The 108,971-nt window shown below is 44.2% G+C and overlaps 6 protein-coding genes and 1 long non-coding RNA gene across 16 annotated transcripts in view; 2 read left to right on the top strand and 5 right to left on the bottom strand.

Annotated features, from left to right (window-relative positions):
- Nucleotides 1–15,892: 15,892 nt before the first annotated feature.
- Nucleotides 15,893–17,373, bottom strand: LOC306917453. The gene is made up of 3 exons (XR_013789183.1): nt 17,313–17,373; nt 17,147–17,214; nt 15,893–16,615 (listed from the first exon to the last, which is right to left on the bottom strand). It is a non-coding gene; the product is annotated as an uncharacterized lncRNA (long non-coding RNA).
- Nucleotides 17,374–30,790: 13,417 nt separating this feature from the next.
- arl13b (ADP-ribosylation factor-like 13b) lies at nt 30,791–53,266 on the bottom strand. 5 transcript variants are annotated; one of them, XM_079494942.1, is made up of 11 exons: nt 52,954–53,266; nt 52,420–52,789; nt 44,531–44,601; nt 42,962–43,211; nt 41,387–41,492; nt 38,474–38,676; nt 36,737–36,851; nt 36,066–36,204; nt 35,130–35,255; nt 34,558–34,626; nt 30,794–32,102 (listed from the first exon to the last, which is right to left on the bottom strand). In XM_079494942.1, the coding sequence occupies exons 2-11, from the start codon at nt 52,476–52,478 to the stop codon at nt 32,026–32,028; spliced, it is 1,215 nt and encodes a 404-aa protein (XP_079351068.1). In that variant the 5' UTR covers nt 52,479–52,789; nt 52,954–53,266; the 3' UTR covers nt 30,794–32,025. The 5 variants fall into 5 exon arrangements, with proteins under 5 accessions (XP_079351070.1, XP_079351068.1, XP_079351069.1 ...); XM_079494943.1 differs by having other exon boundaries at nt 52,420–52,758; XM_079494944.1 differs by having other exon boundaries at nt 30,791–32,102; nt 36,066–36,201; nt 52,420–53,266.
- A 1,107-nt stretch (nt 53,267–54,373) lies between these two features.
- Nucleotides 54,374–55,564, top strand: LOC306917167 (kelch domain-containing protein 3-like; the record flags this gene model as incomplete). The annotated part of the gene is made up of 1 exon (XM_079495300.1): nt 54,374–55,564. One exon carries the CDS (start codon nt 54,374–54,376, stop codon nt 55,562–55,564), a length of 1,191 nt encoding a protein of 396 aa, XP_079351426.1.
- Nucleotides 55,565–59,140: 3,576 nt separating this feature from the next.
- LOC306916868 (E3 ubiquitin-protein ligase TRIM35-like) lies at nt 59,141–61,500 on the bottom strand. The gene has a single exon (XM_079494938.1). The coding sequence runs from the start codon at nt 61,118–61,120 to the stop codon at nt 59,687–59,689; it is 1,434 nt and encodes a 477-aa protein (XP_079351064.1). The 5' UTR covers nt 61,121–61,500; the 3' UTR covers nt 59,141–59,686.
- Nucleotides 61,501–65,902: 4,402 nt separating this feature from the next.
- Nucleotides 65,903–83,980, bottom strand: LOC306916871 (ankyrin repeat and protein kinase domain-containing protein 1-like). Of its 6 annotated transcripts, none has more exons than XM_079494949.1 (11): nt 83,829–83,980; nt 79,736–79,804; nt 78,683–78,900; nt 75,857–76,025; nt 74,856–75,014; nt 73,220–73,347; nt 72,649–72,677; nt 71,065–71,229; nt 70,161–70,243; nt 69,668–69,716; nt 65,903–66,398 (listed from the first exon to the last, which is right to left on the bottom strand). In XM_079494949.1, exons 3-11 carry the CDS (start codon nt 78,892–78,894, stop codon nt 66,286–66,288), a joined length of 1,107 nt encoding a protein of 368 aa, XP_079351075.1. In that variant the 5' UTR covers nt 78,895–78,900; nt 79,736–79,804; nt 83,829–83,980; the 3' UTR covers nt 65,903–66,285. The 6 variants fall into 6 exon arrangements, with proteins under 6 accessions (XP_079351075.1, XP_079351073.1, XP_079351076.1 ...); XM_079494947.1 differs by having other exon boundaries at nt 79,736–79,794; XM_079494950.1 differs by lacking the exon at nt 83,829–83,980 and adding an exon at nt 83,706–83,720 and having other exon boundaries at nt 79,736–79,794.
- Nucleotides 83,981–86,922: 2,942 nt separating this feature from the next.
- On the bottom strand, nt 86,923–96,498 carry LOC306916864 (neuronal acetylcholine receptor subunit alpha-2-like; the record flags this gene model as incomplete). The annotated part of the gene is made up of 9 exons (XM_079494934.1): nt 96,401–96,498; nt 95,489–95,640; nt 94,930–94,974; nt 94,039–94,148; nt 92,885–93,104; nt 92,114–92,429; nt 90,964–91,147; nt 88,840–89,437; nt 86,923–87,048 (listed from the first exon to the last, which is right to left on the bottom strand). The coding sequence occupies exons 1-9, from the start codon at nt 96,483–96,485 to the stop codon at nt 86,923–86,925; spliced, it is 1,836 nt and encodes a 611-aa protein (XP_079351060.1). The 5' UTR covers nt 96,486–96,498.
- Nucleotides 96,499–106,076: 9,578 nt separating this feature from the next.
- Nucleotides 106,077–108,971, top strand: part of LOC306917166 (zinc finger BED domain-containing protein 4-like) — a gene marked incomplete at its 5' end in the record, with an annotated part of 3,363 nt that continues 468 nt past the window's right edge. The window contains 5 exons of the mRNA XM_079495299.1: nt 106,077–106,270; nt 106,891–107,578; nt 107,783–108,074; nt 108,256–108,434; nt 108,512–108,752. Coding sequence (XP_079351425.1) covers nt 106,077–106,270; nt 106,891–107,578; nt 107,783–108,074; nt 108,256–108,434; nt 108,512–108,752 — 1,594 coding nt within the window. The remainder of the gene's footprint in view (nt 106,271–106,890; nt 107,579–107,782; nt 108,075–108,255; nt 108,435–108,511; nt 108,753–108,971) is intronic.

The following is a 108,971-nucleotide window of genomic DNA, read 5'->3' as shown; positions in this document are numbered from 1 at the left end:
AATGACGTATGATCTATTCTAGAAGCTCTATAACAGGGGAAGAAGGCCAGGAGAATGACGTATGATCTATTCTAGAAGCTCTATAACAGGGGAAGAAGGCCAGGAGAATGACGTATGATCTATTCTAGAAGCTCTTATAACAGGGGAAGAAGGCCAGGAGAATGACGTATGATCTATTCTAGAAGCTCTATAACAGGGGAAGAAGGCCAGGAGAATGATGTATGATCTATTCTAGAAGCTCTTATAACAGGGGAAGAAGGCCAGGAGAATGACGTATGATCTATTCTAGAAGCTCTATAACAGGGGAAGAAGGCCAGGAGAATGACGTATGATCTATTCTAGAAGCTCTATAACAGGGGAAGAAGGCCAGGAGAATGACGTATGATCTATTCTAGAAGCTCTATAACAGGGGAAGAAGGCCAGGAGAATGACGTATGATCTATTCTAGAAGCTCTATAACAGGGGAAGAAGGCCAGGAGAATGACGTATGATCTATTCTAGAAGCTCTATAACAGGGGAAGAAGGCCAGGAGAATGACGTATGATCTATTCTAGAAGCTCTATAACAGGGGAAGAAGGCCAGGAGAATGACGTATGATCTATTCTAGAAGCTCTACAACAGGGGAAGAAGGCCAGGAGAATGACGTATGATCTATTCTAGAAGCTCTATAACAGGGGAAGAAGGCCAGGAGAATGACGTAGGATCTATTCTAGAAGCTCTATAACAGGGGAAGAAGGCCAGGAGAATGACGTAGGATCTATTCTAGAAGCTCTATAACAGGGGAAGAAGGCCAGGAGAATGACGTATGATCTATTCTAGAAGCTCTATAACAGGGGAAGAAGGCCAGGAGAATGACGTATGATCTATTCTAGAAGCTCTATAACAGGGGAAGAAGGCCAGGAGAATGACGTATGATCTATTCTAGAAGCTCTTATAACACAGGGGATTTCAACTGTGGTGGAAAAAGTACTCAATTGTTTTACTTAAGTAAAAGTACCAATACTGCAATTTAGAACTACTTCGTTACAAGTAAAAGTACGGAATTGAAAATGTACTTGAGTAAAAGTACAAAAGTATCGGCATCAAAATGTACCTATTGAAAATAGCAGATCTACAAGCTTGTAGATCGGCTATTTTCAAATGGCCGAAATGTATATAGGGTTGAAATGGTTAATGTATGTTTTCTAATCAAAATTAAAATCTCCAAAGTAACTAAAGTTTTCAAATAATTGTAGTGGAGTAAAAGTACACATTTTGGCTCTGAGATGTAGTGGAGTAGAAGTAAAAGTTTTGGAAATTGGAAATACTCAAGTAAAGTACAAATACCTCAAAATTGTACTTAAGTACAGTACTTAAGTAAAAGTACTTAGTTACTTTCCACCACTGGATTTAAACTGATTGTGAATGAGGGACCACCACCTGACTTTCAGTCAACCCGGGGACCACTGTTGTGTTGGGTGGGGACATCATGGGCTAAGACTAGTGCTTTCAATCAACCCGGGGACAACTGTTGTGTTGGGTGGGGACAACATGGGCTAAGACTAGTGCTTTCAGTCAACCCAGGGACCACTGTTGTGTTGGGTGGGGACATCATGGGCTAAGACTATAGTGCTGTCAGTCAACCCAGGGACCACTGTTGTGTTGGGTGGGACATCATGGGCTAAGACTAGTGCCTTCAGTCAACCCAGGGACCACTGTTGTGTTGGGTGGGACATCATGGGCTAAGACTAGTGCCTTCAGTCAACCCAGGGACCACTGTTGTGTTGGGTGGGGACATCATGGGCTAAGACTAGTGCTATCAGTCAACCCAGGGACCACTGTTGTGTTGGGTGGGACATCATGGGCTAAGACTAGTGCCTTCAGTCAACCCAGGGACCACTGTTGTGTTGGGTGGGGACATCATGGGCTAAGACTAGTGCATTCAGTCAACCCAGGGACCACTGTTGTGTTGGGTGGGGACATCATGGGCTAAGACTAGTGCTTTCAGTCAACCCAGGGACCACTGTTGTGTTGGGTGGGGACATCATGGGCTAAGACAAGTGCTGTCAGTCAACCCAGGGACCACTGTTGTGTTGGGTGGGGACATCATGGGCTAAGACTAGTGCGTTCAGTCAACCCAGGGACCACTGTTGTGTTGGGTGGGGACATCATGGGCTAAGACTAGTGCTATCAGTCAACCCAGGGACCACTGTTGTGTTGGGTGGGGACATCATGGGCTAAGACTAGTGCTTTCAGTCAACCCAGGGACGTTGGGTGGGGACATCATGGGTTAAGACTAGTGCTGTCAGTCAACCCAGGGACCACTGTTGTGTTGGGTGGGGACATCATGGGTTAAGACTAGTGCGTTCAGTCAACCCAGGGACCACTGTTGTGTTGGGTGGGGACATCATGGGCTAAGACTAGTGCGTTCAGTCAACCCAGGGACCACTGTTGTGTTGGGTGGGGACATCATGGGCTAAGACAAGTGCTGTCAGTCAACCCAGGGACCACTGTTGTGTTGGGTGGGGACATCATGGGCTAGTGCTTTCAGTCAACCCAGGGACCACTGTTGTGTTGGGTGGGGACATCATGGGCTAAGACTAGTGCTGTCAGTCAACCCAGGGACCACTGTTGTGTTGGGTGGGGACATCATGGGCTAAGACTAGTGCGTTCAGTCAACCCAGGGACCACTGTTGTGTTGGGTGGGGACATCATGGGCTAAGACTAGTGCGTTCAGTCAACCCAGGGACCACTGTTGTGTTGGGTGGGGACATCATGGGCTAAGACTAGTGCTTTCAGTCAACCCAGGGACCACTGTTGTGTTGGGTGGGGACATCATGGGCTAAGACTAGTGCTTTAAGTCAACCCGGGGACCACTGTTGTGTTGGGTGGGGACATCATGGGCTAAGACTAGTGCTTTCAGTCAACCCAGGGACCACTGTTGTGTTGGGTGGGGACATCATGGGCTAAGACTAGTGCTTTCAGTCAACCCAGGGACCACTGTTGTGTTGGGTGGGGACATCATGGGCTAAGACTAGTGCGTTCAGTCAACCCAGGGACCACTGTTGTGTTGGGTGGGGACATCATGGGCTAAGACTAGTGCTTTCAGTCAACCCAGGGACCACTGTTGTGTTGGGTGGGGACATCATGGGCTAAGACTAGTGCTTTCAGTCAACCCAGGGACCACTGTTGTGTTGGGTGGGGACATCATGGGCTAAGACTAGTGCCTTCAGTCAACCCAGGGACCACTGTTGTGTTGGGTGGGGACATCATGGGCTAAGACTAGTGCCTTCAGTCAACCCAGGGACCACTGTGGTGTTGGGTGGGGACATCATGGGCTAAGACTAGTGTTCAGTCAACCCAGGGACCACTGTTGTGTTGGGTGGGGACATCATGGGCTAAGACTAGTGTTCAGTCAACCCAGGGACCACTGTTGTGTTGGGTGGGGACATCATGGGCTAAGACTAGTGCTTTCAGTCAACCCAGGGACCACTGTGGTGTTGGGTGGGGACATCATGGGCTAAGACTAGTGCTTTTAGTCAACCCAGGGACCACTGTTGTGTTGGGTGGGGACATCATGGGCTAAGACTAGAGCTTTCAGTCAACCCGGGGACCACTGTTGTGTTGGGTGGGGACATCATGGGCTAATTAGTGCTTTCAGTCAACCCAGGGACCACTGTTGTGTTGGGTGGGGACATCATGGGCTAATTAGTGCTTTCAGTAAACCCAGGGACCACTGTTGTGTTGGGTGGGGACATCATGGGCTAAGACTAGTGCTTTCAGTCAACCCAGGGACCACTGTGGTGTTGGGTGGGGACATCATGGGCTAAGACTAGTGCTGTCAGTCAACCCAGGGACCACTGTTGTGTTGGGTGGGGACATCATGGGTTAAGACTAGTGCTTTCAGTCAACCCAGGGACCACTGTTGTGTTGGGTGGGGACATCATGGGCTAAGACTAGTGCCTTCAGTCAACCCGGGGACCACTGTTGTGTTGGGTGGGGACATCATGGGCTATGACTAGTGCGTTCAGTCAACCCAGGGACCTGTTGTGTTGGGTGGGGACATCATGGGCTAAGACTAGTGCCTTCAGTCAACCCGGGGACCACTGTTGTGTTGGGTGGGGACATCATGGGCTAAGACTAGTGCCTTCAGTCAACCCGGGGACCACTGTTGTGTTGGGTGGGGACATCATGGGCTATGACTAGTGCGTTCAGTCAACCCAGGGACCACTGTTGTGTTGGGTGGGGACATCATGGGTTAAGACTAGTGCTTTCAGTCAACCCAGGGACCACTGTTGTGTTGGGTGGGGACATCATGGGATAAGACTAGTGCTGTCAGTCAACCCAGGGACCACTGTTGTGTTGGGTGGGGACATCATGGGCTAAGACTAGTTCTGTCAGTCAACCCAGGGACCACTGTTGTGTTGGGTGGGGACATCATGGGCTAAGACTAGTGCTTTCAGTCAACCCAGGGACCACTGTTGTGTTGGGTGGGGACATCATGGGTTAAGACTAGTGCTTTGAGTCAACCCGGGGACCACTGTTGTGTTGGGTGGGGACATCATGGGTTAAGACTAGTGCTTTGAGTCAACCCGGGGACCACTGTTGTGTTGGGTGGGGACATCATGGGTTAAGACTAGTGCTTTCAGTCAACCCAGGGACCACTGTTGTGTTGGGTGGGGACATCATGGGCTAAGACTAGTGCTTTCAGTCAACCCAGGGACCACTCTTGTCTTGGGTGGGGACATCATGGGCTAAGACTAGCGCTTTCAGTCAACCCAGGGACCACTCTTGTCTTGGGTGGGGACATCATGGGCTAAGACTAGTGCCTTCAGTCAACCCAGGGACCACTGTTGTGTTGGGTGGGGACATCATGGGCTAAGACTATAGTGCTTTCAGTCAACCCGGGGACCACTGTTGTGTTGGGTGGGGACATCATGGCCTAAGACTAGTGCGTTCAGTCAACCCAGGGACCACTGTTGTGTTGGGTGGGGACATCATGGGCTAAGACTAGTGCCTTCAGTCAACCCAGGGACCACTGTTGTGTTGGGTGGGGACATCATGGGCTAATTAGTGCTTTCAGTCAACCCAGGGACCACTGTTGTGTTGGGTGGGGACATCATGGGCTAAGACAAGTGCTTTCAGTCAACCCAGGGACCACTGTTGTGTTGGGTGGGGACATCATGGGCTAAGACTAGTGCTGTCAGTCAACCCAGGGACCACTGTTGTGTTGGGTGGGGACATCATGGGTTAAGACTAGTGCTGTCAGTCAACCCAGGGACCACTGTTGTGTTGGGTGGGGACATCATGGGCTAAGACTAGTGCGTTCAGTCAACCCAGGGACCACTGTTGTGTTGGGTGGGGACATCATGGGCTAAGACTAGTGCTGTCAGTCAACCCAGGGACCACTGTTGTGTTGGGTGGGGACATCATGGGCTAAGACTATAGTGCTTTCAGTCAACCCAGGGACCACTGTTGTGTTGGGTGGGGACATCATGGGCTAAGACTAGTGCGTTCAGTCAACCCAGGGACCACTGTTGTGTTGGGTGGGGACATCATGGGCTAAGACTAGTGCCTTCAGTCAACCCAGGGACCACTGTTGTGTTGGGTGGGGACATCATGGGCTAAGACTAGTGCTTTGTCAACCCAGGGACCACTGTTGTGTTGGGTGGGGACATCATGGGCTAAGACTAGTGCTTTGTCAACCCAGGGACCACTGTTGTGTTGGGTGGGGACATCATGGGCTAAGACTAGTGCTTTTAGTCAACCCAGGGACCACTGTTGTGTTGGGTGGGGACATCATGGGCTAAGACTAGTGCTTTTAGTCAACCCAGGGACCACTGTTGTGTTGGGTGGGGACATCATGGGCTAAGACTAGTGCGTTCAGTCAACCCAGGGACCACTGTTGTGTTGGGTGGGGACATCATGGGCTAAGACTAGTGCTTTGTCAACCCAGGGACCACTGTTGTGTTGGGTGGGGACATCATGGGCTAAGACTAGTGCTTTGTCAACCCAGGGACCACTGTTGTGTTGGGTGGGGACATCATGGGCTAAGACTAGTGCCTTCAGTCAACCCAGGGACCACTGTTGTGTTGGGTGGGGACATCATGGACTAAGACTAGTGCGTTCAGTCAACCCAGGGACCACTGTTGTGTTGGGTGGGGACATCATGGGCTAAGACTAGTGCTGTCAGTCAACCCAGGGACCACTGTTGTGTTGGGTGGGGACATCATGGGCTAAGACTAGTCCTTTCAGTCAACCCGGGGACCACTGTTGTGTTGGGTGGGGACATCATGGGCTAAGACTAGTGCTTTCAGTCAACCCGGGGACCACTGTTGTGTTGGGTGGGGACATCATGGTAGTGCTTTCAGTCAACCCAGGGACCACTGTTGTGTTGGGTGGGGACATCATGGTAGTGCTTTCAGTCAACCCAGGGACCACTGTTGTGTTGGGTGGGGACATCATGGGCTAAGACTAGTCCTTTCAGTCAACCCGGGGACCACTGTTGTGTTGGGTGGGGACATCATGGGCTAAGACTAGTGCTTTCAGTCAACCCGGGGACCACTGTTGTGTTGGGTGGGGACATCATGGTAGTGCTTTCAGTCAACCCAGGGACCACTGTTGTGTTGGGTGGGGACATCATGGTAGTGCTGTCAGTCAACCCGGGGACCACTGTTGTGTTGGGTGGGGACATCATGGGCTAAGACTAGTGCCTTCAGTCAACCCGGGGACCACTGTTGTGTTGGGTGGGGACATCATGGGCTAAGACTAGTGCCTTCAGTCAACCCAGGGACCAGTGTGGTGTTGGGTGGGGACATCATGGGCTAAGACTAGTGCTTTCAGTCAACCCAGGGACCACTGTTGTGTTGGGTGGGGACATCATGGGCTAAGACTAGTGCTTTTGTAACACTTGCTGCTATCATACTTTACTTACTTTACTTTATTTGTTTATTTGGACAGGACAATGCATATTAATGGACGTCACATGGACGTAAATACACCGGATATAGCACAGTTGCTATATCCTCACAAGAAACACAAAACGGAAAAACAGACAGGCAAACAGTGGAATACATTTACATAACATTACATAGGGAACACAGCATAAAAAAAGAAATACACCTACAATATTCATGAATGGTTGCAGCTTTGGTTTTCAAGCAACCATTTTTTCAGATTACATTTAAAAGATGGAAATGTAGCACAATCCCTTTATACGCAGAGGAAGGCCATTCCATGCTACACAACCCTGTACTGAGAGGACATTTTGGGCCGAATGTTGTTTGCCGGTGCGGCACTCACACAGTCTCCTCGAGTGGTTGCTCTGGTACCGATTCCCCTATCAGGCTTTCGTTTAATGAATTCACTTAGGGGGGGCGGGCACAGACCATGTAGGGTCTTGTATATGACCCCAAGTCCCCAACCTGTTTGAAATTTTTAAAGTTATCAAAGCTAAAAAGAAATTGAGCCTCCACCTAGGGCTGAGCTCACACAGTTAATGCAATGCTCTATGCTCGTTGGGTAGTGTCATGGCCGCCCCAATGCATTTCCAATGGGAGTCACATGGTTTGACACAACATTGTGTTGTGTGAGGGGGAGGGGCGCAGTCGAAACACAGCTGAAAGCCATACAACAGACCATGTGACCTCCATTGGAAATGCATTGGGGCGGCCATGACACTCACAACAAAAATCAATGCATTAACCGTGTGAGCTCAGCCTAAGTCTGTCCATGTACTGATGCATAATCCACTGTGTGTTTCACCAGGTGTCTGAGAAGTTACTCACCAAACAGCCACACAGGTTCTGGCCCCTGGAGTCTGGGGCCAGATACTGCTTCAAGGTGCGGGTCGAAATACCAGACTATCGAAACAAAGCAGACTACACAGAACCCATGTGTGAAATGACCCCAGGTGAGTTGTATCGTGTGTGTGTGTGTGTGTGTGTGTAGTATGCCCCCCCCCCCCCCCCGACTCCTGTGTTACAGACAACACCTCGAGCCGAAACTAGACGACGTATAACTTTAACGGTAACAGGTGCAGTCGCCCCTTTTCCATCTCGCCCCACTACTCCACCTAGCTGTGAATAACAAACATAATTCATGTTGGTGATTATATAAAAAGGTATTATCATATTAATGTATCATTGTTAAGTTCACTCTGTATATCCACGGGCATAATAGCATGATGATGCCATTACAAAACATGGGCTACATGGAAGAAATGCGTTTAATTAAACGAAATTAACTGCTAGAAGGTCCTAAATTAACTTAATTAAGCAGCCACCGTCTCTGTGTCATGTTATCCATTCTTAATTTTACAGAGCATAGAGATCGACTACTATACAATCAAATACATCTGTATACAAGATAATTTCGGATTTCAGAGAGGGAGGGAAATACTAAATTAACTGAAAAAAAAAATCACGTGGGCGAGTTGGTAAAAGGGGCGAGTCGTTTGGTATTCACTTTAACCCGTTTTGGGCGGGAACCACTTTTGGTGTTAGCATTATGTTATGCTTTAGCTATTGAAAAAATAGCAGATCTACAAGCTCATAGCGCAGGGATGGGCAACTTTGACGATGGCGAGGGCCAATATATTCCCACACTCACCTCAGAGGGGCCACATTGTATATTACTGTCGTAGCAAAAATAGCTGATCTACAAGCTCAAAACACGTCGCAATGCGACGCGTTTTAAGCTTGTAGATCACCTATTTTTGCTATATTTGAATTGAAAACCTGAATAATTTGTTGCTATTTTTGAATTGGAATCCTGAAAAGTAACCTTTTTATTGAATTTCAAATGCATTTAGTTATAGTTATGTTAACTTTATGAACTGTTAACAAACATAACTACATTGGACACAAAAAGACATTAAGTACTAGTCATTTAATACTAGTCATGAAGTAATTAAAGCGGGTTTGGAATCCTAACAGCTGAAATCAATACTATATCAGTATTCTGATATTAACATGCGGGCCGCATTAAGTGAAGGTTGGGGCCGCATGTGGCCCCCGGGCCGCCAGTTGCCCACCCCTGTCATAGCGCATGAATGGGTTAACACCACTGAGAAGTGTTTGGTACCTCATTCAGGGAACTCTTCTCAGTGGTTCTTGGCTCGCTGCAGGCGGAGAGAAGCGGTGGCCCCGCCCCCCGGCCACGCCCCCCGCCCCGACCCAGCTGGTGCCCGGCTTGGCGGCGCTGGCCGTGCTGCTTCCCGTGATGCTGCTGACCGCCTGGTTGGTCCACAGGGGACGGCGCTTCCTCAACCCCAAGGTCAGCCTGCCGCCACATTTCAAACAGGTGAGACTAAATTATCACACACACACTTTGTGATTTTGTGATTTGTTAACCCATTTTGACCCGAGATCAGATTCTAAAAATGTCTTCTACATCCTGACAGTTTTCTGAAAAAGCTATGTTTCTATGTCAGTCGTTAGCAGACCTACAAGCTCGTAGCGCGCCACTCGGTGGTGCGTTATGAGCTTGTAGATCTGCTATTTTTCAATAGCTAAAGCACAACATAATGCTAACACCAAAAGGGGTTGTACAGTTGAACAAGTAACTACTGTCTGTCAAATACTGAGGCTTAAAATCAGCAATAGTAAATGTATTGTCTTTACCAAGCAATGTGTCCATGAAAACGATAATATTTTTTTATTGTGATATGATGAACATGTAAACACCAGAGATGATAGCATGAGATTTACACTGCAAATTCAAACTTTTCCCCAATCCCGTGCTCGAGGCTCCTGGTGTGTCCTCCGTCTTCTCAACCCTCGACGACGCCTCGACGCCGCCGGAGCAGTACGACACGATCAGCAGCCTCTACGAAGAGCTACCCTATCACGCCATCAGTCGCCAAAGTCCCTGTGATGAGGACGACATCGCTGGCCAAAGTCCCTGTGATGAGGACGACATCGCTGGCCAAAGTCCTTATCGTAACATCACTCGCCAAAGTCCCTGTGATGAGGACGACATCGCTGGCCAAAGTCCCTGTGATGAGGACGACATCGCTGGCCAAAGTCCCTGTGATGAGGACGACATCGCTGGCCAAAGTCCTTATCGTAACATCACTCGCCAAAGTCCCTGTGATGAGGACGACATCGCTGGCCAAAGTCCCTGTGATGAGGACGACATCGCTGGCCAAAGTCCTTATCGTAACATCACTCGCCAAAGTCCCTGTGATGAGGACGACATCGCTGGCCAAAGTCCTTATCGTAACATCACTTGCCAGAGTTCCTATCAGGAAAACTGTGACGACTACATGCCAGAGTATGGCAACGTTGTGGACACGCGTCTCGTGTCCTATAGAAATATGTAGGCTAGTGGCAGAGCCAGACTTACCGTTGGGCTAGGGTGGGCTGCAGCAAAAAATATATATATATATATTTTTTTTTATTATAAAATAAAAAGTATTGAAATCTAATTCAAGTGAAATGTGTGTATAGTTACTGTATTTAGTTGTATTATGGTTAAACCATTGAGAGCTTCTGCCTGCCTGCCTTCCTGCCTGCCTGCCTCTCTTTTTAGGGGCCTGGGTACCCCAAAATGAAAACAAAATAGCCCAATTTTTTCTCTGCCGCACGACCCAAGGGGGGCCCTCAAATTTTCTCCAGCTCGGGGGCCCTCAGCAAGGTAAATCCGGCTCTGGCTAGGGGCATGGTGGTGCATAGGGGGTGCCAAAAAAAAATTATTCGAATAAATCGATTCGAATTAGAATCGCGATTCCCGTTATGAACGATTCAAAATCGATTCAAAATCGATTCATAATTTCCAAAAATCGAGTTTTCACTACATGGTGGTGATATGAAATGTGAGCTTACCCTAATCACAGTAAACATCATGTCTTCAGTCATTTTCAAGTTACTGTAGACAGTACTAGTCACTTCAGATCAGCACAGCTGTATTGTATTGTAGTATTGAATCGAGAATCATTTTTGAATAGATCTGGAAAAAAAATGCTTTAGATTTTTTTTTTGTTATCGTTTTTGGGAGTTGAATCGAATCGTGACCCCAAGAATCAGAATCGAATCGTGGGACACCCAAAGATTCACAGCCCTGGTGCAGTCACTGTCGCCTCACATCTACAACAGGTAGAAGGTTGGGGACACTGTGGGTGTGTTCTCTCCTCTGCATCATCAGTACCCGTACCCTAGGTGGGGTTGGCAAAAGGGCCTTTCTGTGTGGAGTTTGCCTGTTCTCCCTGTGTCCCCTAGCCCATTTTGACCTGGGAACGATTCTACAAATGCCTTCTAAATCCTGACAGTTTTCTGAAAAACCCATGTTTCTATGTCAGTGGTTCTCAAACTATTTAATGTCAAGGATCCCTAGAATTATATGTATTTGGCCGCCGACCCCCATCTGAAAATATGTTGTTCCAGGGACCAAATATATTTGGGCCACATTTTCACGATTTTTCAAAAATAGCAGACCTACAAGCTCATAGCGCGGCACTCGGTGCCGCGCTATGAGCTTGTAGATCTGCTATTTTTCAATAGCTAAAGCATAACATAATGCTTAAAACACCAAAAGGGGTTCCCGCCCAAAATGGGCTAGAGTAGGTAGTACTGTACGTACCCTCATAAAAAAAAAAAACATGCAGTAATCCTGGTCTCTAAACTGCCTCACACTGGCCGGCTGGGACACCTGATGGAGGGCAGGAACTAGTTAGAATAACATGTTCCTTCCACGTCCAACCGGGGAAACTCCCCTGTCAGGTGAAAAGAAGAGTCACTCCTCATGCATAGAAGGAAGCATGAGGTCAGTCCATTGCTCTCCCCAGGTTGGCAGAGGAAGTCTAGCGCCCAGGATTACATACTGTATTAGATAATGCAAAATTGTGGGATAAAAAAATATTGGAAAAATATATACGGTATGTAAGCTAAACTATGTATTAGAACAGAGGTTCTCAACCTGTGGGACAGGGGTCCCCACAAGATTTTTGTCAATCCTTGTTTTTATTTATTTATTACCTTTTTCATTAATTTTATTACTTTCTTTTTTTTTTTTTATTACACATTGGTTATATTTTATCTTTTTAATTTTCCAAAATAGGAAGATAATGAATATCAAATATCTAAATACTGAATCAAGCAACTCAAAACATATCCGGGGTGCTCCCAAAATCCTGAGTAGACCATAAAATGACTCTGGAGCAGAGTCACACCAGCTCATGCAGATAATGTAACATTGCAATAGCAGGTAGGCCTAAATATCCAGGCGAGTGTCGTTGTTGAATTAAATGTGCTTGTTGTGCACGATTTGTTTTGTTGTTTTGTCATTTGTGCCACATGTCAAGCTGCTGAATTGAACCCATACGCTTTTTTGTTTTTTTGGACATCATACAGCCATGGTCCGGTCTACAATCTGAGAAAAATGCAGCTTGATTGAACCAAATAATGTAAGCATAATTTAAAACATCTTTATTGTACCGTTATGATTTTGTCAAGCAAGGGTACAAAAAAAAAAACTTAAAAAAAAAAAACTACAGTAACTAAATACTGAGAGGAAATATTTTCTTAATTTAAAAGGGATATTTCAACTTTGAATATAATATTTTTATTTTTATTTTTTTACTACACATGTGAATGCAAACGTATTTGACTGAAAGTGTCATTTTTGGAAATAGGCAGTCATTTCATTTGTCACAGGCTACGGATAATTGAAATGTTCAATAAGTCATAATTAGGAATTATCATGGAACAAAAGGCTAGAATGACCATGTGGTGAGAACACACTTCGGAGGAAACTACCGTCAGGATAATTGTATAAAGTCATACTCTCCACTATAACCATTCCACAGAAATGTGTTCACTTATCTTTAACTCATTTAGGCCTGACGTCGAAATAAAAAAAATGTCTTCTAAATCATGACAGTTTTCTGAAATACCCATGTTTCTATATCAGTGGTGCTCAATATTTCATGTCAAGGACCCCAAAAAATATATGCAATTGGCCTCCGACCCCCATCTGAAAATATGTTGTTCCAGGGACCTCCCCCCAGAAGAAAAGATTTGAGTTAAAAACGTTTGTTCTGAAAAAATATATATTCCAAATTTGCGCCACATTTTTACGATTTTTCCAAAACAGCAGACCTACAAGCTCGTAGCTTGTAGATCTGCTATTTTTCAATAGCTAAATTATAACAATGTTTAAAACACCAAAAGGCGATCCCGCCCCAAAATGGGTTAAATACTATAATTTTTAAACATGACGCTCTGTCCAGGAGCATGAGGATTGATCCATGTACATTCAGAGAATTAAGGCACGTCAAATATGCAGAAGAGAAGGTGGCTAACGGCAACGGCACACAAACAAACCAATATGGTTAGAATGTTATCTTGAGGAGCTACAGTATATCTACCTAAAGACAGTTTTTGGTTTAGACTAGTCATTGGTTAGACCAGTCGTTAGTCCTACAACTACAACCTATCTCAAAGCCTCACCCTAACCTCCCACGGGGCAGCACACCTAAACCTAACCTTAACCCATGTCTAACCAATGACTAGTCTAAACTAAGTATGCACCCCATTGAGGGTTATTCCAAAAATAACCCAGCGATGTACTGTAGTGTGAGAATATCAGATCAAAAGGTATGCTACAGCTACTAGTTCATTAGCTAAATGGATGGAACTGTGTGGTTTGGATTATTATTCAAATGCACTTGAAGCAACCACTTATAGCCACCACATGGTATAGCCAAACTACTAAACAGAATATCCTAGGCCTAGAGCAGGGGTGGGCAACTGGCGGCCCGGGGGCCACATGCGGCCCCGGGACAGGGGTCCCCACATGATTTTTGGGGGTTCCCAGATGACAGTGAAGTGTCAATCCTTGTTTTTTTTATTTATTACTTTTTCAATTGTATTACTTATTTTTTATATTTTTTATTACACATATTGGTAACACTTGCAGATACGGTTCATGAACTAATGATTAACTAATGATTAACTAATACATTAGTTAAGCATTAGTTAATCATTAGTTCATCACAATTCATCATGAATCATGATGAATTCATCATGATTCATGATGATGATGATTCTGATGATTCATCATGAATCGTCATTAGTTAACCACGATTTGTAGATGATTTATAGATCTAATTTTTCCGCCCAAATCTATGCCCAGGATGAGTGCTCATAGGCGGGTAGGTCTCTCAGTCTCTCTGGAGGTCATTCCTGGTTGTACCCATGGGTCATTTTACTCAATTCTTTGCCCACGATGGGTGCTCAAAGGTTGGTAGGGGTCTGTCCGGAGTTCTCCCTGGTGCTTTATGGATCATTTTTGGACCCCCCCATTTTGCCCAAATCTATACCCAGGATGAGTGCTCATAGACGGGTAGGGTTAGTGAGCAGACTCGGTCTCTCTGGAGGTAATTTTTCTCAATTCTATGCCCACGATGAGTGCTCAAAGGTGGGTAGGGGTCCCTGGTGTTTTATGGATAATTTTTGGACTCACCCATTTTGCCCAAATCTATACCCAGGATGAGTGCTCATAGACGGGTAGGGTTAGTGAGCAGACTCGGTCTCTCTGGAGGTAATTTTTCTCAATTCTATGCCCACGATGAGTGCTCAAAGGTGGGTAGGGGTCCCTGGTGTTTTATGGATAATTTTTGGACTCACCCATTTTGCCCAAATCTATACCCAGGATGAGTGCTCATAGACGGGTAGGGTTAGTGAGCAGACTCGGTCTCTCTGGAGGTAATTTTTCTCAATTCTATGCCCACGATGAGTGCTCAAAGGTGGGTAGGGGTCCCTGGTGTTTTATGGATAATTTTTGGACTCACCCATTTTGCCCAAATCTATACCCAGGATGAGTGCTCATAGACGGGTAGGGTTAGTGAGCAGACTCGGTCTCTCTGGAGGTAATTTTTCTCAATTCTATGCCCACGATGAGTGCTCAAAGGTGGGTAAGGGTCCCTGGTGTTTCATGGATCATTTTTGGACTCACCCATTTTGCCCAAATCTATACCCAGGATGAGTGCTCATAGACGGGTAGGGTTAGTGAGCAGACGCGGTCTCTCTGGAGGTAGTTTTTCTCAATTCTATGCCCACGATGAGTGCTCAAAGGTGGGTAGGTCTCCCTTGTAGAAGTCTCCCTTGTAGTTTATGCGTAACTTCTGGACATTATCATCATGAACTACCATTACATTTTACTTACTTACTAGAGAGTTGGACTCTATTAATGATTAACTATCATTAGTTAATAGCTAGTTAATTGATATTTGCACCCCAAAGTAAAGTGGCAACATTATCATCATGAACTACCATTACATTGTACTTACTTACTAGAGAGTTGGACTCTATTAATGATTAACTATCATTAGTTAATAGTTAGTTAATTGATATTTGCACCCCAAAGTAAAGTGGCAACATTTTCATCATGAACTACCATTACATTGTACTTACTTACTAGAGAGTTGGACTCTATTAATGATTAACTATCATTAGTTAATAGTTAGTTAATTGATATTTGCACCCCAAAGTAAAGTGGCAACATTTTCATCATGAACTAGCTGTAGTTAACAGTTAGTTAATGGTTATTTGCACCCCAAAGTAAAGTGACAACATTTTCATCATGAACTAATCATGAACTCATGATTAACTAATCATGAATTCATCATGAACTGGATATATGGACACAAAGTCACATCAATATAAATAATAGTGAATGCAAAACAATACAATACTAACAATACATTACAATCTGAATCCAAATGTACAATTACAAGCCACCTTCAATATTGCCAATTTTTGCCATTTTTTTATTTACAGCAACCCCCCCCCCCCCCCCCCCCCACACCTACACACACACTCTCTCTCCCCCCACACAGAAACTAAAAAATAAAATAAAAACACTTAACACAAACAAAAATATACCACAAAATAAATAAAGTATTATACAAAATACAAATGTAAAATACAAAAGAACAACAAAACAAAAGCAAGGAAGTAGGCAGAGGAAACAGGCCGAGGGGCAGGCCGACACCAGCCACCCGGGCCAACAGCGGGTGAGCTAGATACAGCCCTGGCGCAGACGCCAATGGACTGGCATCCACACATCTGGCCCACCTGCTGCCCGCCAAGGCAAGGCCTTTAACAAAGCCAACAACAGTGCTTATCCAAATCAGCAGCACAATCTTTCCTCTCAACTATAAAACTAAAGTACTTGTTAAGATCATTGCTTATCCAATATGGTTTGACACAACTATGAAACAAAATGACCTGGCTCTTATAAATATAACACAGTCAACAATGAATAGTAATTACATGGCCACTTATTATTACCAAATAGACATAGAAAAATGACTACAACAGTAATATGAAAAATAACAAACAAAAAGAAAAGCCGGAAAAAATATGAAAACCCTTAGTTCCCAAAGTTTGTTTTTGTTCTCGTTGGGGCTCTTTTATCTGAACTGTGACAGTGTTCGATTGGTCTTTGTCCTACCACACAAACCATGGATCTCGCCACCCAGTATGCACTGGGAATCTATCTGGGGAAACGTTGGGTATGGAGACAGTGGAGCCTCACATGCACCTTGGCTCCTCGATGGATGGGAAGGGAACCGCTGTCCTCTTCTCCACGTGAGATGCTCCAAGGGATGAGGATGGGATCTAAAAAACCTGACCTATGATAGATCAGACAAGATCCAAAACCCCACGAATTAGCATAAATTAACACCTTTTTAACTTGCATTAATTAGCTTAATCATGTTCTTTCTATAGTAATCATGTATTTAAAATACATTGAAAACCATTCAAAATAATTCAAAACACTTATTTTCTTTTACAATGTTTAATATTCAATGAACTGTTCCTTTTTCACAAAAATAAAAATAGTATGAAATGCTCCTTTAAGTATCACAATGTAATGAGTTAAATTGCATAAAGTGCACATTCAAAAGGTTTACAGGGTGTTTTGTGCAGTAACTAGGAGGTATTTATGACGCAAATGTGCTTAGTATGTACCCTTAAAATGTACCTTCAGTCAAACCCACAATTCTCATGTACATGCATATTGTATTCCTTCAGTAACAAACTGTCTTTCAAAATGTAACATGAACTTAAATACTTAAATGTAACAATAAATCATTGGCAGGATGTATTGTGGCTAAACACCATTTAAGATAATCATCTTTGTTCTACATTGTCTCACTCACCACTTCATGAATGCTGAGACTGCAATGTCACCTGGCTGCTCAGTGATTTGCAACACTCTCACACTGCTCTGCAAAGTTCAAAATGACACAATACACAAATCAGGAGTTGCCTAACAACATTAAGAATGTGAATGATTTGAATTGGAAGATTATGTTTTAGTCTTACCAGGCAGATTGCAAAAGATTGTCTCTCTGTGTTTGTTTACAACAGCACATGAAGAACCAGCCATGTGTTCAATTAACAGGAAAAGGACGTTTTCCTGCTTAAATACTAACAGGAAGTAGAATCACTGGTAGGCTGGACACAAATGCTTACAGGCTCACTGATTGGCCACTGGCAATCACAGAGCCAGGTAATTTGAATCCTTTAAAACCTGTTAGACACCCTGTTTGTTTTGCATTTTTTCTCTTTCATGTAAATAGCTTGTTTTGTATTTTAAACAGACTTGTGGAGCAACATTTTAGAACTTAAATGTGTGTTATTTCAAAAGCATTTTAGATCGTTTTTAACACTTGTAAATTGGCTGCCTGCTTTCAAGCCTGGGTAGGCTGAATTAAAAATTAGTTAATAGGATACATACGTTCATTTCAGTGATTTTTTTTTTTACAGTGAATGAATGCATTTAAGTTATATACAATATATCTAAAATGTTGCTCTACAAGTCTGATTAAAATGCCAAGAAGCTATATACATGAAAGGGAAAACAAACAAACAAACAGGATGTCTAACACGTTTTTGCAAAGGGTTAAAATTACCTGGCTCTGTGATTGCTAACCTAAGTGGCCAATCAGTGAGCCTGTAAGCGTTTATGTCCAGCCTACCAGTGATTCCACTTCCTGTCAGTATTTAAGCAGGAAAACTCCCCTTTCCTGTTCAATTGAACACATGGCTGGTTCTTCATGTGTTGTTGTAAACACACACAGAGGAACAATCTTTGCAATCCACTTGGTAAGACTAAAAAATAATCTTCCAATTCAAATCATCTGCATTCCTAATGTTGTTAGACAACTCCTGATTTGTATATTGTGTCATTTTGAACTTTGCAGAGCAGTGTGAGAGCGAGTATTGCAAATCACTGAGCAGCCAGTAGTACAGGTGACATTGCAGTCTGAGCCCATTTATTCATTGATCAGTGGTGAGTGAGACAATGTAGAACAAAGATGGTTATCTTAAATGGTGTTTTACATTTTGAAACACTTATTCCTGTACATGAGTATTTTGGGTTATGGTGATTGAATGTACATTCTTAGTGCATCTCTCACCTGATGCTAGCCAGGGAGAGATATACTAAGCACATTTGAGTCATGAATACCTCAGTTACTGCACAAAACACCCTGTAAAGCGATTGAATGTGCACTTTATGCAATTTAACTCATTGCATTGTGATACGTAAAGGAGCATTTCATAGTATTTTTGTGGAAAAGGAACAGTTCATTGAATATAGTGAATATTTGAAACATTGTAAAAGAAAATAAGTACTTTGAATTATTTTGAATGGTTTTCAATGTATTTGAAATGATTACTATAAAAAGAAAATGATTAAGCTAATTAATGCAAGTTAAAAAGGTGTTAATTTTTACTAATTCATGGGGATTTAAAAACATTTTACACAGAGTGTGTGAATAACATGCTATTGGATCTTGTCCGATCTACCATAGGTCAGTTTTTTTTTAGATTGGGTGATCCCCATCTTCATCCCCTGGAGCACATGGAGAAGAGGACAGCGCTTCCCTTCCCATCCACTGAGGAGCCCAGGTCCATGTGAGGCTCCACATTCTCCATACCCAACAATTCCCCAGATAAATTCCCAGTGCATATTGGATGGCAAGCTAACGGTTTGATTCCCCTCCCTCACGGTTTGTGTGGTAGGAAAAAGACCAATCGAACAATGTCACAATTCAGATGAAAGAGCCCCAATGACAACGGAACTAAGGGTTTTCATATTTTTGCTGGCTTTTCTTTTTGTTTGTTATTTTTCATATTACTGCTGTCTATTTGGTAATAAGTGGCCATTTAACACTTTGTTATTGATATACATCACATTTTGTTTTTAGTTTTCTGTGTGGGGGGAGGGTGTGGCTGTAAATAAAAAATGGCAATATTGAAGGTGGCTTGTAATTGTAATTTTGGATTCAGATTGTATTGTATTGTTAGTATTGCATTTCACTATTATTTATATTGATGTGACTGTGTCCAAATTTCCAGTTCATGATTACTTCATGATTAGTTAATCAAGAGTTCATGATTAGTTCATGATGAAAATGTTGTCACTTTACTTTGGGGTACAAATATCCATTAACTAACTATTAACTACAGCTAGTTCATGATGGAAATGTTGTCACTTTACTTTGGGGTACAAATATCCATTAACTAACTATTAACTACGCTAGTTCATGATGAAAATGTTGTCACTTTACTTTGGGGTGCAAATATCCATTAACTACAGCTAGTTCATGATGAAAATGTTGTCACTTTACTTTGGGGTACAAATATCCATTAACTAACTATTAACTACAGCTAGTTCATGATGAAAATGTTGTCACTTTACTTTGGGGTACAAATATCCATTAACTAACTATTAACTACAGCTAGTTCATGATGAAAATGTTGTCACTTTACTTTGGGGTGCAAATATCCATTAACTAACTATTAACTACAGCTAGTTCATGATGAAAATGTTGTCACTTTACTTTGGGGTGCAAATATCCATTAACTACAGCTAGTTCATGATTAGTTCATGATGAAAATTTTGTCACTTTACTTTGGGGTACAAATAACCTTAACTACAGCTAGTTCATGATTAGTTAATGATGAAAATGTTGTCACTTTACTTTGGGGTACAAATATCCATTAACTAACTATTAACTACAGCTAGTTCATGATGAAAATGTTGTCACTTTACTTTGGGGTGCAAATATCCATTAACTACAGCTAGTTCATGATTAGTTCATGATGAAAATGTTGTCACTTTACTTTGGGGTACAAATAACCATTAACTAACTATTAACTACAGCTAGTTCATGATGATGATAATGTCCAGAAATGACCCATAAACTACCAGGGAGACCTCTGAAGAGGGGAGTCCAAAATTATCCATAAAGCACCAGGGAGATCTCCGGAGAGACCCCTACCCACATTTGAGCACTCATCGTGGGCATAGAATTGAGAAAAAATACCTCCAGAGAGACAGAGTCTGCTCACTAACCGCTACCCACCTATGAGCACTCATCCTGGGTATAGATTTGGGCAAAATGGGGGAGTCCAAAAATGATCCATAAAGCACCAGGGAGAGCTCCGGACAGACCCCTACCCACATTTGAGCACTCATCGTGGGCATAGAATTGAGAAAAATTACCTCCAGAGAGACCGAGTCTGCTCACTAACCCTACCCGTCTATGAGCACTCATCCTGGGTATAGATTTGGGCAAAATGGGGGAGTCCAAAAATGATCCATAAAACACCAGGTGGTTTAGGTGGGTAGGGATACCCACCTTTGAGCACTCATCCTGGGTATAGATTTGGGCAAAATGGGGGAGTCCAAAAATGATCCATAAAGCACCATGCAGGGAGAGATTCGGACAGACCCCTACCCACTTTTGAGCACTCATCGTGGGCATAGAATTGAGAAAAATTACCTCCAGAGAGGCCGAGTCTGCTCACTAACCCTACCCGTCTATGAGCACTCATCCTGGGTATAGATTTGGGCAAAATGGGTGAGTCAAAAAATGATCCATAAAACACCAGGGACCCCTACCCACCTTTGAGCACTCATCGTGGGCATAGAATTGAGAAAAAATACCCTTGGGGACAACCAGGAAGGACCTCCAGAGAGACCGTCTGCTGACTAAACCTACCCGCCTTTGAGCACTCATCGTGGGCATAGATTTGGGCGAAAAAATCTGATCTATAAATGAAATCATGAATTCCATGAATCATGATTAACTAACTACAGTTAATTCATGATGAAGTCATCATTAATTCATGATGAAATAATGATTAACTAATGCTTAACTAATGTATTAGTTAATCATGAGTTAATCATTATTTCATGACCCTTATCTGCAAGTGTTACCCACATATTTTATCTTTTTAATTTTCCAAAATAGGAAGATAATGAATATCAAATATCTAAATACTGAATCAAGCAACTCAAAACATATCCGGGGTGCTCCCAAAATCCTGAGTAGACCATAAAATGACTCTGGAGCAGAGTCACACCAGCTCATGCAGATAATGTAACATTGCAATAGCAGGTAGGCCTAAATAGGCGAGTGTCCTTGTTGAATTAAATGTGCTTGTTGTGCACGATTTGTTTTGTTGTTTTGTTATTTGTGCCACATGTCAAGCTGCTGAATTGAACCCAAACGCTTTTTTAGTTTTTTTGGACATAATCATACAGCCATGGTCCGGTCTACAATCTGAGAAAAATGCAGCTTGATTAAACCGAATTATGTAAGCATAATTTAAAACATCTTTATTGTGCCTTTATGATTTTGTCAAGCAAGGGTACAAAAAAAAACTTAAAGGGATATTTCAACTTTGAATATAATATATATTTTTTTAATTTTTTACTACACATGTGAATGCAAACGTATTTGACTGAAAGTGTCATTTTTGGAAATAGGCAGTCATTTAATTTGTCACAGGCTACGGATAATTGAAATGTTCAATAAGTCATAATTAGGAATTATCATGGAACAAAAGGCTAGAATGACCATGTGGTGAGAACACACTTCGGAGGAAACTACCGTCAGGATAATTGTATAAAGTCATACTCTCCACTATAACCATTCCACAGAAATGTGTTCACTTATCTTTAACTCATTTAGGCCTGACGTCGAAATTAAAAAAAATGTCTTCTAAATCATGACAGTTTTCTGAAATACCCATGTTTCTATATCAGTGGTGCTCAATATTTCATGTCAAGGACCCCAAAATTTTTATGTAATTGGCCTCCGACCCCCATCTGAAAATATGTTGTTCCAGGGACCTCCCCCCAGAAGAAAAGATTTGAGTTAAAAACGTTATAAAAAAATAAAAAAAATATATATATTCCAAATTTGCGCCACATTTTTACGATTTTTCCAAAACAGCAGACCTACAAGCTCGTAGCGCGCGCTATGAGCTTGTAGATCTGCTATTTTTCAATAGCTAAATTATAACAATGTTTAAAACATGACGCTCTGTCCAGGAGCGTGATGATTGATCCATGTACATTCAGAGAATTAACACTTTGATTGCTACAAGATCTCGACAGGCCTATTTGGATGTTGCTACCATTTAACATTGCACAAAGGCCTTGTTCGGGGGCCCACAGCAAAATGTTCTCTTATAGCGAGAATCACACGCATACATCAAAAGAAAGCTGAACTTGTCCACTTCAATTTAAAAAATACATTTTGATTTTACCATGTTCCATTCTGGAGATATTGACCTTTTTGCAACACCTGCATTTGCCTGGAAGTGGTTATCTTGAACAGCGAGCAGAGTTATGGATGGTTTAAAGTCAGAGACATTGACAGGCAGATATAAAATTGAACCCAATAAATATCCTATACATCCTATACACCGAATGAAAGCCCTGAATGTGTACTTTTACGAGGAAAAGAGTAAACATTGATCCCATGTACAGTTAGACAGTAATTGGTTATTGAATGCAGCTTGTGCCCACCAGATAACTTCAGAGAAGACATGGACGTGAACTCCTCAATATTCACAAAATAAGGCCTATAGCGACATATAAATACTATATACCGTATGAAACAGAAGACTCTGCTTTCATAAGAAAAAAACTTCTACTGTAGTAATAATAAAAATCACACCCATGTGAAGTGAGTGGTGCAACTCTGTCCCATATTCTGTTCTCTGCTTATTCAATACAGCTCGCTATATACGGACTGAGGCAGAAAGTCATGTAAACCTTTTATTTACAGTTTGGTCTGTAAACTTCTACTGTAATAATAAAAATCACACCCCTGTGAAGTGAGCGTTGCAACTGTTCTGTACTTATTCACTACAGCTCGCTATATACGGACTGAGACAGAAAGTCATGTAAACCTTTTATTTACAGTTTGGTCTGTAAACTTCTACTGTAATAATAAAAATCACACCCCTGTGAAGTGAGCGGTGCAACTGTTCTCTACAGTTGCGCGGTGCAACTGTAGAGAACAGTTGCACAGTTGCAATATTGAGTTCGGGTCCATGTCTTCTCTGCAGTTATATCTGGTGGGCGCAATGTGCAATGTAACCAATTTATGACAAACTGTACATGGGATCAATGTTTACTCTTTTCCTCGTAAAAGTACACATTCAGGGCTTTCATTCGGTGTATAGGATGTATAGCATATTTATTGTGTTTATTGTTATATCTGCCTGTCAATGTCTGACTATAAACCTTCATAACTCTGCTTTATTTAGATGATGATGATTGCCTCATTGTCTTGATCGCAAAACATTGGGGGGGGGGGGGGGGGGTTCATGGGCACATTGGGCAGCAAAAGTCTTGATCCGTACGGCTATAAAAAGTCCCATTCCACCGTTCGGTTCAGAACTATAGTATAACGGTGAGACGCGTTGTCATCAACAGCTGATTTTGTTTTTCAAGCTAGTGAAGTATATTTACTAACAAGAGAACATGCCTGGGCATGCAGGTTGGGGGCGATGGAGGAAAAAAAAAGATTCACCCGGCTGTGATGTCGACGACAACGGATCACAACACCACGGTTTAGGACGCGGAAAAGTTCGTTATACATTACACCCGGGTCGATTACGTCCCCGATGCGTTCATTGCGGTCTTATCACTACAATTATAATGAATAAAAAAAGCGTTACAATCACACGTCCGAGCGAGCTCCGATTATGACGGTTCTGCATGGCGATACGTGATCCACCAACGGCACACTGTCTGACGTCTGTGTCTGTTGTCGTGGCGGCCCCTCGATACTGTGGTTAGGTTAGTTCGTAGTATTGTAGGCTCGGGGATCGTTTGGTCGCTACAGTATGAAGAAGGAAACATGCATCTGTCCATGTGTGTTGCAGACGTTATGCAATGCAATGCCGATCGGATCCGGTGCATATGTGTTTAGGCAGCGATCCGTTCATGTTTTTTTCCGAGAGACAGAGCCAGGACAGAGCCCCCATCTCGCAAGGCCCTCCTCCTGCAGGAGAAACAGGAGGGGAGGGGGGAATCGAGTAGTATAGTGTTGTGTGAAAGCCAATAGGTGGAGGAAAGCCTGGTGAGGCGAGGTTAGGTGAAATTTGATTCTTTTCACACACCGACTGGATCATTCCATGGGCGCGTCCATTTTACACTGGCTTAGTGGCTTCTACACGTAAAGCGGCCCGCCCTCCTGTTTTCAGGGAATATCAGCTCAAACGGTATGCTACAGCTACTAGTTCATTAGCTAAATGGATGGAACTGTGTGGTTTGGATTATCATTCAAATGCACTTGAAGCAACCACTTATAGCCACCACATGGTATAGCCAAACTACTAAACAGAATATCCTAGGGCCGATTCATACTCCTATTTTACCGCTGTTTCGGCGCTGTAGTGCCGAAATGATTTCGGCTCGTCAGCAATTTTCAGTAGCACCGAAGAGCCGACTTTAGGACGGTACCCGCCCCCCCGAACCTCAAATGACGTCACATTGTAGGCTCTACAGAGCCGAACCGACTTTTATTCGGCTCTAAAATAGGAGTATGAATCGGCCCTTAAGAGTACGAGTCCGACTATGCTGTTGCAGTGGTGAAACATATCCCTTTTCTATAAACCCGTAAATACAATGAACGCAAAACATTTGTTTATATTTGTATTTAAAACAGTCTGACAAATATAAAACCAACATTTTTCGAAACAATCCATATCTATTATAATATCATGAATCTGAGCGGGTGCAATGTGTGTTTAGACATAACAACAGTCAGACACCCTCCCTCCCCTAACCTCACAGGAAGGCACGGGTGAGTTTTAACCCGCAGCATGGAGTAGTTTTAACCCGCCATGCATGTCGAGGGCCACGGCTTTGTTTTAACCCGCCATGCATGTCGAGGGCCACGGGTTTGTTTTAACCCGCCATGCATGTCGAGGGCCACGGGTTTGTTTTAACCCGCCATGCATGTCGAGGGCCACGGGTTTGTTTTAACCCGCCATGCATGTCGAGGGCCACAGGTTTGTTTTAACCCACGATGCATGTCGAGGGCCACGGGTTTGTTTTAACCCGTCATGCATGTCGAGGGCCACGGGTTGGTTTTAACCCACCACGCATGTCGAGGGCCACGGGTTTGTTTTAACCCGCCATGCATGTCGAGGGCCACGGGTTTGTTTTAACCCGCCATGCATGTCGAGGGCCACGGGTTTGTTTTAACCCACCACACATGTCGAGGGCCACGGGTTTGTTTTAACCCGCCACGCATGTCGAGGGCCACGGGTTTGTTTTAACCTGCCATGCATGTCGAGGGCCACGGGTTTGTTTTAACCCACCACGCATGTCGGGGGCCACGGGTTGGTTTTAACCCGCCACGCATGTCGAGGGCCACGGGTTTGTTTTAACCCGCCATGCATGTCGAGGGCCACGGGTTTGTTTTAACCCGCCATGCATGTCGAGGGCCACGGGTTTGTTTTAACCCGCCATGCATGTCGAGGGCCACGGGTTTGTTTTAACCCACCACGCATGTCGAGGGCCACGGGTTTGTTTTAACCCGCCATGCATGTCGAGGGCCACGGGTTTGTTTTAACCCACCACGCATGTCGAGGGCCACGGGTTGGTTTTAACCCACCACGCATGTCGAGGGCCACGGGCTTGTTTTAACCCACCATGCATGTCGAGGGCCACGGGTTGGTTTTAACCCACCACGCATGTCGAGGGCCACGGGTTTGTTTTAACCTGCCATGCATGTCGAGGGCCACAGGTTTGTTTTAACCCGCAGCATGGATTAGTTTTAACCCGCCATGCACGTCTAGGGTCACGGGTGATTTTTAACCCGCAGCACGGATTAGTTTTAACTAGAGATGTTCCGATACTGTATCGGTATCGGGAAAAGTATCGGATCGGCCCTTATTTGTCATATCGGGTCATATCGGTATCGGCGAATATGCCAGTCTAACCACCGATCCGACACAGGGGGGTAAGGGGGTTGACACTATGGCAGGTTAATACAATGCTGGGACATTTGGAGTTTGCTTTGGAGTTGCCCCAAACTGCAAGTGCACATTTGAGCGAGGAGTCTGCTATAAACACAACACGAGATATAGCTATAAAACACAACATGAGATCACGACACTGGTATCGGTATTCGGTATCGGCTAACACAGAAATTGAGGTATCGGGATCGGATCGGAAGCGAAAAAAGTGTATCGCTAGTTTTAACCCGCCATGCACGGGTTTGTCTGACTAATGACTGTTTGTATGTCTAACCAACGTATGCACCCCATCGGGGCCCTTTATGGCTGTGTATGCTGCCACAAAGTGCCAGGCATTTAAGAAAAATAAAAAATAAAAATAAAAACATTTTATTCTCCCTTTTAAATTCATTTACTTTGTCCCTTTATTCACTGGGTTTGTAGATTTAATTAGAGTAGTGTTCCAAGAAATATACAGGTATAGATGCTGGCCATTGGTACTGGAACGCAGGCCGTGGCACTCTAGTTAAGCATTTTTAAACCATTTGACTCACTGTAACTGTGATTGGGGGCTAAACAAAAACACTTGGATTTGTTGGCACAGGTTATCACACGCAGTTACACCCTAGCCTGGGTAAACCCACTCCCCCTGCTGGACATTTCGGCAGAATGCAAATCTGGCGAGGGGGGAGGGGTTTACCCAGGCTAGTTACACCCATAGAGTATATAAAAGGATAGAGACTGAACTGGCGCAAAGCTCCGCCCCCCCCAGCTATTCATGTCAGTGGAAGTTGCTCAGTGGCGTTTTGAAGCACCCGGAAGACTGCCGGAAGTGCCGTCTCAGAACGTCTACTTCCGCATTTGACCACCAAATTTTGGTGGTCAAATGCGGAAGTGCAACCGAGCGCTCAATGTTAAAGCCCAGCTGCACGGGGTTTCCCGGTCATGAATCCACGGGTCCGCCTGTAGTCCCTCCTCCTACCACTAGGGCCGAGCGCCTCAACATTGAATAGCCTCACTGGCCCCTTGGTTACACCCCAGAGTGATGTGAACACCAAAAGCAGCCACTCTGACCACCTTGGTTCTGTGTGGGTTGGTTCTGACCATCCTGGTTCTGTGTGGGTTGGTTCTGACCACCCTGGTTCTGTGTGGGTTGCTTCTGACCATCCTGGTTCTGTGTGGGTTGGTTCTGACCACCCTGGTTCTGTGTGGGTTGGTTCTGACCACCCTGGTAGAAATATTGCACGAATCAGAGCCTATTTGTCATTGGACGATGCAAAAACGCTAATCCACGCCTTTGTTTTTTCTCGGCTTGATTACGGCAATGCACTTTTTTCTGGACTGCCTAAGAAAACAACTCACAGATTACAACTTGTCCAAAATGCAGCAGCCAGAGTTTTAACTAGAACTAAGATGAGAGAACATATTACTCCAGTTTTGGCTTCATTGCACTGGCTTCTGGTTGTTTTTAGGATTGATTTTAAAATTATTTTACTTGTTTATAAAGCTCTCAATGGTCTCGCACCTTCCTACCTACATGACTGACTGCCTAAATATGTCCCAAACCGCCCCCTAAGGTCTTCCACTGCTGGCCTGCTCGCTCTGCCTAAAAAAATGGCAACTAAAAAATACGGGGAAGCAGCGTTTTGCTTCTACGGGCCGACGGCGTGGAAAAAAACTCCCACTGTACCTTCGACAGGCAGCCTCTGTAGACATTTTTAAAGCGCAGGTCAAGACCCACTTCTACACTCTTGCTTTTAATTGATCTTTTATTTTTTTGTTATTCATGTGACCTTACAGCCATTTCAACATACGGTTTCAGAGGGGAGGGCAGTATAAGTCATGTTGCTCATGTGACAATAGGCCTATCTCACAGCCCCCTTTCCACGCCCCCCGGTATAAGTCAATGCCAACGGGAGTGCCCCCGAAAAAAGTTCTGTTGATCACTATCCCAGAATCCCCAGATTTTGCCCTAAAAAAAAAGCACAAGGTGGAGGTGAAAGTACCATCCTCCATCCCCTATCAAGGCCAAACCAATGCCTCACTTCAGGTGAAAGTACCATCCCTATCAAGGCCAAACCAATGCCTCACTTCAGGTGAAAGTACCATCCCTATCAAGGCCAAACCAATGCCTCACTTCAGGTGAAAGTACCATCCCTATCAAGGCCAAACCAATGCCTCACTTCAGGTGAAAGTACCATCCCTATCAAGGCCAAACCAATGCCTCACTTCAGGTGAAAGTACCATCCCTATCAAGGCCAAACCAATGCCTCACTTCAGGTGAAAGTACCATCCCTATCAAGGCCAAACCACTGCCTCACTTCAGGTGAAAGTACCATCCCTATCAAGGCCAAACCAATGCCTCACTTCAGTTTGCCAGTCTATACTCCCCCCCACCCCCAAGTCAATGCCAACGGGAGTGCCCCCGAAAAAGGTTCTGTTGATCACTATCCCAGAATCCCCAGATTTTGCCCTCAAGAAAAGGGTGCAACTGGAGCACAAGGTGGAGGTGAAAGTACCAAACCAGTTTGCCAGTCTATCCTCCTCCTCCTCCTCTTCCTCCTCCCCCCAGTACAGTACTAACCTCGCGTCACCAGGCTTTCCACCTCGGAGGAAAAATCCTGGTCTGTGTTACAAAATTGCCGTGTGATCCGGTCGGGAGCGGATGATATCGGTACGTCATGTTGTAGTCATCAGGCCGGAAACCATCAAATGCAAGTTTTTCCCCAATTAAAAGCATGACTCGTTCTCTCGTATCCTGCGGCATTTATTGGGAAAAGTCGGTTTGAGGGGAAAGGAAGGCCTGATGACTACAAAACAATGACTACAACATGACGTTAACGATATCATCCTGATGACTACAAAACAATGACTACAACATGACGTTAACGATATCATCCTGATGACTACAAAACAATGACTACAACATGACGTTAACGATATCATCCGCTCCCGACCGGATCATAAACCCCAAACCACCACCAACACTTCTATTCAGCTGACCGTGAGGCCCATTCTGGGCGGGAACCCCTTTTGGTGTTTTAAACATTATGTTATAATTTAGCTATTGAAAAATAGCAGATCTACAAGTTCATAACGTGCCACCGAGTGGCGCGCTATGAACTTGTAGGTCTGCTATTTTTGAAAAATCGTTAAAATGTGCCTCAAATCTTTCCGAAAATTGTCATGATTTAGAAAACTTTTTGATTTTTTTAATTTCGACGTCAGGCCTGAATGGGTTAATTCCCTCCCTGCTAAACAGGACCACTGAATCCGGACTCTCTGCGCTGGTGGTGTTTTACCCCTAGCAGGAACACCCAAGCACAATCAGGCCATCTGATGACATCCTGAAAGACCATCGTTTTAAACCGTTACATTCCCTTTTGCACACACAAAGAGATGAGCATCTCAGGTTGGTGAACAGTGATAGTGAGCTGCACGTGTTCTGCTATGTTGTTATGAGCACTTGGGAAAATATGCCACGGCTGTGATCGAAGCACCCACTGGTTTATGGATGTTGAAAAATAAAGAACATTTGGCTGCTTAAAGGTACATTCAGTGATTTGAATCAATCAAATATCACTTATTTTTTCTTTTTTTCTGGATAATCCTCCCTACTATAGAGTGTGCTGACCATATAAGGAGTTCCTCCCTGTCCCCAGTGAGCCCCTGGGGTCAAAAAACCCTAGTTTCAGTGTTGGTGGCAGGTGGCAAAACCTTCATCCAATCAGGATGAGTGGGGCCTTCCTCCAATCATGATCGAGTGGGGGCGGGCCTTGGTGCACATGCTGTTGGCCTGTTGCACTTCCCCCCACTGTAGAGCGTGCGCATGTGCACATCTTGTTACCGGGTGGACCGGGTTTTTTCCAAATCACTGAATGCTCCTTTAAAAAGGAAAACAAACGTAGCTGGTGAAGTGTAAGTGTAACCACATGAACCCGTGTCCCAATAGGCCTATCTCACAACCCGCTTTTCCACGCCCACTTCCGGTAAATAGTGGTGTCTTTAACATTAGCATTTACACGTTTTTTTCTCTGGAGAATCTAAGTACATTTTCTAATGTAAAAATGTGACAGACCAATATTATTATGAAGCAAACAAGATGGTAAATCAGCTCGAACAGATAGAACAAACCTTACCTTGAGAAAACAAAAGTTGTAGACTTCTTAAATTACCTCTGTTAACATGTAGCGTCTATGGAGTGACGTCACGCTATCACCACTAACCCCGAAAGGGGGCGTATTAAGGGGGGGCGGGGAAATTCTGTGAGATAGGCTTATTCTGTCATGTTGTGGATTTCTAGATTTGCTATTTGCACTGAATGTTAGCCCATTTATGACATGCCCAGGACAGGGACGAGAGACTCGCGCTATGGTTAAGAGCTCTTATTCAATGTTAGTTCACTTTTAATTCAGCCATAAGCATCGGTTTTGAAGTGTTTAGAGACAACCGTCACTATTTTGTTACGTTGTCCTCAAGTTTAGACACCAAAAACATTATGTTATAATTTAGCTATTGAAAAATAGCAGATCTACAAGCTCACAGCGCGCCACCGAGTGGCGCGCTACGAGCTTGGCGCGCTACGAGCTCATAGCGCGCCACCGAGTGGCGCGCTACGAGCTTGTAGGTCTGCTATTTTTGAAAAATTGTGAAAATATTTATTTCAGAAAACTGGAGGATTTAGAAGAATTCTTTACATTTTGAGGTCAGGTCAAAATGTGTTAATGTCAGCAGTTCAGAGTTCAAGATTAAACAGTTTAGGCAGTCAGATAAAAGTATCTACGATGATAATCACCATTACCTTGTCTCTATGAAAAGCAGCTCAGAGTACGTATAATACTGATATCAAAAGACAAATGAACATGGAGCGACCCGACTGCCCAGTGGGGGCGACCCGACAGCCGAGTGGGGGCGACCCGACAGCCCAGTGGGGGCGACCCGACTGCCCAGTGGGGGCGACCCGACTGCCCAGTGGGGGCGACCCGACAGCCCAGTGGGGGCGACCCGACTGCCCAGTGGGGGCGACCCGACTGCCCAGTGGGGGCGACCCGACAGCCGAGTGGGGGCGACCCGACAGCCCAGTGGGGGCGACCAGACTGCCCAGTGGGGGCGACCCGACAGCCCAGTGGGGGCGACCAGACTGCCCAGTGGGGGCGACCAGACTGCCCAGTGGGCTCAAACGCCTGACAGAAAGTTCCCGGTTTGATTCCTGGACATGTGCTGCATGTCACTCTCCTACACTCTCTCCATGCTTCTTGTCTCTATAAAATGAAGGCTTAAAAAATGTCCCAAAGAAATTGGTAACTTAAAAAGCGTACAAATAAACTGTCTATAACGTGTATTTCAGCATCAAGGATGCATTTTTCCAAACACAGATCATGGCTGTCCTGTCCTGCCACAAAAAAAAGAAATAGCATCTCATCTCAGGCAAAAAGTCTGTGTTTCACACCAAAATCTGCTAGTCTGTGAAACAAAGTTATGGCTTTAGAGTTAAGACTCCATTTCCCACGATGCCCTCTGTCTCTGAACAAGTCCATTGGCTGGTCTTCCGAGCTCAACGGCTGCAGCGTTGTCGTTTCCGTCGGCTCTCCCAGCTGGCAGGCACAGTCTCTGTGGGATTTGATTGGCTGTGTCTGTCTTACACACCTCGTGCTTAAAACAGAAAGCAAAAGAGGAGAGCCGTGATTGGACGGGCAAGGCATGTGGGCGGGGGGTGTGGAGGTCAAAAGGCAAAACCAAATAAGGGAGAAGGCGAAGGTTAGGATATGACATCATCACTGTCACCGTTAGGCTGTTGCCTAATTGAGACAGGTGGGAGGGGCTTCCCAAAAAACTCTGTGGAAGGCAGGAGGGGAAAAATAATGAGATACATGGAATTGGTAACATTGCATCTAAGAAAAGGTTCAATTAAAAATGTTGTTTACTTCAAACCCAAATTAAAAGACTTAGTAACACTATTGGGCTTATAGTCCAGTTTGATCAATAACAGATTACTTAGTGACTAAAGAAAAGTATCTTGATTCTTTTTTCGGTGAATCGAATAATTGAGTGATTTTTTTTTCTCAATTAGTCCTGCTTGCAGAATATTACTGTGTTTTTACGATAGTGTCCAGCTCACACATTTAACATTATATTTAAGCTGATATAATGTTAACCCATTTTGGGCGGGAACCCCTTTTGGTGTTAGCATTATGTTATGCTTTAGCTATTGAAAAATAGCAGATCTACAAGCTCATAGCGCGCCACCGAGTGGCGCGCTACGAGCTTGTAGGTCTGCTATTTTAAAAAAAATCGAAGAACGACTGACATAGAAACATAGCTTTTTCAGAAAACTGTCAGGATGTAGAAGACATTTTTAGAATCGGATCTCAGGTCAAAATGGGTTGACAAAGAGCGTATAATTATATTCTTTCTGGTGGAACCATGCAGGGGAACAACAGAGTAACATCGTCTGCCATGCGGGACACTGACTGGACACAACAATGTCAAAGACATTGTGACAAGAATGATGAAGATGGTGATGATGTCGACATGCTGCCGAGGGCTGAGTTAGACGCCTGTCACAGTGACACACACACACACACACCCACACACACACACATGCTCGAACACATTGAGGATAAGATAAGTGTTAGTCTGTGAAGTTAATGGAAGGTCAGAACATGTGAGCATGCCCAGAGCTGTCACGATTACAACATTTAAGTTGACAATTAACCCATTTTGGGACGGGAACCCCTTTTGGTGTTAGCATTATGTTATGCTTTACTGTAGCTATTGAAAAATAGCAGATCTACAAGACTGACATAGAAACACAGCTTTTTCAGAAAACTGTCAGGATATAGAAGACATTTTTAGAATCTGATCTCAGGTCAAAATGGGTTAATTGTCATATATAATAATAATTGCTATTAGCGATTTAATTGTGTTTTGGGGATTGAACTTTGGAACATAATATGAATGTGAATTAGTTTTGCCTGTTGCAGTTACAATTATTTCATGCAAAGATAAAACATTGAAACAACAGAGCAGATCCAGATGAGGAACCAGAACTGAAAACTCTGCAGAGAATCACAGATTATGTCCAGCTAGAGCATACATGGGTAACTGGCGGCCCGGGGGCCCCCACCATCACTTAATGCGGCCCTCAGGTTAATATCAGAATACTGATATATTATTGATTTCAGCTGTTTACAAGTCCAAACATGCAAACATGACCGGCTTTTGTATGTCCAATGTGTTTGGATTCAGTTCATGAAGTTAACATAACTGTAACAAAATTAATTTGAAATGAAATAAAAAGGTTTTTTTTTTTCCATGCATGATTTCAATTAAAATATAGCAAAAATAGCCGATCTTGAGCTTGTAGATCGGCTATTTTTGCTACGACAGTAATATGCAACATGGCTCTCTGGAGTGAGTGTGGAAATATCGTGGCCCTCTCAATCGTCAAAGTTGCCCCACCCCTGAGCTAGAGCAAACAATGACACACTTCATATACTGAGTGTTAGTAAAGTTGATAGTTAGTAGATCATTCACCATATTAGTAAAGTTGATAGTTAGTAGATCATTCACCATATTAGTAAAGTTGATAGTTAGTAGATCATTCACCATATTCACACATCAGCCATTTTGATCACCACCACGTGTCATGATTATGGTCATCGCTGCCTAATTATAGATCCCACCACTGCTATGGGAAGAAGCAACGTGATTCGCCCTGACCAAAACATAATTAAATAAATAAATGAATGGGCATGTTTAGGTTTAGGCATCAGGTAAACTACCTCATCAGACATTAACTTCCATCATTAACCTACACTTAACCATCACTACATTTAACTGGCATCTCAAACCACATTTAATACTGGGCGGGAACCCCTTTTGGTGTTATCATTATGTTGTGCTTTAGCTGTTGAAAAACAGCAGATCTACAAGCTCGTAGTGCGCCACCGAGTGGCGCGCTACGAGCTTGTAGGTCTGCTATTTTTGAAAAACCGAAGAACGACTGACATAGAAACATAGCTTTTTTTCCAGAAAACTGTCAGGATGTAGAAGACATTTTTAGAATCTGATATCAGGTCAGAATGGGTTAAGGTTTGGGCTAAAGATCTGAGAGCGACTTCTATCTCGGCCCGTTAACTCTGGTGGGATCCATAACAACGCGTCAACGCCCTGACCAGGTTAGTTAGTTAGTTAGTTAGTTGTTCTTGTTAGAATGAGGTGGTCATGCAAGGGGAGGAGGGCGGGCGGGCGGGATCCGACACAGCTGAAGGACTGGGAACAGATTTACCAGAATGTCTCGAGTCCCCGAGAGGCTCCAGTTTAGGAAGCCTAGAAACCTTGGGTGTGGCCCATCCGACTAAAATGAAAGATAAAAGATGATCAAAATACGAATGGTGTGATTATTGACAAAAGTGGCTAATTATCAATGGCTATGCTATGTTTATGGTGTGGCACTGTCAGAGGCTAGCCATCAATGAGAGGGTCGGTCTGTGTATCCGGAGCGAACCACTGGACCGGTCAGCGCAATGTTAGTAACTCTACCATTTTATTCCACATATGTTTTATACTTTTTGACTTCTAACTTTTTTGGATTTTAACACCCACTGCCCGCCAGGATTAATTTGAGAACTGTACTCCCTCCAGTGGGGCCTGCTCTGACCTGGTGGGGGTGGAGGGGTGGTACCTGGTGGGGGTGGAGGGGTGGTGGTCTCTAACCTGGTGGGGGTGGAGGGGTGGTGGTCTCTGACCTGGTGGGGGTGGAGGGGTGGTACCTGGTGGGGGTGGAGGGGTGGGGGTCTCTGACATGGTGGGGGTGGAGGGGTGGTGGTCTCTAACTTGGTGGGGGTGGAGGGGTGGTACCTGGTGGGGGTGGAGGGGTGGTGGTCTCCGTGGGGCCATCGTCCGTCCTCAGCGGGTCGACGCGGTGCTTCCTCTTGAGGTGAAGCTTCCTCGTCTTCTTCTTGGTCTGGTTACCCGACGACGACGCTGTTACGCAACAGAAAGATGAGGGACACGACGTGAAAAACAAGTGTAATTCTGTCAGTGGTTATATATATATATATATATATATCTCTTTGTAATTCTTTATCTTGTTCAGAATCCTTTAGTTTTTGCCAGGTGTAAACCTGGCTTATAACAACTCAGGAAATATAGACCAGTGGTTCCCATAGTGGGGTCCGGGGACCCCCAGGGGTCCCTGAGGGAGTTCCAGGGGGGACCCCAACTAATTCATAGTTTGGAACCAAATGGATCCTTATGGGTCTGTAACTCTGAGAGTGTACAAATGGAACCAAATGGACCCGTTCCATTTGTACACTCTCAGAGTTAAATTAACATTGATTTTACAATATAAATTGGGGGTCCCAGAGATAGAAATGCCATTCAATGGGGGTAGGTAGACTAATACCGTATGCATGTCAAACTGGGGGTCCTTGAAATTAATTAAAGTAGACGTAAAAATCTTCTCTTATGGGGGTCCCACCCTCGCATATATTTTCTAATGGGGGTCCGTGGGCTAATGAGTGTCAATTTGGGGGTCCTTGACATGAAAACGTTTGGGAACCCCTGATATAGACGACCCATAGTCACGACCTAGTCCTGATCGGCTGTTATCTCTCCTATGGTAACCAACATCAATACAGCATGGAATTGTGGACAAAATCGTATCCAACGGCAACAAAGTATTCCAACTCTTGGGTCTGAGAGAGGCTATCAAATGGTGGTCCGTCCGTGGTTCAAACGCTGAATGGGCCTTCATCAGCAGGGTCTTTCTGTACATGTTATGCAGACACTGACCTGAGCCTGTGTTATCTGGCGTCTGTCTGGCGCTGTCCGGCACGTCATCGTTCTCCTCTTCGTCCTCCTCGTCGTCGTCGTCGTCTGCCTTCAGGCTCTCCGCAACGCACTCCTCTCTTTGCCTCTCCTTGTCCTGCTTCTGAACGGGAACATTAACCCATTAAGACCTGAGATCAGATTCTAAAAATGTCTTCTACATCCTGACAGTTTTCTGAAAAAGCTATGTTTCTATGTCAGTCGTTCTTCGATTTTTCAAAAATAGCAGACCTACAAGCTCGTAGCGTGCCACTCGGTGGCGTGCTACGAGCTTGTAGATCTGCTATTTTTCAATAGCTAAAGCATAACATAATGCTAACACCAAAAGGGGTTAAAACAATCAACGCCCGTCGGCTCACGCCCTAATCCCTAGAGTTACAATTGCTTAGAGTAGCAGCAGCCAAGATTTGCGCAATCAGTGAGATTTGAATAAAGCTATAGTGAGGTTTATATAAATAATAAAAAATCACACTTGTGTGAAGTGAGGGGCGCTCTTGTCATCATACATTCAAGTCTGTGCTCTCCTTTAATGATTTTGATCGTGTTATCCATGCCTTCATCTCCATGTTTGGGCTACTGTAACACACTGTATGTTGGCTTAAACCAAGCCCCTATAGAGCGTCGCAGACCCGTACCTCTGTCACCACGTCTCCTATTGGCTGGAAGGGGCTGGAGATGTTCTCCTCGTCAGCCTCTTCTACCTGGATCTGTCTGCCCTCGCGTTCCGCCTCTTCCTGCTCCACCCGGTCTCTGTGAACACGACGAGAAAGAACAGTCACACTGAGAAGCACGGAAATATACCAGCCCATTCTGGGCAGGAATCCCTTTTGGTGTTTTAACCATCATGTTATACTTTAGCTATTGAAAAATAGCAGATCTACAAGCTCATAGCGCGGCACAGAGTGCCGCGCTATAAGCTTGTAGGTCTGCTATTTTTTTTAAATGGTGAAAATGTGGCGCAAATCTTTATATACCGGTATATATATTCTTTCAGAGCGAACGTATTTAACTCATATCTTTGATTCTGGAGGGTCCCTGGAACAACATATTTTCAGATGGGGGTCGGCGGCCAATTACATATAATTTTGGGGGTCCTTGACATGAAAATGTTTGACCTCAGAGTTACAGACCCATAAGGGGTCCACTTGGTTCCAAACTATCATTTAGCTGGTGACCCCCTGGAACTCCCTCGATGACCCCTGCGGTTCCCCGGACGCCCTGGAACTCCCTCGAGGACCACTGCGGTTCCCCGGACGCCCTGGAACTCCCTCGAGGACCCCTGCGGTTCCCCGGACCCCCTGGAACTCCCTCGAGGACCCCTGCGGTTCCCCGGACCCCCTGGAACTCCCTCGAGGACCCCTGCGGATCCCCGGACCCCCTGGAACTCCCTCGAGGACCCCTGCGGTTCCCCCGGACCCCTTGGAACTCCCTCGAGGACCCCTGGGGTTCCCCCGGACCCCCTGGAACTCCCTCGAGGACCCCTGCGGTTCCCCGGACATCCTGGAACTCCCTCGAGGACCGCTGCGGTTCCCCGGACCCCACTTTATGGGAACTACTGCTGTATACTTCCATCGGTAACAGGTACGGTCGCCCCTTTTCCATCTCGCCCCACTACTCTACCTAGCTGTAAATAACAAACATAATTCATGTTGGTGATTATATAAAAAGGTATTATATGAATTTATCATTGTTAAGTTCACTCTGTATATCCACGGGCATAATAGCATGATTACACAACATGAACAAGAAATGTGTTTAATAAAACGAAATTAACTGCTAGAAGGTCCTAAATTAACTTAATTAAGCAGTCACCGTCTCTGTGACATGTTGTTCTTTCTAAATTTTAGAGTATAGAGATCGACTACTATACAATCAAATAAATCTGTATACAAGATAATTTCAGATTTCAGAGAGGGATGGAAATACTAAATTAACTTGAGAGCCCACGCAAAACTGCCCAAAATCACTTTCACCTAGAAAATCCATTCACATTTTTTATAATTCAGCTGACTGTGGAGACACATGCTGGAACTTTTTTACTTTGAAATGTTTTATAGTTTCTGAGTTATTTAATTTAAACGCCAAATGCATTCTCAATGGCGAAAACACAAACTTTGGCACCACGTGTTAAAAAAAAAGAAAAAAAAAGTGTTTTGATTTTTCTGATTTTTTTTAATAAAAAATAAATACAAATATATATATATATATATTTTTTTCAAAGACGTCCACAGACGTCTTGGGCTATGCACGTGCGGTAATACCCAGGACGTCCACAGACGTTTTGGGCACAAAATGTGTTAACTACATTAAAAAGAAATCACGGGGGCGAGTAGGTAAAGGGGCGAGTGGTTTGGTATTCCTTCCATCCTCACCTCTCCTCTCGTATCCTCTTGACGCGCTCCGCCCTCTCCTTCTTGTCCTGCTCCTCCAGGGCTCTCTGCTCGGCCGTGTCTTTCTTCACGCGCTCCGTGATGGCCTCGTAGTCCTTGGCGATGTTGTTGAGGAGCCAGTTGAGGCCGTTCTTGATGGACTTGTCCACCTTCTTGCCGTAGCCGAGGACGGCAGAGCACGGCTCCTGGAAATGAGGAATGAGAAGTTGAAACCAGTGACGTCCAGGGTGTTTTGTTTTTTTTGTCTTTTGCCATCCAGGGGAGCTCACACTTTTTTTGACTTGAGAACAGTGTTGCTTTTGGCAGCAACATTTGATTTTAGTTTTAGTCCTAGTCTTTTGAATAGTTTTCACTTAGTTTTAGTCACATTTTTGTCACCTGGAATGTTTTAGTGTTAGTCTAGTTTTAGTCGACTAAATGTCATGGGATTTTAGTCGACTAAATCTACGGTTGATTTAGTCGACTAAAATGTATTTTGGCGGGGCTTGATGCCGTCGTAATGACTTTTTAAACTTGCTGAAAATAGCCGATCTACAAGCTCACAACGCGTCGCAGCGCGACGCGTTGTGGGCTTGTAGATTGGCTATTTTCAGCATGCAACCAAGTGTAAAATGACTTATACTGGATCTCTTGTCCACTAGTCCCTTCCTAACATTTTAGTCTAGTTTTTATTTGTTGACGAAATTGTCGATATATTTAGTCTTAGTTTTAGTCATCATTGCTTAGTTTTTATTTAGTTTCTATTCATTTTTTGTCCGTGAAAAAAGGTAGTCGACGAACATGTTTTGTTTAGTTTTAGTTGACGAAAACAACACTGCTTGAGAGCCAACCTATTTCGACCTGAGGACGATTCTACAAATGTCTTCTAAACCCTGATAGTTTTCTGAAAACGCCATGTTTCTATGTCAGTCGTTCTCAAACATTTTCATGTCAAGGACGCCCAAAAATTATATGCAATAGAGCGTCGCAGTCCCGCCCCCTACCAGGGCCCAGGAAATGATTCTCCGTTCATTTTCCTCATAGACATTTCGTTCATTTTCCTCATAGACATTTCAAAAAGTATTTATTTAAAGATGTTTACGCCGCGGACAAAGCCAACTCGAGTCGTGACAACTCATGACAACAAACACAATTTTTTGGGCCAAACAAATAATTAGAAAGAAGAAAAAAACGGCAGGTTACAACACTTTTTTTGTTGTTTTTCTTCTTTGTAATTATTTGTTTGGTCCAAAATATTGTGTTTGTTGTCATGAGTTGTCACGACTCGAGTTGGCTTTGTCCGCGACGTAACCGTCTTTAAATAAATACTAATAGAAATGTCTATGGGAAAAATCCATTGGGAATCATTTCCTGGGCCATGGCGTCGTCATGAAAGGGGCGGGACTGCGACGCTCTATTGGCCGCCGACCCCCATCTGAAAATATGTAGTTCCAGGGACCCCCACCCCCTCCAGAAGCAAAGATTTGAGTTAAAAACGTTCGCTCTGAAAGAATATGTATATTCAAAGATTTGCACCACATAATTTTCCTTGATTTTTCGAAAATAGCACATCTACAAGCTCGTAGCTTGTAGCCCAGAATGTGTTAAAAATGACCAGTTCAACAAGATCTACCAGCCAAAAGCAAAAATGATGATCCATTGCTGAAATTTGTTGAAAAATGTACCCGAGTACTTGGAATGGGAAATAGAGGGAAAATGGAATTGGTAGTGTTTTTTTTTTTTTTTTTCTTTGTATATAACTTTGTAATCTGTACTAGTCTCAGCTCTTTTAAGAGACAATTACTGCAATTTGTATTAACAAACTTGGGCAACACGCCCTAGTCATGTTATTATTTGTTATTTATTATTGGAATATTTTTTCGTTTTTCATTATTATTTTTTAAATCTTTCTGTTATCTAAGCTCAACTGGTAGCTTCTATAGGAAGGCCACTCGATAAGCCCCTTTGGGGTTTTTTTTGGCACTTCCAGCCCATCATGTATGTAACTAATCTAGTTTCTTATTGAAATATTTGCTTTCTGTATTTCTTTGTTTTTACCATATTGTTGTTATTATGTACATTATGTGCAAATAAACTAAACTAAACTAAACTAATGCTACTGACGTTTGTGTCCAGCAATCTTGAAAACAAAGTATTGCATTGTGGGGTTGAGGCTTTGAGCTGACAGGCCCTTTTAGATGTCAATCAATCAAGTCACCTGAATTAACATGATTCCCTGTCCCTGGCCTTTATTTGAATTAAAAAATAAAAACTTTCTTTTTGAGTGGTGTAAACCACTCCTACATCTGGCTTTGTTGTGCAGAAAAAATGAGCATGGTTGCTATGTTCACCCTGTTCACCCGGGTGTGATTTCATTACGTCAGACATGATTTCATTACGTCAGACAGGCTATATTACACCACTCAGTTCACACGGGTGTGATTTTTATATATTTAAACGGTATACCATGACCTTGGGATGACATGAATGAATTAGGAAGCTAGTGTGAAAATGAATGGTCATTATACAGTATGTCCCCTGCAACTGTATGGTGCTTTAACCCATTCTGACCTGAGATCAGATTCTAAAAAATGTCTTCTACATCCTGACAGTTTTCTGAAAAAGCTATGTTTCTATGTCAGTCGTTCTTCGATTTTTCAAAAAATAGCAGACCTACAAGCTTGTAGCGCGCCACTCGGTGGCGCGCTATGAGCTTGTAGATCTGCTATTTTTCAATAACATAATGCTAACACCAAAAGGGGTTCCCGCCCAAAATGGCTTAAAGTCAAAGCATCCATCAATGGTAAAATAGTAGTATACAGTAAATATGTGTTGCATTATGTTATAGATTTACATCTAGCTGCTAAGTGTGGGAGCCAATCAAATGTCTTCAGTGGCAGGTTCAGAAACACTCACAATCTGACACAAACACTTGTTCTCATTGACAAGCTTCTCCAACGACAGATTCTCTATGATGTCCGCCTCAGCCAGGGCCCCGTCGCGGTCCTGTTTATTGGCCAATCTGAGACAGAGAGAGAGAGAGAGAGAGAGAGAGAGAGAGAGAGAGAGAGAGAGAGAGAGAGAGAGAGCGAGAGAGAGAGAGAGAGAAATTACAGATTAGAGAAACTGTTTTGGGAAATGCTCAATGCTCATTTCTGCTCAACATTAAATATGGATTATGGGACAGACAGAGGCAATGCCGTCTGTGTGTGGGCGGCGGCTCAGGGGTAGAGTCTCCAGATGGTAACTGCAAGGTTGCCAGTTCGAACCTGGGCTCCCCCAGAGTTAGTGTCGAAGTGTCCTTGAGCAAGACACTGAACCCCTAATTGCTCCCGATGTGCACTGCAGGTTGGTGCCTTGCATGGTTTCCGCCGCCATCGATGTGTGAATGTGTGTGTGAATGGGTGAATGTAATGCACAATCTATGTAAAGTGCCTTGGATAAAGGCGCTATATAAATGCACCATTTACCACATATGGTGTCACTCCCCTCGGGCACAGGGAGGTTATTACAGAACAGCTGGGAGTGACATTCACCATGTTTGAAGTCTTCTGACTCTGAACTGCCCTCTAGTGGTGGATGTAATGCTGAACATCCATCCATGCCAACATAAAGGATGCATGAGCAGCCGGTCAAAAGATTGTGATACATTTGAAAACTTGAAAACGAGACATTCTGCATAATGAGTACTTTCTACTTTTAAACCTTAAAGGACAACTTTAGTTTTTTTCAACCAAGGTTCATGTTTTAGGTTGTTATTAGAGAAAGTAAAAGATGAGTGTTATTTGCTTTTCATTTGCTGCTTTCGTTCGTTTTAGGGAGTTAAGCTGTTTTTGACAGGGGGGCGGGGGCATTCGAACATGGGGATTAAATATGTATTTTTACACAATTTTATAGCGATTTATTTTTTTATTATTTACTACAGTCCTACTAGACCCCAGGAAATTACATCTGGCCACAAAAGATCACAGGATCTACTGAATGTGAAGGGGGTGACAAACTGACATGTTGAGCCATACAACACAGTATGGCAGCCCCCTATAGTACCCCCCTTCACATTCAGTTCATCCGGTGATCTTTTGCGTCCAGATGTAATTTCCTGGGGTCTAGTAGGACTATAGTAAATAATAAGAAAATAAATTGCTATAAAATTGTGTAAAAAAACGAAATATTTAGCCCCATGTTCGAATGCCCCCGCCCCCCTGTCAAAAATAGCTAAAATCGTTAAAACGAAAGAAAGCAGCAAATGAAAAGCAATTAACGCTCATCTTTTACTTTCTCTAATAACAACCTAAAACATGAACCTTGGTTGAAAAAAACTAAAGTTGTCCTTTAAGTACATTTTGAAGCCAATACTTTTGCACTTTTACTCAAGAAAAGTTTGAATTACGGATTATTTTACTTGGAATTGAGCACTATTTCTACATTGCAGCATTGACACTTTTACTTGTGTAACATTTGAGTAGGTTTTCCCTGACCGGCAACACTCACACGAGGACGGGCTTCCCGGCGATGCGCGGGTGCTGCAGCACCTCGGCCATGGTCTCGCGGGTCTCCTGGATGCGCTGCACGTCGCTGGAGTCCACCACGAACACCACGCCGTAGGACTCAGAGTAGTAGTTCTTCCAGATGCCCCGGATCCTCTTGCCGCCGCCCAGGTCGAAGATGGTCACCTCGAACTTGCCCTGCTTCAGGTCCACCTTGGAGAACCCCACCGTGGGGGCCACGTCCTGGGGGCTCTCTGGGGGAGGGAGGGAGAGGGAGAGAGAGACAGGTGATCACGCATTAACCCATTTTGACCTGAGATCAGATTCTAAAAATGTCTTCTACATCCTGACAGTTTTCTGAAAAAGCTATGTTTCTATGTCAGTCGTTCTTCGATTTTTCAAAGATAGCAGACCTACAAGCTCGTAGCGCGCCACTCGGTGGCGCGATATGAGCTTGTAGATCTGCTATTTTTAACATAACATAATGCTAACACCAAAAGGGGTTCCCGCCCAAAATGAGTTAAGAAAATAATACAATAGTACACAATAATAGTACATACAAAAATCTTGTTTTGCTTGTCTGGCACGTATACTTGTGTGCAACAAAAAGGTGTTACTGAGAGAAAAGTACTGCCGTAGCAGACAACTCCACAACTCCAGGCACTCCAGGTTCAAACAAAATCCTTCTAGGTGCAACAAGGCTCGAAGATATAAGTTGAGGTGTAGAAAATGCCAGCACTCATTGTATGTCCTTTTACATGGTTTTATTTACCTCCGAGAATGAAAACATACACGTTTCGGCCTGTTATGGCCTTCCTCAGCGTTTGTGACAAACGCTGAGGAAGGCCATACAGGCCGAAAGGAACTGGAACTCTTTGCCTACGGTAATATAAAACTAGAGACGGATGGTAAACTCAAACTATGGTTGAAATCAAATCAATGTATAGTTTCTGACTGGTTAGTGGTTACCTGCATGTATGTCTACTTTTGTTTTGTTCCACAAGTCAATGTATTTGTAATGGGTATGATTTTAGTGTAAAAAACATATTACCAGTATATATTCCTCTATTGTATTTTTTAGAAAAGTATCCTGTGGACAGGTGTTGAGAACTAGCACTCGTGCTAATACACTGTAAGCAAGGCATCTACAAATTGTACAATGTGATGTCCATGTAAAAAATAAATAGGTGATGTAAATAGGTTTTCAAAGTAATGAGTGCCGGGATGCAGGGATGGTCTTTTAGATGAGTCCCAGGGAAATGTCCCACTTCAACAACGTCAGGAGTCATTTTTACAAATTGCAGCATTTAACTCCCATTTCATTTTATATGGCTACAATGTGGTTATATTAATGTAGAAAACAGAAGAAGAAATTATTATTCTAACTAAAGCTCGCAAAATAAACTAGAATAAAATAACAGTACAGTAGTGCATCCCGTGGATGCAGAGGTCGTTGTTTTATTGCATCTTTATTACTATAAACTGCGTTTTGGGATGCAAAATGCACCCTATTTTAATCTCTGCTTCAAGTTACAGCACATTCATACACACAGGACGTCAACCTGGGCCTCACCTCCTTGGATTCCTCGGACTGTTGCCGTCTTTCCTGCGTTGTCCAGCCCCACCATCACCAGAGTCACTTTCCTGTAAGGACAGATACGGCACACAATGACTACAGGTCTGATGCTGAAGACCTCTATCATCCTGGTCCCAGTACCACACAATGACTACAGGTCTGATGCTGAAGACCTCTGTCATCCTGGTCCCAGTATCACACAATGACTACAGGTCGGATGCTGAAGACCTCTATCATCCTGGTCCCAGTATCACACAATGACTACAGGTCGGATGCTGAAGACCTCTATCATCCTGGTCCCAGACAGTATCACACAATGACTACAGGTCTGATGCTGAAGACCTCTGTCATGAGTCATGACCAATCCTGGTCCCAGTATCAAAATCCACCAGAGTGATGAACTGGCGTCTTCATTTCGGGTGCAGTACTTAGTTTAGACAGTTTTTGGTTTAGACTAGTCATTGGTTAGACCAGTCATTAGTCCTACAACTACAACCCATCTCAAACCCTCACCCTAAACCTAACCTCCCACGAGACAGCACACCTAAACCTAACCTTAACCCATGTCTAACCAATGACTAGTCTAAACTAAGTATGCACCCCAACCTCCCATGGGGCAGCACACCTAAACCAATGTCTAACCAATGACTAGTCTAAAATAAGTATGCACCCCCCTCTTCATTTCAGCTTTCTCTACTTCCCTCTATGTAATCTCACCAAAGGACTGCCCTGGGCTGTCACCTCAATATATATGGGAGCATGATACAGTAAGCAGACTCTTATTTTTCCGTTTAGTATACATTCAGGATGCAAACACAAGCAAACACATGCATTCTACATATATGCATGGTACGGTACTAGTGAATACCTAACAACTACTACTAAATGGTACATAATTATTATAATAAAATGTACCGTTACTGTACATGCACACAAATATTAAAAAAAGGCATAGAAACTACAAAAAAGCAAGACAAAAAACCACAAACAATCCAGCACAATTCCTCCTCCTCGTCTCCTGGCTGAAATACTTAACTACAACCCCTGCGTCTCAGGGACATGAATCGTGCAATCCGGCGAACAGTCGTCTGGAGCCACGAGGCCTTCATGAACCGAGAGATTCTGAGGACCGGGCTGCCTCCCCCCCCCGAACCCCACCCCCACCCCCTCCCTGCCAGTCCCCTCACCCAGAATCTACCATTACTGCTACCAAAGCGACAGGCAGCTAGCACCCACCCCGGATGCACACATGTATGTATGCATGCACACACAATGGCTACATAAACACTCTTAACAGATCAGGTTGTGGGATTACGTGGGGGATTTTCAAATTAAACCCTGGGGGATCAGGTCCCTTCGGTTTCCACGTGGAGTAGAAGCAGGGAGGGGTCAAGAGCACTGAATCCAACCACCCTGCCACCTCCAATAGCAGGTCTTCTAATCAACCACCCTGCCACCTCCAATAGCAGGTCTTCTAATCAACCACCCCGCCACCTCCAATAGCAGGTCTTCTAATCAACCACCCTGCCACCTCCAATAGCAGGTCTTCTAATCAACCACCCCGCCACCTCCAACAGCAGGTCTTCTAATCAACCACCCTGCCACCTCCAATAGCAGGTCTTCTAATCAACCACCCCGCCACCTCCAATAGCAGGTCTTCTAATCAACCACCCTGCCACCTCCAATAGCAGGTCTTCTAATCAACCACGGTTCACGCACCTTTCCGCTCTAGTAACAACTAAAGGGTTTGCAGAATATTGTATGTCATTGACTGTACAGCTCAATATTAGCTTCCACAATGACGTAGTTGTGTTTGTAAGTATGGGTTTAATTTTAACTTAGAACAAAGTTTGTTCTAAGTGAGGGTAGGTACCCTCACAAAAACATGCAGTAATCCTGGTCTCTAAACTGCCTCCCCCTGGCCAGCCGGGGCGCCTGATGGAGGGGAAAGGAACTGGTTGGAATAACGTGTTCCTTCCACGCGCTACGTCCGGCTGGGGAAACTCTCCCGTCAGGTGAAAAGAAGCAGCTTGGACTCCTCATGCATAGAAGGAGGCATGAGGTCAGTCCGCTGTCCCCCCCAGGTTGGCAGAGGAAGTGTAGCGCCCAGGATTACATTAGATAATTGACACTGGGTGAAAAAATGGGTTACAAAATCGTGGGATAAAAAAAAATAACTGTACAAACATTGTAGCAGTGGTTCAAGAACAAGACAAGAGAACAAGATCACATTTCCACCGTTCAACGGCATAGCGGCTAAAGGCGCAGTACAGTACAGTACAGTACAGTACAGTACAGTACAGTACAGTACAGTACAGTACAGTACAGTACCGCACCGAGTGGCGCGCTTGTAGGTCTGCTATTTTTGAAAAATCATGAAAATGTACCTCACATCGTTGAATATATATTCTTTCAGAGCGAACGTTTTTAACTCAAATCTTTGCTTCTGGGAGGGTCCCTGGAACAACATATTCTCAGATGGGGGTTGGCGGCCAATTTCATATCATTTTTGAGGTCCTTGACATGAAATACTGAAACATAGGTATTTCAGAAAACTGTCATGATTTAGAAGACATTTTTTAAATTTCGACGTCAGGCCTAAATGGATTTTAAGTAGGGTTTGGACTGGAGTCACATACTCAGGCCTGAATTTTGAAAGCCACTTAAGACAATTACAAAGTTAGCCTACGATAACCCTCAGAATATATTAAGGATTAAAAGACTTGCATTAATCTTCACTAATGTAACGGTACCTCTACACGTGTCCCACATAAAAGAAATCAGACAGCTACAGCTGATTTACAACACTGTTGCTTGAGTCCTTAAAAAGGACCACTTCGGCCTGGGCCATGGCTCAGCGGTCCAGGCACCTTGGCTGGTAACCCAGTCAGTTATATTGAATTGGCTGCCAACCCCATCTGAAAATATGTTGTTCCTACAAGCTTGTAGATCTGCTATTTTTCAATAGCTAAAGTATAACATAATGCTTAAAACACCAAAAGGGGTTCCCGCCCAGAATGGGTTAAGAACGAGAATCACTCCAGTTCTTAGATCATTACACTGGCTTCAGTGGCTCGATATCAAAATAATAATGTATGTCTATAAAACAATGAATTTGTCTCGGGCAAATACAGTATATATATAATCTTGTGGTACATCATGAACCATCCGACCTCGAGTCGACTCAGGTCATCCAGAACAGGTCTCCGTTGCCTTGGAGTTGGGTGGGTTAGGATCTGGGAGGGGCTGTAAACCAAATGGGATTACATGACCTAAACCATGTGGATTGATTCTGAGCTTGTAGAAATGTGGTACCACTACCCGTTCAAAAGCTAATACGGTAATGTTCAGTTGTGATCGATATAGTTATTGCAATAAACTGGTAGCACAGCATAATCTTTCTCACAAGCCTTGATCAATATTTAGAATTTAAGGCCAACAGCAGGCCCACAACTGCAGTAATCTAACTAGCTAACGGCCGGGCTCCACCGGGCGCGTCAGCGTCGCGTCTCCGTCACCGTCAGGGAATGTTCCCTTTTTAATCAATGAAGGATGGCTCCACTGCCCGCGTTGACGGAGACGCGACGCGTGCATTAAAATTGAACCGGTGCGTTTTTTGACGCGACGCAGACGCAACGCAACGCGTCCGGTGGAGCCCTGGCGTTAGAGTAGCAGCAAGAAACGTATCAGGTGAATTGGGACAGTAAACTAATTCAAAGGAAAGCAGGACTAGTCACATCCAGAACACTGGGAAATACAAAAGGAGAGGAAGCCATAAAAATGGTGCACTGTCTAAAAACAACAGCTTCAGAGAAACACACACTTTCAAGGAGAATTCTAAATAAATGTAAAAATGTTTTTTAAAGTGATGCATGTTTAAAGGTATATTCAGTGATTTGACTTAATTCAAATATCACTTGTTTTTTCTTTTTTTCTGGATAATCCTCCCTACTATAGAGTGTGCTGACCATATAAGGAGTTCCTCCCTGTCCCCAGTGAGCCCCTGGGGTCAAAAAACCCTAGTTTCAGTTTTGGTGGCGGGTGGCAAAACCTTCATCCAATCAGGATGAGTGGGGCCTTCCTCCAATCATGATCGAGTGGGGGCGGGCCTTGGTGCACATGCTGTTGGCCTGTACTGTAGAGCGTGCATGTGCACATTTTGTTACCGGGCGGACTGGGTGGTTTTCCAAATCACCCAAATCACTGAATTCTCCTTTAATATTGTATTCCATGAACAGCCAATGAACGTTGACATTTTGACAAGACGACTAGTTGCCATTCATGAATGTGCCTCAGCTCTGGTTCAGAGGTTAATATCAAATGTTTACTAGAACCGACATCAACGCCCTAACGTTCTCTGTTCTTAATGTATGGGTCGGGCGTGGGTATAACAACTAGTGCTGCCAGAATTGGCCAAAAATGACATTTGAATATTCCTTTTAAAACACCCATGGATTCGAACGAATTTCGAAATGTATATGATTTTTAATATGAATATGATATGAATATTGCAGCCTAATATGCTGTAAAACTTTCGCTTTCTTTATCTATATGGTCCGGTCCTGTATGGGCTGAGAAATGCGCTCTCTTGAGTCTTGCGAGATCAAAAGAATGATTCATAATTATCTTAATAGCCTAATTTTTGTATAATGTTTTAGTTTATGTGGCACAGAGTCTCGCCAGAACTCACACAGCAATGTATTGGTTATTTTTTTAATTTGAATCTTAATTTAATACATTCGATTATTATTTTATTTTTTACATTCAAATATTCATTTGAATATGGAATATTCGTTGGCAGCACTAATAACAACTGTATAGTCAGTAGAACTTATTTGACCCAATAAAAATGGGTGAGGAGGAGTGCTGCTGTCCACCCAGCTGTGTTGGGCATGTGCCTGTCCCTTGCAGGCCACTCTGGCTGCTTATTTTGTCAAATGAAGTAACAATGTCAACACCTTACTACTTTAGCCTAAAACGTCTGGGTTTCCGAGGCTACTGCTCCAGTGAATTCAGAGTAAAAGGTGTTTGCACACAGCCTGCGTTTTTCGGGACATAAATGTGACTGAGAGACTGCCATCGCGCAAATTCCAGCTTTTCACCAGAGGAGAAAAACTTTTTTTCCCCTTTTTCAAAATGAGTTAATAGCATAGGCAGACTCTTCACATACTAGAGCATGTCTGAAATAAGTGTCAGAGCTGGGTGTAATGTTAGAGACCACAGAAGTGAACCTTTCAAGCCTGTTTTCTCAACTCGCTGTTTCTCTGCAAGACATTACTCTATAAGCCACATCTTCAAAACTGGTGGGTCAAACTGAACAACCAATGTCAATTTGAAGCTATGATTCCCTGCTTTCATATGACATGAAAAAACAAAAATTCAAAAAAATCCAATGGCAGTCCCTCAGTCAAATTTAGTCACATATATATCGGAGTGAATGTCGGAGCACGGGAAAAAATAATCAACCTCACGTAATGTCAATAACGTTTGCACACTGCTGCCGAATATTGCATCTGTGTGAAGGTTTTTGGACCGGGGTTGATTTATATCAGTTTTTGCAGCTGTCTTTCACATAGCTAGACATGGTCTTTCACCCTTTGAGCCTTTGAGCAGTGCTGTGTCCTTCCAGACCAACATAGTCTCCGCTGAGAAGTTGATCATCTCGTTGAAGATCACAACCACAAAGTAGACTACTATATGAAAAGCCCAAGTGGGGATGAAAATAGGCGGGCGTACGCACGTGCGCACGCACGCGCTATATTTTTCAATAGCTAAAGTATAACATAATGCTTTAAAACACCAAAAGGGGTTCCCGCACAAAATGGCTTAAACCTTTTCAAAATAATTATCGGATCAGGGGATCATCCTCACTGATGCTGCTCCACTATCAATTTCGTTCTGCGAAATTATTGCTACGAATATAAATAACACGCATCACATTCGGTGTGCAAGGATGTTTTGCATGTTTTTTTTTTGCAGATTTCGGATCCGAAAACCTATTTTCAATATGCACCACTTTGAGCACAACAGATGCTGATAAGAGCCTGTGGCTCCTCCTGCGGCTCCTCCTGCTGTTGCTATGACAACTCTAAGACCCTGTCGCTATACACACACGGAGACGACAATGTCGCGTCTCCAAACTTTCCCACTCTGGAAGGTGGTTTCAAAATTAGCCGGTTAAGTCCCCAAAAACACTGTCTCTGTGTGACAGAAAGGGCAGATCGGCTAAATACTTGCCCGGGTAACGCAGAATACGTCCTCGTCTGGACATAGCATCAAAAAGACAGTTTGACGCCTAACTGACCCTCTTGTGCCACAAGCCCGATACATTAGTCGCCCGACAGGGTTCCAAATGAGTCTGTAACTCAGAGAGTGTACAAATGGAACCTTTTTTTCTCTTTTTTTGAGTGGTGTAAACCACTCCTACAACTGGCTTTTTTGTGCAGAAAAAATGAGCATGGTTGCTATGTTCACCCTGTTCACCCGGGTGTGATTTAATTACGTCAGACATGATTTCATTACGTCAGACAGGCTATATAAGACCTTACACCACTCAGTTCACACGGGTGTGATATTTTTTTTTTTTTACAAATCGGTGTCAGTGACAAAATAATTCAGTTATCACAGTAAATGCTCAGTGTGTAATTGTATCCATTAGTGAAAGATCAATTAGTACTGTAAAGGCAATCTGTTCCAAGACATAAGACCATTTTAAAATGCTATTATAGCAGTGGCTCTTAATGAGGGGTCCAGGCTGGGACCCTTAAGGTTACTTGAGGGGGGTTACAAAATACAAATGGACCCTTACAGGACCAGGTCTAATAACTCAGAGTCAGAGTGTACTACAGATGGAGCCGAATGGACCCGGAATGGGAGTCCTTTAAATCAGGGGTTCTCAACGTTTTTGGCCAGGGACCCCCGGAAATGCTTTGGCAATGTCTCGGGACCCCCGCCCCGCCCCCTCCCGACCCCCAATATAAATTGACTGCTACAATAACCTTAAACCACTTTGGGCGGGAACCCCTTTTGGTGTTTTAAGCATTGTTATAATTTAGCTATTGAAAAATAGCAGATCTACAAGCTCATAGCGCACCACCGAGTGGCTCGCTACGAGCTTGTAGGTCTGCTATTTTTGAGAAATCGTGAAAATAAAATTTTAAAACATTTTTTTTTTTTTTTTTAATAATTTGGGGACCCCCTAAAATAATTTGGCGACCCCCCGAGGTGTCGCGACCCACGGGTTGAGAACCCCTGCTTTAAATCAGTGGTTTTCAACCCTTTTCATGTCAAGGCCCATTATTTATTTGGCCTTTGAGCCACGGACCACCACATTTAGCCTGAATTGAGCCTCAGATTTTGTTATCGTTGGATAAAATGTTGTCCACAATTCCATGCTCTATTATTATTAACTCTTGAGAGCGTAAAATGAAACCAATAATGGACCCGTATGGGTCCATTATTTGGTTTCATTTTACGCTCTCAAGAGTTAAAGATCTAATAAGGAAATTAAATGAAATGATTACTATATTTACCCAGGGTATCTGGGCTAAGCTCTAGAACTTGTTTCCAGCCAGGCCCTGCTCATAGAACATTTCATCGTAGTGGTTCAATGCCTTGTTCAAGGGCACTTCAGCGGTGGTAATTTTAACGTGTCGGACCGCTGATTCGAACTGGCGACCTTCCGGTATCAAGACCGCTCCGCAATCCGTTCGGCCACCGCTGCCAAGGGTCCATTTGGTTACCAACTCTCCGTCATTTAGCTGGGGACCACCTGGAACCGCCTCAAGGACCACTGGTTGAAAACCACTGCTTTAAATGAAAAGGTTTGAGAACAGTGTGTGTGTGTGTGTGTGTGTGTGTGTAAGAAGAGGGACGGACAGGTTTACCTTGCAGGCTCACGCCAACGTTTCAACCAGCTGCAGCAGTTAGCCATCAGACTGAACATGTCAGATGAACTGGGTCATCTCTAGTAGCCGGGATGGGAATGAATGAGCTGGTTCATCTATCCTCTCACGAGCCGGTTCTGTTCCTCTGGCAGGAAAGGAACATGGTCAGATGATGAACTCTTAGTCTAGTAATCTAGCCGGGAATGAGCCGTTTCTGTAATCCAACAGTGAACGAGCATCTCAGATGGGCTGGTTCTGTTGTTGTTGTCATCTAACAGTGAAGAGGGAGCATCTCACATGAGCTGGTTCTGTTCATCTGGCTGTGAAGAGGTGGTTCATCTAGCAGGGGGTGGTGGTGGGGGGAAGGGGCCTTCATTCAGACCCATAAAATACAAACTGGTGGTCAGTCAACAACAGGTGGTCACAACACTCAACATGAACGCAATGACGCAGAATGATGGCACAAAGTCTCTAGTAGATATCATTGATAACGTGTTGAGTCAGTCTATAGCACCGTTTACCACTGCTACTTACTTAGTTAGCAGCGCCAGCTAGCCTTAGAACTAGCCAGCCCTTTTAAATGTGACTGACCACTGCTAGCTACTTAGTTAGCTAGCTCAGCTAGCATTAGCATGCTCGGTTGCAGGTTAAATGTCGCTGTTCTCCTCACAGACAGACAGAGAGACAACGGACTGAGCTTCAGACAGACAGACGTCCGAAGGAAAAAACCTGCTGCTTTTCCAGGAAAATGGAATATTCCCTATGAAAAATAACGGACTCATTCAACTCCGTTATTGACGCTGGTTGGTTGGTTGGTTGGGGATAAAGTAGCCCCAGTGTTTGTTTACGCCGTCCTCTGCTGCTGCTAGGCTGCAGCCAGGCGTCACGTGACTGCTCTGACGTCATTACGGCATCTTAGGAGTCAAGTTGGGAGGTTCAATCTTTATTGGCATGAGAAAACAATAACATGCATTGCCAAAGCAAGTAATACCTATAATAAAACAGTTGAAAATGGGGAAAGTATATACAGTTGGAGAGGGTAGCATTGTGAAAACAGAGCTATGTCACATTGCATTGTTATATGTGTAGGCCTAGGCCTACAGAGTAAAAGTGAAAAGCCAGTCTGAGATAAATACACAGACAGAACAGAACTATTATTTTTGAGTAGTGCAAACCACTCCAACGCTTTGTCTGTACCCGTGTCTGTACCTGTGTACCAGGTGTGTACCTGTACGTGGGGCCATGTACAGGTGAGCATGGTTGCTATGGTTAGTGTGTGACGTCACTGCACCACTCAGTTCACACGGGTGTGATTTTTATAATTATGAAAAAAATCAATATATATTATTTTTTTCATGGAGCCTGAGGCCCGGCCCAGCCCGGCCCGACTGATTAGCATATATATTTTAGGCCCAGCCCAGCCCTAAAACTTTTTGAAACGAATAGCCGTGTATTTTATTTATTTTTTTGTTTCCTACATTTTGTTTTCAATTATCCTAATATTAGGCTATTTAAAAACAAGTTTCATGAATTAAAACAAATTCAGTAGTTTCATGAAGAAACAAAAGACAAATCTAAGAAATTCGGGTCCCGGGCAAACGTCTAATTTCTCTTTTGGCTCTTAGCAAGTGTCTTGCTCAAGGACACTTCGACACTAACTCTGGGGGAGCCTGGGTTCAAACTCGCAACCTTGTGGTTACTTCCAGCTACTCTACCCCTGAGCCACCGCCGCCAGTATACTGTATACTGTATGCTGTATAGGGCTGCTTCACAGGCATTGTCCTCCCTGCATGGCCAACCCAACCTATCGGCTTCTCGGATTGCCCAGGACGTCGCGTGACGTTTGTGCTGCTGTATACCAATATAAGTGATAGCGCACACATAGGATCTCCATTCTTTCACCTGCTGAGACTCAAATGATCCATTTTAATTCACACTTCTACCGCTGTGTGAAATGTTGTGCTGGACAGTACATCTGAAAGGAGGACCAAAGAGACTCTTCCATGCTGCGCTGGCAGTGGGCCACAGGGTGTACTCGTTCGGAGGGTGTGGCAGTGTGAACAAAAGGGATCAGATTGACGTGCACGTTTTCAACACAGTGTCTTTGCGCTGGATGAAGTTGCCCCCGGTGAGAAATGGAAAAGGAGCATCATCGTTTCCCCCCGAGGTTCCCTCCAACCGCAAGGGTCACACAGCTGCGCTGATAGAAGATATCATCTACATCTGGGGCGGGCTTGTGAGTATCGAGGTAGAGGAAATTTGCAATGTGCTTTATGCGTTCGATGTCAACACCCACCGGTGGTACAGGCCCAAGATCTCAGGGACTGCTCCAGAGGCAAGGTACAACCACTCGGCCTGTGACTTGGGGAAGGTCATGTATATCTTTGGAGGGGTCAATCTGCTGACTGGATACACTAATGACATCTACAAGCTGGACACCACCACAACGGTCTGGTCTTTAATTAACACTAGCGGCGTTCCAGCGCCGGTTTCATTGGGTCACTCTGCTACCATAATAGGGACTAAGATGTTTGTATTTGGGGGGAAAGGGTACAGGTCCCACCACAACAACATCAGAGTGTTTGACACAGAGACCAGCTCCTGGCTGAGCACGCCCTCTGCACTGCCATGTCTTCCGAAAGGACGGAGGTATCATTCAGCCCTGGCCTACAATGGAGAGCTGTTCATATTCGGTGGTGACAACTTGCGTCTCGAACGGACCTTCAGTGACCTGTGGAAATTCAATCCACAGACCTTCTCCTGGAGGAAGGTTGAGCCCAAGGGGAAAGGCCCGTATTGGATGCATAGGATGGGCATTTGCTGTGTGGGAGACCGTGTCATCCTCTTTGGCGGATACTGGACGCCCGATGACCTGTACATCTTAGACTTAAGTCCTAGTCTGAAGACGTTGTGCAAGACAGCGGTTATTCAGCACGGACTGGAGCAGTTGGGACTCCCACATGACATCCGATGGGAACTGGCAGCCATGACTAACCGAAAGCAGCGAAAAGAAAACAGCCTGCTTAAAAGGAAAAAAGAAAAAAACGACAACGGTAGAGAACGAGTTCCAGTCAGTGGAGCAGAAGAACGGGACGAGGAGACGAGGAGAACGCCGCCCCTAAAACGTCTCCCTTCATTCAGATGAAAAAGAAAGCCAAGCACAGGAATGTGCTTCAGCGATAGCCACCAGGAACTAAGCAGCATAATTATGGGGAGAATTACTGAACTGTGCCCGAGCAGCATATGGCTGCAACCAATATAAACTGCCCAGTTGATCTCCATGAATATAGAACAAAGCGGAGATCCGGCCACACTTAATGTTAAAAAGGAGGAAAACTTTATTCAACCGACATGTTTCGACCTATACGGTCTTCATCAGGGCTGATGAATAAAGTTTTCCTCCTTTTTAACATTAAGTGTGCCCGGATCTCCGCTTTGTTCTATATAGATGTGTTATCCCGATTGATCCCAGGAGCACCTTTTTACTATTTTTATATTTTTTTATACCTGCACACCTCCTGAGCACCTGGTTGCTTCCTTGCCTCTGCCCTGATCTCCATGAATGTAGAGATGCTTAGATGATCTCCATGAATGTAGAGATGCTTAGATGATCTCCATGAATGTAGAGATGCTTAGATGATCTCCATGAATGTAGAGATGCTTAGATGATCTCCATGAATGTAGAGATGCTTAGATGATCTCCATGAATGTAGAGATGCTTAGATGTTTCTAAAGCAGAACCTATGGGAGAAGAACATTAGTCCAAAGGTGGAGACCTTTGTGGTTGTTTTTTTTAAATCATACTTTTATTATTCATTAATTTATTCCATTTATCAAAGATTGGAGCCTATCAATCGCTGTATACAGGGATTACAGGGGTGCATACTTAGTTTAGACTAGTCATTGGTTAGACATGGGTTAAGGTTAGGTTTAGGTGTGCTGCCCCGTGGGAGGTTATAGGTTTAGGGTGAGGGTTTGAGATAGGTTGTAGTTGTAGGACTAACCAATGGTCTAACCAATGACTAGTCTAAACCAAAAACTGTCTAAACTAAGTACTGCACCCGGATTACAATGATGTTAGTGTAGTAAATCAACTTTGAAGCGGCTACATTTCTTAAACACTACAGACGACGTATATCAAAATGTTTATCTCACGTGTTTATTATTATGCAGTTTGCACACATTATATTTAGCAAACACAAACAGAAATATAACGTATACACTACAAATCTGCATCTAACTGTTATTTCTATGTTTATTTTGTTTACAGTACGCCATTAACCCATTTTGACCTGAGGACGATTCTACAAATCTCTTCTAAATCCTGACAGTTTTCTTAAAAAACTCATGTTTCTATGTTAGTGGTTCTCAACCTTTTGCATGTCAAAGACCCCCAGAATGATCTGAATTTGGCCGCCGACACCCCTATCTGAAAATATGTTGTTCCAGGGACGCAAAGATTTGAGTTAAAAACGTTCGCTCTGAAAGAATATATATTCAAAGATTTGGGCCACATTTTCACGATTTAAAAAAAATTGCAGACCTACAAGTTCATAGCGCGGCACTCGGTGCCGCGCTATGAGCTTGTAGATCTGCTATTTTTCAATAGCTAAAACACCAAAAGGGGTTCCTGCCCAAAATGGATTAACATGATAGTAATGCTAGTAATTATTATCCCTGCCAGGACGGAACGGCCAAAGGCAGGGGCATGTTTTCTAGGCCTGTAGCATGTTTTAAGGGGCGCTATAGCCCCTTCTATAAACAGCTTTTGTCCCCAAACGTCTCAAGATTTGCCATTGACAATGAAGGGGGAATTCAGGTCAAATGTCCGCTAAATATGACGTAAATTAAACATCAAAACATTGGACGCCATTGACATTTTGAAGGGAAATTTTACGTCATATGTAAACATATGACGGTGTGGCAGCGGTGGCCGAACGGATAGCGGATCGGTCTTGATACCGGAAGGTCGCCAGTTCGAATCAGCGGTCCGACACGTTAAAATTACCACCGCTGAAGTGCCCTTGAACAAGGCATTGAACCACTACGATGAAATGTGTTCTATGAGCAGGGCCTGGCTGGAAACAAGTTCTTGAGCTTAGCCCAGATACCCTGGGTAAATATAGTAATCATTTCATTTAATTTCATTTCACAAGCAAATCAGCTTGAGGTCATAGATACCTGACGACGTCATAGACTGACTGGCCTCCAAGGATCTAGGCTTCACTCACACTGTCACAACAGAATGTTGTATAGCTGATGCATGAGACTTGTTGACTGTTGCAAGCTCGCAATTCATTTCCAATGGGAGTCACGTGGTTTGAAGAGACAAACGTGTTGTATGAGGGGGAGGGGGGCAGTCGAAACACATACAACATACATACATCAGCTTGTAGGCAAAAAATGTTGTATCAAACCATGTGACTTCCATTGGAAATGCATTGGGGCGACCATGACACTTATACAACTTGCATACATCTACCATGCAACATTGTTGCGGCGGTGGCTCAGGGGTAGAGTTTACAGATGGTAACCGCAAGGTCGCCAGCTCAAACCCGGGCTCCCCCAGAGTTAGTGTCGAAGTGTCCTTGAGCAAGACACTGAACCCCTAATTGCTCCTGATGTGCTGGTTGGTACCTTGCATGGTTTCCGCCGCCATCAGTGTATGAATGTGTGTGTGAATGGGTGAATGTAATGCACAATCTCTGTAAAGCGCCTTGGATAAAGGCGCTATATAAAATGCACCATTTACCATAAAATGCACCATTTATTGTTGTATGCTAGATGTATAGGTGTGAGTGAAGCCTTTGTGTGTACATTATTTCACCCATACAATTACACTGGCACCATTGGGTGGCCTACCCCAGCTAGTGCCCAGGAGGACACATTTAGTTGAAGTTGTTTAATTTATTATTGAGGGGCGCTAGTTCCTCCTACTGTATACACAGGTTTAATGTTTGTCTTTAGTTCATGTCATTTATGTCATATTGTCTCTTTATTGTTAATGGCGTTTAATGCTTGTGTTTGTTTTACATCACCATTACATCACCTAATCAACATGAGTTAGACTTTAATATATTTGCGCCCCTCACTTCACACGGGTGTGATTTTTAATTCTTATTTATTTAATGACTGCATTTTAATTTATTTAGCCTTAGTTCAAAAGTCATGAGGATAGCACATAGTTCTGAGTCTGACCTTGCATTGTAATTGGCGGAGAGGAATTGTTAATGTCTCCAAATATAGAATTATGCCCATAAATGAACTGGAGATGACCTACATCAGTGCAACGTCAGCGCAAATCGGCGTCGTTAGTCAACAATATTATCAACAGTGAAAATCATCATTGTCATGTCATAGATTATCATGGAAAACGCTAATCAACCCAGTTTGTCTGTCCTGGGTTAATCTCACAAACCACCGGGAGGTTTGGAACTCCATATATGGGCATAAAAGGGACACAAACATAATAAGTGGGTGGGGCATGCATTTCCAACTTGCATCGTTCCAAGTAGGCCAGTGCCCCATTAGGCACCGTTCTAGTATCTAGTATCTATAATTTGATGCAACTGAACTCCAAACCAAATGTGAGATGCGTGGCATTTATTTACTCAGACATAATAACATCACAGATGTAAATGCAGATTTACATTTTCAAATTTCATCAGATCTTATCAATTAAAATGAAAACAAAAAATAAATCAATTATATTAGTGAAATCTTTGTCAGCGTTGCAGTCAAAAGTACATAAATTAAATTCAAAATGATACAGTGATTCTATGTTTTACAAGGAAAAGATTTGGAAATATATTGAATGTAGATTCCCCCCATCTCTCTCCCTGTTTCCTATCTACCTACTGTGCATCTATCAATAAAAGGCAAAAAGCCCCAAAAATATATTTAAAAAAAACAACGGTGGCTTCACATATTTTTCATAATCTTCACCCTTAATTATTGTAATTCACTATTTATGGAATTATTTCTTAAAATACAAAATAACTGCACACCCGTTTTAGGAAAATATTTCAAGCAATAAGACTTCAACAGGTTCAACAGAATTATACGTGCAGTCATGAATATCTATCTATTTTTCTACAGTCACTATATGCGTGTGACATCATTATCATACCCATAAGTTATTATGAGGGAACGGCCTACTGAGCGGCAAAAAACTACTTTCTGGCCTTAACAGCCCATACATCCAAACATAAAAGTCCTATTAGATTGCATAAAATGACTTTAAACAACATTAAATTCACTTTGTCGCTCACTTTGCCACTCGATCTGCCAGCCCTCTATTCTCATCATCCAGGCCCAGAGTTACACTAACCTTCCCTGGTAATATCTTCATAGTATGAATATTCTCAATGAACGGAAAGAGTGTGCCAGTGAACGTGTACGTGAACGTGTGTATGTGTGTGTTATTGTCCAGGTCGGAGAACAACAGCTGTCCTTTGTCCCAGTCCAGCTGGACTCTGATCCTCTTGGGGATCTGCATCCACGAGAGGTCGGTCATGGACTCTGCGGTGCGCGCCGTGTACCCGCCCGCGAACGAACACAAGCTCCAGTACTGCCCCCCGATACCTCCCTTCCTCTGAAACGACTCGGTCAACACGCCCATCTCCCAGTATCCGCTGTCCGAGACCTCCACGTCCCAGCTGTGAGTCCCCGAGCGGAAGCCCTCGGAGCCCAGGACATAGTCGTAGAAGTCGAACCTCTCCGGGTTGTCGGGGAGCTGCTGTTGCTCCGGCGTCACGCTGGTCAGATCGTCGGACAGGATGCGTGTGTGGGCAGTGTTGGGGTCCAGGATGACGGGAGTGTAGGAGACGATGGCCTTCATCTTGTCCCAGACTCTGAAGGTCAGGTTGCCCAGGTGTTTGGCCACGTCTATCAGCGCTCCGGAGGCCAGCTGTGGGCCCTCCAGTGTGAACTGGACTCTCTCCGTGGTGGTCTTCCACTTCTCCAGAAAGGAGATGTGTTCGGCTCCCAGCACCTCCTCTATGGCCCCGATTGTGTTCGAAACGGTCGATATCTCTCTGTCCAGTCGCTCGATCTTCTCCTTCATCATCCGACTCTTCTGCCGCTGTTCCTCTCTCAGTGCAGCGATCCTGACCTCCTCGTCCTCGTGTAGAAACTGATGGAGCTTCTGAAACTGTTCCCTAATCCGCGTCTCTGTGATCTGGGTCTGGACCATAATGTGTTCCGCTGCCTTGTCACATGTGGTTTTATCTTGATTGAATACCTTCAGTTTCTCCTGTAAAGGCTTCAGTTGTTTCTGGACTTCTTCCTTGCGGTCCAGTGCAGCTTCATCGACGGGTCTGAAGCTGTGGTTGTTGTGTTTTTTAGAATCCCGACACACAACACACACTGGCTGTTGACATTCGAGACAGAAGAGCTTGAGTTTCTCAGCATGCAGACCGCAGAGATCCTCAGGCCTCTGGCGTTTTGAAGCTCTCTGCAGCCGTCTCTCCTGTACGAAGCTCTCACACAAGTTCTTCAAAGCCCGGTTACAGGGCGGACGTTTTCTTTTACTGACTTTTTTACAAACCGGACATTCGTTCAATTTCTTATGTGTCCACCAGTTCTGCAGACAGGCTTTGCAGAAGCTGTGGCTACATGACAGGAGAACAGGCTCTTTGAAGATGTCACGACACACAGCGCAGGAAAAATCCTCGTCTGAAAAACACGACTTGGAAGCCATTTAGACTTCTGAGATTTGAAAAAAAACACTCTGCTCAAGACAGAAAATGAGCCGGTCCCGGTAACAGTAACTCCTCTAGATTAGAATGTTCCCTAAACGGTAACAGTAACTCCTCTAGATTAGAATGTTCCCTAAAGGTAACAGTAACTCCTCTAGATTAGAATGTTCCCTAACGTTTAACAGTAACAGTAACAGTAACTCCTCTAGATTAGAATGTTCCCCAAAGTTTACTTCCAAATGTGATTCCTTGTTCTTGTTGAGGTCATTCATCAGACAGGATGAGTAGCAGATTGAAGTGGTCTGGCAGTCAGCAGTATTCCTTCCTGTGGAAAGTGCCTGCCCTCTCTCTCTCTCTCTCTCTCTGGAAGGTGTGAGAGTCACTTTTGTGAGTTTCGTCTGAACTGATTCAACTGAAGGTGTGAATCTTTTATAATGATGATGAGACTGGAAGGGGTGGAGCTTGACAGACCACACACCTGATGCAAATGTATAAACATGTTTGTTGTTGGAATGAACTTGTTGACACAGAGGAAAGAGAAAGATTACTAGAAACCATGTTATGAACAATTTCTTTTGAGAATGACAAATCTCAAATCTTTGAATATATATTATTACAGAGTGAACATTTTAACAAAAAAAACTTCTGGGAGGTCCCTGGAACAACATATTTTCAGATGGGGGGGCGGAGGCATATTACATATAATGTTTGGGGTCCTTGACATGAAATATTGAGCACCACTGATACAGAAACATAAGGTTTTTCAGAAAACTGTCAGGATTTTGATTTTTGATTTTATTTCGACGTCAGGCCTAAATGGGTTAAAGTGTCTTTTGATGAATTGAACATGGTGGACCCTGTTGTAAACAAGTGTAATGCTTAATTGGGTCGTCCACTCACAGTTAACAGCCTTTGTATTGAGTTTGTGCTTGAAATGTACTGTAATTCTGCAAAGTGTTAATAAAATTTTCAATCAATCAATCAAAGAAGAGTTGTTGTGTGGGTGACATGCACTAGTATTGTTACTGTATGTACATACTGTAGTGTACACACACGTCTAAATGTGAGTCAGTGTTGTTAATTTAACACACGCACACACGTACGCACACACACAAAGTATACTGACAGACAGCACATTTACACTTTGCAGACAATTATATTGATTGATTGATTGAAATATTTATTAACAGTTTGCAGAATTACAGTACATTTCAAGCACAAACTCAATACAAAGGCTGTTAGTGGACGACCCAATTAAGCATTACACTTGTTTCCAATAGGGTCCACCATGTTCAATTCATCAAAACATTTAGAGACGTACCAATAGACACTTCTATATAGACAAAGAACAGAACAGGAATTCATCATAATGGAGGTAAAAAAGGGAAAAGAAACATATACAGTGAGGGAAAAAAAGGGGTGGGTCTTATATACAGAAGAACAACACTATCGGTTGAACAAATCAAGTTTTATCTTCTAAGACTTGCATACATTTTACTCTCAGGCTAGTTCTGAGGGTAAGACATTCTTGGATCTAACCTATTCACTGCTGAGACATTAAAAACTCAAAATAGTCATAAAAAACTGAAGACAAATCACTCTGAAAATACTTCTTAATTTGTAGCAAGGATTTCCATCCCATTCCCATTCCCATCCGCACCAATGTAACGTTCTCAGAGTATAAGATAAGTGGGTTGGACCAGATACTTAGTAATTTGATTCAAATAAATGGTTTTCTAAACGTCGTTCCCCCCCCCCCCTCCCCCCCATGCTGGAGACCCCCACCTTCACTTTAAGAACCCACTAATAGACATATGCTGATTAGATTTACACAAAACACTCACTGAAAGTGGGGCGAGGGGTGACACTCAATGTGTTCCTCTTGTTTCTGCTATATGTTCCACTCCAGGACAATGAATGAATTAACATCAGCAGTAAGAATCCCACCAGGGAGCTCCCATTGTTTTACAACCTGTTGGTTTTGGTGTGAAGCATCTTGATGGCCTCAACACAATGGAGCTGGAACCCCCCCCCCCCCCCCCTTCACACACACACACACACACACACACACACACACACACACACACACACACACACACACACACACACACACACACACACACACACACACACACACACACACACAGTGGATCACACTCCGAGAGTGGAGGTGAAACCAGCTGCAACCATCTGCATTTGATCTCTCACTGATTACACTCGCCTACCCAAAGTGAGTTTGAAACTATAAACAAAATACTATACAAAATACTATATATATATAATATAACAATGTGCACACAGCAGCAAGATTTGTGAACTTTTTGATTGATTGATTGAAAATTTTATTAACAGTTTGCAGAATTACAGTACATTTCAAGCACAAACTCAATACAAAGGCTGTTAACTGTGAGTGGACGACCCAATTAAGCATTACACTTGTTTACAACAGGGTCCACCATGTTCAATTCATCAAAACATTTAGAGACGTACAAATAGACACTTCTATATAGACAAAGAACAGTACAGGAATTCATCATAATGGAGGTAAAAAGGGAAAAGAAACATATACAGTGAGGGGAAAAAGGGGGGGGCGGTGGGGGGGATTCAGATTTTTACGGGGGCCAGTTTCGAATTGCAGCCATCCGTAGGTGCCCATTGAGAGCGGTTTTGAAGGAGTCAAGGGATTCGCATGTCTTAATGACTGTTGGTAGGGCGTTCCACATTTTGGTGGCATAGGAGCGAAAATAATTTAGTCCCTTGTTTGTGCCGAATCTGGGTTGAACATGATTCGTTGCACTCCCTCTGGTGTTGTGGGTGTGGACTTCGTTAACATTAAGGAAGTATCTACACAGGTACATGGGTATCTTGGTGGAGTATCGAATCTTGTGGACCAGACCCATTGCAAGATGCTGTACTCTGTCGCTGTTATTCTGTTGCCACAAAATAAAGTTAAGCCAATATGAACCACCCTAAGGACTACTATCTGTACCAAGTAGGCCTACCGCTTTAAACACAACTTAAAATGTATTTGTATACTATTTAAATAGTCTTAAAAATGTTTCAATAAAGCTTTATACAATGAATAAAATGTATAAAGACGGAATGTGATGTAGCTCTGTTTACAAAATGCTGTACCCCCTCCAACTTTACATTTACCCATTTTCGACACTTGCTTTGGCAATGTAAATGTATGTTTTCTCATGCCAAAGTACTTTTACTTCAACAAATATATATATATTTTTTAGCGGTTTCAGCCTTACAGTAGTCTGACAGGAAATGGGGAGAGACTTGCAGTGAAGGCCGTCGGGATCGGGAGTCGAACCCACAGCACACTGCCAGAGTGGATTACTAGCCAAGGTGCCTGGACCGCTGAGCCACGGCCCAGGCCAATAACAACCAAATATTAAAGCCGTATAATAATAACCAATCTACAACTCTCACTGTCGCATCAATGTGTTGTGAGCTTGTAGATCAGCATTTTATTTTATAGAAATGAGACAATTCTTGAAAAAACATAGTAACCTACTTACTTTAAGTATTTGAAGGCAATAGGTTTGTACTTTTATGTTAAATATAAGCTCTTTACTTGTAACAGATATTATTTAATGTTTTGATGTATTACCATGTTTTTTGTTCTTGCTTTGGATTAAGAGCGCCTGCTAAATGCCTAAATAAAAATAATAATACATTGTGAGGTAGATGTTCAAATGGCTTTGAATGGTTGAGTGAATATACTATAGCTTCTCGCAACGCCAGCAGAGGTCAGTATTCTTCAACTTCCTACGCCAATAATGCTGCTGCTCTGACAAAACTCTGTCTAATCACTATTCAGCACAACTGACGATATTTCTAACGTGATTAATCCATTCTCAGATCTTCTAATAACGGCTAGGTGTGCTGTCATGCCTGTTTCAGCACGGCGGGATAGCCTATTTCAACCAATTGTACCACCAGTGGTAACTGGACAGGATTTTTAGATCGTGTTAAAAAAGGCCACACATGGGGACAGCTGGAGAAGATGGCCCAGGACCGGGATGTCTGGAGAGCTCTTGTTCGTGGCCTATGCCCAAAGTTGGGCTACAGGCGTAAGTAAGTAAGTTAAAAAAGGCCTCAAGTGGGAATTGTGTTATTTGTCCCTCTTCTACTCTACCCTGGTCAGAGTTACCTGGGAGAGTAAGAAAACATCAGTCTATTTTAGGCAGGGACAGTCCACCATCACTCTTTGCTGCATAATATAACTTGCTGTTAAATACAGGCAAAGAGGTTTCATGGATGCGGTGAGAGACGATATGCAGCAGTCACAGCTGGAGACATGAAGAAAACAAATAGAATACATCTTCAGAAGTCCTGAGATTTGTTTTGCTTTAATCCCTGAGTGTTCCTGTGAGCACAGTTGAATGGTGTGTTTTAGAAATGTCTTCATTTGGATGGCTAGAAATGGTAACTTATGCAAAGTCAGCCTCAGACTCTTTAATGATAATGATAATTCATTTATTTATATAGCACATTTCTAGACGAAGTCACAAAGTGCTTTACATCAAGAGAACAATAAAAGATCAATCCATAAAAATATAAAACATACATAATAATACAATAATGACAGTTAGGAAAAGGCTTTAAGATAAAGGTGGGTTTTCAGCAGAGTTTTAAATGTGGATATTGATTTTGCGCATCTTAGGGCGCATCTTAGGTCATGTAATTGTGTCGCTTGAACAATGATTTTAATCTCTCGGTGGGAACGCACCCCCGGCGTCTATGGATATTAATACACAAGAACAATATCAGACCTTCAAGAATCAATTTATTGAACAATTACACACTTCTATGATCATACAATAACATATAATATAATATTATATGTTATAACATATAATATATCTGAATAAGGAGATATTCATTTATTATGAATATCCTTTTAATAATATGTATGGAATGAATATGAAATTAAAACAAAACAATGGCATGACAATGATCTAATTAATAATGAATCAATATAGATGAACAATGAATGATTTGAATGTCACTAATTAAGTGTAATCAACCAACAACATGCTCACAGCAGTAGGAGAGGACAGACTGAAGGACTCGAGGTCAAGGACACTTCGACACTTAGCCAGGAGGAGACGGGAATCGAACCTGGAACCTTCGGATCCCAAGGACGGCTGCTCTACAGGTACCTCCTGACCCACTGCCACATCCGCGTCCGCACGAAGAGATTTATAAATCTGTGGAGAACCTGCGGCCATCCAGGACACCGGTCTGGTGTCCATTTCACTACATCTGATGAGAAAACAGCACAGTAAACATTAAAAAACATCATTCACTGAGTGACTGACATCGACCCTCCTCGCTAAATATATGCCCAGCCACGAGCCGAGCACCTATCTTGGGCATAGGAGCCAGCGCCACCAACCTGGAGGGTCCACTTGAGACCAGTGGGAACTTTCCAGTGAGTCATGAGGACCACATAGGGACAGTGGGACACGGTGAGCAAGGACCACATAGGGACAGTGGGACACGGTGAGCAAGGACCACATAGGGACAGTGGGACACGGTGAGCCATGAGGACCACATAGGGACAGTGGGACACGGTGAGCCAGGACCACATAGGGACAGTGGGACACGGTGAGCCAGGACCACATAGGGACAGTGGGACACGGTGAGCCAGGACCACATAGGGACAGTGGGACACGGTGAACCAGGACCACATAGGGACAGTGGGACACGGTGAGCCATGAGGACCACATAGGGACAGTGGGACACGGTGAGCCAGGACCACATAGGGACAGTGGGACACGGTGAGCCATGAGGACCACATAGGGACAGTGGGACACGGTGAGCCAGGACCACATAGGGACAGTGGGACACGGTGAGCCAGGACCACATAGGGACAGTGGGACACGGTGAGCCATGAGGACCACATAGGGACAGTGGGACACGGTGAGCCAGGACCACATAGGGACAGTGGGACACGGTGAGCCAGGACCACATAGGGACAGTGGGACACGGTGAGCAAGGACCACATAGGGACAGTGGGACACGGTGAGCCAGGACCACATAGGGACAGTGGGACACGGTGAGCCATGAGGACCACATAGGGACAGTGGGACACGGTGAGCCATGAGGACCACATAGGGACAGTGGGACACGGTGAGCCATGAGGATCACATAGGGACAGTGGGACACGGTGAGCAAGGACCACATAGGGACAGTGGGACACGGTGAGCCAGGACCACATAGGGACAGTGGGACATGGTGAGCCAGGACCACATAGGGACAGTGGGACACGGTGAGCCAGGACCACATAGGGACAGTGGGACACGGTGAGCCAGGACCACATAGGGACAGTGGGACACGGTGAGCCAGGACCACATAGGGACAGTGGGACACGGTGAGCCAGGACCACATAGGGACAGTGGGACACCCCTGATGGCACAATGTCACGAGGCGTGATGGACTGACAACCTTCAGGAGTGTGTCACGAGGCGTCGTGATCTTCATATAACGGAGACAGCCTTATATGGAGCGTCACACGAGGCGTGTTGTCACGAGGCGTGATGGACTGACAACCATATATGTGAGTGACGGAGCGACGGACAGGTTTCGCAGGTTTTCATAGTAATTCTGCGACCTACAGTCACAATAATAATAAATAATACCTCCTCAAGCATTGGATGCACAAGGACAATACAATAATAATAATACCTCCTCTAGCATTGGATGCACGAGGACAATACAATAATAATAATACCTCCTCTAGCATTGGATGCACAAGGACAATACAATAATAATAATACCTCCTCTAGCATTGGATGCACAAGGACAATACAATAATAATAATACCTCCTCTAGCATTGGATGCACGAGGACAATACAATAATAATAATACCTCCTCTAGCATTGGATGCACAAGGACAATACAATAATAATAATACCTCCTCAAGCATTGGATGCACAAGGACAATACAATAATAATAATACCTCCTCAAGCATTGGATGCACAAGGACAATACAATAATAATAATACCTCCTCAAGCATTGGATGCACAAGGACAATACAATAATAATAATACCTCCTCTAGCATTGGACTGCACGAGGACAATACAATAATAATAATAATACCTCCTCTAGCATTGGATGCACAAGGACAATACAATAATAATAATAATACCTCCTCTAGCATTGGATGCACAAGGACAATACAACAATAATAATAATACCTCCTCAAGCATTGGATGCACAAGGACAATACAACAATAATAATAATAATACCTCCTCTAGCATTGGATGCACGAGGACAATACAATAATAATAATAATACCTCCTCTAGCATTGGATGCACAAGGACAATACAATAATAATAATAATACCTCCTCTAGCATTGGATGCACAAGGACAATACAATAATAATAATACCTCCTCTAGCATTGGATGCACAAGGACAATACAATAATAATAATACCTCCTCTAGCATTGGACTATAAGGACAATACAATAACAATAATACCTCCTCAAGCATTGGATGCACAAGGACAATACAATAATAATAATACCTCCTCTAGCATTGGATGCACAAGGACAATACAATAATAATAATACCTCCTCTAGCATTGGATGCACAAGGACAATACAATAATAATAATACCTCCTCTAGCATTGGACTATAAGGACAATACAATAACAATAATACCTCCTCAAGCATTGGATGCACAAGGACAATACAATAATAATAATACCTCCTCTAGCATTGGACTATAAGGACAATACAATAACAATAATACCTCCTCAAGCATTGGATGCACAAGGACAATACAATAATAATAATACCTCCTCTAGCATTGGATGCATGAGGACAATACAATAATAATAATATCTCCTCTAGCATTGGATGCACAAGGACAATACAATAATAATAATACCTCCTCTAGCATTGGATGCATGAGGACAATACAATAATAATAATACCTCCTCTAGCATTGGATGCATGAGGACAATACAATAATAATAATACCTCCTCAAGCATTGGATGCACAAGGACAATACAATAATAATAATAATACCTCCTCTAGCATTGGATGCACAAGGACAATACAATAATACCTCCTCAAACATTGGATGCACGAGGACAATACAATAATAATAATAATACCTCCTCTAGCATTGGATGCACAAGGACAATACAATAATAATAATACCTCCTCTAGCATTGGATGCACAAGGACAATACAATAACAATAATACCTCCTCTAGCATTGGATGCACAAGGCCAATACAATAACAATAATACCTCCTCTAGCATTGGATGCACAAGGACAATACAATAATACCTCCTCTAGCATTGGATGCACAAGGACAATACAATAATAATAATACCTCCTCTAGCATTGGATGCATGAGGACAATACAATAATAATAATACCTCCTCAAGCATTGGACTATAAGGACAATACAATAATAATAATACCTCCTCAAGCATTGGACTATAAGGACAATACAATAATAATAATACCTCCTCTAGCATTGGACTATAAGGACAACACAAGCTCACCTATTTCGTCCTTGAAGACAACAGCAGGCTCAGTATCTGGAGCAGCATCCTGTTGAACACAGTTATGTTGTTTCATTTCATGAAGTATGGTTATTGTACAAGATCACATCTATTGAACAACATTATGTTTTGAAAGGAGATAAGAGAAAGAAAGCAAAAATACCTATGTTTCTATGTCAGTCGTGCTCAATATTTCATGTCAAGGACCCCCAGAATTATATGTATTTGGCCGCGGCCCCCCATCTGAAAATATGTTGTTCCAGGGACGCCCCCGGATGCAACGATTTGAGTGAAAAATATATTTTCGAAGATTTGCGCCAAATTTTCAAAAATAGCAGACCTACAAGTTCATAGCGCGGCACCGTTGTAGATCTGCTATTTTTCAATAGCTAAAGCATATCATAATGCTTTAAAACACCAAAACGGGGTTCCTGTCCAAAATGGGTTAAAGTGAGTGAATGAGTTTAGAATGCATCATGTGTTCTTTCTTTACCAGCTCCTCTAGCACGTCGCGGACAGCGTCAGTAATCCCATGCTTGTGCTTCTCATACAGCTCTTCTGTCACAGCAGCGCATTCTGGGAACAACACAGACACAACGTTGATGCAGCTGCTCAGACCAAGCAAGCCCCCATGCATTCAGGACCACGGCCGTCGCCTGGTGGTCAAATCCATAGAGTTATATACAAACTGGGCGGACGGACTGCACCCGGAACTGGGAGAACGCTCTATACTTCTGCATTTTTCTCGATTTGGGCACCAAAGTTTGGCCAGTAGGGTAGGGCGGCTTCAACGTTTCCCAGACACTCTGGGGGCCTCTGGTCAAATCTAGGGTAGCAACACTTCCACACCACATTTAAAACGCAACTTGTGCATGCTTCTATGATCTGAAACGCTAGCTATTGGTTATCTATTGGCCTCGATATTGAGGCCAATCCCTTATTCGGGGTACCATTTTGGACTGAGGTCGATAAAAAAAAACATTTTCCTGAAAAACCCATGTTTCTACTTTCTATGTCAGTGGTGCTCAACCTTTTTCATGTCAAGGACCCCCAGAATTATCTCTATTGGGTCACGGACCCCCATCTCAAAATATGTAGTTCCAGGAACCCCCCCAGAAGCCAATATTTTAATTAAAAATGTTCGCTCTGAAATATATATATATTCAAAGATTTGTGCCACATTTTCACGATTTAAAAAAAATGGATCAAGGCAGACCTCCGGGTGAAGTTATCTACTCTATTATTTTCTCTTACATTATGTTCTGTTCAGTTCAGTTCAGTTCAGTTCAGTTCAGTTCAGTTCAGTTCAGTTCAGTTCCTTGCCATTTCATATTTCTAGGTGGGAGGTATATGAAACCATTAAACTGCAGCTTGTTGCGGGACAGTCTTCTTCTCACCTGCAAAGGTTGGTCTTTGGTCTCGGTTTTGGCTCCAGCATTTCACCATGATTTCTACCAGCTCCTCCAGCCCTGGGACCTCCTCCGCCTTCATGTTTTCAACGTCCTCTAGGGATGGTCTCACTCCGTTGGAAGCATCAAACGGTGCATAGCTGTGCCCGGGGTCTGGGAGAGTGGAGAGGAAGATACATGGTAAATGGTAAATGGTGCATTTATATAGAGCCTTTATCCAAGGCGCTTTACATAGATTGTGCATTACATTCACCCATTCACACACACATTCATACACCGATTGCAGCGGAAGCCATGCAAGGCACCAACCAGCACATCGGGAGCAATTTGGGGTTCAGTGTCTTGCCCAAGGACACTTCGACATGTGGAGAGGAGGAGCCGGGATTCGAACAGCCGACCCATGGATCATTGGACGACCTGCTCTACCTCCTGAGCCACAGTCGCCACAAAAGACACATGATTGGGACGGGACGGGAAGTAGAGAAGAGAATCCTTACTTAACCTTACTAGATGATACCATGTCTCGCTAGATTTGTTGTTTTTTCAATGTATTTGCCACTGTTTGTTGTCCTGCACTTTTTTGCCATGAGAACATAATTGTGTTAAGTGTTGTTGCTGTTTGTTTTTTACTGTTGTTGAGACCGAAGACAAATTTCCACACGTGGACAATAAATTAAACTAACTAACTAACTAACTAACTAACTAACTAACTCAACCAACCAACCAACCAACTAACTAACTAACTAACTAACTAACTAACTTATACACAGAATGGATACTCGTCATCTAGTTTCTAATTATTCTTATTGTCGAGTTAACATTAAGTCAAAGAATGGAATCTGAGACATTGAGTGATTAAGGTACTGCAGTGTCCACCAAGATTATAATAATTTTTTCCCCCTGAAGCACAATGTATGTTTTTAAATATTTACTATGGAAGAACTGCAGCAGCATGACGAGGCATGATGACATTATTTATTTTGCTCAGATATATTTTTTTATAATGTTATCAACGTGGGGCTTGAAGGTGTTTTTAGGCAAGCACCTTGGCGTTTTCAGACAAAAAAGAAAAGAAAGAAAAACGTTGCAGTCCCGCAGTCTCCTACCCTGGACCAGGAAATGAAACCCAATGCATTTTTCCCATAGTCATTTCTTAAAGTATTTATTTAAAGACGGTTACGCCGCGGACAAAGCCAACTCGAGTCGTGACAACTCATGACAACACAAACAATATTTTGGACCAAACAAATAATTAGAAAGAAGAAAAACAACAAAAAAAGTGTTGTAACCTGCCGTTTTTTTCTTCTTTCTAATTATTTGTTTGGTCCAAAATATTGTTTGTGTTGTCATGAGTTGTCACGACTCGAGTTGGCTTTGTCCGCGGCGTAACCGTCTTTAAATAAATACTTTAAGAAATGACTATGAGGAAAATGCATTGGGTTTCATTTCCTGGTCCAGGGTAGGAGGCGGGACGGCGACGCTCTATACAGGCAGAGAGAACAGAAAATGAGGACAACAAAGGAGAAGGAAAGAAAGAAAAAATGAAGAAGTGAGAGAGAGAATTATACTCACTTAAAATGGTCCACAGCAGTATTGCGTAACTAAAATAAAAAGAGACATTGTTCAGCAATTAGTTTATACATCACACATGGGACAGACAGCATTAGCAACTCATTCTCAACACAAACAAAAAAAGTGCAGAATGGCAACAGGATAAAAACATATGCCTAAACCTGGATTTATCATCTTCACATGTGAAATGTGTTTACTTACATAATATACTTCCTGTAATACAAAACATCTAAATGATCAACATGAATGTTCTACTTGCTAGTATGGGTCCTATATCCACTAAGCAGCCATCAATGCATTTGGATATTCACAGGGCTTTACAGTGCCAGTGAGTAGTGACTGAGTCTAGAAGTGTCTATTTGTACGTTTCTAAATGTTTTGATGAATTGAACAAGGTGGACCCTCTTGTAAACAAGTGTAATGCTTAATTGGGTCGTCCACTCACAGATAACAGTCTTTGTATTGAGTTTGTGCTTGAAATGTACTGTAATTCTGCAAACTGTTGATAAATATTTCAATCAATCAATCAAAAGCCACACAGAAAAGGACACAGGGAATGAATGATGAATACCTGTAGACATCGTAGGCACCGGTGGCTGTGTACATGGCCTCTGGGGGTCTGAAGAAGGGCGTCTGCACCCCCCTGAGAGGAATGACTGTCTCTCTGTTGGCTAGCATGGCGAGGTTAAAGTCAGTGATCTGGATGGACGGAGAGAGAGAGCATAAAGGGAACAGAGAGGAAGGAAGGAAGGAAGGAAGAGAGAGAATGATGTTACTACTATACGACAACGGCCAGGCAAGCTCCACCACAGAATCAAATGCCTGAACACTGCATGTCACCCTGGCTGGCCTAGAGCTGTCACACTGGAATACTTCACCATTATGTCAGTCTAGTCCACGGGTTCCCAAAGTGTGGTCCGGGGACCCCTAGGGGTACTTGAGGGAGTTCCAGGGGGTACCTAGCTCAATTAGAGATATAAGGAACCAAATGGACCCTTATGCGTCTGTAACTCAGAGAGTGTACAAATGGAACCAAATGGACCCGTTGTACACTCTCTGAGTTAAATTAACAGTGGTTTTACAATATAAATTGGGGTACCAGAGATAGAAATGCCATTAAATCGGGGGTCCGTAGCATAATGCGTGTGAAACTGGGGGTCCATGAAATGGACATGTTTCGGAATCACTGCTAGAGCCGTAAAGATCCTCCCTTATCGGGGTCACTGGCATATGTTTTCAAATGGGGGGTCCGTGGCCTAATAAATGTTGATTTGGGGGTCCTTGACACGAAAAAGTTTGGGAACCCACTGGTCTAGTCTTCCTGTATGCTGGTTAACCTTCCTGTGAATTACACTTATACAACGTCCTCAACTACTCATTAGGGCATTCACTTCTAGTCATTTTTACTAGTTGACTAGTTGCCTAGTTTACTAGTCGACTAGTTGTTTAACTACCTATTATGTAAAAAATAAAATAAATTAAAAAAATAAACCTTTATTTTTATTTTTTAGAAATAAATATTTGTACATTGAAAAACTGTGTACATGGTGACTATAACTATAATCTACCTGATCTTGAGGCCTACAAAATCGGGGAAAAAAATAAAAATAAAAAAAAACTAGTACCAACAAGGTCGACTAGTGGATTTACTAGTCGACTAGTAAACTAGTCGACTAGTTGCTTAATGCCCTACTACTCATGCAGATGTGTTACATCACAAAAGGAACATCCAGATTTTGTTTGGCCATGAGGTGATCAGATTTAAAATAAATAAATAAAAGAAAATATGTACAAGGTACATCCTCCGTTTTTGAGTGGTGCAACCACTCCAAGGAACAGCAATGTCCGTGTTAACCTATATTTGTGTATGACTCATGTGTGACTAATGAGTACCAGTAGGGGCGCTGTTGTGCCAGAGACAGAGAGAAAGTATTGCACTGTTGCCTGCTAATGAGAGAGAGAGAGAGAGAGAGAGAGAGAGAGGGGGGGGGGGGGATTTGCACCACTCAGTTCACACGGGTGTGATTTTTTTTTTTTTACAAACTACAAAAATAATCATGAAAAACAAGATGGGGGCTCGAAACCCACTTTTAAATGCTCCAATTCTATTCAAACCACAACTTCATACAATAACAGAATGGAGATGATCATGAACAGCAGTGCCAGAAGAGGGACACGCTTGACTCCTCATTGGTGGAATCCCCCACCTTGACATTTAGGCCCGAGTCCAGCAGTACGTTGTTGGGCTTCAGGTCCTTGTGGATGAGAGCCGGTGTGAGACTGTGAAGATTCCTCATGCCCACGGCCACTTGGTGAACCAGTCGGAAGACCAGAGGCCAGGGTAGCAGCTTGTTCTCTCGTTTTCTCTGGTGAGGGTTGGGAGGGGGGGTGGGGGGAGGGGTGTCAAACAGAAATGTTACATTCACAATCTCATGCAGAGACACAAATACAAAGCTCTAATCCACCCATTTTCACTGTATAGTGAAGAGATGCTTCACATGCAGGCTGACATGATGGCTGCTGGCACTGCAAGAGCTCTCTCTCTCTCTCTCTCTCTCTCTCTCTCTCTCTCTCTCTCTCTCTCTCTCTCTCTCTCTCTCTCCCCCCAAACATATCATAACAAAAAACAAAAAATACCATTTTTACAACCCTTAGGAATAATATGTTTAATTTGTTATTGGTTATGTGTTTTATTGACTTCTTACTCTGCTATCTGATAATGCAGGGGTTCTCAACCTTTTTGGCCGGGGACCCCCGGAAATGCTTTGGCAATGTCTCGGGACCCCCGCCCCGCCCCCTCCCGACCCCCAATATAGATTGACTGCTACAATAACCTTAATAATAGAGACAATACACCATAAATAAATACTGAAACCAGATATAATCATTAGGGAAGGTGTATGCATGTACTATGTGTACTATATGTAAACTCTTCATTTCCTTTTTCCAGCCATTCATTTTTTTATGTATTTGGGGACCCCCCAAAATAATTTGGCGACCCCCCCAAGGGGTCGCGACCCACGGGTTGAGAACCCCTGTGATAATGCATTATTGTTATCTTATTTATTTGATATAAATGGTACATTTTGCATTTACACAGGCCTAGTGCTTTTATACAAGGCGCGTTACATTCCCCCTTTCACACAGCTGGCATCATTAATGACATAAACGGAAACCAATGCATCCGTGAAGAGGGATTCTAGCTGACCTGCATGGAGAAGAGGGATCCTCTCGTCATCATATCCGTGACCAGACCCACGAATATCAAGGGGGATAAGGGTCTATAGCCCTTGAAGACCCCCAGGATCTTCTGGATATAGGGCCCCTCTGCACGGAGCATCAGCTCAGCCTCACAGAACAAATCCTCCTCTGGGCGTCTGGAGAGGAAACATGATGACATAATATGTAACTACTAGGGTTGATCTGAAGACGACACGTGACATATAATGTAACTAGTGTTGATCTGAAGAGGACACGTGACATATAATGTAACTATAGGGTTGATCTGAAGACGACACGTGACATATAATGTAACTAGTGTTGATCTGAAGAGGACACATGACATATAATGTAACTATAGGGTTGATCTGAAGACGACACATGACATATAATGTAACTATAGGGTTGATCTGAAGACGACACATGACATATAATGTAACTATAGGGTTGATCTGAAGACGACACATGACATATAATGTAACTATAGGGTTGATCTGAAGACGACACATGACATATAATGTAACTAGTGTTGATCTGAAGAGGACACGTGCAGCCTTATATATTATGTAACTATAGGGTTGATCTGAAGATGACACATGACATATAATGTAACTATAGGGTTGATCTGAAGACGACACATGACATATAATGTAACTAGTGTTGATCTGAAGAGGACACGTGCAGCCTTATATATTATGTAACTATAGGGTTGATCTGAAGATGACACATGACATATAATGTAACTATAGGGTTGATCTGAAGACGACACATGACATATAATGTAACTAGTGTTGATCTGAAGTGGACACGTGCAGCCTTATATATTATGTAACTATAGAGCGTCGCAGTCCCGCCTCCTACCCTGGACCAGGAAATGAAACCCAATGCATTTTCCTCATAGACATTTCTTAAAGTATTTATTTAAAGACGGTTACGCCGCGGACAAAGCCAACTCGAGTCGTGACAACTCATGACAACACAAACAATATTTTGGACCAAACAAATAATTACAAAGAAGAAAAAAACGGCAGGTTACAACACTTTATTTGTTGTTTTTCTTCTTTGTAATTATTTGTTTGGTCCAAAATATTGTTTGTGTTGTCATGAGTTGTCACGACTCGAGTTGGCTTTGTCCGCGGCGTAACCGTCTTTAAATAAATACTTTAAGGAATTAATGTCTATGGGAAAAATGCATTGGGTTTCATTTCCTGGTCCAGGGCAAGGACTGTCTAAAGAGGACGAGACGCGAAGACAACATGGCGTCGTACGGGCGACGCCATGTTGCTCCATGGAAGGAAAGAAACATGCGCAATGGGCTATATGCAGCCAACACTTCCGCGTTCAGCTTCCTTGGTCTCAACTGCGCATGTTTCTTTCCTTCCAGGGAGCACCATGGAGCAACATGGCGTCGCCCGTACGGTCTTCGCGTCCCGTCCTCTTTAGACAGTCCTTGGTCCAGGGTAGGAGGCGGGACTGTGACGCTCTATAGGGTTGATCTGAAGATGACCCATATATATACTAGCTCAGTGGTTGCCAAACTGTGGTGCGTGTACCCCTTGTGGTGCACGAGCGCCTTCTAGGGGGTGCGTGACATGAAAAGGCTAATGGTGGTGCTATGGTTTTATTTTAAATATACTAACATATTATGCCAATATATGGCAAGTATATGCAGAATATGGCCTATGCTGCATATACATAGCCTGGCTAATAAGCCAGACTCAAATCACACTGTCGCGTGGTATTTGAGTCTGGAGTTGCTGTGTATGGATCTTGTTTCCCGGGGGGCGGGTTCAAACATTTTCTCTTTGACGCAATTGGTCAGAGCTACTGTCAGTCAAAGGTCTCAAGCATTGAACGTCACTGTACCAAAGCCCGCCCATATTGCATACCGTGTCCCGATTGGCCACACCAGTTCTCTGGTGTAGGAAATGGGCGTACAATTGAGCCTCTCCAGACCGTAATCCGCCGGCAGGCAATTTATTTTTTGCCAACGGCTGATTCGGTCTGGCTTATTAGCCAGGCTAGCATATACATGCCATATTCAGGTTCATTATGTGCATATATGTGGATAAATAGGAAATGTATGTCTCTATATAGCAATATGCAATTTATATTTCCATGTCGGGGGGTGCGTCAGCTAGGTCAGGAGGTAACAGGGGGTGCATGGCCAAAAAGGTTTGGGAACCGCTGTGTAAACTAGCTTATAATGTGACGATAAAAGCCCACTAAACACTATTCTACTATTCTATTCTAGAAGGACAACATCAGTCACCAGGACGCACCTTTTGGATTAATCTATCTATAATATGGAGTTGGAATGTCCGATAGGAAGGTATTTATGTTCAAATGAAAATCAAAAAATTGAATTACTGAATCAAGCTACTTCAAACCTGTATGCTATGGGGTGCTAATGTTCCATTTAAACATCCCTTTAAGTATGCACTCCAGTACCAATTAACACATTCTGGAAGGGAACCTGTTTTGGTGTTTTAACTAAGCATTATGTTATACTTTAGCTATTGAAAAATAGCAGATCTACAAGCTCATAGCGCGCCACCGAGTGGCGCGCTATGAGCTTGTAGGTCTGCTATTTTTTGAAAAATCGTGAAAATGTGGCACAAATGTTTGAATATATATTCTTTCAGAGCGAACGTTTTTAACTCAAATCTTTGCTCAGGCCTAAATGGGTTAACACAAGTGTGCTACAAATTTGACCAGAGTAATATTTGACCAGGAGTAATATTTGACCAGGAGTAATATTTGACCAGGAGTATATACTGACTCAAGTACAGGAGGTGAGTGCTTTTCCACTTACCCGTCATCAAGACATATCAACTTAACGGCCACGTCCTTTTCCCACTGATGATGTCTGGCCTTGAAGACCTGACCGAATGAACCTTTCCCAAGCAACGTCCACTCTGTCCCCAAACTGGACTGACCAATCAGTGTACGGCACTTCCCTCTGGAGTTGGCTGTCTCTCTCCCAATTATTCTGATGTTTTCATCCTGCATTGTTCCTACTGCCATTGTTCTCTGAAGAGAGGGAGAGAATATTGTAATAGCAGCTCATTTTAACCCATTTTGGGCAGGAACCCCTTTTGGTGTTTTAAGCATTATGTTATGCTTTAGCTATTGAAAAATAGCAGATCTACAAGCTCGTAGCGCGCCACCGAGTGGCGCGCTACGAGCTTGTAGGTCTGCTATTTTTGAAAAATCGAAGAACGACTGACATAGAAACATAGCTTTTTCAGAAAACTGTCAGGATGTAGAAGACATTTTTAGAATCTGATCTCAGGTCAAAATGTAACCAAAACATATCACTCACCCTACCTTACCTTTAAGTAAAAGGAGCAATACCGCAATGTAGAATACTGGGTAAAAGTACCATAGTATTGGCATCAAAATATACTTCAAACACCAAAAGCAAATTTGCAGATGTTCACGCTCACAATGTGTCACATCATGAGGCCTTGTGAGCTTGAAGATCTTTAAAAAAATAAATCTAAATCCTAAAAGTAACTTTGAGTTAGCGTTTAAAGTGTAGTGGAGTAAAAAGTATACCTATATACCACATTGCCAAAGGCATGACACCCGTCTATTGTAGCGACAATGTTTAGTTCGTATTTCAGACAAAAATACATCTGAAGCAAAGCATGCAGTGAAGCCTCTACATTTACTAAAATAAAATTACAACTGAAATAAACACAAGTTCACAGAGCAGCATTTTATCAGTAGGACACTGGAAAAGTTTACAGAGCGCTGTGTGTGTGTGTGTGTGTGTGGGTGCATGCGTGCGTGCGTGCGTGTGTGCGTGCGTGCGTGCGTGCGTGCATGCGTAAGTAAAGAAAAAACCCAAGCCCTTACTTACATGACTTTCTTAATTCCAGTAGGCGATCCAACAACAGTGAGGTAGAACTTAGAAGACACCTAACAGATTCTCAAAGTAAAATTGGTTTTGCAGTAAATATGAGGTCTCATCCACGTCCTCAAGCCTCAATGTATGAACTGAGGTTCATGACGTGCTACTTATACTGCATATGGGGCTGTTGATTCAATCATTCAAACATACAGTTCAATCAGCTCTCAAATCGCTCTCAAAGGGCAAAAAACGCTCTCAAAGGGCACCTACGGACGGCTGCAATTCGAAACTGGCCCCCGTAAAATCGGAATCCCCCCCCCACCCCTTTTCCCCTCACTGTATATGTTTCTTTTCCCTTTTTACCTCCTTTATGATGAATTCCTGTTCTGTTCTTTGGCTATATAGAAGTGTCTATTTGTACGTCTCTAAATGTTTTGATGAATTGAACAAGGTGGACCCTCTTGTAAACAAGTGTAAGTCTTTGTATTGAGTTTGTGCTTGAAATGTACTATAGTTCTGCAAACTAAATATTTCAATCAATCAATCAATCAATCAATCAAGCTTGATCAAAGGGTTCTCTCTGTCTGTCTCTCCACCTGCATAACACAGAAAATCTTTGACTTTTAATGCTATTATTTTTATTAAAAATATATTAAATAGAAAAGTAAGGAAAATCTCTGGGTCAATGTAATTACTTTATATAGGTGGCCAGGGAATTTCCTGTTAAACCCATTTTGGGCGGGAACCCCTTTTGGTGTTTTAAGCATTATGTTATGCTTTAGCTATTGAAAAATAGCAGATCTACAAGCTCATAGCGCGGCACCGAGTGCCGCGCTACGAGCTTGTAGCTACGAGCTTGTAGCTACGAGCTTGTAGCTTCTTTGTGCAGGCGCCCGCGGGCGACAAGAGCTATATTGTGGTGTTTTTTTGTGTTTGTGTCTGCAGCACATGACGCCGGTGCGATGCCCACACATGAGGCCGGTGCGATGCCCACACATGAGGCCGGTGCGATGCCCACACATGAGGCCGGTGCGATGCCCACACATGAGGCCGGTGCGATGCCCACACATGAGGCCGGTGCGATGCCCACACATGAGGCCGGTGCGATGCCCACACATGAGGCCGGTGCGATGCCCACACATGAGGCCGGTGCGATGCCCACACATGAGGCCGGTGCGATGCCCACACATGAGGCCGGTGCGATGCCCACACATGAGGCCGGTGCGATGCCCACACATGAGGCCGGTGCGATGCCCACACATGAGGCCGGTGCGATGCCCACACATGAGGCCGGTGCGATGCCCACACATGAGGCCGGTGCGATGCCCACACATGAGGCCGGTGCGATGCCCACACATGAGGCCGGTGCGATGCCCACACATGAGGCCGGTGCGATGCCCACACATGAGGCCGGTGAGATGCCCACACATGAGGCCGGTGAGATGCAAGCGAAATGGAGCGTCTGGTCTGCGTTAATAGTCCCCTGTCTGAAACAACCTTTAGAGCCCAGTCCCGCCCCCTACCAGGGCCCAGTCCCGCCCCCTACCAGGGCCCAGTCCCGCCCCCTACCAGGGCCCAGTCCCGCCCCCTACCAGGGCCCAGTCCCGCCCCCTGCCAGGGCCCAGTCCCGCCCCCTACCAGGGCCCAGTCCCGCCCCCTACCAGGGCCCAGTCCCGCCCCCTGCCAGGGCCCAGTCCCGCCCCCTGCCAGGGCCCAGTCCCGCCCCCTGCCAGGGCCCAGTCCCGCCCCCTACCAGGGCCCAGTCCTGCCAGGGCCCAGTCCCACCCCCTGCCAGGGCCCAGTCCCGCCCCCTGCCAGGGCCCAGTCCCGCCCCCTACCAGGGCCCAGTCCCACCCCCTACCAGGGCCCAGTCCCGCCCCTACCAGGGCCCAGTCCCGCCCCCTACCAGGGCCCAGTCCCGCCCCCTACCAGGGCCCAGTCCCGCGCCCTGCCATGGGCCCAGTCCCACCCCCTGCCAGGGCCCAGTCCCGCCCCCTGCCAGGGCCCAGTCCCGCCCCCTACCAGGGCCCAGGAAATGATTCTCCGTTCATTTTCCTCATAGAAATTTCAAAAAGTATTTATTTAAAGACCCTTTAAGCCTCGTACGAAGCCAACTCTTGTCGTGACAAATCATGACAACAAACACATATTTTCGGGCCGAACAAATAATTAATTGTTTTTCTTCTTTGTAATTATTTGTTTGGTCCAAAATATTGTGTTTGTTGTCATGATTTGTCACGACTCGAGTTGGGTTTGTACGACACTTATAAGGTCTTTAAATAAATACGTTTTGAAATGTCTATGGGAAAAATGCATTGGGAACTATTTCCTGGGCCTGCCGTCGCCATGAAAGGGGGCGGGACTGCGACCCTCTCTTTCACAGAGCACAAAGGTGGGATTCACAGTGGTTTGACAATGCAGCTGATGATCAAAGGGGTTCAGTTGATTGAATCTGGCTGTTGGTCAAACTGAGAGATAGCATTATGCAGAAATAAGTGGGAGAAGGATATCCAACAATGGAACACAACCACCTAATCATTATGTGTATTCCTGCATCAAGTGACGCCGGTACATAAAAATTGATATATTGGATATTCTACTCTTTAGACTGATGGGTGTTTAGTTTACCGACTGATATAATAGATGAAATGCACACACACACACACACACTGTGCCGCCCAGGCCCGGTTCTTCCTACAGGCCGACGAGCGCCATGGGGGAGGGGCGCCAAAAAAAAACAAAAACAAAAACAATTTTTTTTTTTTTTGTTCACAACATCCTGCTTGGGGCGCCAGATTGCTCAGGACCTGCCCTGGTGCCGCCCATCCATCGCACGAGACTCAGAATTATTTTTACTGCTGTTTATTAACACCATGCTGAAAACACTGTGCTGTAAAACACCGTAGAACTGACATACAAAACAAGACAACAAACAAAACATTAACTTGGGACATTCATAGTTACATTCACAATACATAAACCTTCACAATAAGATCCAAACAAATACAATACTGACCACTTTGCCTGCTTGCACATGAATGGGGGGGGGGGGGTCGACTTGGATCCTTCAGTCTTTCTCGAAAACCCTTTTGTTTTCTCTTCTTTTCTCTATTTACTTTACTTCATTTCTTGTACTTTACTTTCTTCTGCTTTACATTTATAGTTCACTTTACTTCGTTCACTTTACTTCTCCTAGTTTACTTTACTTCTTCTGGTCTACATTGCTTTCTTCCTTCTGCACAGAGCTCTCTCTCATGTGATCTGCACAGTGCACTCTCCTTCAATGTAAAAAGACTTCAGCCCTCTCTCACTCACAAACAGGTGTAACCAACAAGCTTAATTACCAGAACACAGATGCAACCAAGACACATAATGGGAAACCCACAGCCCATTGAACACACTAACACCAGGGCTCCACCGGGCGCGTCAGCGTCGCGTCTCCGTCACCGTCAGGGAATGTTCCCTTTTTAATCAATGAAGGGTGGCTCCACTGCCCGCGTTGCGTTGCGTTGACGGAGACGCGACGCATGCATTAAAATTGAACCGGTGCGTGTTTTGACGCACACGACGGAGACGCAACGCGTCTGGTGGAGCCCTGGTGTTAGAGTGCCCCCAAAAGGACAAAATACAGAAAAATAAAACCATGACATGGCTGCAGTAACGCCAGGGCTCCACCGGACGCGTTGCGTCTCCGTCGCGTGCGTCAAAAAACGCACCGGTTCAATTTTAATGCACGCGTCGCGTCTCCGTCAACGCAACGCGGGCAGTGGAGCCACCCTTCATTGATTACAAAGGGAACATTCCCTGACGGTGACGGAGACGCGACGCTGACGCGCCCGGTGGAGCCCTGGTGTTACACACACCAAGTTAATGTGGTATTTCCTATCATGGCCAACGTGGTATTTAGTGTGGCCTATAGCCTGGGCAGCATTCCTTGTTGGGTTTAAGATCCGGTCAGGGGGAGCGGATGATTTCTTACGTCATGTTGTAGTCACTGGTTTGTAGTCATCAGGCTGGAACCCCCAAACCAGAACCAGGTTTTCCTCCGAGGTGGAAAGCCTGGTGATGCGAGGTTAACTATGGCCTACTCAGTAGTACTCACTGTATCCTGTTGCCATGGGAACCTTGAGTGATGCTCTGGTTGCTCAAAGCTCTATCTCACTGGAGAATGGTGCAGTTGGGGGTTCAGTGCCTTGCTCAAAGGGCTCTTCAGCTGTGTTGGGGTGGTAAGTAAGTGGTGGCCATTCACTGCACACAGTTATTTTCTCAGAGAGGAGAGAAGAGGAGAGGTGAGGCGAGGGGGGATGGTTGAAGATGTCTGATTAGCCTATTAGTGTGAATGAGAATATCTGCCAGTCGATAAGACATGAAGACAGTATATAGAATCTGACAGAGGCTTTGCTATCATGTCTTCTACATTATGATCAAGAGGTAATCAGGTCAAAATAGAACACGTTTCATGAAACCTACAACTGCGTGGACGAGCCAGGGTCAAACGAGGCATTGGCCACGTTCTGTCTCTCTCAATCTTTATCTTTCTAACCACGTGTACATATTCTACAGACACAGGCACACATTCGACCTACTGTATAAGCATTCCAGATTTGTAAAGTGGGACACCATTTGGGTCCGATTTAATTTGAAAACAGCCTATCCAACTTTGTTCAAGCGAGAATTACTTCATCCCCAGTCCCACACAACCACTCTCATTACATTCCAACCACTCTCCTTACATTCTTCTGACATTTTAGGCTTTTAAGTGAAGCTTAGGTCTATTTTGAGAGGCCTAAAAGTGCAAGTGGAAAACAATAATATAATACCCAGATCATTATATTGCAAATAACCATTATACGTGTAGTAAAGTACAGCTGTTGTACGGATACCTCGTAGAAGTAGAAGACAACACACCTGGTCGGCTGTGCCAATACATAAACACAATTTTGGTAGTCGTAGCGCCTAAATAAATATATTAGGTGCTACTGGTGGCTGACAGTCGAGGATCAAGTTTAGACGTGTGCTGAAAATAACTAATGTCCAGAATGTTGACTTATGTTCAAATAAAGATGTTTATTTACCGTCTAAAGTCCTATACTGAATCCAAGTAAATATACATAGAAATAATAAACAGTCAAGGTGGTAGAGAACATTCAGTCCTGGTCTGCACAGTCGAAAAACAGTGTGCCTTCTCCCATCCGCAACACCTGTGCTTGATTACAGCCCTTCCTTAAATACCAGGGTGCAGTGCAGTGGCGTGCACAGACATTTAGAGGGGCAGGTGCTCAAGTTAAAAAAGGGCACATTGTGCAGCGCGTGGAACCGGACGGTTGCCTTAATCCATTTTGGGCGGGAACCCCTTTTGGTGTTAGCATTATGTTATGCTTTAGCTATTGAAAAATAGCAGATCTACAAGCTCATAGCGCGCCACCGAGTGGCGCGCTACGAGCTTGTAGGTCTGCTATTTTTGAAAAATCAAAAAACGTTTTTTTTTTCTTTTTTTCTAAAGGGCACATTGCCAAAAGGGCAGGGGGTGCTCTAGCACCCCCTAGTGTCTATCTGTGCACGCCACTGGTGCAGTGACATCATCAAATTGGCTCATAAGAACATGGCTCAAATGGCTCTTACAGTAGTGTTCCCCTTTTTGCTTTGGCAATGTAAACGTGCCAATCAAGCTCTTTGAATTGAACATTGAATTGAACTTTATTTTGTCTGACCCGTGCTGGTTGGTTGGGGTGTTTTGGGGAGGGCAAATTAAAGATAGTTTGAACGTCTAGTCTGCATGCATGTATTACACTATCCCAGTTAGAATCCTGGCTGTCGGGTTGAAAGACGCGGTCACGCGGCCAACCTCTTAATGTGTAGTGGAGCAGGAATGTGGCTGTCCAGTGTCCACTCCAGGGGTGGGCAGCTTTGACAATGGAGAGGGCCACTATATTTCCACACTCGCCCCAGAGGGGCCACATTGCATGTTACTGTCGTAGCAAAAAATAGCCGACCTTTCCTACAAGCTCAAAACGCGTCGCACTGAGCTTGTAAATCAGCTATTTCTTGCTATATTTGAATTGAAATCCTGAATAATCTTAATAACGCAAATGTACCCTAGCGGGTCCATTTGGTTCCATTTGTACACTCTCTGAGTTAAATTAGCATTGATTTTACAATATAAATTGGGGTCCCAGAGATAGAAATGCTATTAAATGGGGGACCGTAGCCTAATGCATGTCAAACTGGGGGTCCTTGAAATGAAACGGGTTGAAAACCGAGACATAAAAATCTTCTCTTATGGGGGGGTCCCTGGCATATATTTTCAAATGGGGGTCCGCGGGCTAATTAGTGTCAATTTGGGGGTCCTTGACATGAAAAAGTTTGGGAACCACTGGTCTACACCACTGTTTCCAAACTATTTGTTTTCCTCCCTCAATTTTTGTTGATTTTACACTAAAATGATTAACTCATAGTATCCCCCACCCTTCCCTTAGTTCTTACCCACCCTTCATCCTCCCAACCCTCCCTCCCTCCGTCCACCATCCTAACAATTAAACAACAACCCACATCCATCCACTGCATCAGCGAGTCAGCAGGTCCTTCAGATCCGATATGAGGTTTGTCCACAGTGAAATTGCGGGGTGCATACTTAGTTTAGACTAGTCATTGGTTAGACATGGGTAAGGTTAGGTTTAGGTGTGCTGCCCCGTGGGAGGTTAGGTTTAGGTGTGTGGCCCCGTGGGAGGTTAGGTTTAGGTGTGCTGCCCCGTGGGAGGTTAGGTTTAGGGTGAGGGTTTGAGATAGGTTGTAGTTGTAGGACTAATGACTAGTCTAAACCAAGTACTGTCTAAACTAAGTACTGCACCCTGAAATTGCGCCCCGGTTAATCCAGATGTAGGTTTGTCTCCCCGGGACCCAAACTAGTAAAAAATAGCAGATCAACAAGCTCACAACAAGTTGTGAAAATTGTATGAATTAAATAATTTTCATCTTGAAAAATGATAGAATTAGTTTTATATGACACCCCCCCCCCGACAAAATAAATACATTACAAAATAAATACATTACAAAATAAATACATTACAAAATAAATACATTACAAAATAAATAAATAAATAAATAAATAAATAAATAAATAAATAAATAAATAAATAAATAAATAAATAAATAAATAAATAAATAAATAAATAAATAAATAATAGTAATAACAGGTTCTATATCATTCCAGAGAGCCACGGAGGCAGGAAGAGTCCAACTGTCCCCAGCAGACACACGATGATGAACACCCACAGAAAGATGCGGTCGATCACCATGGCAACGTACTTCCAGTCCTCCTTTATCTAGACGGGGAGAGGAGGAAAACCTTTTTTTTACTGAGGTTAAGGTTAGGAATAAGGTTTAGGTTCATCATTTTTTTTGAGTGGTGCAAACCACTCCAACAACTGGCTTTGTACCCGTGTCCCGTGTACCCGTGTTTGTTCGTACCAAAAAAACGAGCATGGTTGCTATGGTTAGTTGCTATGTGACGTCACTGACATCACCGATGTACGTGGGACCCAAAACAATGAGCATGGTTACTATGGTCACTGACATTACGTCAGACCACAGCTGATCAGGCTATATAAGACCTTGCACCACTCAGTTCACACGGGTGTGATTTTTATGTTTTTTTTGTGGCTTTTGCCTTCGCCATAGTTTTCATGGAGGGACAGACAGTAGGCTGACAGACAGGAAATGGGGAGCCGATTCGACTGGTATCACCCCATATAATCGGCGAAATCATCTGTTATCAGCACGTTTGAATGGGGCCAGAATGTCCATACTGGCATCCTCACCACATAGCCTGGTCAAGGATTCCCCCTGGTGGACGTGTCATTTTGGTGCATGATGGAACTAGGAGCTACTAATATATACTATTCTCTGTCTATCAGGACGTAACTCGAACGGCGCTGAGTCGGGTCTGGTGGCCTTCGCAGCGCTCGGCACGGCGACTCGCTTGGCTAGCGCCTCACGTAGCTCATGGCCACCAGACACGGCGCGCCTCCGTCAGGACATCAGTGATAATGACAATGCTACAATCGCAGAGAATGACATACTGAACAGTGAGGATGCCAGTATGGACATTCTGGCCCCATTCAAACATGCTGATAACGGATGATTTCGCCGATTATATGGGGTGATACCCGTCGAATGGGGTGCAGCGTGTTTCCACACCTAAGCAGAAAACGGCCGACAGCCGCGGACAGAAGAAGCTGTCCGCAGCTTCTTTTCCGAGTTTTTAGACAGCTGGTGGATGGAAAAGAAGCTCCACCTCCGCTGGATGACTGCCGCGGAGGAGAGCGTTTCCGGGAATCTGGCCGTCGCGGCAGGCGTCCGCGGAGGCGGTGGAGTTTAATTTCCATCCACCAGCTGTCTTAAAAACCCGGAAAAGAAGCCGTCCGACAGCCGGAAATGTCCGCGGCTCTTTAGTAAGTCTGGCAGCACCTATATGGGGAGAAGACATGCAGTAAAGGCCGTCGGGATCGGGAGTCGAACCCACGGCACACTGCCAGACTGGATTACCAGCCAAGGTGCCCGAACCACTGAGCCATGGCCCAGGCCTAGGTTTTTATTAATTTATTCAGATCAGTTGAAGCATAATTTACTTAGGTTACTTTAGAAATACAAGGCTGAACCGTTCCGCCTGCTGTACGCCCGGCGTGAGTTTGTAAAAAGGGCGGATTCGTTGGAATTCAATCAGTACCTGATGATCATGTTGTTTTTGTCTTTTAAACAAATGAAAGCTCTCTGTACTCACAGAGAGGTCTGCATCCTCTGCATCCTCTTAAACAAATGAAAGCTCTCTGTACTCACAGAGAAGTCTGCATCCTCTGCATCCTCTTAAACAAATGAAAGCTCTCTGTACTCACAGAGGTCTGCATCCTCTGCATCCTCTTAAACAAATGAAAGCTCTCCGTACTCACAGAGAGGTCTGCATCCTCTGCATCCTCTTAAACAAATGAAAACTCTCTGTACTCACAGAGAGGTCTGCATCCTCTGCATCCTCTTAAACAAATGAAAGCTCTCTGTACTCACAGAGAAGTCTGCATCCTCTGCATCCTCTTAAACAAATGAAAGCTCTCTGTACTCACAGAGAGGTCTGCATCCTCTGCCCTCAGGTGCTCTGCGATGTAAGCCACGCCCTCCATGGCGCGCACCACCGACGGAGATAGAGGCAGCTGGATCATGGCGTGTTCTGCAACGGGGCTGTCGCTGCAGTCCAAACTGAGTTTGCGTGGCCTTTGCGGGAGGAGGAGCTTGTACCCGGCGAGCTGAGGGGAGGCAGGAGGAAAAGAGGAAGAGGTACTAGACACCTTCATCCCCTCCCACTCCTCTGCCTCGAGCCCCGAACGGATGGCGTCCACCTCACTGTCCACGTCGGTGTCCACGTAACCGTGGAGATGACAGTAGTAACCGCATCTGTCTGTGGTGGAGTCCTGGTAAACGTGACAACCCGAGCCGGATCTGTCTGTGGTGGAGTCCTGGTAACCGTGACAACCCGAACCGGATCTGTCTGTGGTGGAGTCCTGGTAAGCGTGACAACCCGAGCCGGCCTCGGACTCCTCCTGGTAGCCGCGGGGGTCGACGTCGGACTCTTGCATGAGCCAGGTGTTGGTCGTGGAGACGGAGGCGCTGTGGGAGGGGCCCGGAGTCGAGAGGGGGAGGAGCCTTTTGATCAGGCTGCGTTTCCTGGAAAAGATGGGTCGAAGTTCAGATCAGTTTCGTTATCATTTTAGTTTCTCCTTTTAAATTTCACGGTCTTCACCTGCTTGGTTTGTTTTTGCGTAGTTTTTTTTGCAAGGTGCGATACTTTGAGAATGGATACATGAATATATAACTTTTGAGATGCTCTGCTTGTGATTGTGCAGCAAACCAATTTACAACATGGAATGCATTGATCGGTCTCTCTCTCTCTCTCTCTCTCTCTCTCTGTCTCTCTCTCTCTATATATATATACACACAACTATTGACTAGTTTTAATTGTATTGTTGTTAAAGCACTTTGTGACTGTCTCTCTCTCTCTCTCTCTCTCTCTCTCTCTCTCTCTCTCTCTCTCTCTCTCTCTCTCTCTCTCTCTCTCTCTCTCTCTCTCTCTCTCTCTCTCTCTCTCTCTCTCTCTCTCTCTCTCTCTCTCTCTCTCTCTCTCTCTCTCTCTCTCTCTCTCTCTCTCCACAACTATTGACTATTGACTTGTTTTAATTGTATTGTTGTTAAAGCACTTTGTGACTGTAATTGTCTGTGAAAGGTGCTCTATAAATAAACTTGACTTACTTACTTACTTACTTACTTACTTATACAACAGAAGACACCTGTTGCATAATATTTGTTCAGAGAAAAAAGTAATCAACTTCAGCTGGATTGATTTTTTTTTTTTTTAAATATCTAAAATAATCCGTCCCTCCTCTCCCACCCCGGGCCGTACGTATACGTACGGTATAACTGACCTGAGGTGTGGCGGCCCTCCTCTCCCACCCCGGGCCGTACGTATACGTACGGTATAACTGACCTGAGGTGTGGCGGCGGTGGCCCATCCCTCCTCTCCCACCCCGGGCCGTACGTATACGTACGGTATAACTGACCTGAGGTGTGCAGGCGGCCCTCCTCTCCCACCCCGGGCCGTACGTATACGTACGGTATAACTGACCTGAGGTGTGGCGGCCCTCCTCTCCCACCCCGGGCCGTACGTATACGTACGGTATAACTGACCTGAGGTGTGCAGGCGGCCCTCCTCTCCCACCCCGGGCCGTACGTATACGTACGGTATAACTGACCTGAGGTGTGCAGGCGGCCCTCCTCTCCCACCCCGGGCCGTACGTATACGTACGGTATAACTGACCTGAGGTGTGCAGGCGGCCCTCCTCTCCCACCCCGGGCCGTACGTATACGTACGGTATAACTGACCTGAGGTGTGCAGGCGGCCCTCCTCTCCCACCCCGGGCCGTACGTATACGTACGGTATAACTGACCTGAGGTGTGCAGGCGGCCCTCCTCTCCCACCCCGGGCCGTACGTATACGTACGGTATAACTGACCTGAGGTGTGGCGGCGGCCCTCCTCTCCCACCCCGGGCCGTACGTATACGTACGGTATAACTGACCTGAGGTCCCTCCTCTCCCACCCCGGGCCGTACGTATACGTACGGTATAACTGACCTGAGGTGTAATCCATCCCTCCTCTCCCACCCCGGGCCGTACGTATACGTACGGTATAACTGACCTGAGGTGTGGCGGCGGCGGCCTCTTCATGCAGAGCCACCAGGGCACCACGGACAGGAACACAACGCGCGCCCAGCGCGGCATGGCGTGCGCGCCCCACGGCGAGCGGTGGTGCACGTTGAGCACGAACACGGTGAGCACGATGGACAGCGTGACGAACACCATGATGAAGAGCAGGTACTCGCCTACAAAGTGTTGATTTGGACAGATTATTTTAGTTTTACTATTAGTCATTTTTATCCCACGATTTTGCAACCCATTTTTTCACCCAGTGTGATGTAATCCGGGGCGCTACACTTCCTCTGCCAACCTGAGGGGGCAACGGACATGCCTCCGTCTATGCATGAGGAGTCCAATCGGCTTCTTTTCACCTGACAGGGGGGAGTTTCGATGGCCGGACGTAGTGCGTGGAAGGAACACGTTATTCCAACCATGCAGTTCCTTTCCCCTCCATCAGGGGGAGGTTTACTGATAGTCTTTTGAATGAAACTTAATTTCGTTTTAGTCATAGCTTTAGTCATCTGAAATGTTTGTCTAGTTTTAGTCGATCAAATATCATAAGATTACTACAGGTGATTCGGGTGATTTAGTGGACTAAAATGTATTTTGGCGGTGCCTTGATGTCGTCATAATGGCTGATTTTACACTGATCTCTCCTCCACTATAGTCCCTCCCTGACATTTTAGTCTAGTTTTTATTCATTGACAAAATTGTCAATATATTTAGTCTCCGTCATTGTAGATTAGTTTTTATTTTTGAGGGGCTCCTATATACAGCTTTTGTCCCCACACGTCTCTATTTGCCCCCAGGGGTCCTTGAGGGAGTTCCAGGGGGGTCCCCAGCTAAATGATAGTTTGGAACCAAATGGAACCTTATGGGTCTGTAACTCTTGAGTATACACATTGAACCAAATGGTAACGGTAAATTAAATTAACATTGATTTTACAATATAAATTGTAGCTCCCAGATAGAAATGCCATTAAATGGGGGTCCGTAGACTAATGCATGTCAAACTGGGGGTCCTTGAAATTAAACGGGTTGAGAATCACTGCTAGAGCCGTAAAAATCCTCTCTTATGGGGGTCTCTGCCATATTATCTTCAATTTGGGGGGTCCTTGACTTGAAAACGTTTGGATATAATATATACTCGCCGATGAGCGGGATGACCAGCGAGGTGGACGGGATGATCTCGGTGATGAGCAGCAGGAAGACGGTGAGCGACAGCAGCACGGAGATGCACAGCGTGATCTTCTCGCCGCAGTCGGACGGCAGGTAGAAGACCAGCACGGTGAGGAAGGAGATGAGCAGGCAGGGGATGAGCAGGTTGACCGTGTAGAAGAGAGGCAGCCGGCGGATCACCAGGCAGTAGGTGATGTCCGGGTAGATCTCGCGGCAGCAGTCGTACTTCTTGGTGTTGTAGGTGCCCACCGCGTCCAGGATGGCCCACTCGCCGCTCTCCCAGTAGTTCTGGTAGAGAAGAGAGAGAGAGAGAAAGTAGCCTTGGAGACCTGCAGGCATTTTGTTTTCCAAAAGGAAACTCCGTGTGGGGGTCCCCGGGGGGGTCCCCGGAAGTTCCAGAACCCACAGGAACGCGCCCATGCAGAGTGCCGGCCCAGTTCCGCCGACCGAAATGGTTGAGAAATGACAGAGCTACCTAGCGCCCCTCAAAGATAATCTCTACTTTGGCAGCTGGGCAGGCTGCCTGGGCGTGTGTGAGTGTCCACTTTGTTAACTTACACATTTGTCAGTTTTCACCAGACTGGTGTGTGTGTGTGTGTGTGTGTGTGTGTGTGACTGTGTGGCTGTGTGTTTGTGCGTGTGCGCGGGTGTCAGTGTCCTTTCTGATAAAAAAGGTGTTCAAAATGCTTTCTTTGCTCCTGCAGAGAAGCAACACCTCAAGGTGTTCTTCATATATTATATACCTTCAGGTCCACGGCGGTCTCGGTGGGCTCCAGGTCGATCTTGGCGCGGTCGTACGTCCAGGAGCCGAACTTCATCTTGCAGCTCTGGTGGTCGAAGGGGAAGAAGGTGACGTCGATGGAGCAGGACGACTTGTAGATGGCCGGAGGGACCCAGCGCACCCGGCCCGTATGGAACACCTGGGCCTTGGTCTGATGCGTGATGGCAAAGTCTCCGTCCGCACTGCAGGGAAGGGAGAGACAAGACATGTGTGGAGGGTTGTAGTCGATAGCGGTGTTGAATTCGTCGACTAAAACTTAACCCATTCAGGCCTGACGTCGAAATAAAAAAAACATTCGCTTTGAAAGAATATAAATTCAAAGATTTGTGCCGCATTTTTACGATTTTTCAAAAATAGCAGATCTACAAGTTCATAGCGCGCCACTCGGTGGCGCGCTATGAGCTTGTAGGTCTGCTATTTTTCAATAGCTAAAGTATAACATAATGCTTAGTTAAAACACCAAAAGGGGTTCCCGCCCAAAATGGGTTAAAAGCTATAATATGACACAGATGCGTCCTCAGGTCTAAATGGGTTAAGACGAAAAATGTTTACCTTTTTTCACTGACGAAAACTAAATGGAAACTAAATGAAAACTAAGCTACGATGTCAACAAATAGTTGTTGACAACAGATCGTCAAGAAATAAAAACTAAACTAAAATGTTAGGAAGGGACTAGTGGACAAGAGATCCAGTATAAGTCCAGTATAAGTCTGAAAATAGCCGATCTACAAGCTCACAACGTGCCGCAGCGCGGCGCGTTGTGAGCTTGTAGATCGGCTATTGTAGATCTTGTAGATCAGCAAATGTAAAATCAGCCATTACAACGGCATAAAGGCGCGCCAAAACACATTTTAGTCGACTAAATCAACTGTAGATTTAGTCGACCAAATACCTTAGGCTCTCAAAGGGAACCTCAGGGTCATGGACCCTTATATTGTTCTGAAACCCCGACAGCGTAAATGGATCGTATGCTCTCAGAGTTACGAGGGTCTTTGATATTAAAGAGTTTGAGAACCATTGAAGAAGATAACTTATGTTCAGCTGTACTCATAGTAATACTACACTGTAGAACATTAGAGTGCATGCGTGGCGTGCACGTGTGCATGATGTGTGTACTTGTTGTACAGCACGATGTCAGGCACCCAGATGAGCTTAGAGGGAACCCTGATGGACGTCACGTTCTCATAGTCCGACGGACGCCATCGCAGTTTATAGTCTGTCCATTCCTGTTATGTCACAAGTTAGCGCACGCACGCACGGGCGCGCGCACACGCACACGCACACGCACACACACACACACACACACACACACACACACACACACACACACCACAAAATGTGTTACATTCCATCACAGTGTTGTGTTATGACTTTGCTGTCTGTCTCCTCACCTGTTTCAGCCAGACATTAGTGGTCATCATTTGGTTCTCCTCACCTGTTTCAGCCAGACATTAGTGGTCATCATTTGGTTCTCCTCACCTGTTTCAGCCAGACATTAGTGGTCATCATTTGGTTCTCCTCACCTGTTTCGGCCAGACATTAGTGGTCATCATTTGGTTCTCCTCACCTGTTTCAGCCAGACATTAGTGGTCATCATTTGGTTCTCCTCACCTGTTTCAGCCAGACATTAGTGGTCATCATTTGGTTCTCCTCACCTGTTTCAGCCAGACATTAGTGGTCATCATTTGGTTCTCCTCACCTGTTTCAGCCAGACATTAGTGGTCATCATTTGGTTCTCCTCACCTGTTTCAGCCAGACATTAGTGGTCATCATTTGGTTCTCCTCACCTGTTTCAGCCAGACATTAGTGGTCATCATTTGGTTCTCCTCACCTGTTTCAGCCAGACATTAGTGGTCATCATTTGGTTCTCCTCACCTGTTTCAGCCAGACATTAGTGGTCATCATTTGGTTCTCCTCACCTGTTTCAGCCAGACATTAGTGGTCATCATTTGGTTCTCCTCACCTGTTTCAGCCAGACATTAGTGGTCATCATTTGGTTCTCCTCACCTGTTTCAGCCAGACATTAGTGGTCATCATTTGGTTCTTCTCATCCTGTGAAGAGACAAGAGCATGATAGAAACGGTATATATAGTTTCTCATCGTGTGTCCTGTAACCCAGGGGTTCTCAACCCGTGGGTTGCGACCCCTCGGGGGGTCGCCAAATTATTTTAGGGGGTCCCCAAATTATTTTCAAAAAAAAACGAAAAAAAAAAAAAACTTTTTAAAAAAAATTTATTTTCACGATTTTTCAAAAATAGCAGACCTACAAGCTCATAGCGCGCCACTCGGTGGCGCGCTATGAGCTTGTAGATCTGCTATTTTTCAATAGCTAAATTATAACAATGCTTAAAACACCAAAAGGGGTTCCCGCCCAAAATGGTTTAAGGTTATTGTAGCAGTCAATTTATATTGGGGGTCGGGAGAGGGCGGGGCGAGGGTCCCGAGACATTGCCAAAGCATTTCCGGGGGTCCCCGGACAAAAACGTTGAGAACCCCTGCTGTAACCCATCTCCTCCTCTCCTCTTTGCTGTTTGCGTGTATATAGTGTATGTATATACATTCTCACCACGTCTATAAGTTGTGCGATAGAGAGTCCAAACCGGATGATGACCACGTCACTGACGTTGCGAGCGGGACGAGACCACTTGTTGTAGCCCCTGAACAGTTTGTTAAAGAGCCGGTCCTCAGCCTGGGCTTGGCTCCAGTCCTCACTCAGCACTGGAGAGATGGGGGGGGGGGGGGGGGAGAGAGAGAGAGAGAGAGAGAGAGAGAGAGAGAGAGAGAGAGATAAGTCAGTGACAAAGGTAGACTGATGGTTTCAGCGCTTTCTTAAGTGTGCGCGTGTGTGTGTGTGTGCGTAATAAATACGAGAAATATTAAATACTAACAGGTTAAAATGTTGAACAAGGATGATTAGGCAAGGTTAGTGTTCCATTGGGTGTCGACGCTGAAGTGATCCCATCACAAGATGGTCTCTAGTATTAAATATAACATTATATATTAAACATAAATTAGCCATCACTATTGAGGAAACACACATTCATTACCTGTCATTATTACAAATAGGCTAATTGAGTCATTTCCTTTGACATGACATGTTAGGTTTTAGTTTTTTTTAGGAAAATAAATGCAGATTTGATTGTTAAACCATGTGACTTTATAGTAGAATGGATTATTCTTCCAAATTTGGATATATTTAATTTTCTACGTCTATGTCTTGGAAAATCAATAGGCTACATTCAATATGCTATTGTAGTTTACTGAACTTATATTTAGAATAATTACTTTCAATGACAATATGATTTATGAAACAGAGAAAATGTTCTATTACAAATATATTATATCACTCTGATGAAATTATTGAGGTCGTAATTACTTAATAAATCACCTTATATGCAATATTGACATCATCGTTAAAATAATGAAACAATACATTTGGCAGTCTCAACTATAGCTACATGAATATAATCACACTCACCAGAGTTGATTAGGATCCATGAATAAACCCAAACCGTAGTCCTATACCAGGGCAACACAACATCTAATTTCTGTTTCATCTCCATTAACAACCCTATGAATTCCTCTTTCCTCTCTCGCTCTGTTTAATGACAACCTCAAAATGTGACCAACTATCTCCAGTCACTTTCTCTCTCTCTCTCTCTCTCTCTCTCTCTCTCTCTCCAACCCTCTCTCTCTCTCTCCAACCTCTCTCTCTCTCTCTCTCTCTCTCTCTCTCTCTCTCTCTCTCTCATGAGTCACATCTCTCTCTCTCTCCCTCCTAGGGGGGTTTTTGATCCTGAACCAACATTGTCACAGTATGATGTGGCTCTGTGTTGCCATACTGTGGCTGTGTGTGGGCGTCGGCTTTCCTCCCAGCTTCCAGTCACCTCTTCGCACTCAATTGACACACCTGCCGGCCATCAACTCATCAGCCCTGACAGTATTTAAGCCCTGTCTTCACTTAGCTCTGGTCCATAGCTCTAATGCGTTGCATTAATTAGTGTGGTTGCCCTAAAGGGCAACCATTCACCTGGAGTAACCTTTATTTTGAAATGCTACTCCTCCCACAGTTTTGACTGTACGCACTTGAGCCATATGTCAAATCGACTGGAAAAAATCAGAATGGTGTGCTTGTACTTTGCTAAGAGAAATGTTGTATAGTTTAATTGATATGAATTTATTCGTGCATTAAATCTCCCCATTGACATGAATGGGAAAATGCAAAAAATCACATTCAAGTATTTTTTCCTCTGAGACTGTAAGCACTATAGTTACAAAACTTGGAGGGTAGGTTCATAATAATTACTAAAATTAATTAACTTATAATGTTATCGGTCGGCCTCATGGTGGCGCTATAACAGCCCACTTTACGTTTTGGCTTATAACTCTTGAACCGTAGGTTGTAAAATCAAAATGATTGTTTCCCTGGATTCCTTGGGTCATGACGCATCTCCCCATATACTTTTTGCTTTTCCTCCTACAGATTTTGTCGAACGGCGGAATTTTGATAGTGCGTATCGTTCGGCCGTAATCGTCGTCCGAAGTTAGTAGGAGGGGCCTATTTTACAAAAAATACCATAAATCACGAACGAAATGTTCGATCCATGCCAAACTTGAATCACATGTCGCGGGTGGTTCAATCAACCAAAAGCCAAAAGCAATTCCATTTTCATCCATAGGGGGTGCCGCAAATTCGAAAAATGTAAAAATGTTTTTTGTGTCCATATCACTACGCCCAAAAAATAGTTCCATGTGATAGAGGGGTCAAAGTTGAACGAAAGTCGCGCTAATATTTTAGAAATAGGTCAACAATACAAATTACGTTCGTTTTGTGGATTCATTTACTTTTACTGCGTGGCCCCAGTGCCCCCCACAAAATGACCAGAACTACTTAATATTGACCAAAACCATAGCAGAACTCCCACCATGGGACTCGGGCAATCAATTAATACAGTTGCAACCACTATATTAATGGCAAGTATTTCATACAACTTAAGTTCAAAAAATCTGAACTATCCCTTTAAAGCGGGAAATTTGGTATAGTCTTTTTTATTGGCCTAAAATATTGTCTATATACATACATTCATGAATCCACTTGCTGACGTCTGTTAGTATTGGGCAATCTTTTTTATAGGGGTTTCTTGTGACCCTACCATTAACATCCTATGGCTGGCAAAAATGTCAAATTTTCCTTTTGCTTTAAGTAGCATGTGACGTGTCAAACTAGGGGTTTTTCATGATTCTGAATCCATTCCAAGCATTAGTTTTGCACAAAATACACTCCTTGGGCTAAAAGCAGCCATAGCCACTTGCCCAAAATGTGCTGACCTCATTGATAGATAAATTCTGACATGTTGTTTACACGTCATGTCAAGTTGGCCATTCCATCATATTCTGTTGGTCAACTCAGATAGAACTTGGGCCCAGACCGTGTTCCATATAGGTCATATTTGGTCATCTTGCCCTTTTTATCATTTTACTCTTAGCCTACTGCCTGTTTACTCCGGGTTGTTCTCCTTATCCTATTTATGTCATGTCACCATCCACGTGCCTAATCATCTCAGCCCTATATTATCCTTTATATTATTATCATACTTATATTATGGGTTTCCGGACGCCAAGTTCAGATTCAATGTCTCTATTAGACTTTCCCCAGTCAAGTTAACTTGCCATACTGAGAGGTCTATTTTGATTTGAGACATGTATTTGACCTTGGTGCCTAGTGAGAAAGTAGATAGCAGGCCATTTCTCTCTGTCGAAGAGTTCACAGCTAGCAGGGAAAGAATGTTATCTTCAGGTTGCCATAGCAACGCCAGCCTCTGTGCTTTCCCGGTCTATGGCCATCAATGACGGAACCAAGGAAGATGTCACGATACCAGTCTCATCATCCATGTGCTGGTCCAATGAGTGCTCGACAACCAGCACCACCGTGGATATTGCGGAAATGAACTATCTATTCAGCCAATGAACGTTTATCAACAACTGACGTCAGATGCAGTATAAGCCAGGAAGATGCTGTGAAGAGGGGCAGTTCGGATCCATATTGGAACAATTGAATACTCTAAATTATAGTGATGTATTGTACTATTATTATTATTATCCGAACCATGTAGCACATTTTCTATGTAAATTGACTTTATTACCTACTAAAAATTACAGTTAAAACCTTAAACTTCCTCTCAGAACTTTATTTCGTCTGTCTCCAATTCGTTTTTAAGGTATCCTTCTATTTTTTATGGTAGAGTGACTGTCATTCAAGATTTAAAGGGCTACTCACTCATTTTTAAGGTAAATACAGCACGGTATTTGGTCTCCCTGCTGGGTTATTGAAGATATATATATTTACAGTCCTTTCTAATTAGCATTACAGAATAGATATAATTTATTTTTATCCATTAATACGATCCTTGGGGTCGCCGGAATTTTATTTCCATCACTCATCACATTTGTCATGATGTCTATGGCCGTTTTTAGCGTCAATTATCTTATTTATCTAATGTGATCCTGGGCTCTACACACCCTCCGCCAACCTAGTCCCCATATATGGGGGACATGGGGAGAGCAACGGACTTGAACTCATGCTTCCTTCATGCCTGAGTGTCCAAGTTGCTCCTTTACACCTGACAAGGGGAAGTTTCCCCGGCCGGACGTAGCGCGGCCGGGGAAACACGTTATTCCAACCAGTTCCTTTCTCCTCCATCAGGCATCCCGGGCTGGCCAGGGGGAGGCAGTTTAGAGACCAGGATTAGTGTAGTAGGTGTTTAAACATGCATATATTAGACATCTTGTGTATGTGTGTGTGTGCGTGCGTGCATGTGTTTGTACCGTGTTGATGTAGGACAGCAGCGGTCCGTAGGACAGACAGGTGGAGGGGTTTTGTCTCTCTGAACTGAGCCAGCAGGACGGTGACGGAAAAGTCCTCGGGAAGACACACCCCCTGGGCCTGAGCTGCAGCCCTGCACTCCGCCTCAAACTCTGGGATCATCTATAGCGCACGCACACACACACACACCAGGGGGAGGCAGTGTCAGTTCATTTTTCAACCAAATGGATCACTGAAATGTTTTTCTTCAGCTTGACATATGTGTCTCATAGTGGGGTCCAGGGACCACCAGGGGTCCTTGGGGGGGGGGGGGGGGTTCCAGAGGGTCCCCTGCGAAACCAGTTAACCAACAGTGCAGACACTGATGCAACTTCATGACACACATACACCTCACGCATGCGTGTGCACGCACGCACGCACACACGCACGCCCTAACCATTCTTTTCTGTTTGGTTTTTCAGGGGGCCGTTGAATTGGTATCGCAACTTTGAGAGGAACTGGAAGTGGAAGTGTTCTCGTCCCATGGGGAAGGTTTGTTAAGATGCACAGTCAGTCACACACCATGAAGGACTGGAGGCAGGATCACATTGTTAAAGTGTGTGTGTGTGTGCGTGTGCGTGTGTGCGTGTGCGTGTGCGTGTGTGTGTGTGTGTGCGTGCGTGCGTGCGTGCGTGCGTGCCTTATAGCTGATGATGCCAGCGCTGATGGTGACAGCTGGAAAAGACCCTATCCTGTTGCCTGTCTACTCCAGCGGCATGGAGGAGATGGTAAGTAAATTATCCTGGGGCTGGGGAGGACATGAAAGTGACCGTTAGGAGCTTTATGTTTCTTTTGCACTTTGTCTTAATGTTTTGTGTGCCGTAAAGCACTTTGAATTGCCGTATAGGAAATGTGTACAAATACACCTGCCTTTCCTCTCTTCCTGCTAGGTCCCCAACCTGACCAGAGGGCACATTGAGGAGTGTGGACATTGGACTCAAATGGAGAAGTACGTGTGTGTGTGTGTGTGTGGGTGTGTGTGTGTGTGTGTGTGTGTGTGTGTGTGTGTGTGTGTGTGTGTGTGTGCGTGCGTGTGTGGCCAGAGATTGTGTACTTTTGCTCCAATCTTTGTGAGAACCCAAAACGTCATTGCACGAGAGCAAGATAGACTAATAGAGCGTATGCGCATGATATCATCATCAAACCAGGAAGTTATGCGGGAACGCCTACTGAGTGGCAAAACAACTACTTTCTGGCCTTGACACTCTATACATCCAAACAGAAAAGTAAAATATGATTATATTATATATAGCCTATTATATAAACTAGTCCTTACCCGTTCTGAATATATGAACAGCAAATGATGTTCAGTGTGGGTAATCTATCTAATAATTTAGCGATCGCTCGCCCACTGTCTATTGCGAGCAAAATAGACAGCGGGCGAAACAACTCAAGTTACGCGGAAAAGTGTGTCCCAGTATTAATCTGTGTCCGTCCCAACATGCATTTCACTGGTGACCCGGAAGCCGTCCCAACATGCATTCTAAGGAAGTACTCGGACTGACTGACTGACTGACTGACAGACAGACAGACAGACAGCGACCGAGCAAAATAGACAGCGGGCGAGCGATCGCTACATTATTAGATAGATAAAGCCATAGTACCTCAACTCGTGTGCAAGTAAGGCGCGATTCATACTCCTATTTTAGAGCAGAATAAAAGTCGGTTCGGCTTTGTAGAGCCTACAATGTGACGTCATTTGAGGTTCGGGGGGGGCGGGTACCGTCCTAAAGTCGGCTCTTCGGTGCTACTGAAAATTTCTGACGAGCCGAAATCATTTCGGCACTACAGTGCCGAAACAGCGGTAAAATAGGAGTATGAATCGGCCCTAAGACAACCACGTAGTAGAACATATCAAAGTAATGTGGTGTGGAATTGATATCAGCAGCCTGGTGCCCTGGGCTGTGGAAACTGTCCCTAAATGACCACAACTCTATGTGTGACAGACAGTGGTGGAGGAAATCTTGAAAAAACAAGAAGGTGGCCGCACACGCCAATAGCCAGAGTGCCAATATTTTATTAGGACATCAGGTAAGACAAAAATGAATCCAACGTTTCGGCGGTTAAGCCTTCATCAGGGAATGACAGACAGTGGTGAACACAGTGGTGAACACAGTGGTGAACACAGTGGTGAACACAGTGGTGAACGATATACTGTAGACATAGTTATAGTGCTTGGTATGGATGGACGGCCCTTTAGTTCCTTAACCCATTTTGGGCGGGAACCCCTTTTGGTGTTTTAAACATTATGTTGTAATTTAGCTATTGAAAAATAGCAGATCTACAAGCTCATAGCACGCCACTCGGTGGCGCGCTATGAGCTTGTAGGTCTGCTATTTTTGACATATGTGTCTCATAGTCAGGCCTGAATGGGTTAACCACATGCATTTTGCACAGATATATAGAAAAGGCCTAACCAGGGACTGGGGTCGCAAATTAGCCTCGGCTATAATCCTGATATTATTATTTTTTCCTTTTTTGGCTTTTGCCTTTATTTTATATATTTTATGGAGGGACAGACTGACAGGAAATGGGGAGAGAGATGGGGGGGAAGACGACATGCAGTAAAGGCCGTCGGGATCGGGAGTCGAACCTGCGGCACACTGCCAGACTGGATTACCAGCCAAGGTGCCTGGACCACTGAGCCATGGCCCAGGCCATAATCCCGATATTCACTGCAACGGTTTCAACGTGATACATTGTTTTTTTTGTATTGTCCCTGTTAATTAAACGGAATACAAATAAAAAAATGAACCCTAGCGTCCCAATTCTGAGGTAAACATTTGGCGAAAATAGCATCTATCTATATTGTTAAGATATTCCATGTAGAGAGGACCCCTGGGGGACTCCCGTTAATGAAGTATATAGGATTTTAAGTGGTTCATCACAGGTGTGTGTGTATGTGTGTGTGTGTGTGTGTGTGTGTGTGTGTGTGTGTGTGTGTGTGTGTGTGTGTGTGTGTGTGTGTGTGTGTGTGTGTGTGTGTGTGTGTGTGTGTGTGTGTGTGTGTGTGTGTGTGTGTGTGTTTTTCAGGCCAGCGGAGGTGAACAAAATCCTAATATCTTGGCTCCAGGACACACACAAAACGGTGCCTAAACTGTGAAGGAGGCTTCAAGTAGAAGGCTGGAGGAATGAAGGGGAATGCGTCTGCTTGGCATAGGCCTATCTCACAGCATTTCCCCGCCCCCCTTTTTACGCCCCCTTTTAGAGCTAGTGGTGTTATTTTTTTTCCGGTCCATAGGCTTCCATGTTAAAAGAGGTATTTTCACAAGCCACAAACTACCGTTTTGTAAAGGTACGGTTTATTCTACTTATTTGAGTTGTTATACCATTGTGTTTTCTTCATATTATTATCGGTCTTTGACATTTTAACATTAGGAAATGTACTTAGATTCTCCAGAGAATAAAAGTGTAAATGCCTAATGTTAAATGACACCACTATCTACCGGAAGTGGGCGTGGAAAGCGGCTGTGAGATAGGCCTATTGGAACGAGGGATGTAACAATGAAGGAAATGTAACTGACTAGAAGGGCGGCTCATCCTAGTTACGTCGCAGCCATAGAGTATTAAAAGGATAGAGACTGATCTGGCGCAAAGCTCCGCCCCCTCCGCTATTCATGTCAGTGGAAGTTGCTCAGTGGCGTTTTGAAGCACCCGGAAGACTGCCGGAAGTACCGTCTCAGAACGTCTACTTCCGCATTTGACCACCAAATTTTGGTGGTCAAATGCGGAAGTGCAACCGAGCGCTCAATGTTAAAGCCCAGCTGCACCAAGGGGCCAGTGAGGCTATTCAACGTTGAAGGTCTGGGTCCTAGTGGTAGGAGGAGGGACTACAGGCGGACCCGTGGATTCATGACCGGGAAACCCCGTGCAGCTGGGCTTTAACATTGAGCGCTCGGTTGCCCTACGTCACTCCGGACCTCAAAGTTGAGGTCCGGAGGAGGGACTTCCGGCAGTCTTCCGGGTGCTTCAAAACGCCACTGAGCAACTTCCACTGACATGAATAGCTGGGGGGGCGGAGCTTCGCGCCAGTTCAGTCTCTATCCTTTTATATACTCTATGAGCTGCACAGGGTTTCCCGGTCATGAATACACGGGTCCGCCTGTAGTCCCTCCTCCTACCACTAGGGAGGAGAGCTTCAACGTTGAATAGCCTCACTGGCCCCTTGGTTGCAGCGCAATGGGAAGAAGGAAATTGCGGGATTTTACACAACACAAACACGCTGTGTTTTTGTTACGGACCACGGCCCTTCTGGTTATTTGTTTATATTTGTTTATAAGTATAATTATTATTTATGGTGACAATTAAACTGGGATAATAATTATAAGTTGGAAATATATTGTGTTATATGGCATGTGTTACAAGTTGTTTTTCTTTCTTCCCTGATTATGAACGAGTTGACCAAAATATGAGACTGTTGGCTACAGTACTCAAGTGAATGAATACAGACATGGCTGTGAGTGACAGGTCCCTGCTTGGACCTGCCCCTCCCTTCCTTATTGGCTCTCCCCGACAACACCGCTTCCTGTTGGCTGAGCACTCTTCCTGTCGCTCTATAGGTGCTGCCACACGTGCTAAAGAGCCGCGGACGTTCTCGGCTGTCCGCAGCTTCTTTTCCGAGTTTTTAGACAGCTGGTGGATGGAAAAGAAGCTCCACCTCCGCGGCTGACTGCCGCGGAGGAGAGCGTTTCCGGGAATCTGTCCGTCGCGGCAGTCAACCACGGAGGTGGAGCTTCTTTTCCATCCACCAGCTGTCTAAAAACTCGGAAAAGAAGCTGCGGATAGCTTCTTCTGTCCGCGGCTGTCGGCCGTTTTCCGCTCAGGTGTGGAAACACTGTATAAAAGCTCAGTTGAACTTGGACTTCACTCACCGTGGGCACATTTGAGCCGACAGGCGTGGCAGGTTGCCGCGTCGGCCAGATTCCCGGAAAAGCTTGCCCCAGCGGCAACCTGCCACGTGGGTGGAGCTTCTTTTCCATCCACCAGCTGTCTAAAAAGCCGGAAAGACGTCGGGAGTCAGCTTCCTTTGGCCGCGCCTGTCGGCTCAAGTCTGCCCATGCTGACTGGGGGACTCGATCCCTCTAGTCCTCCGCTCGTTTGCCTGCCTTTTTCGTTCTGTTTGTTTAGTTTTGTTATTCTTACGTTGTTTATTTCATTCTGCAGTAAGTTATGCCTTAGCTATATTTTGTTTTGTTCATTGTTCAGTTATTTAAGTTAAAGCCTTCAGCCCTTCAGTTATTTATCTATTCTTATTATCTTTGTAAACTACTGATTTCAAATGTAAAGCCCGGTTCCTACTTCCACCATGTAGGGGTGCCAGGTATATTTATTTTCCCTGATTTATTGTACTTTTTGGTTAGTTAGGTTAGTTAGGGATTTAGTATTGTTTTTTTGTTTAACTTTCCGTTAGGGCCTTATAGTTGGAGGTAAACTTTTGATTTCCAGATAGAACCCTTTTTCTTGTGTAAACCGCACCTCGAAGCCAATACTATACACTTTGTGAACCAAAAGAAGTTTGTAAACTTGTCTCTGCTAACGAAAAAAAGAGCTACAACAATAAACTAAAGTTATTGTTCAACCCTGTCTCCTCCTGAATTATGTTGTGTTCCTTCACCCTATAGACGAAGGTGCATAACAGCTTTTAAACCCAGTATTGTGCCCTTCACATGTAGTAACGGATGGGTAATTATTATTATTTGTTGTTTTTAGGGTCAAACCCCCCAATACCCCTTAAATGCATAGAAAACTGCATTTGGGCACAGTATACCTATAACACAATAGGTCTTACAAATCATTAGTAAAGCAAAGCAAAGCAAAGTTCTTTGTTTACCCAGGGTAAGTGGCAGAGTATTGGACTCGAGTCATGATGACTCGACTCGAGTCCGACTCGAGTCATTGATTGGACGACTTGCAACTCGACTTGGACTTTAGGGTAAAAAACTTGAGACTCGACTTGACTTGGAAGACAATGACTCCAGACTCGACTCGACTTGAGACAAGCTGACTCGGACAACTTGTAGCATTATGTTGTTTTTTCATTGTATGTTTTTTTTTTTTATGCGGATATCATTCTAATATGTCCAGGCAGGGCGGTCGTGAACGTCACGTTACGTCCCGCACCAGAGCGAACGCCACGCTATAGGTTTACACTTGTATTGGTTTGATTGATTGATTGATTGGAGACAGGCATGTAAGCGAGAGAGCACGCAAACAGCCATGACTCTGATCAGTGTGGGCACACACAACAGTGCGGCTGTTTCTGTTTGTATCTACTAGGCTAGGCTAGCTAGCAATGGCGACTGCTCCCGAGCCTCCTTCTGCAAGTTCTGCAGTTCCACCAAAAGTGATTCAGTTCGCTTTTAAAAACTTCCATTCTGATGGAAAACGCAGGAAGGCTCAATGCAAGACATGCGACGCTAAAATCAATGACAAAGAAGGAACCACATCCAACTTTGTCCGCCACTTGAAGACGGCGCATGAAGCCAAGTAAGTGAAACCTAGTAACCTACTGCCAATATAACTAAAGCTAACATTATTAGAAGTGTGTCCGGGTGTGCATGTGTGTGTTGGTGGATATATATGTCGTTAATAAGACAAACAATGCCACTCACCACTGTCGCGAACGTTGATGATATGTGACTGCACTGCATAAATAATAATATCCATCCATGGTAGCAAGCCCTCCGTTTTCCAACACTTTCTCACTTTTCATTAGATATATCCAGTCGTCAGCAGGATTAAGAACTTCATTAACTCCCACGCAAAACCTTTATTCCTTCCACTTTTCCTCCGATACGTTTTCTCTAGCTATAGTTGCATTTAGTCCACTCCGTGTTATTCTTTTGGAACGTGGAGGATTAGGACCCCATGCCGGCAAAACAAATGCACGTGGAGTACTAGTAGGCAGCTAAATGTGTGCCTGATGGAAAGTGACGTAATATTAAAATACTACAAAACAAACGTGCATGCACGTTAAGATATTATTTTGTGCTTTAGGCCTGTAGGCACTGCTGCAGTAAATTAATGTGTGCAATGAGTGTGCATGCATGCATTTGCTACACAAAAATGACAACTGTATAATATTTCTTCTTTTCCTTCTGTTTCAGATATGCAGAGTATATGAGATGTAAGCAGCAGCCAGTCCCTGGTCCCAGCCAGCCAGGAATTGGACAGTTTGCTGCTCTCTCTCACCCAGAGTTTTACAGACAGAATCATTCCAAACAGAGGGCCATGACTGACTCCATCATTATGGACCTAATAGTGGGATGCAGCCTTCCCCTGACTCTAACAGAAAATAAAAAGTTCTGCCACTTTCTCTCCATAGCAGACCCCAAGTACAAGGCCACTGATTATCGTTCTGTAATCAAGCACGTAGAATCCTCTGTTACAGCGACCCGCACTAAGATCAAAGGGATCCTTGCAGAAGCAGAACATGTTTCTCTGACTGTAGACATCTGGTCAGATCGTAGGATGCGAGGCTTCTTGGGTGTCACTGCCCATGTCCTGACTACAAACAAAGAGCTGTGTCTGAATTCCTACTTGCTGACCTGCAGTAGGTTCCGAGGATCACATACAGGAGAGAGGATCGCTGAGGCGTTTGAAGCTATCTGTGATGAATATGACATCAGACACAAAATGGACTTTGTGCTCTGTGACAACGCAGCTAACATGAAGAAGGCCTTCTCCATCTGCTTCCCCCAAGAGGAAGAAGATCAAGTAGATGATGAAGAGAGCCTGGACGACCCAGAGATATGGGAAGATCTGTCGGTGACCGACCAAGAAACTGTTGATCAGGTGAATGAGTGGCAGTAAAACATCTTTGCTTATGGTTGTGCACAATGCACAAATACCATAAAATAATAACCTTTTATTGTAGTAGTTTTGTAATCTACAGGGCAGCCTTGTTTTGTCTACTCATCGTTAACTATTTCTGTCATGTGCTCTCTGACAATACTGTTATGTGAAGAAAACCATAATTTAATTGTTTGAATTCAACAGGCACTAACCAGAGGAAGCCCCAAACGCCTACAGTGCTTCGCTCATACCCTACAGTTGACTATAGGCGATGGCCTTAAGGAAGCTAAGGTTGCAAGAGGTGCCATGGCAAAATGCTGCAAACTCAGTTCTCTTCTGCACACATCTACCTCCTTCCATGATGCTTTTGAAGAGAAGTTTGGTGAGCGAGGGATCCCTGCTGCTGTGACCACACGATGGGGTTCAACCTACCGCCAACTGAAAGCAGTGCTCTCATTCAACCAGGAGGAACTGAGCGATGTTGTGCAGGCCACAGGTTGGTGCTTGTCTGTTACTGCCCCTGCTGCTGTGTAGATCATGGCTGTAGCTCAGGAGAATGGGTTGTCTGACCACAGGGTCACATTCTATTCCTGTGTCATCAAACACACAGGGCTTGTTGAGTAGTATCCTGACCAGTTTTAGAATGCTATGCTGTATCTCTTTCTCTATCTATCTAGGTCACCAGGAGCTGATCTTCTCTACGAGAGAGTGGAGTCAACTGAAAGAACTGTGTGATATCCTCAAGCCCTTTTCAGAGGCCACTGATCTTACGCAGGGCGAGAAGTGTGCAACTATCAGCGCTGTTCTTCCCAGTGTCTTGTCCCTAAACAACCACCTGGAGAAACTCAAGCAGAAGGTTGGTTATTGACTCACTCACTCACTCACTCACTCACTCACTCACTCACTCACTCACTCATTTATTCATTTGTTCAGGTTCGCTTCCTGGGAAGCATGGTCAGGTGCCTTCAGACCTCCCTCAAAAAAAGATTCCGTGGCATCCTGGTCAATGTGAAAATGGAAACTGCAGCACCAGACGAACCACAGCCTCTACCTTTTGCGGACCCTGTGTATATCAGAGCAGCTGTCCTGGACCCAGAATACTCAATGATGTGGCTGGAACAAGATGTCCTTGTCAACGATGACATCAAGAGGGAGGTGTCTGACATGGTGAAAGGTCAGTGAATGTACATCTATATTAATGTGTTCGAATACACACTAAAAGTATGGCACTGTATAAATGTACTCTCACACACCACTCACTCAGTCACTTCTCAAACAAACTTGGTTCACTTTATTAATGTTGACTGTCAGGGTGACAAATCATGATGATCACCAAACTACCAATATCAGTTTTAATGTAATATATTTCATGCTATATTAAGTGATCATTTGT

Source organism: Electrona antarctica, assembly GCF_951216825.1.
Source record: "Electrona antarctica genome assembly, chromosome: 24".
NCBI lineage: Eukaryota > Metazoa > Chordata > Actinopteri > Myctophiformes > Myctophidae > Electrona > Electrona antarctica.
The sequence above is the reverse complement of the archived record's forward strand: the minus strand, read 5'-3'. Positions and strand labels throughout refer to the sequence as shown.

Coding starts and splice junctions, on each gene's coding strand:
- arl13b (XM_079494941.1), bottom strand. CDS start 52,478: ATGTTCAGTCTGATGGCTAACTGCTGCAGCTGGTTGAAACGTTGGCGT. Junction 36,852..38,473: donor AAGAGGATACGAGAGGAGAG/GTGAGGATGGAA, acceptor TCGTGTTCACAG/AGACCGGGTGGAGCAGGAAG. Junction 36,205..36,736: donor TAGGAGACGTGGTGACAGAG/GTACGGGTCTGC, acceptor GTTCCCGTTCAG/AAGCAGGACAAGGAGAGGCA.
- LOC306916868 (XM_079494938.1), bottom strand. CDS start 61,120: ATGGCTTCCAAGTCGTGTTTTTCAGACGAGGATTTTTCCTGCGCTGTG.
- LOC306916871 (XM_079494949.1), bottom strand. CDS start 78,894: ATGGCAGTAGGAACAATGCAGGATGAAAACATCAGAATAATTGGGAGA. Junction 73,348..74,855: donor ACTCGGGCCTAAATGTCAAG/GTGGGGGATTCC, acceptor CCGTCCATCCAG/ATCACTGACTTTAACCTCGC. Junction 71,230..72,648: donor ACTGCTGTGGACCATTTTAA/GTGAGTATAATT, acceptor CCACTCTCCCAG/ACCCCGGGCACAGCTATGCA.